The 140060-nt window shown below is 52.2% G+C and overlaps 3 protein-coding genes across 6 annotated transcripts; 1 reads left to right on the top strand and 2 right to left on the bottom strand.

Annotated features, from left to right (window-relative positions):
• Nucleotides 1-12055: 12055 nt before the first annotated feature.
• INKA2 (inka box actin regulator 2) lies at nt 12056-23224 on the bottom strand. Of its 2 annotated transcripts, XM_064732986.1 has the most exons (3): nt 22978-23084; nt 14015-14118; nt 12056-13823 (listed from the first exon to the last, which is right to left on the bottom strand). In XM_064732986.1, the coding sequence occupies exon 3, from the start codon at nt 13815-13817 to the stop codon at nt 12915-12917; it is 903 nt and encodes a 300-aa protein (XP_064589056.1). In that variant the 5' UTR covers nt 13818-13823; nt 14015-14118; nt 22978-23084; the 3' UTR covers nt 12056-12914. The 2 variants fall into 2 exon arrangements, with proteins under 2 accessions (XP_064589056.1, XP_064589057.1); XM_064732987.1 differs by lacking the exon at nt 14015-14118 and having other exon boundaries at nt 22978-23224.
• Nucleotides 23225-29871: 6647 nt separating this feature from the next.
• On the top strand, nt 29872-36038 carry DDX20 (DEAD-box helicase 20). The gene is made up of 11 exons (XM_064733191.1): nt 29872-30077; nt 30152-30246; nt 30435-30603; nt 30806-30920; nt 31001-31143; nt 31622-31760; nt 32028-32086; nt 32421-32503; nt 32980-33085; nt 33192-33293; nt 33646-36038. The coding sequence occupies exons 1-11, from the start codon at nt 29894-29896 to the stop codon at nt 34734-34736; spliced, it is 2286 nt and encodes a 761-aa protein (XP_064589261.1). The 5' UTR covers nt 29872-29893; the 3' UTR covers nt 34737-36038.
• On the bottom strand, nt 36031-124478 carry KCND3 (potassium voltage-gated channel subfamily D member 3). Of its 3 annotated transcripts, none has more exons than XM_064733192.1 (8): nt 124237-124478; nt 118472-119655; nt 62485-62647; nt 51410-51511; nt 47971-48063; nt 45090-45146; nt 44001-44248; nt 36031-41797 (listed from the first exon to the last, which is right to left on the bottom strand). In XM_064733192.1, the coding sequence occupies exons 2-8, from the start codon at nt 119578-119580 to the stop codon at nt 41608-41610; spliced, it is 1962 nt and encodes a 653-aa protein (XP_064589262.1). In that variant the 5' UTR covers nt 119581-119655; nt 124237-124478; the 3' UTR covers nt 36031-41607. The 3 variants fall into 3 exon arrangements, with proteins under 3 accessions (XP_064589262.1, XP_064589263.1, XP_064589264.1); XM_064733193.1 differs by lacking the exon at nt 124237-124478 and adding an exon at nt 122830-123125; XM_064733194.1 differs by lacking the exon at nt 45090-45146.
• Between the last annotated feature and the right edge of the window lie 15582 nt (nt 124479-140060).

Genomic DNA, 140060 nt, shown 5'->3' with positions numbered 1-140060 from the left:
AGCTCCCTTTTCAGGAGGAGCAGAAGCACTGTGTTGGCAGGTTGGCATCTGTCTGAAATGTAAAATATTTTAGCAATAAAGTAATTTCAGTGAACGCGGTGATCGCTGCCCGTCTCTGTATAAATTGGGGCACAGAATGGGGCGCACGTGGGCTGAGTGAGGATGATGAGGATGAGGATGAGGATGAGGAGGGCGGGGAGCGCTCCCGAGCCCGGGCTGCCGCTAGATGGGAGTGTGGGAGAGGCACAGAGCTGGGAAGGCTCCGCTGCCATCGCTAAATCTAATATCTAATTCGGGATATTTGCAGCCTTCCCGCCCCTCTCCTTCCCCTCTGCCTCCCACGAGCCGCTCGTTTTCTCACTGGGTAAAAAATAAAAGTTCTTCTTTAATGGATTTTAGCACAATAGCTGCAGTCCTGCCCCGGAGAGCCAGGCCAGACAGGAAGGTCCTGAAGCACTTGGTGGTTAATGTCTCACTGGTTAAAAACAACTTAACTGCAGAGTGTCCTAAGGAAAGGGGAAAAGAAAATCCTCCCACAAGTCCCAGGCGTCTGCTTTGGACCAGAACCCAGCCGAGCACAGAGCATTTTGCTGAGAGCAAAGGGACACATTTAAAATGTCCCTGGAGCCACCCAGCTCCTCTGTGAGCTGTGCACAATTCCCCCAGACAGTCCTGGCCATCTCTGCAATGTGCAGCTCTCACTCCAGCCTGGGTTTGTCATTTTAGTGTTTTCTAAAGGTTATCTGATGTTTTCCCCTCCTTCCCGTGTGGGTTGGATGGAATGGTCCCACAGGTCCTGGGAAGGTTTAATTGCAGGTTCTGGTGCTGACCCAGGGAGTGACAGGGAGGTTTCCCAGGCTGCTCAAATGCAGGTTTGTTCTGCTGGCTCTGAGCTGCATTCCTGCCATTGCAGTGGCTGATGTGAGCATCCTGCAGCCACCAGGGAAACTTGAAAACTCATGTTAAATTCACCATTAACTTTTGCAAAATCACCAAAACCAATTAATGTGTTCTTTATTTTGCCAGGACCAGGCACTGAGGGATGAAATGGGATTCTCCAGAGGCTCAGGTGCCACTTGGTGAATAACCAGCATGTGCTAGCCCTCCTAAATGGGGCTGAGCATCCTTCCCACCCTCCTGGCTGGGCTGAGCCTCCTTCCCCCTGCTGGCCGGGGCTGGGCTCTGGCACTGCTCTCCCTGCAGCAGCTGGTCACTGCTCTGGCTTTCAGCCACAGCTCTGTCCTTCCTCCTGGAAGGAAACTCCCCAAATTTGGAGACAAACGCTGTGCAGGAGGAGGGAGAGGAGCAGCACTGGGGGGCTCTGGGCTCAGTAGCGCCCAGCCAGGGCTCATTGCCAGTGCTGCAGCCTGCCAGCAGCCCTGGCACAGCTCTGCCCCTGTGGCTGAGCTCTCCTATCCCAGGGAAATGGGGAAATTGTGTTTGTGCTGTCCTGGGACTGAAAGAGCCTCTTGTCCTCCCTTTGCAGGAGGCTGCACACAAGGGTTTGTTCCTGCTGTGGGACCCCATCGCCCACGTTCTCCTGGATCCTCTGTCCCCATCTCCAGCAGGATGCTCTGCAGAGGCAGCAGCACCAGAGGAGGCTGAAATCATCTAACAGAGGGTTTGGAGCAGAGCTGGAACTGCAGCCCGGTGCTGAGCCAGAGCTGCCTGTCCCAGCTCAGCCCTGCCAGCCCTGGATGGAGCCCTGGGGACCCAGGGACAGCTCAGACCAGCCCATGGTCCCAGAATGGAGCTTTGGGGACCCGGGGTGGCTCAGACCAGCCCACGCCCGGCCCTGCCCGAGGTCAAACATCCCTGGCATTTCCCTGATGCCCCGGCCCAGATGGGGCTGGCACGGAGGCGGCTCGGGGCACAAGGAGCCCTTGTGCAGGGAGGGAGGGAGGGAAGGAGGGAGGACGCTCTGAGTGCCCAGCCCGGGCCAGCTGCTGCCAGAGCCACCAACAAAGCACAGATTCAGCAGGGAGCGGCTCCTGGGCTGGGCAGGGACACTGGAGCTGTTTGGGACCCTGGAGCTTTTTCGGGCCCTGGATCGTGCCCACCTGGCTCAGGGGCACTCCCAGCTCTGATTTCCAGGAGTTTTCCAGCCAAGAAACCCAAAAAGGCCCTGGCTCTCCTCCAGAACCACCCCAAGGAGAGCAGCAGCCCCAGCCCAGCCCTCTGCCCATGGAGGTGACCCCTAAGTTTCTTTTCTCTGCAGGTGTTTTGCACAGAAATCCAGTTCCTTTTGGGGAGCTGAGTGAGAGGAGCAGTGTTGCAGCTCTGCTGCCCCTTCCCTCCAGGCTGCCCCAAATCCTGGGGTAAATTGGCCCCAGCTCCCCTGCACCCTGACTCTCCCTGCCCCTGGTTCCAGCTGAGCTCTCATTTAGCTCTGCAAATAAGGAGTGTCAAGCAGCTGTGTCAGTTTGGCTTAAATTCACAGGAGAAATCATTTGATTTGAAGTGGTTTATGTTATTAAATTTGACTGCACAGGAGCCCCTGCCGGATAATCCTGTATGATAAATGATGTTTGAAATGAGGGAGACCCGACACGGGCTCCAGCCCCAGATTAATCTGCAGGAGCAGGGGAAGCAAAGAGCAGGGCTGAATATGGCAGGGCTGGATGTGGCAGGGATGGATGTGGCAGGGATGGATGTGGCAGGGATGGATGTGGCAGGGATGGATGTGGCAGGGATGGATGCAGGGATGGATGCAGGGATGGATGTGGCAGGGATGGATGTGGCAGGGATGGATGCAGGGATGGATGTGGCACAGTTGGATGTGGCAGGGATGGATGTGGCACAGCTGGATGTGGCAGGGGCAGCTGGCACAGCTGGGACAGCGCCCTGCCAGCCTGGGCAGGAACAGCACCTGGGTTTGCTGCCTGCCGAGCTCAGGGTGTTCCCTCGCCCTGATCTGCAGCCAACAGGCAGCTTTGGGCCCTTTCCTTCTGGAACAATCAGCGTTCAGGGCTCCACTGAGAAGGATTTGGTGTGAGATAAGCCTCCCAGAGCGGGGCTGAGGTAATCATTGAATGAGTGTGAGGTGGTGAATGAGGCACGGTGAGTCACAGCAAAAGCTGCTCTGGGGCAGCAGGAGGAGGCTCCTGGGTGTCTCCCCTGCTGCCCGGTGGGACTGAGCCCCTGGGGCTGCCAGGGGCAGAATTTGGGGGGTAAAGGCAGGGATGGAGCCCTCTGGGGCTGTGCCAGGGCTGGAGTCCCCAGGTCCTGCTGCTGCTGAGGGTGCTGGGCTCAGGCTGGGCCATTCCTGCTCTGGAGCTCCTCAGGTTGGGATTCTGCCCCACCTGTGCCAGGGCTGGAGCTGCCAGGGCAGAGCAGGGAGGGAGGGACAACAGCCAGCATGGTTTTGGTTTTCTTTATTGTAGCTAACCAAGAAGCTAACAGGCCATCACGGTGCCCTCCAAGGCAGACTCATTTCAGGTGCAACGTGGATCCACATCACCAATCATCCAAAACATAAGTTGAGGGCCATGGCTTGGAGATGGGATGATGGGAGAGTAGCAGGTGGGGAGTTCTTGGGACAGATTTAAAAATTAGCAGAGGGAAAAGCAATCTTCCCCAAGGGCCTCTTAGGACAGCTAAAGGGAGAGGCTCTACTTTTGATGGCAGCTTTCAGGCGGGCAGTGCAGAACAGCTCTGGTCTGTGTTGTGTTGTCTAGTGCACTGTGTTACCTAGTGTGTCTTTGGGGCACACACATCTTTTGCCTTTTCCCCTCGAGGCCCTCACCACAAGCATGATGTGTCATGTTTGATGTCCCCCGGATTGTCACGTTCCAAAGGTGCCGTAAAGCGCGACTGTCGTAAAAGGTGCCGTAAAGTGCGACTGTCGTAAAGCCGGCCGTAAAGCGCGACTGCCGAAAAGACGGCCATAAAGCGCGACTGTCGTAAATGCGGCCGTAAAACTGCCGTAAAGCGCGACTGTCGTAAAACTGCCGTAAAGCGCGACTGTCGTAAAAGCTGCCGTAAAACTGCCGTAAAGCGCGACTGTCGTAAAACTGCCGTAAAGCGCGACTGTCGTAAAAGGTGCCGTAAAGCGCGAGTGTCGTAAAAGCTGCCGTAAAGCGCGACTGTCGTAAAAGGTGCCGTAAAGCGCGACTGTCGTAAAGACGGCCGTAAAGCGCGACTGTCGTAAAACTGTCGTAAAAGGTGCCGTAAAGCGCGACTGTCGTAAAAGGTGCCGTAAAGCGCGACTGTCGTAAAACTGTCGTAAAGCGCGACTGTCGTAAAAGGTGCCGTAAAGCGCGACTGTCGTAAAAGGTGCCGTAAAGCGCGACTGTCGTAAAAGGTGCCGTAAAGCGCGACTGTCGTAAAACTGTCATAAAGCGCGACTGTCGTAAAAGGTGCCGTAAAGCGCGACTGTCGTAAAACTGCCGTAAAGCGCGACTGTCGTAAAAGTTGCCGTACAGCGCGACTGTCGTAAAAGGTGCCGTAAAGCGCCTCTCTTTTCTCTCTCTCTTTTCTCTCTCTCTTTCTAACTTTGTTTTCCTTTCTAGTTTTAGTTTAAAAAAGCAGCAGTAGAAACTTTCAGGCTCCCTGGGACGAAAGGAAAAAAATAAAAAATTTAAAAATACAAAACAAGCCCTTTACTCCCCGGGAGCCTGAAATTTTCTACTGCTGCACCGGACATATAGTTTTTATTATTTTTACTATATACACTATATAGGAACCCCACCCTCTCCTAATCAGGAACCCCAGCGGACACCAATCAAGCCTAATCAGTCTCGCCTACCACTAGACACCACCCCTATACCCAAGCACCCACCCCGTCACCAAGCCCCTCCCCCCCAGGTCCCACCCCCCCAAACCGCAGCCCCGCCCTTAGCCAAGCCCGCCGCCGGCCTAGCCGCCCAGGCACCGCCCCCCTCGGCCACCCCCGCCCCCAGACACCACCCCTCCCGTAGGCAGCGCGCCCCGGCGCCGCCCACCCCTACCGTGCCCGCCCCCGGCACCGCCCCCCGGCGCCGCCCCCCGTGGCCGAACTCCCGCCCCCCGTCGCCGTACCCCCGCCCCCAGGCACCGCCCCTTCATCGCCAAGCCGCGGCGGCCAGAGGCCGCCCCGACGCCTTAGATGCCCCTCCCTGCGACGCCGCCGGCCTCACGCGAACCGGAATATCATTCCGGCCCCCGGGGAACCGCGGAAAGCGCAAAAAACCCGGAAAAAATCGAGAAAAAAAAATCCGGTCATGGGGGCCGCCATCTTGCCGGAAGTGACGTCATTCGGTTGGGCGCCGCCATCTTGTCCCCAAACCACGTGTTCGCCCGGGCGCCGCCATTTTGCCAGAAACCACGTGTCGTCACGGGCGCCGCCATATTGCCGGAAACCACGTGCCCGCCTGGGCGCCGCCATGTTGCCGGAATCCACGTGTTCGCTGGGTGCCGCCATGTTGCCGGAAACCACGTGTCGGCATGGGCGCCGCCATATTGCCGGAAACCACGTGTCGGCATGGGCGCCGCCATGTTGCCGGAAACCACGTGTCGGCATGGGCGCCGCCATGTTGCCGGAAACCACGTGTCGGCATGGGCGCCGCCATGTTGCCGGAAACCACGTGTCGGCATGGGCGCCGCCATCTTGCCGGAAACCACGTGTCGGCATGGGCGCCGCCATGTTGCCGGAATCCACGTGTCGGCATGGGCGCCGCCATCTTACCGGAAACCACGTGTCGGCAAGGGCGCCGCCATTTTACCCGAATACAGATATGGGCGCCTCCATTTTGCCGGAAACTACGTCACATCATGGGCGCAGCCATCTTGCTCGAAACTACGTGACCACCGCCATCTTAGAAATCAATCACGTGACAATGTGGGGGCCGCCATCTTAGATTAGGGTTAGTTTTCATCCGTAATTTTAACAATTAGGGTACCCCCGCCCCCCGTCGCCCTGCCCCCGCCCCCCGGCACCGCCCCTCCCCTAGCCGCCCACGCCCCCAGGCACCGCCCCTTCGTCGCCGGGCCGCGGCGGCCAGAGGCCGCCCAGACGCCTTAGATGCCCCTCCCCGCGACGCCGCCGGCCTCACGCGAAGCGGAATATCATTCTGGCCCCCGGGGACCCGCGGAAAGCGCAAAAACCCGGAAAAATCGAGAAAAAATATCCGGTCATGGGGGCCGCCATCTTGCCGGAAGTGACGCCATTCGGTTGGGCGCCGCCATCTTGTCACCAAACCACGTGTTCGCCCGGGCGCCGCCATTTTGCCAGAAACCATGTGTCGTCACGGGCGCCGCCATTTTGCCAGAAACCACGTGTCGTCACGGGCGCCGCCATCTTGCCAGAAACCACGTGTTCGCCCGGGCGCCGCCATGTTGCCGGACACCACGTGTCGGCATGGGCGCCGCCATCTTGCCGGAAACCACGTGCTCGGCATGGGCGCCGCCTTGTGTCGTAAAAGGTGCCGTAAAGCGCGACTGTCGTAAAAGGTTCCGTAAAGCGCGACTGTCGTTAGACTGTCGTAAAGCGCGACTGTCGTAAAAGTTGCCGTAAAGCGCGACTGTCGTAAAGCCGGCCGTAAAGTACGACTGTCGTAAAGACGGCCGCAAAGCGCGACTGTCGTAAAAGGCGCCGTAAAGCGCAACTGTCGTAAAGACGGCCGTAAAGCGCGACTGTCACAAAAGGTGCCGTAAAGCGCGACTGTCGCAAAAGGTGCCGTAAAGCGCAACTGTCGTAAAGACGGCCGTAAAGCGCGTCTGTCGTAAAAGGCGCCGTAAAGTGCGGCTGTCGTAAAGACGACTGTAAAGCGCGACTGTCGTAAAAGGTGCCCAAGGCCATCCCCTGGATTTATTTGCCACTGGCTGCTGTGGGTTTAGGCTCCTGACAGTCTCGGGGCTGTGCTGTTGCCATCTCGTATCCCTTCTGCTGGATTTCCCTCTTTAATTTTTCACCAGTTTGTTTGGTTCTGCTCCCTGCAGAGGCAGCTCCACGGGAAGGAGAAGAAATCGAGTGTTTATTTTTAGAGAGTGCCAGAAGAGTTCAACCCAAGGCAAATTCAATTACTTCAGGTTGTGCACAGCCCTCAGAGAGGCTGCAGAGGATTCGTTTCCAAAGGGGAAATGCCCAAACCCAGCACGATGAGGCACGGGGGTGAGAGCACAGGGAGCTGTTTGAGCAGCCCTGCCCAGCCTCAAGAGGAGGAAAGGCTCGATCCAGACAATTGAAACCAGCAATAAAACGGCACCAGGAGATCCATGGATGGATTTTTCCTCGACAGGCTCGCCCCCAACAAGTGCCACATGTCCTGGGTATAAATAGCAGCTGCCCAGGCTTGCTTAACCATCCCATTGTTGCTCTATAATATTAATTAAAGATTCCTCTGGGATTGTTTGCATCCTAATTAAGCAGAGGGACTTACAAAAGAACAGCAAAGAAACCAAACAAGTGCGTGCTGGGGGTGCAATTTCATTGAACCATGTGCAACTGTGGTTAAAAAAAACATGAAAATGGCAGGGCTGGGCGTGAAAGCATTTTTAGAGCCACCAGTGCTGGGGACTGTTTGATCAACGGTGCTGGGGACCAGGAGCGGCTCCGGGATCTTGGGGAGGGAAGCCCGGAGTGCAGGGGACAATAATGTACTGAGGGGGACAACATTGTATATCACGGATGACAATATTGTACTGTGGGTGACAATATTGTACTGTAGGTGACATTATTGTACTGTGGGGGACAATATTGTATTATATTGCAGGTGACAAAATTGTATCGTATCACAGGTGGCAATATCATATTGCAGGTGACAATATCGTATTGTGGATCATAATATCATATCATGGGTGACAATATTGTATCAATCACAGGTGACAACATGGTATTGTGGGTGACAATATCATACCGCAGGTGACAATATTGTACTGTGGGGTACAATATCATATTTGTGGGTGACAATACTGTACTGCAGGTGACAATATCGTACTGTGAGTGACAATTTGTATTTCAGGTGACAATACCGTACCACGGGTGACAATATCGTATCACAGATGACACTATCATATCATGGATCACCCCAGCTCCCCGAGGAGCCCTTCCCAAGGGACAGGTCCCCAGATCCTTCTGGCCTGGGAGCTAGGGCTCATCTCCCCTCCCTCCCTCCTCTGGCACAGACTCCAGCACATTGTTCCCAGCTCAGACTCATGCACCCTGCAGGGATGTGCTGTGAATTACTTCCCAAATTATGTGAGTAATTAAAATCAATGAGAGGGTATCCTGTTAAATAACGTAATTAGATGAGCACAGCAGCGAGATGAGTGCAATGGTGGTTTTGTTCTCCTGCCTGGAGACAGCTTTTAACTCTTTCCCTCTTGGCTCTCCCCTGGGTCATGACAGGAAAACACTTCCCCTGCTTCCTTCAGAGCTTCTCCCAGCCCGGGGCTGTCCTTCCCCACAGTGCCCATCCCTGGTTATGTGGGGGACGCTGGCAATGCCCCAAAGCTGAGGGCTACAAACACCTGACCCTCTGTGAGCGCAGAACTGCTTTGGATCCCCGTTAACCCAGAGCTGGGAGAGGAGAGGAGAGCAGGGCTCTCCTGCCCAGAGCTTGGCATGGAGCCCCACAGATGGAAATGGGATTGTCTGAGGTGCAGAGGAACTCTCTGAGCCATCCCTGCAGGTCCAGGCAATTCCCATTGCCCACTCCAGGTCCCTGTGGACAAACAGCACCTTTCCTACAGCACAGAGGCTTCAGGGGTGCCCTAATTCCAGAGAAACAGAATGGCTCAGGAACCTGAGTGCTGAGAGTGGTTCTGGATCTATCTCTGCTTCCTGCAGGGCAGGAGCAGCCCCAGCCCATTGAGATACATGTGGAGAGCTCTCTCCTCCAGCCTGGAGTGCTGAGAGCTCCTGGGGGCTCTGGGGAGGGTGGAGGCATCTGGCCAGATGGCTCTCACTGCAGGAATGGAATCTAAATAATTAATTTATAGTACAGTGTTCAGGCCCTCGCTGCGTCCCAGAGGAAAGGCTGCAAGTCCTTCACCTGGGGGTTGTTTTCTCCAGCTGTGATCCTCGCAGAGATGAGGGGCTCTGTGTCTTGTGGGCCTTCAGCTCCCCTGTGATTCTCCAAGATGTGTCACATGGAATTGTCCCATGAAATCACACCATGGCAAAGGAGCTGAACCCTGCTGGGGACAATCCCCGGGGTGGGGACTGTGGGAATGCTGCCCTGGAGGGGCTGCAGGGTGAGAGGCTGCTCTGGGGGGATTTCAGCACTCAGAGCCTCATGGAGCTGGCTGGGGCAGGGTGCAGGGTGCAGGAGGAAGGGGCAGGTTTGGCTGTCTGAGGTGCCCTATCCCCTCCATCTCTGGGTGATTTACAGCTGCCATAAAACCCCTGCTGAAGGAGGACTTTTGCTCCACTTTCCTGGCAATGCAGTTTATCTCCAGAGAATTTCCCAATACTCTGGAGCTGCAAATAGAATGTTTCTCCCATTCCTCCTAGGAATAAATAGGAATATCTCTGTAATTTGCCTCTTTAAGCCATATATTCCATGCAAAGCTCCGACCATGCTGCCAACAGCATCTCATCTGCCACACCTTTGGAAAGCAGGTGAACAGCACACAGAAATTTCCCCTCTTGGATGATGCCGAATGCAGAGGAGCCAGCCTCTCCTTTTTCAGGCAGAGCTCCATTCAGGGCACAGGAAACCCAGCACAAAGCCGGCCCTGAATGGTTTCCACACCATTAGCATGAGCACATGCAGATCAGGCAGCTGCAGCACCAACGCCTGGCTGCCTGCCCTGGGTGTGAGCCCTGCAATTGTCTGGAGCAGAGGGAGCCCAGAGGAGGGGAAAGCTCTGAGCAGGTACCTGGGGAGAGCTGCAGCACGGTGTGGGTTGGAAAGCACCCTAAACATGCCCTAATTCCAGTCCCTGGGCAGGGACACTGCCACTGCCGCAGTTCCTGGCCTTGGGCACTGCCAGGGACCCACAGCTGCTCTGGGCACCTGTGCCAGGGGCTCACTCCCTCACAGGAAGGAATTTCATCCCAATATCCCACCTAACGCTGCTCTGCTCCAGTTTAAAGCCCCTGCCCCTGTCCTGCCCCTGCACAAACAGCAAACAGCAAACACAAACACTCCTGAGAGCAGCCAGCCGTGTTTCCCTCTCCTCCTGCCCTGCAGCAGCCCAAGCAGCCCCATCTCATTGTCAGCGGAATAAGCTGTGAAATGGGTTTGGAAATCAAGGCTCTTTAATTACAGCACATTTGGGAGCCTTCTGGAGGCCATCTGGCCGGAGAGCAGGGTGTGGGCTCCAGCAAGGGAAAGCCCAGGGAGCAGCAGCAGCTCCTGCAAAAGCACTCCATTAATGCTAAGAGCTAAATCCTCTCTTGCCATTAGGCCATATGGGCCAGAGCAGCACTCATCCATCCATCCCAGGGCTGTGCAGCTGCAGGGCTGGGTGCCTGGGAGCCCTGGGTGTGCTGCTCAGCCAGCCCTGGGCTGAGCCTGAGCAGGGATTTCTGTAAATCCCAGTGCCCACCTTGGCTGAGCCTGAGCAGGGATTTCCATAGATCCCAACGCTGCCCCTGCCATCGCTGCCCTCCCAGGCAGGCCCACGGGGAGCCTCCTCCTCCTCCCATTACTGCCCCGTGTCTGGGATTAGCCACTCACTCCTATCAGCCATGCAGAACGCAGCCAGGGCCTCCTCACACGCTGCCATCGTGCTAATTAGCTGGGTTTCATACTCAATAATGGAGAACAATTTCGTGGCATTTTCATGAAGGGAAAAAAGAGGAGCAAAAGCCATTGTAATTTCAGGAAAAGTCCCTGGAGAAGTGAAATGGTAATTCACAAATCCAACTCTGATCTATTAGTAGATCCTGCTCTGGAGACTAAATTAGGGAGGATGTCTGGCTTGGGTGATATTCTTCATTATTTGAATGTCTATAAAGAATATTTATTAAATATTTTTTTCTCTTAAGAACTTTGAGATGCAGCTGCATTTTCTTGCTATTTCCAAGCGTTTGAAGCCTAGCCCACACTGGATTTGTCGCTGCAAACACCCTGGAAAATCCTATTTTAATGCAAAGCCGCTCCTCTCTCTGGAAAACTCCTTCTCTTTGGTGACCCTCTGGAAAGCAGAGGGGAGGTGACAAACAGGATGAACTGCTGATAAAAGAGGAGGCAAAAAAAATGCTTCCCAAGCAGCCTCTCAGCATTCAGAGAAAGGAGAAAGGGGGAAGCAGCAGCAGCCCTGGAGCCCACAGGAGGAAGGACAAAGCCTGCTCGGGTTCCTGCAGCAGTGCTGAGCTCGGGGGCTGCCCTGCTCCTCTCCTTGTATGGGCACAAGCACGGCCTGCCTTGTGCCTATATTTAATTTGCAAAGCAGAACAAGAATTCTGCCTGTGCTGTGCTGGCCTCAGCCTCGGGAAGCTCAGCAGGAGCAAAGCTGGGTGTTTAAAATAAAGAAACAAAGGAACAAAATGTAAACAACGGTCATCTGCTGCTGCGGAGTGCAACAGGTGCATCTGTGATTGGCCCATGGTGGATGTTTGTAATTAATGGCCAATCACAGTCAGCTGGCTCGGACACAGAGCTGAGCCACAAACCTTTGTTATCATTCCTTCCTTTCTATTCTTAGCTAGTCTTCTGATGAAACCTTTTCTTCTATTCTTTTCGTATAGTTTTAATGTAATATATATAATAAAATAATAAATCAGCCTTCTGAAACACGGAGTCAGATCCTCATCTCTTCGCTCATCCAAGAAACCCTGTGAGCACCGTCTCACTGCCCATGGCTGTGCCACATCCCTGGCCCTGTGCCCCTCTCCAGCCAGCCCTGGGGCTCTTCCCTTGGCAGCAGCCTCTCCCCAAACCCCAAACCCCACACCCCACACCCGTGCCCGCGTCACTGCTGGGGGCAGGAGGGATGGGGAGGCTGCAGGAGCCCCGGAGGCTCAGGCTGAGCAGGGGCTCACTCTGCAGCAGCGCTGGCACCCTGGCAGGGAGCTGTGCCATGATTTACAGCCTCTCCTGCGATGCAAACTCCCCACACTGCCCAGCCCCAGCGGGGAACAGCCAGGGAACCCCCACAGTGAGAGAACAGAGCCAGGGTGTCCCAGAGCAGAGTGAGACAATCCCACTTTATTGGAAACTCTCAGAGAGTCGGACACGGAAGAACTTGGTTCTGTCACAGCAGGGTTTGTACAACAGCAACAGGAACACAACACGAGATGGGGCACCGAACTTTGCATCTGGGAGAAAATCCAACCGTGAACTTCAGCAGTGCTGTACCTGCAACAATCCACAGGGACAAGGGGAAGGGGCAAACCCACCGAGACCCCCGGTCACAAACCCCTGTAAGGAGCCTTGTGCCCCCTGGTTGGACTGGCAGGGGAGGGAGAGATGCTGGCAGGGCACCAGGGACACAGATTAAGGAGAAACTCCCCCAAAGCTGGGGGTCTGGCCCCCACTCAGCAATTGTTCAAGTCTTATAAATTCAAATTATTTCTTTCCATTTAAATAACAAGTGCTTCAGGTACAAGGCTTGGGATGCCAGGTTTGTAACCCAGTTTCAAGTGCACACAAGCAGGAATAGATTTTTTTAACAAAACTATATATATATATATATATTTGCACACTCATACACACACATGCACACCATGGATTTTGTGCTGCACCATTGAGCTGGAGATGATGGAATGGGCCTGGCACCAGGAGCTAATTACCTGTGGCACCACTCACCCTAAAGCTGCTAAAGATCTGCATTATTTTTGCCAATATTGGTCCCCAAAGGTCTCCCCACGAGGAGCTGCTGCTCAGGCAGTCCCTGGAGCTGGAGTTGTGCAGAAAATTCCGTGTGCAGCATTTCTGCAGGATCCTCTCTTGTCAGAGTCCCTGAGCAGGTGGGCGGCCTCCAGCTGGCGGTGGGTGTGGAGATGCTGGGCAGAGCAGGGCTGTGAGAGGCTGGGCAGGGCAGGCTCACACCCACACGGCCGTGTTGATGTCAAAGCCAGCCTGGCTGTAGTCTCTGGGCTCGGGCACTTTCCTGGTGCCCCCCTTGGGGTGCTCACCACGGCCCTCTGCCCTCGGGCACCTCTCTGCCTTGCTGTGGTGGCTCTGCAGGTTGCCGTGCAGGGGCAGGTAAAACGTGCCCTTGAGTTTGCTGATCTTTTTGGACCTCTTGGAGATGTGGGGCTGTTTGTCCTCGGGCGGGAGCCAGCAGGGCTTCTCCTTGAGCAGCCTGTCGCGGTCCGGCCGCACGCTGCGCAGGAACTTCTTGAAGATGTTTGTTGTGAGGGAGAACTTCCTGCAGAGCTCCTGGGACCTGCTCAGGGACAGGGAGGCCTCGCCCTTGTCGCCCTTCTTGTCCAGCTCGGGCAGGTCCAGCCAGTTGCCCACCAGGTCTGCGAAGATGTTGTCGCCCAGCACCAGCGGCTGCCGGTTCCTGCTCTGCGACATCAGGGACGAGGTCCAGTCGTGGCCATCGTCACAGCCCGGGCACTCCTGGCACGGTGCCCATGCCCCAGCCGTGCCCTGGCTGGGCTCTGGTGCCCGGGGCACGCAGGAAGGTCCTTTAGGGGGGCACACACCGTCCCTGCAGAGGCTCTGCGAGGAGCAGGGGCTGTCCTGGGGCTGGTGGCTCTCTGGGGACGCAGCAGGCTGGCACAGGCTGGCTGGCTGTGGCACGGGACACGCCAGGGACGGGGGGCAGTGTCCCTGGGCATCCCCCAGCCCCGTCCCCGTGCTGCTCCTGCAGCAGCGGCGCTGCTCCGAGAGCTCCAGGTGCTCCAGGGCCGTCTGCACCTGCAGCAGCTTCAGCTCCTGCAGGGCGCCCATCATGCAGTTCATCTGCTCGTGCAGCCCGTCACCCACCTCCTTCATGGACAGCTGGGGGGGAGAGAACAGCGCGTCAGGCTCCCTGGGGGTCAGGGTCCCCAGCAGGGTCCCCATGGGTCAGGGTCCCCAGCAGTGTCCCCATGGGTCAGGGTCCCCAGCAGTGTCCCCAGGGCAGCAAAGCAGGGCTGAGCAGCTCTCTGGGCCATGCCCTCCCTCCTGGCCACCTCTGCCATCAATCCCACCTGCACTGCACCCACTTCAGCCAACAGCACTCTGATTCTCCTTAGGTTTTTCTAGGAGCGTCCCTCTAGGATTAAGAGGAGCTGACAGAAGTGGATTGTTTGACCTGACAACAAAAATAAAGAGTTTGGGTTCCCATTAATTGCTTGGCAGAAGCCCAAGGTGTAGAACTATGAATGGTTTTGGCTGCCGCCAGTTTTAGAATGTTCTTGTGCTTTTGAGTCCATTGTGCCCTGCCGCCAGCTGAAATCAGGAGCCAGAACAGAGCCCTGCTTCCTCACCTGAAGCGCTCAAGTCGATTAAAAATAAACCCCAGGAAGAATTAAATTGTTACTCCATAACCCATCTCCAGCTCTCAATGCCCTCAGCACAGGCCCCTCTCGCTTGAGGACAATCAAAGACATTTCAATGCACTGGAAATTTTGCACAGAACAACCAACAAACTCCAGGATTACTTACATTCAAGCAGGAATTCTCTGATTCCCAGGCTAGGACCTTTAGTAGCAGTTCTGCTTCATCCCTGAACCTCACTACAAAGATTGAACTTTCTTCACCAGGCTTAAAATAAGCAAGTTATTCTCCAGAGCTTCCCAGCTCCCCCTTTATTCGCTCTGCTGCTTTCTCTCTCTCTCCTGCAGGATCTGGATCATATTCCCAAAGCAGCACCAGGAAACACACGGGCTCCACTTCCCAACAGCTGCCATGAGTCATTTTTAGCAGGAGGGGAGTGGGGCCGGCAGGGCTGCAGTGTCACTTCACTCTGGCTGAGGGGTTTGCAGAGATTACCCCGTCCAGGCAGCTCCAGCCTACGCTGTCACCAGCACTCTAAAAAGCTCATCACCATTTCTTGTACAGATCTCAAGATTAGGGTGAAAAAGGCCAGCTTCTTCTGTTATTCTTATGTTCAGCTTTACATTACCAAGCTTTGTTTCCTACATCTCCTTCATTTTACCCAAGCTGGCGCAATTACTCGCTCTATTTCCATCTCTGTACGTGGAGCTGAGCAGCGAGGAAGAGCAGCCATCAGAGAATTGTGACAGCCCAGCTCTCCAAGGGGAAACTGCTCAACAGTTTCTGACCACAAATCCCATTTCAAACCCCAGAACCTGGAACTAAACTCACCAGCAGGTTACAGACATTTTTCAGAGCTTTCCTCTCAAGGAACTTGTTTATCACCCAGAATGAGCACACAGCTACAAAGACACAGAAAATCTGTGCTCAGCTTCCTGATCCCACTGCGCAGAGCCTCCAGCTATGGCATTTCTTAACATCAGCAAATAAACTCCTGCTGCAGATGTGTAAATAATGTCCCAATTGCATCCTCACCGTGACCCTGTTCCCACCCCGAGCTGGGGCCAGCCTCAGACAGAACTGCACCTTACCTCTCCAGATTGCTGAGATGCTGCTCGTCCTAACCCTCCTTGCCTTATTAATGGCAGTCTGGTTTATCTGGGGCTTTGGAAAAAGCTGGATTTGGAGCCAGCCTGGCCCCTCATTGGCCATTCCCACCAAATCCCCTGGGCAGTAATCGCGCCCTGGGGAGCGCGGGGTCCTGCCCTGGACGGGGCTCCTCCAGCCCCCCTGGCACCTGCCCTGCAATCCCCCAGGCTCAGGGAACTGCCCCGGGCTGGGGCAGCTCTGCAGGGCCCAGCCAGGCCAGCCCAGGGAGCATTAACCCTTCCTGGGCAGGGTGGGCAGTGCTGGGGAGAGCCAGCTGCCCCACAGGAACAGACGGAGCCCAAAGGCAGCACCTTTCCTCCTGAACAAAGCATCAGGCCAAAGCTGGGCCAGCACCAGCCTGGGCAGCTGAACTGCTGGAGAAGAAGGGGGGATGATCTCCTGTGTGGGAAGGCTCTGCTGTGAATGAGAGTGGGGGTCCTGGGCTGAGCCCTGGCAGCACAGCAGAGGAGAGGGGGCTTTGGGCTGTGCCCCTGCCCTGGGATGGGCAATCCCACCCTCCAGCCCCTCCAGCAATGTGGACCCCACCACATTGCTGCACATCCTGAGGCTTCCAACCCTGCTGGCAAACACTTTTGTAATTTCGGGTTGTGCAAGATAAAAAATGAGGCAAACCAACCCCCTCTGCTTTATCTCCTGCTCTTCTTGGTGTCTGCTCAGTGTTGTACAGAATGGAGAGAGAGGGAAGCCCAGCCCAGGGTGAAGTCACTGCCTGGTGACCGAACAGCCCGCGGGGCTTGGATTCCATCCACCTGCAATTAACAGCACTCACCTTGGAGAGAAAATTCCAGAGGGAAAATAAACCTGCCCCAGTGTCTCACTGCCAGCCTCTCCTCCTTGCCAAGATCTCAGCTCTCCCAAGTCCAGACTGGCTTCTCTGAGGCTCTCCAGAAAAAGAACAATGTCCCAGGGAGGAGAGATCCCCTCCCTGGCAGAGGGTCAGGACTGAACTGCCTGCTCTGCGAGAAGAAAAAGGGATTCTGCAAAAAATTCAGCAGATTGGGCTGGAAATCAAATGGATGGCCTGCTGGAGATGGTGGGAACTCCAGGCTGAAGGGACAGCCCTCAGTGGCTCTGGGTCACACACTTCATGCACAAGGAACTCAGATTTGTGTCCCCAGGTGTCTCACCTGAGACGCTCAGCCCTTCAACAGAAGTGGTGGTTTGGCTTCTCTGCTTCAAAAAAGCCCTCTTAGAACCAGGACAACTTGCAGATACCCAAATCTAGCTCTATACACCAGTTAAAAATCAGATGCCTCAAACTGGATCTCATTATTCCTGAAACTTTTGCAATCCCTAAAAATTGGCATGAAAAATTTGGTGCCTAATTCTGCACAAGCCAACTCATGCCCTTTAAAGCAAGACAAGTACTCACAGGGCTGTGCTCCCCTTCGGTGCCTGGGACTGGGGTGTGCTGGGAGCGGTTCCTTCTGCAGCCCTGAGGTGTTACCTGGCTCAGCCTCCTGTGCAGGTGGGAGCCAGCTCTGCCTCCGTGCTCCTCAGAGCAAGGCTCACTCAGACTGCAGACACCCCAAGCACTGAGAACTGAGGTGCAAAATGCAAAATTCCACTTTCAAATGACCGTCAGGGAATATTCAACACGGGGGGAACCAGACCAAAGCTGCCAGAGTTCATATATAGAATGTATTTTGCACTGGCAGTGCCCCATCCTGAGCAGCAAAGCACAACTGCTTTGGAAGCCACCCTGTCCATGATCTCCTCACCCCAAACAATAACCACAACTGCTTTACCCTGATGGTAAATCACTGATCTTCACCACTGATTAACACAGCCTGCCCAAGGAACCTCCTCCAGCAGTTACTGGCACTTCATCAACCTCAAACACCTGAGATCCACAAACAAGGGAGATTTTCCTTCCCCTTCCCAGGTAAATCAGTAACCTTTCCCAGCCCCTTTGGGAACTGATGTTGTCCTGTTACACCTCCGTTCTCTGAGCTCTCAGGATCAGTTCCAGCCCATCTCCTCCATCCCCAGCTCTGCATCCCCAGCCCAGCCCCAGCTCTGTGCTGCTGATGGAAAGGAAAAGCCCAGAGCTGGGAAGAAGAGCCCTCAGTGTGTTTGTCACAACCAGGAGGAAGACAGATGTGCAGCTCTTAGGAAAAAGAAATGCACACAGAGGAAGTTATTGCTAAGAGGACAGGAAAGAACAAATGGCAAATAGTTCATAATAGTAGTTCTGATGGGCAACAGAGGCAGCACCCCAAACAATTGGTATTTAAAGCAGATGACATAAGAGAGACTGAAATTATTTTAGAACTGCTGAGCTGATCATATTGTTTCTGTGTTTCCCTTTGGGTCAGTAACTGGATTAATCTCCTGCAAGCCTGCAGTTGTGGCTGGCCATGGCCTTGCTGCACACAGAGCTCACACACAGCTCTCTCCAGTCCCTCATTCCACCCTTCTTCTCCTTCCTCTGGAGCATGCCAAGGGCCTGCAGCTGTCTTTCAGTCCTTGCATTTTATCACAATAATTTCAAGTCTCTCTTTTACCTATTCCCAGGGTAGGTGTGTATGGGATGCTGACAGTGAGCTCACAGTTTACCTGAAAGAGGAAGGATGCTGAAACTGAACCTGAGACTCCCCCTCACAACAATTTCAACAGACCCTAAGCAGATGTTAGCCATGACAGATGTGGTTCACACCACTCCATTACCCACCCTCCTTCCCACTGCAAGGATATTGGTTGTGCTTCCCAGTCACACTCCCTGTGCTTAAAGGCAAATCAGAGAAATCAATTCTCCTCAACCAGGATAAAAATGGGACAAAAATAACTCCAAATTTCAGATTTCACTCACAGCCCAAGGATAAGAGAGACCACTGACCACCAAAGATGATGGTTAGAAGTGTCAGTTCTCAGCCCAGACCTGCTGTCCTGGGAATCTGCTCTTCAACATTCCTGATTATGTGAAACTGGGAGTCTGAAAAAATCCACCCTCATCTTTAGGTGGCCGCTCTGGAAATAACCCAGAGGCCAAACCTGTGACTGCCTTCTGTCCCCAGTTAAACACGACAGGACATCTGCTGCCAAGTCACTCCTTTGCACCCTTCCCTCAGGAACACCAAGGGATGAGATCTGTGACACCACCCACCCTCCTGCTCTGCCTCCAGCAGCAGGGAGAGGTCACCCACAAAGGGACCTGCATCACCTGGAGCTGCCTGTTCCCATCACCCACAAAGGGACCTGCATCACCTGGAGCTGCCTGTTCCCATCACCCACAAAGGGACCTGCATCACCTGGAGCTGCCTGTTCCTGTCACCCACAAAGGGACCTGCATCACTGGGACCTGCACCACTGGGAGCTGCATCCTGTTTCCAGCCGCTGCAGCTGCAGCAGTGGTGGGCCCAGGCCCTGGGGGCTGTCCCTGGTGCCTGGCACACTGCACAGCACCCGAGCTGCCCCTTCAGAGAGAGCAGGATGCAAACACAGCACATCCCTCGGAGCGTGACACAGTTACCGGAATAGGACCCGGTGTCAGACAAAGAGGAAAAATAATTGGCTGTATTTGCAGTCGGACCCAATGTTCTATTCCTGCAGGATATTCATAGCAAGAAACACTGTCTACCAGGACATAAATTAATGTAAGAAGGGAGTCAGACTCTATCAAACTCAGTAATTCGATGCGTTTATGACAAATGTGCAGGAAGAACATTAAAAGTTCCAGTCAGAGTGGTGACTGAAATACTTTTCCTCCCAGAAGAAAGCAACAGAAAGCCCAGATATATCCTGGATTCATCTGCAAGACCAAAACATGCCAAGTGAGGTTACAAGCACAGCCAAGTAAGGTTAATGTGGCTGTGCCCCCTGGCCTGTTACACCACACAAACCCCACGTGCCAGATGAATCTGCCCCACGGACTCAGCAGTCCCAGACACAAAACAAGGATTTATTCCTCCTGCAGAGAGCCCCATGCCCCATCCCACAGTCCATGGGTGGTGCTGCAGATCAGTGCAAGCTGTCCTGGTGTCTGAGGGTGCAGCAGGCACTGCCATGTGCAGCACAGAAATAAACTCCTCTCTGCCAATTCCCCAGCCAGACAACTCCTGCTAACCTGAGCCTTCAGCTGAGATAACTCTGTGACAGTTCTGCTGTGCCTCAGGACAACGTCTGCAGATCCCAAACGCACCAAAGGGCTCTGAGGATGGGGACTGATGGCAGGAATGGCACCCTCCCAAGCTCTGGGGCACATTTCACAAGTGCCAGGGGAGGACAGGAGCACAGCCTATTATTCCATCACCAGAGCTGGAAACCAGCACGTTCCCAGCAGCCACAGTGCACCCATGAATCCCAGGGGCTCCCAGAGCAGAAAAGGTCTCAAGCATTTCCTGCAGCCGAGGTGCAGAGAGCTGGCACAGCCCTGGGAAAGCTGCCCGGGCCGAGGGTGCCCCGCTCCCAGGGATGAATGGCTGTGTCAGCTGAGGCTCCCCAGCGCTGCTGTGGAAGCTTCTGAATGGATTCCAATCAAAGGGACACCACACATGCCAGAAACGATCAGCTTACAATGGAAAGCAGGCGGCTGCAACGGGAGAGCTCTCCCCACTGACTGAAAGGGGTCGGATTGATCCTGGGCAGCCCTGCACAGCTTTCCCACAGGAAACGGGGAGAGCAGGGCAGTGCCCACTGGCTGCCTCGCCTGGCACAGCTCACACAGGTGACACACAGGGGCCCACAGCAGCCCCAGCCAAGCACACCAGCCATTAAATGTGGTTTTAGTAAACAAAGCAAGGGAAAGGAAAAACAGAGGTGGAATCCTCCTGTCTCACACTGCTGGGGGATTGAGTTGCACTGGAAGATAGCCTTTCCTTGGGAACTGGGAGCTGTGCCAACATCCACTATTTTCTAAGAAAATCCCCTCCTCAAAGCTGGCCAAAAGTCTGGTTTGCCACACCAGAGGCTGCCTACACTGAGACAAACTGAACTTCTGCTAATGGGACAGTCTCTAACCCTGCCTTGTGACACTGAGCAGCCCTAGAAAGCCTGGCTGGTCACTGAGGGCAGTTCTGCAGAACCTCCCTGCACAGCAGGGCTGCTCCTTGGCCACAGCACAGCCTGTGTGTTCCTCAATGCATGGGATGCCCAGAGCTGGACTCCCCTGTGCCCACTCCGGTGGCCAAAGCCATTCTCACATTCCTGCCCATGCCCGGTGGCTCTGGAGCAGCCCAGGCTGGCAGGAGCTGCCCAGCAGCGAGGCAGAGGCAGAGGCAGAGCAGCAGCTCCCCAGCCCATGGTGCAGATGGGCCCAGCTGTCCCTGGGCTGCTCGCTGCCCTTCACAGAAACACTGCTCTGTTTTCATTCCAGGCTGCGGGGACACGAGGGATTCTGACAGGCTGGGATTGCTCAGGGCAGCACCGAGGGGTTCCAGCGCTGCAGCTCCACCGTCCCTGCAGCTGCAGGAGGAGGAGGAGGAGGAGGAGGGCCCGGCCCTGTCCAGCTGCACCCTGCGGATGTCCCCAGAGCCGCTCTCACCGCGCTGGGATCACCCGTGTGAAAGGAAGTCCTGGACAACAAAACCCGGGCTGTGGGAGGGGAACCAAAGGGACTGCTGAAAACCGAATGCACAGAGACACAGGCTGCTCCCGGCCGAGCCACAGCGTGTCCAGCTGAAGGTGACAACTGCCCCTTCCCAGGGCTCCAACTGCCCCTTCCCAGGGTTCAACTGCCCCTTCCCAGGGTTCAACTGCCCCTTCCCAGGGCTCCAACTGCCCCTTCCCAGGGTTCCAACTGCCCCTTCCCGGGGCTCCAACTGCCCCTTCCCAGGGTTCCAACTGCCCCTTCCCAGGTTCCAACTGCCCCTTCCCAGAGTTCCAACTGCCCCTTCCCAGAGTTCCAACTGCCCTTCCCAGGTTCAACTGCCCTTCCCAGAGTTCCAACTGCCCCTTCCCAGGGTCCAACTGCCCCTTCCCAGGTTCCAACTGCCCCTTCCCAGAGTTCCAACTGCCCCTTCCCAGAGTTCCAACTGCCCCTTCCCGGGGTTCCAACTGCCCCTTCCCAGAGTTCCAACTGCCCCTTCCCAGGGCTCCAACTGCCCCTTCCCAGGGTTCCAACTGCCCCTTCCCAGGGCTTCAAGCCAAGCATACACAGAGTTATGCCAGGCTAAGTCATGGTTTATTAATACAATAAAAACTGTTGCATTTTTACAATTGAAAAAAATTAATTCCTGCATTATAGCAAGGACTGAACAAAGCCAGAATATTCTCATTTAAAGTATTTTTTTCTGGCTTTTGCATTAAGTGTAAGGGATGACTTTTTCTGTTGAATATATTGACTCTACAGAAGTTGTATTTTGCACTACAGAACAGGCATGTTTCAGACTCAGAGGTGCAATGTTTAGACTCCTCTACAAAAATACTGCTCAGATAACAAAACTGATTGGGTCAGAAGACAAAACACAGATTTAGGAACCTTATTCTTAGGATGTTCTTCTGGAAGCTACTCCTTCTCCCCGCTCAGATTTTCAAGGGCTGCCAGATTATTCTGTACATGCCCCGGTTGGCAGTTTGCATTTCATTCATCACACCCAGGGTACAGCACACCAGTGACTCCCATTCTCCTTTGTTTTAGTTTGTCTTTCACCTCCTGTGTTTGCTGGGAAGCACTGGGAACGGCAGCAGGTTAAATGTCACTGCCGCCACGTTTCTCGGGAGCAAAAGGCCACTGCCCCAGCCGTGTTTCACAAGGCACCGGGATGCGGAGCAGCACGGGGCGCTCCAGCCCTGCTCTGCCCCGGGCACAGCTGGAGCTTCGCCAGCTCCTCAGGGACAGGGTCACACACAGTGATTCCTGCAATGCACGGGGAGCACGAACCCGGCTGCGATCACCTCCCTCCAGCCCATGCCGGGAGCTTCTCTCATTCAGAAACTTCGCCCAGCCGTCCTCGCTCTGCCTCGTCTTCCCCTTTTGTTCTCATTATCTATTTATCAGGATAACGCAGACTCCGAGCCAGCCCCGCTGGAGCCCTATTTTGGGAAGGATCGGTTCCTGCTGCCCAGCCCCGCAGGCAGCCCCAGAGCCCAGCAATCCCTCCGGGCTGCTGGACAAGCCCCGGCAAGCCCCGGGACCGGGGCTACCCCGAGCAGGAGCGGCGGGAGGGCGAAAACACCGCTCCTTTCTCACAAAGGCTTTCCTATTAAACAAGTACTTTCACAGGCTACCGGAGGTGCCAGCGCGCTCCCTTCAGAGCCTTCTGATTCACAGAAAGTTGTTCCTATCCATCTCTGCGGCTGCTTCCCTGATTTCTGACCTGTGCGGGCAGCGTGTCCCTAAAGCCCCCGCACGGCCCCGCCGCGGTTTCTCTGATAGACGGACGGACCCCGACCCATAACCGGGACCTGCCCCTGCTCACGGGGATGGGGATGGCAGCGGCGGGACCCCGACCCATAACCGGGACCTGCCCCTGCTCACGGGGATGGGGATGGCAGCGGCGGGACCCCGATCCATAAGCGGGCCCCCCAAAGCCGCCCCGCGGGTGCCCCGACCCCCGGCCCTTACCAGCTCCTGCCGCAGGCGCCGCAGGTGCTGCTCCATGGCCCGGCTGGGCGCGGGGCCGCGGCGGGAGGGGAGGAGCGGGGCAGTCCGGGGGCTGTCCGGTGTCCGGGGGGCGGCTCCGGGAAGCTGTCCGGTGTCCGGGGGCTGTCCGGTGTCCTGCGTCTGTCCCGTGTCTGTCCGCGGCTCTCCGGCGGGGCAGGGCGCGGGGCAGGCGCAGCGCGGCGGCGGCGGCGGGGCCGCGTGTGCGGGCGGCGGGGCGGGGGCAGCCGCATCCCCCGGCCCGGCCCCGGCGGCCGCGGCGCTGCTGGAGGCGGCGGCCGCTCCTCCCGGGCCGGCCCCGCGCCCCGCCCGCCCCCCGCTCCCCGCCGAAGTTGGCGCTGGAGTTGGCGGCGCTCGGCGCTCCGCACGTCGCTCCGCGGGCGCGGACCACCCCGCCGAAAGCACGGATTAACCTACATGGCCCTAATCGGGAGAAATTGCAAAGCCACCCGGCTGCGGTGTCCCCGTTCTGTCCTCACCGCGGGCTGTGCCCGGGCAGCGCGGGGGACATGGCCGTGCCGCAGGCCGGACACGGACACACGGACCTGGCTGGACAGGGACACGCGGACCGGGTCGGGACAGGGACACACGGACCGGGTCGGGACAGGGACACACGGACCCGGGACAGACAGGGGCACACGGACCGGGACAGACAGAGACACACAGACCGGGCTGGACAGGGACACACGGACCGGTGGCGGTGTCCGAGCGCCCTGTGCCAGGCCAGCACACGGAGAGCCACAGGGCCCGGTGTTCCCAGGTGTTCCCAGATGTTCCCAGGTGTTCCCAGATGTTCACGGTGCCAGAGCGGGTTTATTTTTCCCCTCGCTGTTTCAGCCCGTGCCAGTCTCTGCGCACGCAGCAGCTCCTGGAAAACTCCGGGTGTGGGGATGTCGCAGCCACGGGTGAGCCCCTCTAAGAGCAGGATTCTTTTATCTCAGATCAACAGCCTCCAATATTGCTTCTCACCGCAGGACACCAAACAGATGGACAGGCGAGCAGGGACAAAAATACAAACACTTTTGGATCATCAGACTTCATAACTGCGCTGAATTTGAAAGGGTTTGAAGTTTTGAGTGTTTCTCACAAATAAATATTATTCTTATCTTATTTGCAAATAATGCTGAGTTTGATAAATGCTGAGTCCCCTGTGATATTTTAGCCTCAGTTGCTCTGCCATGCTAAAGAACTTGATAGGAGGAGAAATACTTCTTTGTGTTTTCAAATTTGGGATTAAAAACGTAGTTACTTGGTTTTTTCCCATAAATTTCACAAAGACTGGCTAAAATTTTTGCCTCTCCAGGTCCTTATTTTTTGGAGGAAAACATTTTTTATAGAAGATAATAGGATTCAGTGTGTTTGCTTGTTTGTTTACAGAAACCAATTTCAGTGTTTTTGAAAGCTGACCTTTGTGTCAAAATCCAATTTAAATGGAAAATTTGCGATGTGCCCTTTCACATGTGTTTGGGAAACACTCCAGAGTTAATGTTTATTGATCCTTCCAGTGTCTGGGTTATTATGGGTCAAAATTTCCTGTCTCCTTGCTCATTTCAGGGCTCCCATTTCCCATCTGTTCAGCTGGGAACAGCATCTCTCTTCGAGGCTTTGTAGAATGTGGGGCCGTAAAGATATTAATTTATTGGAGAAATGACCTTATCAAAAAGTGAATCACTTCCAACAGGCCATGCCATGGTGTGAGTGGGTGCTTGCCAGTCCCGGCTCTTCCTTACAGTCTCAGCCAGCCAGCCCAGCTATGGTTTTTCCCTGAAATCTGGCAGGATTTGCTGGCCAGCTGGCTGTTCCCCATGGGCTGGGGTCGGGTGTGGATGTCACAGCCCATCCCAGCATATGGCAGGGTGGGGAGCCAGGCAGCAGTGAGAGACTGGAAGGGTGGGATGGCCCCAGGAGCCGGAATGGCCCTGGCTGGGGCAGCTCCAGGGGCACAGGGACCGAGCGGGAGTGACCCCCAGGCCTTGCACTGGCCCTGACAGGGACAAGAAAGACCAGCTCCGCACCAGGTCACTGATCCTGTCCTGAATTACCTGATGCTGTCCCTCACAGTGCCCTGACAGGGACAAGAAGGGCCAGCCCAGCGCCCAGGTCACTGGGTGAATTTAACCAACTGTCCCATTTGACTGTGGCAGCACAGCAGAGATGCCAGTGATACCCATGGCTGCTGGAAGGACCAAACTGAACTCACACAATGTTTTACCTTCGGCACATGTCAAGGATTCAGGAGGCTGTGGCAGTACAGTGGAGATGCCAGTGATACCCACGGCTGTTGGAAGGACCAAACTGAACTCACACAACGTTTTACCTTCGGCACATGTCAAGGATTCAGGAGGGCACCTGCACGTGTACAAGGCAAGTGGCAGATGCTGCAAGCTCCTGTGCCTCCTGCAAGACACCAGACTCTGTGATCTTCTGGCAGATGAACAGGAAGAGTTTCTAGGCTCTGTTTGGCTCTGCTAAGGACATCTTTTTGATCCCTTTTCCAGCCTCCGGGGCTGCTCCTGTCCCAGGAGACTGATAAAGGAGTTCAGGAGCACAGAATAAAAAAATAAAACAGAATATTCATGTGCTCCAAACTCCTGGGAACTTGCAAGAGAAGAGAAAAATCTGAACTATTTTCTCAGTAGGATTTCCTTAGTAAGCAGCATTTTTCTCTTGCATGTAGACAACTGGTTCAAAGCAGCACCGACACCTCATGCCAGGCCCTGCACTCCTCCCGCTCTGTCGTGGTGTAAACCATGAGCAGATGGTGCAGTGCACTGGAAAATCAGATCTCTGAGAAAATACAGAGCCAAGAATAAAACTCCCTGAAGCAGAAAGCGACATGGTTTATTTCAGGACAAAAAGAAAAACTGAGATCCTTGGGCAAAAATTAGAATACTCCTTCAGAGTGGAGTATTCCACTTCTGTGAACTGCCTCGTTCATTCCTGATTGAGGAAACATCCCTCCCTTCACAGCTGAAGGCTCATCTCATTTGTTGTCTTTCAGTTCATTGATCTGGTTTCTCCAGGCTCCCACGTGACTGTTCTTTGCTGAACTAACAAGCGTGGTTATCACTGAATTTTCTTTCCTTTCGACTTTCTTGCACACTGACGACAAACCTTTCAGAATTTCCTCCCACTTCAGCTGCAGCATGACCTGAATTGCATCCATCCTTGTTTAAACCCACTGGGGCAGAAACATCCAGCCACGATAGGTAAGGCTGTAATGCCAGAACTTTGACTGGTTTTATATTTGTGCATAAAGAGATAAAATAGCCCTGAAAATATTCCTGTTCCTTCCATTAAGTCTATTTTAGTGCATACAGTCTCTGCACTTGTGGCCTTTATATACAAAGTTCTGACATGCCCTAGCCTCGCTATGCCCTATCCTCAAAATGAAACTTTTAATGCTGCTCCAGCCAAATTCCAGCTGCTGGCATTGCTGTGCCTGCCCTGGAGTGCCAGGAGTGAGGAGCAGGGAGCTCCTTGTGCAGCCCTGCCTTGTGCTGAGCATCTCCTGGATTTCCTCTCGGCTCGCTGCCTTCTCGTGACCTACATCCTGCTCACACGAGCTCAAAAAATAATTTAGCAAATCTTGGTCTCTAAGATTAAACTGGGATGATGTTTGTTTATTTGGAGGCAAACAACAGCAGTGAAATGCTGACATTTCTCTGTGCAGAGCTGAAATTGCTGCTCTGACCCGACCCCTAAGGTCTCCTTGCTTTTATCTGCAGCTGCAGCCAGCATGTGCCTGTGCTGCCTGCCCCGTGGATTTGGGATTCCATCTGAAACCTGGGGAGTTCTCCCTGATCCTTGGGAAGAATGGGCCTGACAAGGAACCCAGTCCATTCCTCAAGAGGGCACTGAGATGTGCCGCAGGTGGATGTGAGCCATCACCATCCTCCTCCTCCTCCTTGTCACTGTTGATGACACCTGCACGCACCAGGCTCGCTGGGAAGAGCGCAGAGCTTTGTCAGTACTGAGGAACAGAGAGGATTCTGCTGCTCCCAAGACTTGCTGCTCCTGGTAATCTGCCATGCAGCCTTCTTTTCCAGAGGGCAAGTGAATGTGCAGGGTGCCCAGAGTCAGTTTTGGCGGGGAATATGCAGTCACTGTCTGTGCTGGATCAATGGCCCTTTCACTGTCCCAAGCTCTACTGTACAGAGAACAAACACAGTTTCCATGGCAGTGCAAACACAAATACAGCCCACACTCCAAAGAGTGACTCACACGTGCTGCAGAGAACAGAGAAACTTCCCTGTCTTCATCTCAAAACATCTGGGAGAGGAGGATGGGATTATCTCACTTTCAAAATATTCTACAAATATTATGTAAACCAGATTTGCTCGGAATAATTCCGTGTCTTGGCAGATCTGAAAGACAAATCCTTTGAAGGCAAAGGAATAAGGCAAGCCTGGTGCCTGCTTGCAGTAGCAGTGTCCAAATCAATAATGAATATATTCTTAAAATAGATACAACACAACACTTCTGGAAGCCAATACCAACCATCCATGAGCATTTTACTTCAGTATTTCAAGGAGTCACAACAAGAATTTAAGTGTCGGAAATGAAGAGTGGATTTATAAGAAAAGGAGGACATGGATAAATCTGTGGGAAGTATTTAGTACAAATCCTAAGTCCTGGTATTGCAGGTGTTAGGCTGAAATAGTCTGAAATAGTCTGAAATAGTTTGAAATAGTCTGAAATAGTCTGAAATAGAGTGAAATTATGACCACCCAACCTGGAGCATCAGCAGCATCACTCAGAGGTGTCTTAGAACATCACTTACCTAAAGCTGATATATAGATTCAGGGGGAAATGGGTCCAGCATGGAATTAAATCAAATAAATGATGTGCACTTTCTGGCAGGGACAAAAATGTGGGGAGCACTTTCTTGGAGAAATAAAACATGTTCTCAGTGTATATGGGAGGAAGAGTTTTCCCTAGCAGGGCTTTTCTACATCTTAAAACCTCACGGATTTTTATGACCCCAAGCTAGTTTATATCCCTTCAAAATAACCTGTTATTTTAGCAGTACTCCAGCTCTGAAGGATGTCTCATCTGCTTCTTTCACCAACCTAAATCCTTTCCCAGGACCTATTCTGCCTGCAGAGCATTCAGATTCAATGTCAAGCTGTCCAAAGGCTGCTCTGAGCAGGAATTCTTCCTTTGGCTCTCGCTGCAAGCAGAAGCAAAGCCATGTCATGGCAAAGCTGCAGATTCCTCGTGGCAGGGCTGACATGTGAAGGTCAGCAATGGGAATTCAGCGCTCCAGAGTCACTGAGGTAAAGCAAGGCTGAAGGAGAAGATTCCTGTTTGTGCTGTGACTCACAGCACTCGCACAGAGCTCACAGCAAAGCCGGGAGCAGCAGCAGGTAAGATTTACTATGGGAATGAGGGTTAAACAAAACCCTTCCCGGGATCGACTGACAGAGCTGCAGGAACCCGAATGAGACACAGCCCCTCAGCCAGGGCCGAAACCAGCAGGAGAGGGACAACAAACCTGCCCAGGGTGTCTCACACACAGGGACACGGCTTGGAGTCTGTCTGCACTGAAGGGCTGCAGGAAAATGAAATCACAAACAGCAGCATCGCTGTGAGTGACCGTGCAGCGTCTGAGTGCCTCATTACACACACAGAATAATGTCTGTCCACACATCACCTTGGCTGTGTTGCAGCCTGCATGAAACCTTGGGAGGAAAGGAGTAAGTGAGAGAAACAGAGGGGGCAGCAGTTCCTGCAATGGCTCTCGGGGGCTGTTTTGTCACCTCCTCGCTGCCCTTCCCCCCTGGGAACAGTCCCTCCTCGCTGCTCTTTCTTGTCTGTTCAAATCACATCAATTTAAAAGGGTTATGAAAGGCTCTATTTAATCAAATGTTTGTTATGTCCAGGTGTCTTTGTCTGTCTCCTTTCCCAGATTTATCCAGGGACAATTATCTCATGTTGGAGACTCTTTCCCCTTGAGGACCAATGAGAATATCCACTTAAAAATTAAAAAATGATTGGAATAGTGGCCTGCCTGTAGATCCCGTTACCTGTGCTCTGGGGCACAGCCCCAGCCAGCTGCTGTGCTCTCCAAACTGGAGCTGCTCTTTGTCCTGCAGGGTTAGGTGTTTGCTGCTCAGATATTCACAGGAAAATATCACCACAATAAAACAGAACTGAATAGAATCTGACAGAGTTTTCTCCCCCATCAGGAATATAGACATGAGGAATTTCAAAGGCATGACCAAGCCTGTGATACACCAAAGCCATTAAAATTCATTTTGGCTGCCCAGCGCTGTAAGAATAATGGCACAGTGTATGTGCTTGTACAGTAGAAGCCACTGTGGAGCTTTTCCAAATCCCCTTGCAATGAATGCAAGCTGCACGTCCTGAGCCTCCGAGGCGCTGCCATAAGAGCTGATATTCATAAACCCACCCACATTTCAAATAAATGGCCTACAGAGGGTAGTAAGTAACGCACACACAGATTAGCACATTTGCCCTTTGCTGAGTGAATACAGTGCTGTTAATTTTTTGCACGAATTTTTTGTAGGCTCCTAAACCGCGTGTTCTGTGCGCTGTGTGCTCTGCTCGGGGATGGGCACGGCCCCGTGGCTGCCGGCGCTCAGGGCGCATTCGGACAGCGCTGTCGGGCACAGGGAGGGGTTTGGGGTGTCTGTGCAGGGCCAGGAGCCGCACTCAGCGGTGATTTCGGGCTGTTCCGCCGTTGTACCGAGCCCGCCATGCCCAGCCCGCCCGAACCGGGGCCGCTCCGTGCGCGCTCCGTGCCCGCCCTGAGCCGGAGCCGCCGCCATGTGCCCTGCACGGCGCCCCCTGGCGGCGCTCGCCCCGCGCGGGATCACGGCAGCTCTCGCGAGACTTCCCCGGCCGCCCCGCCAAGATGGCGGCGCCCATGGAGGCGGCGGGCCGGTTCCGCACGCGGGACGTGCTGCTGCCCGGCGGCCCCTCCGACTTCGGCTCTCTGCTGCTGTCGCCGCCCGTGCTGGAGGGGCTGCAGGCGGCCGGCTTCCATCGGCCGTCCCCGGTGCAGCTGAAGGCCATCCCGCTGGGGCGCTGCGGGCTCGGTGAGCGGGCGGGCCGGGGGCTGCTCCCGGGGCCGTCCCTGGGCTGCCCTGACCGCTGTGACCGCTCTTTGCAGATCTGATCGTGCAGGCCAAGTCCGGCACCGGCAAGACCTGCGTGTTCGCCACCATCGCCCTGGACGCCGTGCTGCTGGAGTGCCCCGCCACGCAGGTGAGCCGGGCCGGCTGTAGGAGAGGGAGCCGCTCATTGGGGATACGGCACCGAGCGCCGTGACATACCGCCGTTTGTTGGTTTAAATCACCGCGGTTGGTTTACATCATCTCGGTTGGTTTAAATCACCGCGCTCTCAGCGCCATCCTGCGGCTCCGAGCCTCCCGTTTAACCCTTGCCCCGCGCAGATCCTGATCCTGGCTCCCACGAGGGAGATCGCCGTGCAGATCCACGCCGTGATCACGACCATCGGCATAAAAATGGAAGGCTTGGAGTGCCATGTGTTCATCGGGGGCACGCCTCTGAGCCAGGACAGGAGCAGGCTGAAGAAGTGCCACATCGCTGTGGGCTCCCCAGGTAGGGGCAGCTTTGCTGTGCTTTGGGTCCCTGTGGAATATTCCCCCCACAGTTCAATAACCGGGCCTGGGGACGCTGGGTTGGCTGTTCTTGTTGTCATTAATCGGGCTCAGCCTCAATAGTTAAAGAATACTTTAAAAGTTCATTGTTAGAGTGTTTGGAGTGACGTTTTCGGAGCAGTTTGTGCTGTCCCCCCCTGCAGGGCGGATCAAGCAGCTGATCGAGCTGGATTACCTGAACACGGCCAGCGTGCGGCTGCTGGTGCTGGACGAGGCAGACAAGCTGCTGGAGGAGGGCAGCTTCCAGGAGCAGGTCAAGTAAGGCAGAGCCCTCCCTGGTGGCTGTGGGGTTCTGTCGCTGCCCTCGTGTGGGTGACTGCCCTGCTTGTGTCTCCCAGCTGGATCTACTCCTCCCTGCCCGTCAATAAGCAGATGCTGGCAGTGTCAGCCACCTACCCCGAGTCCCTGGCTGCTGCTCTCACCAGGTACATGAGGGAGCCCACGTTTGTCAGGCTGAACCCCACGGACCCTGCCCTTCTTGGTAAGCACATAAAGCAGTGACAGTGGCGTGGTCAGCAATGGATGAGGAGGGGACACTAAAGCCAAAACATATGCCTTCAGAATGTATGATTTTCATAATTTCTATGAATTTATGAATGATAATAATTCATAATTTGTATTAATTTTTCTAGGAATTTCCCTATCTAAGTTACTCAATTTATGAATACTGCTTCCCAGTGTTGATGTAGTGAATCTTGAAGTGGAAAGAGAAGGTCTTTAAAGGCCTTTCCAACCCAAACCCGTCTGTGATTCTGTATTGTTAAAATACCAGTGACAAATGGAACGCTCTGCTTTTTCCTATCCATTCAAAAAAATATAGCCTTTTAAGAAAAACTTCTCCTGGAGGCTCTCCTGTGTGTCTGTTTGCAGTTTCCCTTCAGCTGCAGTATCACATGCTTACAGAACTCTGTGCATGTTTTTATGGCAACCCTAATCTGTTGTTTGGGTTCCCTGCTCAGGGCTGAAGCAGTACTACAAAATCGTGAATTCCCATCCCCTCCCACATAAAACCTTTGAGGAAAAAACCCAGCACCTGCAGGAGTTGTTCAGCAAGATTTCTTTCAACCAAGCCTTGGTCTTCTCAAATTTGCACAGCAGGTAATTTGTTTGCAGTAACACCTGGACAAAGCTTGTTTGAGAGCACTGCTTGTGGTGTCCAGCCATGGATGATAAATTTATGGGAGCTGTGAGGTCTCAGAGCAGTCTGCAAACCTTAGCTCTGAAATACAGCCTTAGGAATGCAGTGTGAAATACTGAAAATATCAGCATGCAGTCCCTGGCTGTAGAGAATAACCTAAGGACTAGCAGGTGTTTTAGGCTTGGTTTTATTTCCAGTTTTCAGTGTGTGTGTGTGTGTTCCCTCAGGGCTCAACATCTGGCTGAAATCCTGACATCCAGAGGCTTCCCTGCTGAGTGCATTTCAGGTAAATCCATTCACAGTGTTCTGATTCCACTGAAATTGTGCATAAATGGGACCTAAAATAGGAAAACATGTCTTAAATCTTGCCTTGCAGGGCCTCTGGGTTAATGGCTGAGAATAGCATTTGAATCTTTACTGAGACTCAGTCTAAAGGAAAATAATTTTTTTGTAATGAGTGACCTGAGTTTTCCAGTTTTGTTTGTTCCTTCTTTACTCATTTGGAGCTGATGTTTGAGGAAGTTTCTGACTTATTTCTGATGATACAAAGCAGTGTTTTCTAGAATGTGAGGGGCATAAAGATGAAGAATGTAACCTGATTCTAATTTTTATCTTCCTAGGCAACATGAATCAAAATCAGCGACTTGATGCCATGGCTAAATTAAAGCAATTCCACTGCAGAGTTCTGATTTCCACAGACCTGGTGAGCTTTTACTGCTTTCAAACAAGCTTCTTACAGATTCCATTTCAAATTTATTAACTGCCCTGCAAATTTTACAGCATGCAGGACTATTGCACATAAAGTTACTTCAGAGGTTTTGATTTGGCTTGGAATTGGAGAGAACATAAATGTGCTGATCAAGCACCATGGACTGTGACTTATTGTCACAGCGGGGCTCAGACATCACCCAGTTCCTCATCTGCCTGCCCGTGGAATGAGGGGATGCTTTTAGGGCATGTCCAACCCAACCCATTCTGTGATCTGGCTCAAAAATAGGTGTCAATTTATCAGTTGCTCTGCAGCTGAAAGCTGCTCTAGGGGCAGCGTGCTGTGAGTGCCAGACGTGTTGGGTGACCCCACTGTGGTCCCTTCCAGCCTCCCAGGGGTTTTGTGTTCATTTCAAGCTCTGTGGAGTTCCTCAGCTCTCACTGCCCTTTTCTCCTCCTCCCCTGCTGCAGACATCTCGTGGAATTGATGCTGAGAAGGTGAACCTGGTCATCAACCTGGACGTGCCCCTGGACTGGGAGACCTACATGCACCGCATCGGCCGCGCCGGGCGCTTCGGTGGGACAGCCCTGCTGGGCTGGGCCTGAGCCCTGGGCTCTGCTGGGCCTGACCCTGCTGGCCTGAGCCCTGCTGGGCCTGCAGTTAACTCTGCTCTGTCCCACAGGCACCCTGGGGCTGGCTGTGACCTACTGCTGCCGTGGGGAGGAGGAGAACACCATGATGAAAATTGCTCAGAAGTGCAACCTGCAGCTTCTTCCTCTGCCAGGTGGGCTCTGTGCTGGGGATGCAGCTGGGCTTGGTGGTTTCCTGTTAGAGCTTCAGACAAGCCCAGGGGGCTGGTGTGTGGCTTCTCTGCTGGGGCTGCTTTGCTTTTAGCCCATTTTCCTCACACTCAGCTCCCCACAGGGAATGCAGTGTTGTTTGTTTTGAGCAGCCTTTGGTGCCTCCTGTGAAGGAAATGTTGTGGCTCTTTAAACTCTCCTGAGAACTGAAGGGGTTGGTTTGGGCCCTCGGTTGATGTCTGACATGCAGTTTTGAGGAGCTTCTCTTGGTACTGGTGTGAGCTCTGGAGGGAAGGATGCCCTTGCCTGAGTGGTGCTTGTTTCTCTCCTGTGCAGAGCCAATCCCCCCTGGAATGATGGAGCAGTTTGAGGATGGGCAGGTAGAAGTTAAACCTGCAATACCCACTGTGCTGAACTGTGACACTGTGTGTCCTAAACCAGAGCAGCCAGAGCTGCAGCCTGTCCAGAATGGCTTCCCAGACATTCCTCAGCCTCCCTCTAATCCTCCAAGGGGTAATTCCTCTGCAGAAAGGCCAAAAAAGACTCTGAAGCAAAAACAGACAAAAAAGTGCACAAATCCTGCAAAAGTAGAGAAAAGTAGAAGCCCACAAACTTCCAGCTGTCGCACAGAACAGAGGAACCAAGTCAAGCCCATCTCCAGGATGGATGGACAGCACAGCACTCAGGCTCCAGATGAGGAGGCCTTAAAACAAAATCTTCCCAAAATTCCATGCTTGTCTTCTTTCAAAACCCAACTCACCAGTCCCTGGAGCTTCTCAGATTTTGTTGAAGATTATGATTATTTCATTAAAGAAGGGTCAGAGAGAGAGGTGGAGATTTTAAGAAGTTACTCAGGCCCAGGAGAGCAGCGTGGGCTGCCCAGAAATGGGGATGTGGAGTGGGAAGAGATGGAACATCACCCAGAGGCAGCAGCAGATGAGGCTGAGTCTGCTGACAGCGATGGCTCAGGGAGCCCCAGGGGTTCCTTGAACAGCAGGGCCAACAACTCCTGCTCTGAGGCCTTTTCAGACACACAGGAGCCAAGCCCTGTGCCCCCAGCACGCCGGGGCCCCCCAGGTTTCTGTCCCACACCTGAGAGGCCTCAGGAGCCATCCCACAGCCCAAGGCAAAAGGAAGTGAAAAAGAAAGTCCCAAAACAGAATGCTAAAGCCAAGAAAAGCCACAGGCATCAGTTCTGCAGTCCTGCCAGGAGCAGAGCTGAGGAGGGGCAGAGCTGCAGCTCCTGGGAGGATGCTGCCCACCAGGGCTGGAGCTCTGAGCACCACTGGAGGTGCTACTACGAGGCCTGGCAGAGCTACTACTCAGCACTGTCCCACTACAGCAGGAGCTACTGGCACCTGAGCTGCATCAGTGCCTACCACGCCAACTCAGTGTACCTCCAGGAGCTGCTGAGAGATGGGGACTGATGTGCTGGTGCTGCTGCTGGGACCAGCCTGGACAGGGCTGTGACAGCAGGGCTGCTCTAAAGGACACTCACAAGGGACATGTTGTTTGAGATGGAGAAAATGGTGTCTTTTTATAAGCAGCTGTGTCTGGTAGATGTTTTACACAGGTCCAGTGACGGTGTTATGATTTGTTAATAAAAGGTAAAGAAAGGCAGCTGGATGCTCACTTGGAATCTTTACAATCCAAAGTAAAAACAGGATGATAAAAGGCAGCCATTCCCACATAAGAAATGTCAGAAAATACAGAACAATCCCAGTTGTTTTTCATGGAATCCCAGAGTGGTTTGGGTGGGAAGGGACCTTAAATTCACCTTGTTCCACTCCTGCCATGGCAGGGACCCCTTCCCCTGTGCCAGGAGCTCCCAGCCCCAGTGTCCAGCCTGGCCTTGGGCACTGCCAGGGCTCCAGGGGCACCCACAGCTGCTCTGGGCACCTGTGCCAGGGCTGCCCTCCCTCCTGCCTCCCTGTTGGGTGAAGCTGGATTCCCTCTCCATGGTCTGTTCCACGTTGGTGATCATCCCCTTCTCCCTGATTATCTTGGTAAACACCAGGCACTGATTCTATCCCAGTGAAGTGGCAGAGTGAAGGGAGCATCTCAATGCCTGCACTGCTAAATTAAATCCAGTTAATTAACACTGTATAAATAACATTTCTATAGCAAGGTGTGCAGCAGGCTGTGTGGTGGAGGATTTAATTATGTAGAAAATGCGCAGCAATCATAATTGGTCTGTCCCTCTGGGTGCAACAGTATCAGGCTTCCCACACTTCCAGGAATGCTTTAATTAGAAATGGAATTACCCATTAGTGCTAAAACTAATTGATATTTCCTGTTTGGCTTGTACAGAGCTGTCCTGGGGCAGTGCTGGCTGGCTCGGGGTGCTGACCCTGGGTTGCCAGTGCACTCATTTTGAAAGTTTTTCTTTCTGTGCTTTGTTCCTGCCTCACTCCCTCTGTGTCACAAATGACTCCAGGGAGGGGGTTCCCCTTTGAGTAGTTGGAAAGGCCAAGACAGCTTGATTGTGGTTCCAAGATGAATTTTTGCAACTTGTAGCATTCACAGAGGGGACCCTGCAAGAGATGCACCTCAGGATCTGCATTATTGCTGTCCTGTGACATCTCACTGATTTCCTTAATGATTGCGTTGGGAAGAGTTAATTAGTATTTAAATGCAACTCCAGTGGCCCAGGTCAACAGCCAGAGTTCTCCAGAAGAGCCTCCCAGAAGGTTTGGGGAAGAAATGACAGCATGCTGTTGGTATTTGTGGCACATACTCTGTTTAATCCGGATTGGATACATCAGGTACAGCAGTGGCACAAGACTCAATACTGTAAATGATATACAAGTTTCAACATATGCACTACAATTCCAAAAGAAGACAACAGGAAACTCGGTTCTTCTAGAAAGTTGTTCTCAAATGAAGCTACCTGCAGTTGTGTCCGGTACATTTCGTATCTGTCCTCTGACATTTGTAAAGCAAAGCCCATTGAAAGTACGAAAATAGAAAAGAATCGGGTTGAGAGCTTCTTACAACATAGAACTCCTAAAGAAAACACCATTGCATTGGAATGCCGTACTGGTTTATCAAAAATAGACCATCACACCGCTTGTGGAGACTCGCTTGGCCCGAGGAGCCCCTGGAGCTCCCGTGGTGGTTGGAGGGGGAGCAGCACTGGGGGCGCCTTCCCCCAGCTGAGGCTCTGGAGCAGCACTGGTTTAACCCAGGGAGGGGAGGGACACACGGACACACACAGAGGGACAGACCTGACTGCGGACAGGAGGGGGGACTGTCACAAGCTCTCTGTCACCTGCTCTTTGTTCCACCTGAAGCGTTGGTGGCACAGGATCTGCCCCTGCACAGGAGCAGCAGCTCTGGCTCTGTCCAGAATTCCCTGTGGCGTTTGGGTGTCCGGAGCTGAGCTCCTCGGTGCAGGAGGAGGGGCTCCTTGCTCTACAGGATTGCCAGAGAGGTGAAATGACTTCCTCGAGGTCACTTAGTGATGGCTCAGGAGCTCAGGAGCAGGGCCCAGGTGCTGGTGCTCAGCTCCTGATGTTCGCTGCCTTCCCTTTGCTCTGACAGCCTTAGAGAGAGGAAATCACCATGGACAGCGTTTTTGGCAAATACAAAGCCTAAAAACTTGGGCTCTAAACCCATGGATCTGCTGCAGTTGGCTCCAAGTGCTGGAGAAAAACAAGTGTTCCAAAATAAAATATTGAGATGGACTGGAAGGGTGAGTGATGTGGGAAAGGTGTTTTATTCGCCCAGCTTTAAAAGCAGAATTAAGTTTGTGGTTCAAAGCTGCTGATGTTCACCAGCTCTCCACAAGTGCTGACTGTAACTCTGCCTTAGTCCAACAGATTAAAATATTACAAAGTCCAAGGGATGTAGCAACACATAAATTAAATGGGATTTTTAATTTCCTGGGTTTTCTTTACAATACATGTAAGATGCAACATGTTTGCAACCTCTTTACTTAAAAAAGCAAACTCTTGAAGGAAATTTGAATTCTTTGGCTGGTATTAATCTGATTTTCATGCACACACCTTGAGCTGTCTAGACTAGAATGACAAATGCTGGGTTACAGTACAGGTGCATTAGCAACAGGTTTAGGTTAAACAAGTGGCATTGAATAATTTGGTCTTTCTTGCCAATTAAAGAAAGATATATTTTGGATTATCCATGAGGTTTATTCTGCACTAAAGCCATGTGTTACTTAGGTTGTCCTTGTAAGGAAACTGAAAGCAAAAGGTGGCTTTTAGAAAGAGTCAATAGAAGTCAAAGCCTGTGTGTGAAAGGTATTTTTCATCATTTGCTGCCAGCTGGGTGTGAATCCTGTTAGCAGCTCAATGCCAGGTGAGAGGAGAGGAAATCTATTGATAGCATAGGCTGAAAATCAGTGAAAATATTTCTCCTTCAGAAAAAGCTTTGGAAAGGAAATAAAATGCTCAGAAAAAGGAGTTGCTCCTTTGATATTTTTATATTGCTTTAGGAAAATCTGAAAAAACAATACTCTTCCACTTGCTTTTTGTACAAAGAATCCATTTTTGCCTCTTTTAAAGGAGCGTCTCTAAAACTGTAAAAAGTTGTGAGGAATGAGAGGAGGGGAAAGGCTTGGAGCTGCAGTGCCAGCACAGCACTGGTGGTGTTCTGGGGCTCATGGGGCTGTTCCAGAGCCTGCCCTGTCCCTGTGGGGATGGATCCTTGTGGGGACGGGTCCTTGGGATGGACCCCTGTCCCTGTGGGCATGGATCCCTGTGGGGACGGGTCCTTGGGATGGACCCCTGTCCCTGTGGGCATGGATCCCTGTCCTGTCCCTGTGGGGATGGATCCTTGTGGGGATGGGTCCTTGGGATGGACCCCTGTCCCTGTGGGCATGGATCCCTGCCCTGTCCCTGTGGGGATGGATCCCTGTGGGGATGGGTCCTTGGGATGGACCCCTGTCCCTGTGGGCATGGATCCCTGCCCTGTCCCTGTGGGGATGGATCCCTGCCCTGTCCCTGTGGGGATGGGTCCTTGGGATGGATCCCTGTCCTTGCAGGAGTGGATCCCTGTCCTTGCAGGGGTGGACCCCTGTCCCTGCAGCCCCCAGGGGTGCACAGTTCTCTCCTGGGGTAACCCCAGGTGTTCCACAAGGCAGTTCCAGCTGCTTTCGGACGCTTTATCGGGCGACTCCAGAGGATAGAGAGAGCTAGTGCATCCGCTAAAAACACTTTTAGCCTGTTTCTCTAGGCTCAGACTTCCTTAATTCTGTGTGTTTGTATCCCCTGAGAGCCTGTGCTGAGGAACTGACAGCATGGGCAGCCCTGATCATGGCAGGGGCAGAGCCATGGTTCCCAGCGAGGATAACAATTCCTGATCTGTGGAAGAAAACAGAGGCCGTGGCAATCAGAGCCCAAGCAGCCAGCCAGAAACTCCTGGAACTGGTTTTCCTCCTTCTTTTTAACCTCTAAAATTGAGTGTTATACTCCCAAAAAGTTTGTCTGACAGTGATTAAAAGCCCCTTTGGGCGAGGGCTGCCACAGGGCTATTTACAGATACAGAGATGTGGAGTGCCAGGTCCAGCACTCCACGCTGAATCAGGAATAAGAAAGGCAGCACCAAGAATCCTTGGGAATCCCTGACTCTTTGTAATTTTTATTCCTGTCCCTGTCAGCACAGGCCATTTCACCCTCACCCTGTGCCAGTGGAGAGGAGGCTGCAAAGGTGGAGACTGGTGGAGAGCAAGGCCTCTGATCTAGGAGGGCAGGGGTGCTCAGATGATGACACTTAATGAAAATAAAGCAAAACCTAAATTAAAACATTGAAAAAAACCTCATTAATGGTAAGATTAACTGCAGTATAACCTCCTACAGGAAGCAGCAAAAGGCAGAGCATTTTAATCTTTTAAAACAGGACTAAACATAGTTTTGGGTAACATATCACAGCCCTGGAATAAATGACTGAAGCTGGTGCAGCTACTGGAGGCTCAGCCATAGCCCTGGGGTTCCTGGGGTGTTGGAGGACTCTAAGGAGGGTTAGAGGGATTCTCACTGAGCTAATGCAGCAGCCATGGCTCAGGCGCAGCAGGAGTGCTGCCAAAGCAGGGTGCAGCTCCTATGTGTAATCAGCATTAATTATCTATACATGTATGTGTCTGTAATTAGCTATATGTGTGTGTATATGTGCAGATAAATATTACACCGGGAGAGGATATGACAGATGTTAAAACAAAACATCATCCCTCTGCTGAGCCAGCCTCAATCACGCTTTGAGCCGTTCCTTCCACTCTGAAATTGGTAAAATCCCTGCTCAGGAGGGGACTGGGACCTTCCCCTGCTCCCTCCATGGTTTGGGGACAGGGCGGGGAGGTTTGTGCATGAGCAGGGCCCAGCCAGGCTGGGGCAGGCAGGGAGGGGATGCTCCTCACTCTGCCCTCCCTGGATCCCTGGGAAAGGGCATTAAGGAGGGCGCAGGGGCAGGAAAGAGGGAGCAGTTGTGTTTCAGGCCATGAATTTCCCTTGAGGAATCCTCCCTAGGAAGGTGCCACAGGAGGTGCCAGCACTGAGCACGGCTCAGGCCCGGTTTGAGGTACCTGGGGTACCACACAGTGTTCTCAGTTTTTGGTTAGCTGTTAGTTCATGATGGGACTTTTCCCAAACCAAGGGTAGGACTGTGAGTAGAATATGCTGTCTGTACCACATGTTAGCAAACATTGCCAAGCTCCAGTCCTGCTCCCCCTTCCCAGGCAGGCCCTGTGCTGGCCTGGAGAACTGGAATTGCTGCCCTTGTCTATCCCCAAAATCAATGCAGCCCAGGAGCCATGGATGGGACAACTGGAGCCCTCAGCCTGTGAAAAAGCCAAACACCTCTCTGTCCATGCAAGATATTTGGCTCTGGGGTTAATTGTTATCAAGTATAAATCCAGACATTATTTGGCTACTATTTACAACGGGTTACACGTCCAGTGCCAGCAAAGGAATTTCTCTATAGGAACCAAAAGTAAAAAGTAAAAAGCATGGGCATACATTACAAGGAACCTCTGGCAGACTCAGGAACGCTCTATGCAGTTGAGTTGAGTGCTTTCATTCTTTGCCATTTGTGTGCACAGTATTAAAAAAGAATCCTACCTGTTTTTTTTCCTTTTTAAAAATACAGAACTGTAGTCTAGTCACACTCTTACAAGTAAGTGATAACAAAAATAGAAAGCAGATACCCAGGTGGGACTAAAACTCTACTAAAGCCTGTCTTCTTTTTTTTTTGTTGTTGTTTTTGTTTTTCTCCACAAATATATTTCCACAGACAATAATTAGCAGACAAACACAGTTTGCAATTGCACTGTATTGACCTGAAAGGCGGGTACAAAATAGTCTAAATTGGGGATGGCATCCGGGGAGGGAGGTGTGGGTGTGGGTGTGTGTGTGCAGGGGGCTGGCACACCTGGCAGGGCCGTGCCCTCTGTGGCTCTGCCCACTCACACTCACACACACAGCCCTGCACGGGGCTGCTGTGACAGGTGGCTTCTTTTCTCTAAATCTTTTCCTATAAAAGAAAAAAAAAACAGTGAAATTTTGGTTGGTTTAAAGGACCTGCTCCATGAAGAGAAAAAAAAAGAAAAAAGTCACAAAATCTATTGTTTTTCACCTTTTCAGTCATTTCCTCGTGAATAAATATTATCCATTAAAAACCTTTAAAAAGGTGCTGCGATACACAGTGTTAGATTCCGTTCTCTGCAGTGGCTCTGCCGCCGGGCCGGCTCCTGCTCCTGCTCCAGCTGTGCGGCGCTGTCGGGCCGTGCTGGGCACAGCTGGCAGGGCCTTGTGGGGCACAGCTGGCGGGGCACAGCTGGCTGGGGCACAGCTGGCCAGGCCATGCAGGGCACAGCTGTTGGGCCGTGCAGGGCACAGCTGGCTGGGCACAGCTGGCCGGGCACAGCTGGCCGTGGCAGAGCTGGCCGGGGCACAGCTGGCCAGGCCATGCAGGGCACAGCTGGCGGGGCACAGCTGGCCGGGCCATGTGGGGCACAGCTGGCTGGGCACAGCTGGCTCTGCCCACAGCTCTCTGCTCCTGCTGCAGCCCTTCCTCTGTGCCCAGTGCCCAGTTCTGTCTGGTGCCCAGCTCTGCCCAGTGCCTGCTTCTGCCCGGTGCCCAGCCCTTCCCAGTGCCCAGTGCCCGGTCCTGCCCAGTGCCTGGTGCCCGGTCCTGCTCGGTGCCCGGTCCTACCCGGCGCTCGGTGCCCAGCGCTCGGTGCCCAGTTCTGCCCGGTGCCCAGTGCCTGGTCCTGCCTGGCGCTTGGTGCCCGGTGCCCGGCGGAACGCAGAGCTCGGGGGGCTCCGCCGCTCCAGCGCCGGGCCGGGCTCACAAGGCCGAGACCTTGACGATGTTGGGAACGTTCGTGGCGGGCCCGGGGCTGCCCGGGCCGGGCCTGCTCTCGCCCTCGGGCGTCAGCGCGGGCGGCGTGGGGATGCTGATGATGGCCGTGGTGATCTGCCCGGCCTTGCAGTTCGGCCGCAGCCCGTCGTCCGACTTCATGTTGAGGCTGGAGCGGCTGCAAAACAAATTTAGCGCTTGGCTTGGTCCTCAAAATGAGGCACTAGAAAGGATGGGGACGGTCGTGGTTCTTAATCAGGATCTTATTCAGCTGAAATATTCAAAGGCTCCATTTAAACCTCCCCCCGTTCCTGCAAGGCACCATTTATGTCTACACAGATTACACTGAGCTCTGGTAATGTTCCCCCTGGTTAGGAGACAGCTCCTCACAGGGCAAATTGCTCCGTTTCCATTTCCTTCTTGCATAATTCTAGTTTATTTAAAAGGACATCTAAATACACTGGCCTGGGTAGTGCATCTTTTCAGAGCACAGGTAGTTCTTTCTGAGAAAGATGTTGCCTTTCTTGCATTTCAAATACCTCTTTCATATTCACCGTCCCTTGATCCTTTCTATTTTATTTCTCTCTGCAGTAGTTTCAAGGATGTGACAGCTGGGAGCATTCTTATTAGATCTGCATCAATTGCATCCTATAATTAATTACAGGGGGAAAATGATAGGTTGATTTCTGTGCATCTGCACAGCTACCGGAGTCTGCTATTAGCAGCCCAACGTGTTCATTTTCCACACAAGGCCTGTCCTTTCAGCATGGAAAGCTCCCAGTCGGGAGCTGCTGCTGTTCCCTCGAGTGACTCACCCGGGGATGGTTTCTGATCCCCCAAACATCCAGGAACAGATCCCACCCCAATGCCTTGAATGGGGCAGCCCCAGGGCCTGGGCGCTGTGCCAGGGGTAACCAGCACACCCAGCTGGTCACATTCCTCACAAAAAACAACTGAAAAGCTTTTTTTCCTCCCTCATCCTTGCCCAGTTTGGTAAGCAAGTGAAATAAGTGTTGACATTTAAAATATCACCAGCATCTGACTTAACAGCCAGAACAGTTGACATTCCCCTGAATTACTGCTTCAGGTGCTGGTTTAAAATATTGTCATATTGAAACTGGAATAGCTGGAGGCTTGTTTTGTGCTTACTCATTCATAATTCATGCTCTGAAATGCCCTCCTGGCACCAAGTAATCACTTGCTGCCTTGAAGGCAGCTTTGTTTGGGTTTGTATGTCCCTTTGATAGGAGTGGGGAGAAGAGGAATGGGACATTCAAAACCAGCCCTGGTGCACAAAAAACTTAATGGGCTGAGGGGGATTTAGAAAGTAATTTAATATTTGCAGGAATTATATGGTGAATAAATGATTCTTCTTCAGCAATTTATGTATAAAATGAATTTTTAATAATTTTCTTTTAAGGGCCACTTCACCTGTGTGCTTTATGGCTTTTTAGGTCACAGCTACTGAGGCACCATTGTGAAATTCCTCCTATTTGCTTCCCAGTGATGCTTGGAGTGGCAATTTAGGGTTTTGGACAATGGAAATCAGTGGAGTGTCCCTCGGGACCACCTCAGCCCTCCAAGATGATGCTGGCCCGATGGTTTTGCCATGTGCCCATTCCCTGGGGAGCCTGTTCTGTGCCTGCCACCCTCTGGGGGCAGAACCTTGGCTGCCACCCACCCTCCAGGCTGCCCTGGGGCCTGGGACAGCTTTCACCTGCTCCTTCCTTGCCCGGACAGCCAGGAGCCAACTCCCTTGGGTCATCACTGGGGGGAGACAAACAGGCTGCCCCCAGCCCCTGCCCTGGCTGGAGAACAGCCCCGCAGCTGGGCACAGCTGGCACAGCTGGGTAATGTCCTGCCAGCCCCGCGGCTGGGCACAGCTGGCACAGCTGGGTAATGTCCTGCCAGCCCTGCAGCTGGGCACAGCTGGGCACAGCTGGGTACGGCCTGTCAGCCCTGCCAGCCCTGCAGCTGGGCACAGCTGCGTATAGCTGGGTACGGCCTGTCAGCCCTGCTAGCCCTGCAGCTGGGCACAGCTGGGCACAGCTGGGTAAAGTCCTGCCAGCCCTGCAGCTGGGTACAGCTGGGTACAGCCTGTCAGCCCTGCTAGCCCTGCAGCTGGGCACAGCTGGCACAGCTGGACATGGTCTTTCCAGCTCCACAGCTGGGCACAGCTGGGCAAAGTCCTGCCAGCCCTGCCAGCCCCACTCTGGGCACACCCTGGGCACAGTTCCATACCTGGCGGTGAGGGAGGGCTGCTCGCTGCCCGGGATGTGGATGGTGCTCAGCTCCTGCACGCTCCGCAGCCGGGCACAGCTGGGCACAGCCCTGCCACCCTGCCATCCCCACCCTGGGCACGCCCCGGCCATGCCCGGTACCTGGCGGTGAGGGAGGGCTGCTCGCTGCCCGGGATGTGGATGGTGCTCAGCTCCTGCATGCTCCGCAGCCGGGTGGCGGGCACGCTGCAGTTGGGCAGCGCCGCGCTCCGCTTGTGCCGCCGCGAGCAGCAGGACGCGCCCAGCCCCGCCTGGCTGGACACGGACGGGCTGCGGGACGAGGGGTAGTTCTGCAGGGAGCTCTCCATGCAGTTCTGCTCGAACAGCTGCTCGTCGATGAACTCGTGGTTCTGCGGGGAGAGCGGAGCTGTCACTGACGGGTGGCGGCCCTGCCCTGCTCAGGGAGATGCTCAAGGTGCAGCCGGGGCTGCGCCGGGCAGGGCACGGGGCAGGGCACTCCTGCCAGGCTGCGCTGGGCAGGGCACTCCTGCCAGGCTGCGCTGGGCACTCCCCAAGGAGAGGATCTGCCCTGCCCTGCCCTGCCCTGCCCTCTCTGTCAGCAGGGAAATGAATGAGAGGAGCTGTGGCAGTGAGAAGGGCGTGAGGCCATCACTGCTCACACAGCCTCCCTGGGGTTTCGATTTCTCTTCATCTTTCGCTGCATTCCAGAACGGCCTCAAAAAGTCTGGAGTGCCATGTGGTTATGAAAGCCAAAAGGAGCTCATGCTCCTCTTCTTCATGCCTGGGGGCAGGTCTGTATTTTATTTGGATGGTCACCTGGCATTGGCTGGTGGGCTCAAAGAATCCCTGCAGTGCATGAGCTGGGGGCAATAAACACTGCAGTGAAGGGACGGAAGGAAATTCAGGAAGCTGAATCTGTAAAGAGCTTTTGAGGTAAGGAACCAGAAATCCTGAAAGAAAGAACTGCCATGTGTGGCTGAGAGCACCCCGGTGGAGGGAACAGACCTCGTCCAGTCCCTGTCGGCTGCAGAAACGATGGGAGACAAAAGCAGCCATGCTGAGGGCAGCCACCAGATCCCACTGGGACAAGGCACAATCCCACAGGGAACAGGAGCACGGGAAAGCCAAAGGGAGGCACGTGCACAAACCCCCAGGACAGGAGCACGAGGAGAAGGAAGCAAACACCGTCCAGACACGTCACAGAGACCACAGAGAAAACAGAGTAAATACCTTGATGGTGGAAGTTCGTACAGATAACAGGGGATCATCCACAAGATAGGACAATCCCTACGGGACAACATGCCAACAGAAGATAGAAACACAGTTCATTGTCCATTCCAGCATCCACAAGTTCAGTCCCAGCACTGCATCTCTGGCCTCAGCATTCCTGCTCAGGTTTGAATGGGCAACAGAACCTCCTCTCAGGCCCCTCAACCAGAACCCTTCTGCCAATTCAGCTTTTGAGGGCTCTGTCGATGGGAACAGAGCAGAACCAGAGCAGCTTTATTGCTGTGGTCCTTTGGGAGCCAAAGGCAAACAAGGTTCCAGCTGTGATGCACAGAGCACAGACTGGGATTGCTTTGCTGTTGTGTCACCAGTGGGGTTTGATCAAGCTCTGTGAAAGCACAGAAGAAGGGTTTGGGTTGAAGGGCTGGGCTCAGGGCACTCAGCACTCGGAGAAAACACAGCATGTGAATGTCCAGAGCTGGAATGGGAGAGAAAAACCTCCCTTTGTTTGAACCAGCTCGGTCTGCTGTGGGAATATGACAGAGTAATCTCTGTGGTGGCAGCTCCAAGCACTCCAGGGTCACTTTGTCATCTGACACAGCAGATCTGGGGCCATTCACAGCCACTCAGCTGGAAGTGTGTGCCAGCAGCAGCCCAGACACCAGGCCAATAAATAATGGACTCTGAGCATCCTCCGCCTGCCTTCAGAAGGGTGAATTGCCCATTGAAACAAGCTTGCAACCATGGTACATTCCTCATTCCATTCCTGCGACTCGCTCACAAAATGACTCTTCAGTGTTTAAAAATGCTTTTACTGCAATTCAAATTTCCTGTTGCACAGTGTTTTAATACATTTTGCGGAGTACAGGATCTGCACACAAACCCATTGAACCTTCTGGCCTGATAATTCCAGAGCAGGATCCAAACCTGCTCTCTGATTTGGTGCTGCACCATGGCAATAACTGGCTGGAAAGCATGAGGGAAAACCCCTTGGTGCAGATTCTCCTTCTGAGTTTTAATCCAAATTCAAGCATCACTGTTATTGCCATTGTTTGCTGAAATTTTGGAACATTTTCAGTCCCTGCCACTCATTGTCTATTATGTCTGTTGTGGTACCACACCCACTAATTAGGGCACCACAGCACTAATTGGGGCACATTTTGGTTCCTTCAGTGATGCTGACCTGCCCCTGCACAGGCCAGAATTTCAGCTCCTTCTGCTGCAGCCCCTCTGCTCAAAGTGGGGCTGTGAAATGTGGGCACAGCTCTGACGGGTTTGGGCAGAGAGTTTGAAACTGAAGAGTCAGGTTGTGAAATATCTGCTGGTAATGTAACATTGAAATAAAGCATGAGTTGTGTAAAACAGATTCAGGAGCCATTGACACAGGAGGAATCAGTTCCTGCCCTTGCCCTGGGACCCTCAGAGCTCCTGTAATTATTCCTCAGGTTCCTCCCGTGTCTCTCTGAGGCCCAAGTGCTGCTTTTCCAGCACCAGCCAAACTATGGAAGTGAAGGTGATTTGTCTAAAAGAAACCCTTGCGAGTCAGAAATCAAAAGCACACTTGGTGATGGATGCAGATAGGAAAAGGCATGAATATTTCAAGTGTTAACCTCTCTCCATTCTCCCTAGAATGAATCATGCTGTAGATAATGTGTTCCTTTACTGCAGAACCTTTTCTATAAACCTGGAAGCAAAACATCTGTATCAAACAAATATCTGAAATGTTCCCAAAGACTTCTGCACACACAATTAGTCATTAATGCAAAATAAAACTCACTCCCAACACCTTGCAGGATGCAAACAGAGCAATCATGCTGTAAAACTGGCTGTGGGATAAATCAGCTGCAGCCAGAGATGAGCAGAGCTGTGTGCAGCCTCTACACCCTGGGACAGGCTCGTCCTCTCTGGGCCATCCCAGGGCTAAATGTTCATTTTCCCAGGATAAATCAGCTGCCCTTAACCAGAGATGAGCAGAGCTGTGTGCAGCCTCTACACCCTGGGACAGGCTCACCCTCTCTGGGCCATCCCAGGGCTAAATGTTCATTTTCCCAGCCCTGGGCAGGGGCACCAGGCTGTGCCTGGGGGTCCCAGCATCACCTTCCTCCCAGGCTGCAGAGCTGCCCTGGTGCTGCTCAGCCCCTCTGAGGGGTGTGGGATATGTGGAAATGCACCTGGGGTCTCTCAGGAGCAGTGAAAAAATGAAATTTCTCATTCTGACATCTCCCTGAGCCCTGGCTGACATTCATGTGTGCCCAGAGGCTGGGAAGCTGCTGCTGGCTCTGTGCAGGGAGGGACTGAGGGCAGCAGGTGATCCCATCCCACCTCTGTCCCTCTGCACAGGAATTCCTGCTCTCATTGCACAGACAATGAGGTAAAAGCGCCTTTCACCCACTGCAGACTGTTCTGGGGAGCTCAGGGTGGGTGCCAGCCCCACAGGGATGTGCCAGGGGTGCCCAGGATGGATCCCAGCCCCAGGGGATATTCCAGGGGAGCCCAGGGTGGGTACCAGCCTCACAGGGATGTTCTGAGGTGCCCAGGGTGGGTCCCAGCCCCACAGGGATGTGCCAAGGAGCCCAGGATGGGTACCAGCCCAGGGGATGTACAGTGGATATTCCAGGGGTGCCCAGGATGGATCCCAGCCCCAGGGGATATTCCAGGGGTGCCCAAGGTGGATCCCAGCCCCACAGGGATGTTCTGGGGTCCCCAGGGTGGGTCCCAGCCCCACAGGGATGTGCCAAGGGAGCCCAGGATGGGTACCAGCCCCAGGGGGATGTACCAGTGGATGTGCCAGGGGTGCCCAGGATGGATCCCAGCCCCGGGGGTGTTCCAGGGGTCCCTCAGAGCCCCCCCAGCCCCGCAGGGCTGTGCCCTTGCCGGCACTCACCGTTGTTTTTTCCAGGCAGTGCAGCAGATGGTGGTGTTGGCTCTCGATTAAGGAGGTGCCTTTCGTCATGTGCTGCTCCTCCTCGGTGGATCCCTGAGCAGCCGCGGAAAGAGGAGGGAACAAAACCCCAACAGGTGAAAATCCAGGAGAACAACCGGAGCCAGCGGGGGCTGGCACGGGGGTGAGGAGGATTCCAGTGCTGCCGGCTCCCAGGATTGCTCAGGGTTTTATTGATGATTTCCCTTGTCCGCAAAGGGAAAGAGGTGCACAAAGCACAGGCAGGGGGTGTGAGGTGTCTGCAGTGCCTAAATCTGAGAGGAAATATCAATGTGCATGGCTTGAATTGCTGCTCAGGAGAGGAAACGGGGCAGAACATCCTGCCAGGACATTGCTTGTGGCCCTCGAGGGGATCCAGTTCAGCCCTGGTGGAAGCATTGCAGTTAAACACAGCCCAGCATTAAACACTGTGAAATACCGTGAGATATTGTAAATACTGTTCAATACTGCTCAATACTGTTCAATACTGATCAATACTGTTCAATACTGTTCAATACTGATCAATACTGTTCAATACTGTTCAATACTGATCAATACTGCTCAATGCTGTGCCCACTGCTGCCCTGCTCCGGGTGCCACTCCCAGCTGGTGCTGTGGTCCCCAGGTGCAGGAATAACTGAGTGTGCCAGAGCCAGAGCACAGCTGGAGTGGCACACTGAGGAATCTGCCTTCCTGAGCACAGAAGTAACAGACTCCTCTGGGAACGCAGCTTAGGCAGGTTATGGATTTTTTGTGGCTGTTGTTTTGGAAGATGAACATTCCCAGATGTATTTTTAGAAGTGGCCTAAAAAAAAAAAAAAAATCAGTTCCATTTTTCTTATTACCAATGCTCTTGATGAGGTAACAGCTCCAGCAGGCCCTGCTGGCTCCTGCTGGGATGTCTGACTGCGCTGGAGCCTGGCCTGGAACGTTCCCCAGGGAGCTCCTCGGGAGCCCTAGAGCTGAGATGATGCTGCACTAAAGCACTGGGAGCAGAGGGAGGAAGAGCACATACTGCAAACACTGCCTTTATATGAGGATTTGCCTGAGAGGAAATCAAAATGGGGTCTGAAAGCCAAGAGAGCAGGCCTGAGAGAAGAGAGGGGTAGAGGGGATGAGAGGGTAAGAGAGTAAAAGGGTAAGAGAGTAAGGTTCCCGTTACAATATCATAAATCTTCTGTGTTGAATATTCTGATTCTCACTAACCAATCTGGTACAATACACAAATCCTACAGCATTTCCATACAGCCTATAAGAATCATTACATTACCACACTGTGTTACATTTTAAACCCTAAAAACTCCTCTTTGGGCCCTTCTGCCAAGCTGTAGGGTCTGCTCTGAGCCTTGGGCCTGTCTGCAAGCAGAGGGTGTTGTTCCATCAAAAGGGGATCACCTTCAGCAGCCACACCATTGTTTTCCAGTTGTTCAGTAACTGAGGGATCTCAAAGCTTGCTTTCATTTCAATTTCACTTACAGTTTCCATATTCTCAGAATCTTTTGCCAGGCAATCGTATTGATAAGGCTTTCCTGTTCCATCTCCCCCAGCAGGCTCGGGGGCGGCAGTGCCAGGAGGTGGCTGAGGCTCAGAGAATGTCCCCTCTGCCACCTCTCCCTCCTCATCCTCCCCTGAGCAGGAGCCCCAGGGCAGCCCGGGTGGGAAATGGCCCCAGATGTGCAGAGCTGCTGGCCAGGGCTGGGCCAGCTCGCAGGCATTTGGGGTTTTGGGAGCAGGGCTGAGGGAAGGGATCCTCAAGCTGGGCCCTGCACCCTGGGCTGAGCAGGCAAACAGAATCTGGGTCTGCAGCACAGGAGCTTGGCTGCAGTGAAGAGAGCTGAGCTCCCTGAGCAGGGATGCCAGGTTGGCAAGGCTTTGGTGCCAGCCACCATTCGGTTTGCTCTTGGAAGGCATTCAGGGAAGCTGCAGCACGCTGTGGTGTCAGCTCTGACACCCAAAATTCTTCCTTTTTACCTCAATGTTAGTGCTCACCAGTGGGCCCTGGTGAGCTGGACTGGCCCTGCCCAGCCTCATCTGGGGCTTGAGAACGGCCCCAGAGCTGCCAGCCTGCTGTTCCTGGGCACTCACCTCCTGGCACTGCAGCTAAAAGGGAATTTCAGCTCTACAAGGAGATTAGTGCTAAGAGGATATGTAGGCTGCTTCCATGGGAAGGATCTCACCATCCCTCGAGCACTTCTGACATAAAGCCCACTAAAAAAACCCTCTAAACGAGAAGAAAACAGTCTGAGCACTTGGTGTCTGGATGGCAAATGCCACAAATCCCCACGTTTGTGGAGCACGAGCCTCTGGGAGCTGATCTCCTTCCTGATGCTGTCCTTGGATGGATCCTTTCCCTCCTTTGCCATTCCCTCTGCTGGGGCTCCGGGCTGGGGACCCCTGGGACCCCCAGCTCCTCAGGGAGCTCATCCTGCTCCTGTGCCAGCCCTGCTGCTCCTCCCAAAGCAGGGCTGCGTCCCAGGGAGAGGGAAATTGAGGATTGGATCCCAAGTGAGGCTGCACAGATGAGTCCTGGCTGGCTCTGGGGCTCAGTCATCCTTCATTTCTGTGTCTTTGCTCCCCACGTGCACGACAGGCTGATTTATTGGAAATGGAATCCATGAAATGTGCTAATACCTGCTCTGGTGTTGATCAGGCTTAATGTAATCACCTCCTCTCGTGTCTGCTGCTTCTGCTGAGCAATCTGAGCACTTAAAAACTTTCCTGAGCAGCCAGAGGCCTCTGGAGGCCTTTAAAAATAAACCCAGCACAGGCAGCCTGAGCCAGGAGCCAGGGAACATCTCCCTGTCTGGCTGGGGATGGGCAGAGAGGGCACAGCAGCCTGCTGAGGGGTACACGGAGGGCAGGGGGTTTATAGTGAGGGCAGGGGGGTTTCTAGTGAGGGCAGAGGGGTTTCTGGTGAGGGCATGGGGGTTTCTAGTGAGGGCAGAGGGTGTTTCTGGTGAGGGCACTGTGACCCAGCCCAGCCCCAGCAGCTCTGGCTGAGGGAGCCTCACACCGCAGAGGGAGCTGAGAAAGAACTGCTCTGCCTGCAGGGCAGCTCCTGTCCCATCTCCCATCCCAGCTCCTGCCCCAGCTCAGCCAGGAGCTCGGGGAGCCTTTTCTGCCCTGTGGTGCAGCAGCTGGGCTCCAGATGTGCCTGCACCCTGAGTGGGACACTGAGTGTGACCCTGTGTGTGTGACCCCCTGTGAGTGGGACCCTGTGTGACCCCATCTGTGACTCCCGAGTGTGTCCCTGTGTGTGTGACCCTGTGTGTGTGATCCCAAGTGTGACCCCATGGGGGACCCCAAGTGCCAGGCTGGGGACAAGGGGGAGCTGGGAGCCAGGGAGGGGCAGGGGCAGGGTCAGGGGCAGGGACAGGGGCAGGACCGGGGTCTGGTCACTCACCGGGAGCTCGAGGGCCTCGTTGAGCAGCCCGTTGCGCTTGCTGTGCAGGTAGGCGTTGGAGCTGCCCGTCTTGGCCACGCGGATCCGCGCCAGGCGCGCCTTCTGTGGGGACACAGGGCACAGATTGGGGCGTTAGGGACGGGGACACAGATTGTGACACAGGGCAGAGATTGGGGCGTTGGGGACAGAGATTGTGACACAGGGCAGAGATTGGGGCGCTAGGGACGGGGACATGGGGTTAGGGACTGTAGGGTCAGTGGCCTTAGGGCTGGGGCACGCTGGGGTTGGGGCTTTGCCCGTGCTCTGCACGTGAGGTGCCTCCATTCTCGCCTTCCCCCCATCCTGGTCCCTCCAAACCCCTCTCTGTGTCCCAGCCCTGTCCTTGTCCCCTGCTCTGCTCGGGCTGCAGCAGCACAGGGACACAGGGCCCTGCAGTGGCACTGCTGCTCCATCAGCTGTGGCATCTGATAAAATAACTGTCCAAAAATACACACCTCCAGGGGGACAGCGCAGGTGATAAAAGCACTCCAGAATAATGCCAACAAGAAAAACCAGACCTCACCTCTTCCTTTTTGATAATTCCTTTTAGCATTTTCATTTTTCTTTTCAATTGCTGCCTGCTTCTCTGTCGAGTGATTTGCCTTTTTTCTTTTCTACTGTTAATTTATGACTCAAACGCCATTAAAAGTAAATACATTAAATAGCTGCAGCTATTAAAAAATAATTACATTGTGCTGTAGTTTAAAATGCTGCATAATCCCTTAAATAACATGGAGCTCGTGATTTTCCCCTCTAATTAGAGGTGCTAATGGGTAAACGCTGTAGGAAGAGGAAAGCAGGAGGCAAAAATCTGCAGTGGGTCCCGAGAGTGGAGCCATTTCAGAGCTCTGTCCTGTCCAGGCGTGAGCCACTCTGGCCCTCAGTGCTGGGAATATCTGCAGTATTTGTTTAACCTCACGCCCCTGCGGTGCCCCTGCAGACAATTCCTCAGGCAGAGACACCCGTGGGTAAAGTTGGCAGCTTTAACTGGGTGACACAGACTGTGACCAGGCTGAGAAATAGGTCTTCTTTTGACCCCCCAAAACGGGGACACCTGAAATTGGCTTTGTTTTCTATACCTCACCTAGATTTCCTTGTCCCATTTCAGTGTTGAGCCTCCTGCTCAGTGTGAGATCAGTGAGATCTCTGTGCTGGGCTGCCTGGGACAGGGGCAAGGCACAGACTGAGAGCACAATGAGAAATAAACTGGATCTTCCCTTTTTGTGAGCCTTTCCCAAGCTGCTGGGCTGCCCCAGGCCCTGAAAGGACTGGCCTTAGGCTGTGACCTGGCACAGGATCCATGGGGCTGCTGCTGTGGGATGGGGGCAGTGGGAGAGAGCTGGGGTAAAGCACTGAGCAATATTTCCATTTCCATGGCATTGTCCCTCTGTTCCTGATCATTACATTGCCATTAAATGGTTCCTTCTAAACACAAGCATGTGCCTTTTTGTGTGTGTTCCTTACATTCCACAGGGATCTCTCTCCCCTGATCAGGAGTGGATTTTAGGTGCAGTTCTGGTTTTTCCAGGGTGTTGTGATGGTCACCAATGAAAGTTCCCATTTCTCTCTGTGCCTGATAAAACATCAGCTCCTTTGCTGGAGGAATTGCCAATACCCACTCACCTCACCTGTAACAGGAAGGTTCATCCTCATCTCCAGTTCAGTCAGTTGTTAACGTGGATTCAGTCTCAGGCTGTTGTAATGAACATTATTCCCTTTGCCTCCAGGCTAGCAGGGGATCAAATATTAATAGCTGTACTCCATGTGGAGTGCAGAGGGTTCTGAGGTCTGCTCCCTTTTCCTTTTGAAACAGGGCCACTTGCTATCTAAATAATTAAGCCCCACAGCTTTTGTAGTTTGGAGCAGACGTTGTTATTTTAAAAAATGTCAGTGGGGCAGGACAGAAGTTAATCCTGCTCTCCTGCACAAAGGATGGGCTGGGATCGTCTCAGCGCCCAGCTTGGTCCCCATCGTGATTAAATTTGGTAGATATCTTGATTAACTCAGCTAGAGAAGTTAATTAAAATTGGTGCCTAAAATTGGTTTGGCCCTCCAGACAGTTTTCTCCATTGGACTAGAAACAACTTTGAAACAAGAGCTCAGGTTTTTCTGTGAATGTGCAAATGTGAATTTTCTGTGGGTGTCTCTGCTGGGTGTCACAAGCTCTGCCTGGCTTTGGGTACCTGTCCTGTGTCTCTGTGGGCTCTGACGGTACAGAGGGGTTTAAAATCTTCCAAATTCTGCCAGTTCCTACCACATGTGGGCAGGTTTTTGTCATCCCTGTCCTGCAGAGCTCCTGCCCTGGGCACAGAGGATGGAGGCCTGTGGTTCCCTGCTGCAAACATCATTTTTGATGGAGATGGCTGTCTTTGCATCTTTCCCCCAAAAGTGACAGACTAAAGGTCACCAGGGCCGGGCCTGAGCTCACAGTTACTGAAATAACCCCTGCACAGGAGGCTAAAAAAGGAAAAGCAAACGGCACACTGTGTCTGCATGGAGATGGGAGAGGAGTTGCTAGGAAACCACAGGATCTCAAAATGCATATGACCTAATCTGGAAGATAATTTATATGATGAAAATAATAATACTAATGACAGCCACTTACAGGTTAGAATGATTAATTTGGTTATCTGGGAGCCCACGTGTTTCTCAGAGCAGGGTGGAAGGCAGGGCTCAGGAACTTGTGGGCTCTGCTGGTTTTCAGGAATTGGGGCTCAGGATCAGCACGAGGGCAGTGAAGGCTGCACAGGTGGGGAGCTGCAGCATCCTGGGGCTCTGCACTGGCACAGGAGAGGGAAGAGCCTGAGCTCATCCTGTTGCTGTTTGGAGAAGTGCAGGGAGCAGGAGCTGCTGGCTGGGAGAAATGCTTACCAGATGGCAGGCTCAGGAAACAGCTAATTATTATTTATTAATGATTTTCATCCAGTTCTTATGGAGATAACGCTCACTCTTGATTTATGTGGGATAAAAAACTATTAAGCTACAAGCCATGACATGATTCCACATTAGCCAGACAACTTCAGCTTTCCAGATCTCCTGTCCTTGAGCAGGCAGGGAGTGCAGGACCTGGAGCAGGAGCCCTGCAGCTGTTTTGGCATCATCACTCTCAGGATGGGGCTGGAAAGCACCTCTGGACTCAAATCAGAGCTCACCTGGTCTGGCTGTGCAGAGCCACCTCCACCCGTGTCCAGGTGGGTTTGGGTTCCTCCAAACCCTGCACACCTGAGGGTATTTAGCCATTAACAAGGGCTCAAACCCTGCACACCTGCGGGTATTTAGCCATTAACAAGGGCTCCTAACCCTGCACACCTGAGGGTATTTATCCGTTAAAAAGGGCTTCAAACTCTGCACACCTGAGGGTATTTATACATTAATGAGGTCTCCAAACCCTGCACACCATAGGGTATTTAGCATTAGAGGGCTCCTAACCCCTGCACACCTGCGGGTATTTAGCCATTAACAAGGGCTCCACACCCTGCACACCTGAGGGTATTTAATCATTAACGAGTCTCCACCCATGTCCAGGTGTTTTGGTTCCCAAACCCTGCACACCTGAAGGTTATTTATGAGATTACAGCAGGGCTCCAAACCCTGCACACCTGAAGGTATTTAAATATTAATGAGATCTCCACCCATGTCCAGGTGTTTTGGGTCTCACCAAACCCTGCACACCTGAAGGTATTTAGCCATTAACAAGGGCTCCAAACCCTGCACACCTGAGGGTATTTAGCCATTAACGAGGTCTCCACCCATGTCCAGGTGTTTTGAGTCTCTCCAAACCTGCACACCTGAAGGTATTTATACATTAATGAGATCTCCAAACCCTGCACACCTGAAGGTATTTAAATATTAATGAGATCTCCACCCATGTCCAGGTGTTTTGGGTCTCTCCAAACCTGCACACCTGAAGGTATTTATACATTAATGAGATCTCCAAACCCTGCACACCTGAGGGTATTTAGCCATTAACGAGGTCTCCACCCATGTCCAGGTGGTTTTTGGTCTCTCCAGACCTGCACACCTGAAGGTATTTATCCATTAATGAGATCTCCAAACCCTGCACACCTGAAGGTATTTAAATATTAATGAGATCTCCACCCATGTCAGGTGTTTTGGGTCTCGCCAAACCTGCACACCTGAAGGTATTTATAAATTAACGAGGTCCCCACCCAAGTTCAGGTGGGTTTGTCCAGGTGTTTTGGGTCTCTTCAGACCCTGCACACCTGAGGGTGCTCACACAATAATCAGCTCCCTCAGAGCTGTCCCTGTGAGGCCACAGTCCCTGCTCAGCCTCTCCTCACGTGAGAGGGGCTCTGTCCCATCTCCCTTTACTGCTAAAACCACACCACGAGGTTTTCTGGAAGAAAGTGCAGCTACATAAGGTAATTAACCACGTTTTTCATGCTAATTCCTCAATAATGAATAGTTTGGATGTTGTTGGTGATTGGTGCAGTAGGTGAGCAGTACTGGGTGTTTAAGGCTGAGATGAAGCTGCTCTCCAAAGTCACCAGTTGAGTGCTTTGCATCTGGTTTTTGTTCTCAAGGTGAAATATGAAATATTGTTTCTGGTATATGTATTATTTTCTTGCTTTTTTCTGCACCTGTTGGTTGTTTGAGGTTTGGATTTAAATCCTGGACGGAAAGGACTTGATTCTGGAAGGTGGAAAGGTGATGAGCAGATTGCAGAGTTAAACAGAGCTCAGACTGCTACAGGATCTAAGAGGAACTTCTCCTTCTCCTTTTCACTTCTCTAAGAAACAGAGTGTGCACATTTGGATTTCACTTCCTCTCAAACCTTTACATTAAACAGCTTTTGAGCCAAGTTCAACTATTCTGTCACTTTTGCTTTGGGGGAGATGTCATAGAGCTGCATATGGAAATTAGGTAGTGCAGAACTCATTATATTCCTATACAATTTGACAGAAGCACTTGCAGTCAGACCTTGATCTTATTTTGGGCCTCTTCATTACTTTCCAGAGATGAAAGCTCCCCCTCTCCTCCTCTGTGCCTCTCCTTTTAATGCCACCTTACCCTTGGCACCATTAAAGCAACAGAACATCATTTCCAATGAACTTTATCGTTTAATCTTTTCCAACGCTGAGGAACATCGTGTCCGGGCTATTTATGGAACAATGCACAGAATCTGGAGTTTAATGGGTCTGGGCCTCTCCCAGCACAGATACCCTGAGTGAGCAGGAGCTTTCTGAGGGTCACACTGTGCAATGGTGGCAGGGGCTCAGGCAGCCCTGGGGCGCTGCTCCCCTCCTGATGGAAACTCCTTTTTGTGCATTTTGTGCATTCTCACCTCGAGCTCAACCAGCTCTGGCTCAGATTTAGTGAGGCTCTCACTCCTATGGGATATTTGTTTTGGGAATCCTTTATTCTGTTTAGATCTAAAGCTCCCTGTGATTTCCAGCCTGTGTTGTGTGTGTGTTCACCCACCCAGCCAGGCTCACAACCTTGATCTGGGTCAGGGCTGATTTAGGGACTGTTTTCCCCTGGTTGAATTTTATTTTACACAGTTCCTGCAGCTTGGCTGCACCTCAAAGCTTCCTCTCTGCTGAGGCTCCCAAGCAGCAGCTGAGTGACAAAACCTCCTCTCTCCCTCCTTGAAATAGAACAAAAGAAATTCCTACACGCGTTTTTTATAGTATGAGTGCTGGAACAGGTTTTTAGAGCTTGGGTCAGGATTGCTCCAAGGATGTTAAAGTGGTGCCCAATTGTACTTGGAATAACTGGAATTGGTGTGGGGTGTAAATCAGGGTGTCAGAACTTGTCTAGAAACTTATTACTTAAAAAAAAAATCACAAGAAATGTTTTTCTGCATGATGAATAGGGATGCTGCTGTTCTGCATCAGTCCAAACCAAGGCTCAGTGCCTCAGTGCAAGCCAGGCGTGATGAGCAGCTGTCTGCCTGTGATTTATCTGTCTGTCCTTCCCTATCTGTGTCTCCAGAGCTGCCTTTTATGGCACCTTTCACACAGCTCACACCCCCAATTAATAGCTCTGAAGTGTTCAGGGCTGGAGGAATTAGCAGAGTTTGATCTGGTGTCACACGCCAGGTGCTGGCCCTGATGGATGAGCACTAATTAATTAATTAATTAACGGCGTGGAGCCCGTGGCAGCCCAGGGAGGGGGGAATGGCTCAGGTGGTGCCCTCACCTGTGGGACAGGGCCCTGCTGGCAGCCTCTGGACACTGAAAATTAATGGGAAGCAGCTTCTGGGTACTGCAAATAAATGGGGAGCAGCCTCTGGGTACTGCAAATAAATGGGGAGCAGCTTCTGGATATTGAAAATAAACGGGGAGCAGCTCTGGACACTGAAAATTAATGGGGAGCAGCTCTGGACACTGCAAATAAAGGGGAAGCAGCTCTGGGTACTGCAAATAAATGGGGAGCAGCCTCTGGACACTGAAAATTAATGGGGAGCAGCTTCTGGGTACTGCAAATAAATGTGGAGCAGCTTCTGGATATTGAAAATAAACGGGGAGCAGCCTCTGGGTACTGAAAGTAAACATGGAGCAGCTTCTGGGTACGTGTGCAAGGCATCCCAGCTGGGCACTGGGCCACTGCTGACAGCAGCCTGCAATATTTGGATGTATGGGCTTGCTTTGGAGCTGAAGCCATAAACTGGAGCTCACTGATTTATTTCAGCCCTTCCTCCCAGAGGAGACAGCTCCTTGTCTCACACAATTTGGGACTCAGGGAATTTGGAATAGCTGAGCTGATGGAAAATGTTATTTTGCTTTCCTCGATGATATGAAAGGAAAGAGGCAGGATTCCTGGTTGGCTAATTTGTGTGTTTGGGTTTTTTTCCCCTGAACTCTATTAAGGGATGTGACAAGCAGAGAAAGAGGAACCTAGCCCAGCAAAAATGAAAAATCTTCTAAAAAAATTATAAAAAAGCTTTTTTTCCCCCTGTCAAAGACTGTTAAATATCAACAACAACAAAAACATATTCCACACAGATTCGTTCTGGTTGGAAAAAACATGTTCCTGAAATGTCAGCCAGCTCCAGTTTTAACCTTATTGTTTCTCTCTCCCCCTAAGTTCCAGCCCCATCCCCTGCTGGCACTGAGTCATGTTCTGATGCTGAGCCCTCTTAGACAGCCCCACTCATCTTCCTGGCCACGCTCTCAGTTCAGTAACCCACCTCCAAAACTCAGGGTGTCAGCTGAGAAACAGAACATTTCAAAGCTGACTCCCCTGCTCTGCAGCAAATCAATGATCACAATGGCCTGGTTATTGACAGCTGTGTGGGCAGCCTTCCTCACGGTGAGGGGATGACACAAACCCAGATTCAGCCTCTCCCAGCACCACTCCCCTCTCGGAGCCCTGCTGCAGCTCCCGAGGGTCTGGAACAGGCTGTTCCTGCATCCTCCTGAGGAACAAGCAGGCATTTGTGTCCTGCTCGTCCTTCCTTTTGGCTGGAGCCCCTTGCAAGCATCTCCATAGTTAACTCCTCCTCAGCTGCCTGTGTGCCAGCAATGCCTGAGATGGGAGAGCCTCCCTCCATGTCCAAGGAAGAACCTCTCTCCATTCCCTTTCCTCTCCCCCATGGAAGAGCCTCTGTCCCTCCATCCCCTCCTCTCCCCCATGCCCAGCATCCCTCCCTGCCTCTGGAGCTGCTCAGTGGTGGATCCTTCCCTCCCTCCCCAGACAAGGTGTCCCTCACCTGCCTCACCCATTTATCCCCTCTGCTCTGCCCCAGCCTGGCACTGCTCAGCTTCAGCTCCGTGTTGGGAGCGGCTCCACAGAGCTGTTCTGTCCTGGCTGTCCCTGCCTCGCCCCGGCCTGTGCTTGGCTCTCTCCTGGAAGCTCACAGCCCCAGGGTGGAATGAGAACCTGTCTCAGGGCTTTGTGCAGTGCACTGCTTGTTCTCGGGGAGCCAAGGGGCACCAGATAATAAATGAGATGAATTGAACACCCTGCGAGGCTGCAGTCGTCACAAGCACATTTACTGCAGGCTTGAAACCAAGCCCTGTGATTACCCAGGGCTGGGACTGTTGGCAGCCCCTGTGGAACTGAGGCCATGCCAATCCCCTGGATTATCAGCTATTCCAGCAGCAAGGCTCATTTAGCAAATCTGACTCTTACAGATAAATGCACTTCAAGCAGGGCTGGGCTTTTCTTTCCCCCACAGCATCTGAGCATTTCCATTTCCCTGCTGCTGTGGGCTCCCCATTTGTGAGAGGGGCCCTTTGAACTTGGCTTTGCCCAGGCTGAGATCCAGAATAACCCTGCTGAATTCTCACCATGGGGCTCTCCTGTGCCACCCCCAGCCCTGCCTGTCCCTGTGCTGGGGACACTGAGCTGTGCTTGGGACTGTGCTCATCCCTTCTGCAGCTTCCAAACTGTGCCTGGGACTGTGCTCACCCCTTCTCAAGCCATCAGCTGTGTCTGGGGACTGTGCTCACCCATTCTCAAACCATGATCTGTGCTTGGGCCTGTGCTCAGCCCTTCCCCAGGCCATGATCTGTGCCTAGAGGCTGCTCACCCCTCCTGCAAACCGTGGTCTGCTCTCGTTGCCGTGCTGCCAAAGGAGCAGCATCTCGGAGCTGTCAGCAGCTGCCTCTGCCTCTCCTTGCCGGGGTGGGCAGGTGGGAGGTGTTGCCCCCACCCAGCTCCTTCTCCTGCAAGCTGAGCACAGAGAGGGGCTCCTCCAGCACCATCTGAATTACAAAGTCATTCTATTGTCAGGCCTTTTAAGTGTCACATTCTCTGTTAGATCCCAGGCTGTGACATTCACTGAGGAACAGCATCGTTTCAAAGTCAGGGATGTCTATTCTTAGCACATCAGTCAAAAAAAAAAAAGGGGGGAAAAAAAGTCGTTGGGGAAGGAAAAAAACACAGCAGTTTTACCAAAATGAGCCTTGTCACAAGTGATCAATCCATCTCCCAGTCACACTGACCTGCTCCTTGCTGCATGCCAGAGGACAGAATTTGATACCACAGCACAATGAATTAAGATTTGCCAGATCTCCTGGTAATTAATTGTCTCACAGCACAGGTTTGGCGAAGAATAATTTATCTTTAAAGAGATTAGATCACTGGTAGCTGGGTTTTGTGTTTTACTGGGTTTTTTCTTTTTAAGGAACATTTCTCCTCAGTTAGTTGAAGAATAGATGCTGATGAGTAACAGCCACCTCCTGGTACTTTATTGGCGTTATTTAAATTCCTCTTCCTGCTAGACCAGAGCCCCCTCAGCAGTGGAGAGGCAAAGTTGGGGCTGGGCTGGGCTCTGGGTTTTGGGGTGCAGCCCTGGGAATGTCAATCCAGCCACCCTGATGCTCAAGGATCTCTGCCTTGGTTATTAGTCACTGGAAAATCTTGGTCTGAGTTCATATAAAAGTTAATAATGTCTATAGCCCTGTCTTGAAATCTACCTGTACATCATGAGAGTCATGATTCTCAGACTAAGCAGAACTTTCACAGCATTTATCCTGATACATGTCCAAGATCTGCTCCTCCCTTCAAAGAGAACAAAACCCACTAAATTCCTGGTGTGCTCCCAAATTCTGCTCTAAGGAGCTGCTGCTGATGGGTTCTTCGTATTCAGGGAATGAGAGAGCAAAGAGATTTTCCCAAAAAACCTTCTTGCAAAAGCCATGCAAAATTCTTTGTAACTTCAATGAGATGGGGGCAGAGTTTTAACTGTTTCTGGAGGTGGGATTCAGTGCAGTGTGGGATGATGCTGGAACAAGTGTGGTACCAAAGCAGATCCTCAGTGTCCCCCTGCACACCCTGACCAGCTCCAGAGGCACTGTCACTAACGTGCTTCTCTCCCTTTCCTGCTTTTTAGTATTCATGCAGTGCTGATCATGTGAAAATTACTCACTCTTCTGACTTGAGAAAAGTTTCTTAACTGAGAAATTCCACCAATATCAAGGGAATTAGAAATTCAAATGGGGGGAAATTATACACTGTGTGTGTCAATACAGCAAAGCTTTATAAAAGCTGCAATCAATCACACTGGCATCAAAGGTGCTGGGACTTTTCCCTGTTACCAAGGGATCACAGGCCAAAGGAAAAGCTGAATTGGAGGAACCGAGCTTGGTTTGCTCCTGGAGAGAGGGGCTGCCCTGTGCTGAGGCTGCAGCTCATTCCTGCACCTCCCTGCTGCTCCCCTCGTGTGCTGTGACTGCCAAACGTTGTGGTTTTGTAGGTCTTGTCTCTGAGCTCTCTGCTGTCACTCCCTGGGATGCAAGGAGAAGCAGGCACGGCCCAGATGCTTGCCTGGAGCACAAATAACACTTTTCTCTACTACTGTTCTCCATCAGGTCCCCTGAGTCTCGCGTTTCTGGCAGGCAGCATCCCATGGGGAGAAAAAGAACCTCAGGCCTTTGGTTTGCAGTTGTTGTAAAAACCTGATTCTGGCTGTGGTGTAATTTAGCAGATTGAAATAGAGATATAGTAAATCTGTTATGCTCTCTCAGTGACTCAGGCAGCTTCCACTGGCAAGAACTGTTCAGAATTTGGAATATTCAGTAATCCCTTCACATTTCCAGGGGCTTCTGTGTATTCCCAGTGTTCAGCCCCAGCTTTGAGGGGTCTGTGTGCTGATAAGTGCATGTTCCTGGATGGGTGTGCTTGAAACCACAGAGGAGCGAAGCAGCCAGGAGGATAAACAGCTCCTGGGGATGGTTTAAGGGTTTGTGCACACAGCCATCCATTTGCTGCAGACAGGCTCACCCACCTTCTGCGCCCGCGCTTGTTGGTGCGCTGGTTCTGGTGGTGCAGGATGGACAGACAGACAGACAGACAGGCTCACCCACCTTCTGCGCCCGGCGCTTGTCGGCGCGCTGGTTCTGGTGGTGCAGTACGGACAGACAGATGGACAGACAGACAGACAGGCTCACCCACCTTCTGCGCCCGGCGCTTGTCGGCGCGCTGGTTCTGGTGGTGCAGGATGGACAGACAGATGGACAGACAGGCTCACCCACCTTCTGGCGCCTGGCCCCTTGTTGGGTGCGCTGGTTCTGGTGGGCCCCAGGATGGACAGACAGATGGACAGACAGACAGACAGGCTCACCCACCTTCTGCGCCCGGCGCTTGTCGGCGCGCTGGTTCTGGTGGTAGATGCGGCTGAAGTTGGAGACGATGACGGGCACGGGCAGGGCGATCACCAGCACCCCGCTGAGCGAGCAGATGGAGCCAAAGATCTTCCCCGCGATGGTCTTGGGCACCATGTCCCCGTAGCTGCGGGCAAAACACACGGGAGAGCCCTGCTGAGACCCTGAGAGCCTCCTGAGACCCTGAGAGCCCTGAGAACCCTTCCCGAGACCCTGAGAGCCCTGCCAGAGCCCTGCCAGGGCCTGGGCAGCTCCCAGGGTGGCACCGGAGCTCAGAGCCCCGTGCCAGGGACAGCCCCTGGAGCTGCCACCCTGCCCCTGGTGCTGCCCCCCTGGCACACCCTCCTGCCCTGCCTGGCAGCCCAGCCCAGCCCAGCCCAGCACAGACAGCCTCCCCTGTGCTGCTCAGCAGCTGCTGGGGTTGGAATTCACACCCTCGCTCCCCTGTGCCCCCCTCCCCATGCAGATGAACCCCAAACTCTGCCCCTGCTGGGGAGCAGCTCGTGGATTTCCATTCCCTGGCACCCAGGTGCAAATGAGAGCTGATTTACACTCCCATTCCAAAGCCCAGCAGTTTCCCTGCCATCTGCACAGGCAGCAATCTGGGGCTTGTTCAAAGTCTGCATTCAGTAAAAGGTGAATTCTCAGGGACGTGAGACCAGCTGGAAAATATCCACACAAAGCTCTGCCCTGGGTTGGACCCAACAATCTTCTGCTGTGATTTGTGTTGCACAGAGAGAAGTGGAGCTGTGCAGAGGAGGCCACGGGGATGCTCTGAGGGCTGGAGCCCCTCTGCTCTGGAGAAAATCTGAAAATTGAAATCTAAACAAGCCCCTGGTTGCTGTCAGATGGTTTTAGGGATTTCTGTGGGTATCTTTGAGATGTTCTGGTGCTGGGTGCAGCAAATGTTGAAAGGAGAAATTATTTATTTAAATTGAGGCTTTATTTTTACATTTGATGTCAGTCTATGACCAACAAAGAGCTTTGAGGGGAATAGAGTTGAGCTAAGCATAATTTACATCCAGGAGGAAAAACAAACATTTCAAAACAGCTTTTTTCTCAGCTGCACTCCTGTCCCCGTGCAAGAACCTGTTGGAATGGGGGGCTCAGTAAGAGCAGGACTCCTTGCATGTTAAATGCTTCAGCCAAGGTTTATTTATCCCAAACAGAATCCTTCTCCTGCCTTCACCCACACCAAAACCCTTCAGAACACCTCAAATCAATAGATGCCTCTTCACGTCTATTAACTTCTTATCTGCTGCTCTGTGCAAAGATCATTTCAAAGCTCTGCTAAGTGACAAGTTCTTCTGCCTCATTTAACACTGCTCCAAAAAAATCTCCCTCCTCTGCTGCTGGCCCTTAACACAATAAGGCTGGAAATTAATCATATGCCTCAAACATGATCTCAGTGACCTGGAGCATGCAGAAAAAGCCCTTCTGTGCATTTGCAGAGAGTACAATAATAAGTGTCTGGCTCTCAGTCTGGCTCAGGGAGGTTTGTTCTTACACGCAGACTGAGAGTTACCTCATTATGGGGACTTGAGAGAAGTGCTTAAAACAGCAGCAAAGATCAAACCCTGGCAGCAGGAAGGGTTTGTGGGCAGATGGAGAAGTTCCTCCTGTGACAGGAGGAGCCCTGAGAGCTCTGCAGGGCTGGGCTGGTGGCCCTGGTGGCACTGGGCACACTGCAGCTCTCCATGGAGGATCCTCCTGGGATCTGCTCTGGGACACCTGGGGACACCTGACCTGGGGTGTGAGGTGGCACCTGGGGACATGTCCTGTGCCCCACAGAGCTGACCTGAGGTGCAAATGCCAGCCCTGGGCTCTGGGCACGTCTCAGCTTTGTTTCTCAGGGCCAGAGGCAGCCAGAGCCCCAAGTGCATCCCTGGCACTGCCCGAGAGCCTCCCCTGACTTTGCCAGGGCTCTGGGCTGCAGTTGTTCTGCTGCTCTGTTGGCACCCTCGGCTCCTGCAATATTCATTGCTGAGAGATTATTTCTGTCCTGATGCTGCCACAAGACACTAATGGCCCCGTGGCATATTTATAGCAGCTACAGTGCCAATAAACTCAAATAAACTCAGCTGCTGGATTCCAGTCACTGCTAATTAGGCATTTCAACCCCAAAACTTCTTTTCCCCTGACTGGAATGGGAGAACACAACTTTACCTTTGATTTATTTAGCAAAAGGCAAATTGTCATCTAGAAAACTTCTAGAGAAAGTGCATTTTAAGCAGTTGATCAATAATCTGATCAGAGCAGCTGATAGAGGAGCTGGGTGATGATTAATGATTAATAATTAACGTGCAGAGGGTCTGAGGGTGCTGGAGCTGCACAGCACCACAGGAGCTGCCAGCACTGCCAGGAATCCACCTGGATCACACCTGAGCCATTCCCAGTGCTGGATTCAGTGCAGGGCTCACCTGGGGGAAGGAGGACAGGATGGGATTTAAGGCTGGACAAGGCTGGAGCAGTCCCTGGGGCTGGGGCACACACCAGGCTCTCCCCTGGGCAGCATTTCTGCCCCACAGCTCTTGGGGAGCTGCTTCATTCTCCCCCTTGTGCCCAGCACAGGAGAGGCAGAAGAAGATTTTGCTCCAGCCTGGAAGTGTCTGCTTTAGGACAGCAGGGACAGAACAATATCATTGTGTGCTGTACAATAGACTGTGATTCTGAAAGCCTCTTGCATGGAGAGCTGGAATGAAGCAAGGAATTAGCATGTGGCTCTCCAGGTGCCTGAGAGCCTTCTTTGTGCTCCAAGGGATTCACTGGGCAGTGTTGGGGCCCACACAGAGGAGGGGAAATGGCCAGAATTCAGCTGGAAGGGTCCAGGGGCATTGCCAGACTGAAATATTGTATGGGCAGCCCTGTCCCTCCATGTCACAGGCGCAGGTCCCAGGTAACCCTGCTGATGCTGCTGTGAGCCCCAGAGCAATAATGACTGTGTCACCCCCATGGTCCAAACTGTGGAGCCAACTCTCATCCTGTGCTGGTTTAGAGCAGGGAACCCACAGCTGGGCAGGGCAGGGGGCCTGGGTCTCTGCTTTAGAGCAGGGTTGGGGCCTGGATCCCTGGTTTAGAGCAGGGAATTCCTGGGTCTCTGCTTTAGGGTTTAATTCAGCTCTGCTCACCCACCCTGCTGGAAGGAGCCCCAGAGCTCACCTGTGCTGCTCTGCCACATTGGGCTGGAAGGGACCTTCTAAAATCCATTTATTCCACATCCCCACTGTCTCAGGCTGCCCAGAGCCCCCTCCTCCCCACTGGGGTGTCCCCAGGGGTGCCCAGCTGTGTTTTACAGACCCAGGAGCACAGACTGGGCTGGGCTGGGCCCCTGCAAGGCTGAGCTGTGAGCAGAGGCTCGGTGGCTCTGAGGCAGGAGAATCTGCAAACGGGCTGTCAAACGCCAGCCTCGAGCAGCAAATCAGCCGTGCAGGGGAAGCACGGAGCCTATTTCATGCTAGGATTCTTTTACATTAAATATCCTTATTTTCTGCCTTGTTTGGAGCCGGGCACTTCCCCAGCTGGGCATTCAGCTGTGAGATCTGGCATCCTCTCACACTCCTGTTTTCCTTTTCCCTGGCATCACTCACTCGGTGATGTTTTCATGGATGCTCTGGAAACGGTGCTGCAGTTGCAGCCCTCGGCCAGGCAGGGAGGGATGGGGCTGGAGATGCTTATCAGCTCCAGCAGCTTATCTCCAGCGCTTGGATTCACTTGCATCCTTAGCAAAGCTGTGGTCAGCAGTTGCTTAGCAGGGATTTTCTAGGCGAAGTTGCCTTTTTGGTATTGTTCTGGTTTATAAATTCGTATTTCTGACTGGGTTTTGTGTGATAAAAGGGCAGAGTGAATTCAGAATTGTCCTGCTCTGAGGAGAAGGAGGTTCTGTTTCTCCTGCAGTGGGAGCATCAGGAAGGGAGGAATCACTCCCTGATGGATTTCCTGGGCAGGCTGGACCAACCCTCACAGGGCCAGATCAGGGGATGAGCTGAGCCTGGAGCCAGTTCCAGGCTGGGCAGAAAAGGGGACCTGGGAGCAACTGGTGGCAGGAATGCTCCTCCAACAGCAGCAGGAAAGGGAATGTTTGTGAGGACTCAGGAACAAACTAACTAGGTTATTTAATACACACTGGGCGGAGAATACTTCATATATTAACATTGGTTCCATTTATTCCTCCCGGCTTGGATCAGCTCCTCAGCCCGTAGGCAGTTAAAGCAGATGGTCTGAATTTGGGTAACATTCAGACCTTGAGTGGAAGCTAAAAATGGAATTTCATTGGCAGGAAAAGTAGGTCAGAAAGCTAAAGCCCCTAGTCCTAAAATGATGAAAGGCTCCTAATCAAGTGTTCCCTATTACCATTCATTAACCAGAGCAGGGGAAGGAATATCACAGAGAAGGGGATGGCAATGGGGTTCATTTCTGTTTTACCCATTCCGTGAGGGCTGATTTGGGGTTCATTTCTGTTTTACCCATTCAGTGAGGGCTGATTTTCCCCTGTGGCCCAAAGTGATGCTCTCAGCCTCCCTGCTTTCCGCAGCCATCAAACATCAAGAACATGCTTGAAATCTAAGGAGCAAGTCCTGAGCATTGTTGTCCATCTGATGCAGGCATCTGGCATGAGAGCACCGAGTCCTGCTCAGTAATGCCCACTTTTTAAAGTGTTTGTTTTAATGGGAAATAAAATGTCCCAGATTAAGGCATTATTTATTTCTGGCTGCACACACTAAAGGCCTTTTAAATTACTTCATTCATTATTAATTCAAGAAGAATCCTCATATTACTCAGAGTGAAAACCTTACACAATTACCTGCTCAGAGAACCCTTTTTTCTGCATCTCAGCTCTCTGTAAAAGGAACTTTTTGGAGAACACAGAGGCAGGAGAGGGCAGGCAGTGCATTGAGCAATTAGGCTGTTCTCCTAATAGCAGGGCTGAAGGCTCCCTGCCCTGTCTTAAACCCTTAACTGTGGTGTCAGCTTAAAGGAAATGCTGCCTTTTTGCTTTCATTCCATCCTCATCTTTTTATTCTCTGTCTTTTTAAGCAGCTTGAGTGTCCATGCTGAGCCATGTCACATTCCAAATGATCCACACACTGTGCATTTTAATGAGCTGCTAACACTGATTATACAAAAAGCAATCTCAGAAATATTTACTGAGTCCAAAAAAAAAAAAAAAGGGAAAAAGCCTATGGGGAACTAATTAGCTTTTTAAGAATTGGCCTTTTGAAAGCTTCAGGCTCTGGGGAAGTTGAACTTGGAATTGGTTTCAAAGAAGTTGAAGGAGTGGCTGGAGGAAAGGGAGTGAGTTGTAATGGAGTGTTTGTAACAGGGCATTGCACGGGACAGGAGATGCACTGGGGGCTGAACACTGAATCAATAATAGAGAGAGAGACAGGAATTGCGATTGTTATGCAGAGAAAAGCCACGTAATGCCCGGGTCCTTTGTCAGGTTTCTGCAGCCATTCTGGGGTTGATCAGAGGGACAAAATCTCTGTCCCTGAGCAGGTCCCTCCCCCAGGGTTTCTCCAAACATGACATTGGGAACTCACTGCACTCCAGAGAATGAGAAAATGAGAAAATTCCAGTTGGTTTGGCACAGAGCTGGTTCACGTTTCCCTTTCCTGGGTGTGAAATGCAATGCAAGGTGTTCATATTCCCTGAGTATTTGCTTCTGTCCCTTCCAAGGTGATCCCAAAAATGCCATTTGTCATCAGATGGTAAGAGATGAAAGGAATGCAGAATTCCCCTGGGCCAGGCCTGCACCACAAACTTTTGAAGTGAAAGCAACAAAGGCCAATGGAGAATAGAGGCTGGTTTGTGAACAGTTCAATTTCCTTTGTCTGCATTTGATTAAAACCACCTCAGATTTAACGGGATTTTTCTTTCAAATAGAAAGAAAATCAAGAAGAAAAATAGCCCTGCCTGGAAGTCGCTGTTATTCCCTTCTCCCTCGCAGAGTTTTATCATTCTCAGCAGAACTGAGGCGGGGCTGGCGAGGTTTGCAGTGATGGATGGTGTCACCTCAGCCAGGAGCTGCTTTCTGCTCCTTCCCCTGCAGGATGCGTGCCAGGGTGTGAAATTCCCTCTGGGAGCCTCAGCAGCCCTGCCCTGCTCTCTGGCTTTGGGGTTTATTGCCAGAGGTTCTCTGGTTTTTGGGGTTTATTGCCAGGGGTTTGTTCTCTGGATTTTGGCTTTTTTATTGCCAGAGGTTCTCTGGTTTTTGGGGGTTTAGTGCCAGAGGTTTGTGCTCTGGTTTTGGGGGTTTATTGCCAGAGGTTCTTTGGGTTTTGGGGTTTTTATTGCCAGAGGTTTGTGCTCTGGTTTTGGGGGGTTTTATTGCCAGAGGTTCTCTGGTTTTTGGGGGTTTATTGCCAGAGGTTCTCTGGTTTTTGGGGTTTATTGCCAGAGGTTTGTTCTCTGGTTTTTGGGGTTTATTGTGAGAGGTTCTCTGGTTTTTGGGGTTTATTGCCAGAGTTTCTCTGGTTTTTGGGTTTTTTTTTGCACACTCCTGGCTGGCTCAGGCTGCAGAGACCCAGGCAGGCATCAGCCAGCAGCATCCCCGTGTCCAGCACTGCCCCCAGGTCACATCCACACATTTCCAGCCCTCCAGGGAGGGTGACCCCACCCCTGCCCTGTGCCAGCCCCTTTCCTGAAGGAATTGTTCCTGAAATCCAGCCTGGCCCTCCCCTGGCTGAACTCGGGGCTGCTCCTCCTGTCCTGGGGCTTCTCCTGGGAGAGGAGACTGATGGCAATAAGGGAAACAGAGCACATTCCAATAAATGAAAACAGAGCGGATTTCTCACTGCTGTGGTTTAGGACAAGCAGTGGCTGAGCTCTAAGCTGCTGGATTCAGTTCACAGATTTCCTCTGATTTTTGGCACATTTTGTGCCTTTGGCGTCCCGGGGGCAGTTAAGCCCCTGCAAGTCTAAACCCTCTTTTATCCAGTGCTGGATCAAAAATGCCTCTAAAAATATCTCCAGCTGAGCAGGTCTGGGGGCAATCACCTCTCCCTCCTTCTGAGGAGGGCAGGAAGAGAACAGGAGCAGGATTTGTCCTTCCCCAAACTGAGGGGCTGCTCAAGCCCTGGACAGAACCCCAGAATGGTTTGGACTGGAAGGGACCTCAAAAATCATCCCGTACAGGGGCTGGGATCCAACACTGGCACAGCTACAGCTGTTTGTCCCCAAAAGGTTGAATTCTGGGCTCTTTCCCAACCTTTATGATGCCCTGTTCTTGGTTCTGGGGCTGCAGGAACCCGGGCAGTGCATCCCAACTGCTGCTCTGCTGGGAGCAAAGTTTTCTTGCTGTTTTTGTTCTTAAAATGAAATAATTTCCTGTTGAAATGAATGGGTGGGTTCAGGCTCTAATGGAACTAGAGGTTTCCCAGTAAAATGAGCGTCATTCCCATCACTGTGCTCAATAATTTTATTTTCTGTAGGAGGTCTGTCCCCTGAAAAGGGAGGCAGAGCTCCCTTGGCCATCAGTGGGAGAGGCAGGTTTGGTGTTGGGGCAGGTTTGGTGTCCTGGCAGGTTTGGGGTTGTGGCAGGAAAATGAGGGTGGAACTGGGGCTGCTTTCACAGAGCTCACGTACCCCCAGCCTTGCTGGCTCATCTGAGGATGAGCTGGGATGTTTTGTGATTTTTATGTCATTTATTTGGTATAATCGTTGAACCTGAAGAGGAAAACAGCCTGATCCTTGTCTCTGCCCTGCCTCAATCTCATCTGCAACACAGAACAGCCAGAGTTCCTTGCCTTGCTGGGGAACAGAGTGCTTAAGCACTAAGCCCTGGTAATCCAGTTTGTTTTCCTCCCCGTAGCTGTAATGTGAAGATATGCACAGCCTGTGCCTGATGTAAGCACTGAGATCATGACAGGCTCCCAAATCCTTTTATTTTAATATTTATTCCGTTGATAAACGTCACATTTTTGTCCTTCATCTGTCATTTCCAGCAGGGGGTTCAGCCCCAGGGCAGCTCCCGTTCCTTCCCTTTCCCTCTGCCTGGGCATTTTTTGGCACAGGGGCCCTGCAGGGTCACAGGCAAAGGGAGAGGCTCCGAGGGAGGGGACTGAGCTCTTTGTGTCACCTTGGGCTGCTCTTTCCTCCTCAGCCTCACCTGAGAGGGAGAGCCATCCTTTCCCCCATCCCTGAGTCTCCTCCTGCTCTTTGTCCAAGGGACTCTGCTCTTTGCACTGACACTGCCCAGGCACTCTTTCCACAGTCATTATTTACACTTAGATTAAACATTCATATTATCCAGAACATGACATTAATAATATCAAAATGCCACTTTATACCACGCTTAAAATCAGAATTTCCTATTGGAAATCAATGAGAACATCTTCCTAAAAACTCAGTGACCTGCCTGTCCCTCCTTATATAAGAAGTGTCTATATTTATCAGTGCTGATATCAGCTGCTGGGCTACCTGGCTGCCCATGGCTGGCTCAGAATCCTGACATCCTGTGTTTCTCAGACATCTGCTCAAGAGATGAGGGTTTTACTCTGCACCAAGGTTTCAGCTCGCTCCTGTTTAAAGCAGAGGCTGCAGGTGAGAAGCCCCAGCCCCAGGATTCTCTGGCCCTGGCCAGGGCACTCAGTCACAGCTGTATGTCCATCTCCTGCATCTGGCTTAGTCCGGGGTGTAATCACTAAAAAATTGCAGGACAACCTCATCACCTGTAAGCATTCTGTTGGGAAAATGTGCAGCACCAGCAGGAATTCAGATTAGAGATGTTAAAGAAATGCATCTTTTCATCAGTGCTTTCCTCCTCATTAAACACAGAGTTTGCTCATAAGCATTTCCCAAATAAAAAGGGAGAAATAGGTAAAAGCAAATACTCTGCAATTAAGCTCCCTTGAATTTCCCCAGAAGGTTCAGGTTGAGCTTAATTTAATATCCCCTCATTCCTCCTGAGCCACCTGTTTGGCTGGGATGCAAAAAGAGGAGTGAGGAGAGGGGTCTGTCCTGCAGAGCTGGAACAGAGCCCCCAAACCCTGCAGGAAATGCAGGAACAGAGTCCCTCACCCCTGCAGCAGCTGCAGGTTTCCCTCTGGAACAGGAGCATTGCTGGATCCAGGTGCAGCCCAGGTCTCACCTGAGCGAGCTCCACTGAAGGGCAGGGCTGGGGCAGCTCAGACCAAGCTTAAATCTCTCTAAGACTTTTTCCTTTCCCTATTTTTTGATTTTCCTTTTCCAGTGTAATGTTCTCTGCCTTCACACTTGCTGGTGTTTCAGCATTAGGTGCGGCTTAACAAAGATCAGGTTTTTAATCGAAGTAAAATGTCAACAGAATTCATTCCCTGGAGGCTGCTCTGCGGTTTCACTTCTCCCGTTCACACCAGGGCAGGAGGAGCTGTTTGGGGAGTGCTTTAATATTCCTGAGTGTTGGTTCAGTGCTGTTTCAGACTCCTGTAAGGTGCTCTGGGCAGGTAAATGGACTGGTTTGACTTTCAGTGATTTTTCACACATAACCAACTCCTGGATCAGCAAGGGCTGGCCTTCAGCTGGGCAATTTCAAAGCGCATTTCTATTCATGAGCTGTCTGGCAGTCACTATTTCACAGCCACAGGAGGTGTTTAGATTTACAAAGGTGTTTAGATTTACAGAGAGGGGATCTGGAGAGGCTCAGGCTCATCCCCCTGCATCCCTCCCGGGCGCTGCCCATGGCGCTGCTTTGGAGTCTTTGAGTGCCTTGAAAAGAACTCGATGCTTCTGTGGTTTTATGCAAATCTGCTCCGTCTGTCACTGCCTATTGTACGTAGAGGGGCTGGAAAATGCTTTTTTAGCAATGCACGAGGCTATTTCTGCCGAAATAACCACCGTAAGCACTTCCATGACACAGTGTTGTTTTCCATAATTGTAGCACAATTACCCACGGATAGAAATCAAGGATGATTCTTACAGCTGGCCTAGAGACAGAATGGGAAGTTGGCATTCTGGAGTTCTGCAGAATCAGAATACTGAGCTGGGGCAGGGGTGCCAGCTCAGCCAAAGCCCAGGGAGGGGCTGGCACCACCCCGGCGCTGCTGCCAGGGACGGGGGGCACCTTCCCCACCTCAGGGAGGGCTCCAGGGGTGGAGATCGTGCAGAGACCCCTCTGGGCTGGGCTGGTTGTGAGCCAGGGCTTTAAAACCCTGGCACAGCAGCCATTTCCCTGCTCCACTGTGGTTTGCAAATGGCTATTAATAAAACATAACCCTGTCTATGTCTTGATGCAGAGAGACCTTAGTCCTGCTACAAGCCCTCCCATCTATTATTTATACAAGCATTTAACAGCTCTGACATATTTCAGCAGCCACACCAGGCACTTGTTTGCAAAGCAGAATTAGTAACAAAATATGAGAGACTTCAAAAGGGTTTTTTACATGCATGTGACTGCAAGGGAACCATCCCTGGGTCACAGCAGGAATGATGGGGACTGTGCTGTCTTCTGAGATTTTTTAGCAGTTTCAGCTCTCACCTTCTATCTCCGGGTTAGAAGAGACATTTCAGCCAGGGGTGTTTCATATACCTGTGTGTATGTATGATATCTCTTTCTATATATATCTATATATAATATCTCTATATATATGGCTGATAATTTAATTTATACATGCAGCAGGGATTGGGTGAGAAGTGAAGAGATTAATTGTGCTGCCTTATTAAAATGAGGAAAGCTGATTGCATTTTCCTGCCTGCTCCCACTCCTGATGGATGGATGGATGGATGGATGGATGGATGGATGGATGGATGGATGGATGGATCCATGGATCGATGGATGGATGGATGCTCCCCTGAGTGAAGGACTCCCAGGCTGCTGCTGAGGGTTCAGAGAGGTTTCAGAGCACCCTCCAAGGCCAGGGAATGGCCACTGCAGTGCCAAAGGCTCCTCTGAGCAGTGCCCCTGAGCTGTGGTGAGCAGAAGGTCTGGCTGGGCAAGGTCAGGGCTCCAGGAATGCTGCTCCAAAGCCGGGAGGGAGGCACAGAGCCCCAGGCAATCACATCCTGCACTTACACCTCTGTACCCCTGGAAACAACAACAAATCTCCTGTAATCAGTAAAAATAAACAGGAGGACCCCAAGTCCCAAGAATAAAGGGAGGAAGCTCTGTCAAACATTTAGAGAAAAACTCACTGATCCTGCACTACTGAAGTAGAGGGAATTTTATGGTTGATTTTGAGGGAAGCAAAAACAAGTCTTTGAACTGGATTGCTTCTTATTTTTGTAGCACTGTAGAAAATATCTCTAGCTCATATGAAAACAAGTCAGTGTTATCTGCACTTCCAGGGCACTGAAGCTTGGGAGTGTGAGCTTTGGAAATCAAGCAGGAAATGGGTGACAGATCTAAATTTCTCCACCTTCAGTCCACTGAAAGGACCTTGCAGAAACAAAGTGACTTTTCCTTGCATTCTCCAAAGGTGAGAATTCACATGATGAGCCTGAACCTGCTTTTCCAGTTCCTGGCTGGTGGTGTAGGTTAAACACTCACAAGTAGGTTACAAAGGACTCGAGTGCTGGAGAACAAATATTCCTCTGGTGACTTCTTGGTGGCCTAGTTCTGGGCCAGCAAAGTCAGAGGAGACAGAACATTTAAATCCCACTGAACACGTGCAGGAGGCACTTTCAGGAGAGGTCCGGGGAGATGTGCAGGGGGAAAAGGGTTAGGGTTAGGAAAAGGCACCGCTGGCTCTGGGAGCTGCTGCTGGGCTGGTGTGCAGGGTCAGGAGGGTCTGTCTGGGGCTGAGATCAGCACACTGCCCTTGGACCACCCCCAGGTGCCTCTTCTCCATCCCCTTCCCCTCTGAAACACGGAATTGCTGCTGACCACAGCTCAACCCAGTCCTTTAATTCATGATGTGTTTGGATGTGATTAGAAATTGCATTCAATTCTCAGCTGGATGAAAAGGGAAGAGCCCTTCAGCTGTCAAATGCTGTCTGTGGTCACTGGGAACGGATCCCAGGTGTTTCACAGGTGCTGCCCTTGAATGCCCTTCCCAGGGACCCACAGCCTGCTCTGTGCAGGGGACAGAGAGGGTGCAGGCTCTGGTACTTAAAGGTTTTATGGGACATTAAATAATTTTGCTGGTTAAAAGCTAAACTTTATAGTGTTTCTATTTTTAATTAAATATTAATTGCAGAAGATGGCTCTGGAATTGACTGTTCAGATGATTTAATCCATATAGATGACCTTTGGGTTGAATTTATTCTCTCAAGCTTACACTGCCCTTCAACCCCATCTGGGCACTGACCTCATCTCCAGCTCCTCCACTCTTAATTAGAAAGATGCCAAGCCCACACTCCTCTTTAATGTTTATTAATGCTGCTGTGCTGAGGATCCTGCAGGAGCTGCTGATTGCTGCTGTGAACTGTCCCAGGCAGTGCTCAGTGTGCAAACAGCCCAGTGATTGCTGCCCAGCCCTGGGGCCTCGGGTGCACTTCCAAGGGGGCAGGAAGGGGAGCAGTTTCTGCTGGAGCTGAGAGCAAACCCACCTCCTATGCTCCTTCAGTGGAACAGAAGCATTACTTGAAAAATCTCTTTATTTTTTTTCTTCCCTCTCCCAACCATCTTAATTCAGTTCTTTTGATGCTGATAAGCAGCTTTGTGCAGCATGAAATTTCCTACCGGGATTCTGAGTTGCCTGAGAATTCAGGTATAAAACCAAAGCACTGGCCTGCAAGGAAATGTGTGTCCATGTGCTGAGAGCTCTGACAGGATTAGGTTCATTTGCAAATCTCTGTTTGCTGCTGTGAGATGTGAGTCTGCTCTTGCCAGTGCACAAGTGCAAGCACCAGGATGGTTAAAGGCTGAAAAGTTCATTAAAAAGGCAAGTTAATGATAAGGGTAAACTAGCCTGCTCTGCCTGTTGTCTGTGGGACCCTGGGAGCAGAGCCCTGCCCCAGAGGGGAGGGCTCAGTTTGCACTTGAAATTTCTGGAGTTTAAATTCAGTTCAGTTTAAACTCACTTAAAATTTCTGGAGTTCTTCTGGCACACTGGGCTTGTGGTTGCTACTGCTCTGCTGCTGATGTGCATTGAATGACGTGAAAGGAAAGGTAAAACCCAAAAATCCACCCCAAAGCCCCAAAATCCACCCCAGAGCCCCAGAGAGCTGCTCCAGAGCACAGGGACTGTGCAGGAGCCCAGAAAGGCTCTGGCTCCCAGCAAACCCTGCCCGCATCCCTGGCACAGGGAGCAGCACCCGCTCCTGTGCTGCTCCTGATGCTGCAGTGCCTGCTGTCATTGCACAGGGCAGGGCAGGGGGGGGATGCAAAACAAGGGAAAACATTTAAATTATTATTCCTTCCAAATCTGCTTTTGCCCTCTGGGGTGACAGCAACCACCTTGTGTGCTGTTCAGGATAACTGAGGCCTCTCAGGGTGCTGCTCCAGCTGGGGGATTTGACACATGGATCAAGTCCCTTAAGCCTGCTCCTGAGGATTTGGAGATTTTTGTAAAGCTCAAATGCACAAAGCAGCCTCTGAGCTGTGGCTGCTCGATGGATCAATGCAACTGCATTTGACTTTTCAAACAAAAGCTGCCATGTTCCTTCTCTTGCCTCCTCTCCTGCAGTTTCCATTTAATGTTTGTAATACTGCTGCTGAGCTCACGGTTGTTTTCCAACGAGAGCCCCTTAAAGCAGCCAAAAAACCCCTAAGAAGAAAATCCATGAGCTCTTTGAGCACATTTCCTGAACCCCTCCCTTTCCCTGCCCTCCTTACACCAGCAAGGCTATTACAATTCCAATCTGGACATAAAGCAGCCAAGTTCTCCAGCTGGAAAGTTTGAAATGCCTGTGCCAAGGAGCACAGAAGGTCTGTGGCAGCAGCTGGTTTGAAGGGACTCCCAGTTCCCCATCAGTTCCCAACAGTTTCCCCCCAGTTTCCCCCCAGCTCATCCCCAGTGTCCCAGATTCCCAGCCCTGGTGCCATTTTCACACCTGTGGCCAGGGGGAGCTGGGTTTGGTTGCCCCCAGCTGCTGCTCCTGGGCCAGACAAAGCCCCAGGGCTGCCCCCAGAGTGTCTGTCTGTCTGTCCTGGCACAGGATGGCACCTGGATCCCATGGATCTTCCCCTCTGGGCACTGCTGCAGGTGCTGGAGCCTCAGCACAGCCTGACCAGCCCTGCACAGCTCTGCTGGTGCTTTTCTGAATGGACAGCAGAAGTAAATCTGATTATTTCCCAGCCACGCGTTGCCGTCTGTAATTGCTCAGATTTGGACTTTAATTAGTCAGATTGCTGCCTCAGCACAGGGCTGGACAAGGCAAGAACATCACAGAAAATGCTGAATGTCCTGTCTTATCACACCCAGCCACACCTCTGGGTCCTTGTCCTTGTCTCCTGAGAGCGTGTGATTAGGCCCTGCATCTCACCATTGCCATAGGGTCACATCTGATCTGTGGATTATTTGTGTATTCGTGTATTTGTGTTTGCATTCCCTCTGCTCCTGTACCTTGCTGTATTTTTGGTGTTTTTCTGCAAGCTGCTTTTGTACAGCAGGAAAAGAGACCCTGGCAGTGAAACCTGACTGAAATCCATCTGTGCAATTTGCACCTTTACTCAGCTCCTACACCTGTAATGATTTTCACAGGCAGATGAGCTTTGAGCACAGGTGCTTCAGGAGCAGCACTCCAGACCAAGGCCTGCATTACACAAATCCAATTTTAAAATTAAATTTCCGATGCCTAGAGAAAAAGATTGCAGGGAGCTAAAAAAAGCCCAGAATCTGATGGTGAATATGAATACAGCAGCAAGTCACACTTCAATAAACCTCAGAGCAGGAGCAGTCCCTGGAAGAAAGGCTCAGCCTGCCCGTGGCAGCCCCTCCAGCCCTCATCCCACTCCTCTGGCTCCCTGGATCATTTTCCTCCTGCATGGCAATGCTGGGCTGCTTTATTGAGTATTTCCAGCCACCCAAACCCTGGGCAATGATTTCAATAAATACAAACTGTGGGACTCCTGCCTGGCTCTGCGATGGGAATCTGCTCCATAATGCAGATGGAAGCAGTGCAGCTGCACCCTGTTAATTGAGTATACACCAAACATATGGCAGTACACCTCCAGACCAACAGGCACACAGCTCTCTGGGATGCAATTAGCTCTTGTGCATGCACAAAGACTCCAAAAATGCACAAGTGCTGGCCTCTGAGGGGTGGAATTGCTGGTGTTAAACACTGCACCTCCGTGGCAGGAGTGGCTTTGTCATCACTGAAATGCTGCTGAGGTTGGGGTGTTCAAAAGAAAGAGAAATACCCAAATTTCTTCTATTTCTGATCTGCTTTGGTGCACAGCTCCTACACTAGAGCTTTGTCTCTGAGGAACCAGAGCAGTGGCTCAGGGAAAGCAAGAGAGCCCCAGAGGGAATGATCTTCCACTCTGCAGTTTGTGCAGCTCTTTCTGCAGGTTTGAAACAGATGGAGAACTCCTGAGCACTGTTACTGATACAGACACTGCCATTCCTGGTGTGCTCACAGCAACAAAATCCTGTCCCAGCCAGTAAATAATGGAGAAAATAACAGTAGCAGGGTCTGTAATGTTCCATCACAGGCTGGTATTTGTGCAGGGGCAGTGCTGGGTGCCCGGGGATCCTAGAGAGGGACAAGGACCAGCCCAGGTGAGGAGAGGCTGCCTCTGGATGGGGCACCTGGATTTCACCAGACCGAGCTCCGGGAGGAGCAAGAGGAGACACAAAGAGGAGCAAGGAGCCCTCCAGGGCAGCTGGGACCTGTTTCCCACAGATGTTTTTTACCCAATTCCAGGGGATCCTGCCTGGGTGTGCAGCAGCTCCCTCCTCTCGCTCAAACTACTCCAAAGGCTCCAGGCTTCACATAAAATGGTTTGTGCCTCATAGGGCTTGAAGAGTGGGGAACTTCACTCTTGGTAGTGAATTGGTAAGGGGTTGTTATTTGTTGTTTGGGCTCCCATTTCCAGCAGCTGGTGCTGCAGCTGGCTGCACATTTTGCCCCCAAAAAGGGCGACTTTAGGGCCGTGGATTGATGTGAGTGAGCCCGTGTGAGCCCTGCTCAGTGCAGACACAGAGCCAGGCTCAGACGAGCTCCTGCAGATAAAACCAGCCCCAGCCCTGCCTTGTTCCTCCCGCTCTGGAGATGGATATCACCTCCTAGGACGGGCACTTAACACTGGCTCTCCTTATTGCCGGCCTGCTGCAGCAGCCTATAATTAGTTTTCACACCTTGCCCATGTTTAACTCCCCTCTGTCTCATCTGTTAATCTGCTAACAAGCAGCAAATGTGTTTTCGACTGGGCTCCGAATGGGAGGCCAAGACCTCATAGTTCACCTTCTGAGGGAGCTGCTCGGAGGGCACAGTTCTTAAATAATTTTCAAATATCTTGTATTCATGTAGTTTTTACAGCCTGAACAAAAATGAGATTGTATATCTTAATATTAATGCAGAAAGTTGTGAATAGACCAAAAGATAATAGCATAAAATAATTTTAATTTCCTTTTGGTGCAGGGAAATGATTTAATATGAGCGAGGTACCAGTCTGACAGCCTGGAAGCACTTCCATGAGTTGAGCAAACCAAGCAGTCCCTGTTCCATCAGTGCTGGGGCAGTTTAGGGGGGCTGTTCCAAAAGAGGCCTTTAGTGGGTATTTGGGGAGTGAATTCCCACAGAATTCAGATGAGTGCAGGAGTTGCACTCTGCTAAACACAGGTTTAGGAGATGGCAGACTGAACACGAATTTTAATTTTAATAGAGCTGAACTTCTCCCTCCCTCCAGTGCCGTGCTGGGAATCTCCAGCTGAAGTTCTGCCTTCAAGGGTCACATCTCCCTTGTCTGGACACAAATGAAGAACAGCTCCTTTTCCGTTTCCCCTTCATTGAGCTCACTGTTAAAGCAGAGGTTGCCTCAGTGCTGCTGTGTCTGGAATACCTGATCTGAGCTGGTCAGAGCAGGGGTGAGCCCTGTCCTGCTCATCTCCCAGCACGGCCAGGCTCACACAGGCGTGTGCTGCTCCTGTGTGCCAGCCTGGCTTTATTCATTTGTTTCTTTATTTATCTGTCCATCACTCCCTGCAGTTGTTTGCATAAGAACGGAGATTAAAACTGCTGCAGCAATAGCTGGAGCTGGAATTGGATTCTGAGCCTGGGGCCCTGGTGATTGGAGCTGGCAGGGGCTCTGCAGAGGGCTCCCCTCTTTGGGGTGATGTCCTGGCCTGCCCCCCCAGATCAGGGCAAGATTGCTCTTCCATTCTCGTGTTCTGCAGCTCTCACTGCCCAAGGCAATCCATGGGAGCCGCCTGTGCCATTTGTGCTAAGTCTCTTTTCCAAAGAGCTGCCGCTGATCGCCGACCTTTTTCATTCCCATTGTTAATCCTCCTCCCTCCTTCAGTGCTCTGGTCATTTACTAATCCCAGCTGCCGTGTGCGTGGATGTGGGGAGATGGAAACCTAATCTCAATGAGGTTTTCATTCTCTGGCTAATGTACTTAGAGAGATTCACAGGATTGAAGCTGTTTTTAGGGTTGGTAGTGCAGCAGATGCCCAAATGCCCACTGCTACCTGGCCTGGGGAAGGGAATCTACACAGCCATGGATTTGGCTGGGCTTTATTCAAATGCAGCCTGGTTTTATAGTTATAAATGCCACTCTTATCCTTCCTGATGATTTCACTGAGACACAAGTGGTCTGTTAAGAGGTTTGGAGCCTTTCCCAACCAAGGAGCTTCTTCAGACAGGAGATGGGCTGAGCCAGAGCCCCTCTGTGGACCAGGGCAGGACCTTGAGCTTCAGGTGCACAGGGGAAGTTTGAGTCGGATTTTAAGGAAAATTTCCTCCCAGAAGGGGCTGTCAGGCATTGGAGCAGCCTGCTCTGGGCAGTGGTGGGGTCTCCATCCCTGGAAGTGTTCAGGAAGGTGTGGATGTGGCACGTGAGGACACATCAAGTACCTTGATGTGTCACCACTTGAGGCTCAGTGGTGGCCGTGGTGGGCTGGGCTGATGCTGGGACTTGGTGACCTCAAAGGGCTTTTCCAGCCTAACAATTCCACAATTCCTGACTCCCACCAGCAGGATCCACAGCTGGGGGATGCAGCACCTGCTGAGGCACTGCTGGGCAGAGCTGGAGCTGCGCAGGCTGTCCCTGAGCAGAGCTGGGAGAGGTGGGGAGGATTGACAAGCTGAACGTCACAGGCGAGTTCCCAAACGAATCTGTTGTGATAGGTATTAGTCATAAGGATAAACTGCTGGGAGATTTGCATTTTATTCTCTTTATCCTCCTTCAATCCCAAACAGCCCCTTCTGCCCACCCTAATTTGGAATATTGAAGGGGATTTGCTGCATTTTTTAGTAATTAAAGGTCCTGGAGAACAGCGAGTTCCTCTGAAGGGAGTGATGTGTGTGCACAGCTCCTCGTGCCCACACGCTCACAGAACCATGGGCTCACTGGGGTGGGAAAAGCCTGCAAAACCATGAAATGCAGCCAGCACCCAGCACTGCCCTGCTCACCCTAAACCCTGGCCCCAGGGTGGGGCTGGGTGACTCTCAGGAATCAGACTGATCCCTGGTTTGTGCGCATTCCCACTGGGAATCCTCACTTTGCTTCTCTGGGTTTCCTCTTCTCCCCTCTGCATTATTTTGGGGATTCTCAGCTCCTGGCTGAGCCCCCACCCCACTGCAGCCCTGCAGAGCTGCTCATACACCTCAAACACAGCAGGACTTCCACACCAAGAGCCTGAATTTATCTGAGCTCTGTCATATGCTGCTCTCATTGTGTTTTATGACCTTTAATTAATTAAGCTTCATAAAATTCTAATCATGCTGGAAATATTAATCCTGTTTTAAATTAACTGGCCAAAGAGAGGTGAAGTGTCTTAGCAGCTGTGGGTACCTGGTTTGAACCCTGACGTCCTCCAGCCTTGCTGTGACCCAGCAGGAAAATTCAGCTCCCTCAGGAATTCAGGGGGCTTTGGCTCTAAAGCTCCTGTGCTGGATTCTTCCTATTGCACGTGGATGTGACCCTGAGCAAGCCATGTTTTATCCCACACGGCTCCTGCTTTGGGAGCAGTTTCAGCAGGAGCAAGAGTGAGAATTCCCTCTCCTCCTGCCTGCCAAAAACTTCCACGACTCCTTAATTCCTTCCACACAAGTGCAGAAGGCAGTCCTATTTTATCAATCTTAGCCTGGGATTTCTTGGCATTAACTGAGTGGTTATTTTCTTTGCAAGGAGGGTTTGTGAGGGGTTATTTAAAGCTCTGCTGCACCTCCCTTGTGAGGTGTACCAAATCTCTGTCCTTCCGAGCAGGGAGGCACAATGTGAGTCCTGCCACGTCTCACTGAGCCTGCAGCCAGGCAGGGCTGGGGATTGCTGGGGGCGTTGGAAACTCTGCATTTCTGTCTCTGTGTGTGTTTCCATCACTGTGTGACCGCTGTGGTTTGATTTGCCACGAGGGGCACACGGGGCAGCAGTACCTGTGAGCAGGGGTGCTGCAGGAATGCAGTTTCTCGGCCAGAGAGGTGGATTGCAGAGAATTCACCTCCCGAGCACAGAATCACAGAATGGCTGGTGTTGGAAGGGACTCACACTGCTCCAGCTCCAATCCTGGGCAGGGATGCACTCTCAGAAAGCCCCAGCTCCTCCCTGCTGAGCCAGGCATCAGCACAAAGTGCTGACAGGACAGACTGCCACAGCAGCCACCACTTCCTGCAGGGATTCACTGAGAGATGTGAAATCTGTTGGGCTCTCTCCAGCTCCCCCTTCCTCCATCCCTGTCTGTGCCACGAGAGCCTCCAGTGTCTGGCAGTGCTCAAAGTTCAGGGGCAAACATCTCCACAGACAGAGATGTCCGTGTCCCTGCTGCCCTGAGCAGGATTGCTGTGCTGGGGCGTCTCTGGAGCTCTCGGTGAGCACAGAGGGCTCTGCCAGGAGCTCCTGAGGGGCCTTGGGGAGTGCTCTGCCAGGCTGGCCCAGAGCATTCCCATCCAGCCGGGACTGGGACCTGCTCCGTGCTGTTCATGGAATTAAAGGGATAAAAGGAGTAACGAGTTCTGCTGAGCTCTGCAATGCTTCTCCTGTGCCAGAACTTCTGAGCTGCACTGAAACGGGTCATGAAAGGCTCCAGAGAGCAACATGGATGGGATGGGATCCATGGGATGGGATCAATAGGATCAATGGGATGGGATGGGATCCATGGATGGCATGGGGGCAGCAGGGCAGCTCCAGGCTCTGGGAGCACCCCTGTCCATTCTGTGCTCCCTGGAGGACTGGGCAGAGTTTGCAGCCGGGGAAGCCAAGGCTGAGCACATTGTTTTCTCTCTCTGTTTCTCCACATCCACTCCAAAGGGTTTCCTGTCCCCCCCGATCCACACCCCCAGCAGCAGAGCAGGTACTTGAGAGCAGAGGAGATGAAACATTTCATTATTTATTTCCCTGTGGTGATCTCTGTACGCTCGAGTCAGGAGATTTGATTACATTTACATTAGCATGTTAATAATTCATCACATCATCCAGACTCTTAAATCCAGATGCAGGAGGTATTAGCAGTAAAAATACTCTTCATCTGTATTTATTTCTGGACATGTTTGAAACACATTTATTTTTCTTACTGCTTTGGGCTTAAGCAGGAGTGCTGTCACTGTCCCCAAGTAGCTGCAGTTTAAGGAACTAGAGCTGGGGATGTGCTCCATGGCATTTTTAAATGAAATTTGCATTTATTGTCTATTCAGAAAGTGTTTCTGCTGTGGCAGGGGGTGGAATGAGATGAGCTTTAAGGTCCCTTCCAACCCAAACTGTTGCATGATTCTGGATGTAAGCTTGCATACATTCCTACAGACACAAATACATACATTTATATATATATATTTCTATGTATGTAGGTATATTGCTTAGGCATCTGCAGACACCCACAAATTTAGATTTTGTTTAGTCAGAAAGCTGCACAGACTGGAAATGGGAGGCTCTGAGCTAAATGATGTCACAGATTTTGGATCACAGTGAACACAGGCACTCACAAAATGGGACATTTTTGAGAAGATCTGGCAAGATCATGCTGGATAACTTCAGATTTGGTTTGAAGAAGGAAGATTAACATCCTGATCACAAGGAATAATTGTTACAATATTTCACATTGCACTGGAGCTCATTGCTGAAATCCTCTGTTTGACACTGCTGAATATTCTGCTATTTTATCATTTGCTGACTTGCATAGCAAATGAAGAATTCTGTCAGGAATGAAAAGTAACAGTGCTTTTCTCTTTAAATAAAAAAATAAATACCAGCGGGTTTCTCAGGCTACCTGGGCTGTGCTGCAGTGAGGTTTTCCTTTGGAGCCCAGGGCAGCAGGACCTGGCACAGAACCATCACTGCCCTCCCCTCAACGTCCTGACCTTCCTCCTGATGAGATTCATCTGCTGCCACACAGAAAATGCCCCAAATTCTGCAGCACGAGAGGAAAGTGTGTTAAAGTGAAGGAAGTTGCTGACAAAGTGGGTCATTAATAATGCTGGGAGGCCTCTGTGCCTGGTGCTTGGGATGAATTGTCACTCACAAGTTTGTAATTTCCTGGCTTTTGTCATTTTAAAGCCAATTCTGAACCCGGCTGATTTTGTTTGTTGGCTTTAATTGCCTGCTTTTCTTTTATAAATCTGATCTGATAATGGGAGGTTTGGAGGCAAATTCATTTTGTGGCAATAGATTTTCCTCTGTCCTTTCCCATGGTGTTTGGATCCTGAGGGAGGGGATTGCACCGAGGTCCCAGGGAGGGTGCAGGAGCTGAGAGGAGAAAGTTCAGCTCTGGCTGGCACCGGGCAGGTTCCTGAACCCGTCCAGCTCTGGGTGGCATCGGGCAGGTTCCTGAACCCTTCAGCTCTGGGTGGCACAGGGCAGGTTCCCAAACCCGTCCAGCTCTGGGTGGCACCGGGCAGGTTCCCAAACCCGTCCAGCTCTGGCTGGCACCGGGCAGGTTCCTGAACCCGTCCAGCTCTGGCTGGCACAGGGCAGGTTCCTGAACCCGCCCAGCTCTGGCTGGCACAGGGCAGGTTCCTGAACCCGTCCAGCTCTGGGTGGCACAGGGCAGGTTCCTGAACCCATCCAGCTCTGGGTGGCACCGGGCAGGTTCCTGAACCCCCCCTGCTCCCTGCCAGCCCAGCTGTGGGTGCCACACCTGGCACAAGGACAGAGCCAGTGCCGAGGGGCAGGGGCTGGCTGTGCACCCAGATCCCTCTGGAGTTCTCTCCTGTTCTCTCAGGAAATCCAAACCACCCTGCTGGGCACGGGTGCCACTCTGGATGCCACCACTGGCCCTGCTGGAGGGGGCACAGCCCAGAGCCCCTCAGCCTCTCTGGTACCTTCTCTGTCCACATCTGCAAAACACCTGACCAAGTTTCTCTCCCTTGAGACAATTGATTAAAAATAGTCTTTCTTTCTAAGCCATCATAATGGGCTTCTCTTTTTTTTGAAATTGTCTTGATAAGGACACAGCGAGTTTGTAATGGAAAAGTTATTTGGGAAAATAAATGAGGTTTCTAATCTTTTCCTTTTTCCTTCAGCACATGTGCTCTCACATCAATGCATAAGTACCTATTTTAATTTAACACCTGTTTTCTTTGAACCATTACTTTACTTTTCTCCACATTTTAATCCCCCTTGGATAGTAATTCTCATTTTTGGGAGCTGTGAGGTCTCAGAGAAATCTGGTGCTCCAAAGTGTGCTTGGGATGCTCAAGCTCCTGGTTCTTGTCCTTCCCCAGCTCATCTCTGCCTGTGGCTGTTTCTGCACGAGTTTAGCAGCACCCAAACCCCTGCAGCAGCGTGTTGGTGCTGTTTGCAGGGCTGTAATCCCAATTATCTCAGGGCTATTTCCCTCCAAGGAGGTTTGTTAGCAAGTGCTCAGTCCTGATGCAGGAAATGGCTCTCTTAATACCTGGAGTGTGTCTCAGAAATTGTTCTGACATCAGATGTCTTTCAATTACAACTGTTCATCTTTATAAAAACAGTTCATTTTCGTAATTAGGAAATGATAACCACGGTGCTCTAATGAGAATGGCAGTGCTCTGAGACAGCTCAGTGTTTCAGACCCTGGGAAAGCCGAGAGGCTTCCCGTGCCCAGGCTGTGCCAGCTGCAGTGCCCAGCCCGGCTGTGCCAAGGGACACCAGGAGGGGATCCTGGCTGGGGCTGCTCCAGCCTGCCCTGAGCTGAGCTCAGCCCCAGCCTTGCCAAAGCTCCGTTCTCCTGGGCCAGGGCCCCAGCAGGAGCAGGAAAGGGGAATTGGCTCCTGGGGCTCTGTGTCCCTTCCCTGCCCTGGGTGAAACTCCTGCAGCCACTGCAGGATCTTCCCTGCTCCTGCAGCCACTGCAGGATTTTCACTGCTCCTGCAGCCACTGCAGGCACTGTCACTGCTCCTGCAGCCGCTGTCACTGCTCCTGCAGCCACTCTAGGGATCTTCACCTGCTCCTGCAGCCACTGCAGGCACTGTCGCTGCTCCTGCAGCCACTGCAGGATTTTCACTGCTCCTGCAGCCACTGCAGGCACTGTCGCTGGTCCTGGGCAGGGGCAGGAGGGGCTCTGGGGCTCTGTGTGAAGCAGAGGGTGAGGAGTGCCAGGAGTTCCCAGATGCTCTTCACAGAGCACCCAGGACACTCTGCCAGCCCCCCCTGCCTTCCCTTCCCTGCCCAGAGAAAAGGGATGGCAAAGCTCCTTCCCTGCCCACAGCTCCTTCCCCTGCTCAGCTCCTTCCCAGGATGAGATGGTACAAAGCCCACCTCCTGCCTTTTCAAACAAATCCCATTTTTACTCCAAGGAAAGCCATTTGGAACGCACTTAGCAACCGTCAGAGGCTATTTTTAGCTGCCATCAGGGTGTAATGTACAAAATGTAGTAATCTCAGGCTTGGAGCTTTTCCCCTTCTTCCCAGAGCCCTGAATTGCTGCCACTGAGCAGCAGTGGGAGAGCTGGGCTCGGGCTGTGTGCCCTCATCTCACACTGCCCCTCATCCCCTCTGGCACCTGGGGCACTGCAGGGCAGCCCCAGCCTGGGCACTGTGCTGAACAAGGCCAGCCAGGGCAGGATTTTAACCCCTCTCTGACAACAAGCTCTGTGATCAAGGGAGTTTGAGGACAGGGATGCAGAGAGGATGGACAGAGGGTGAATCAGCACCTCCATGGCTTCAGGAAGGGTGGGGACCAATCCCTCCTCACCCAGAGGGTCAGGAGAGCTGGGCTGCAGTGTTAACCTCGCTCCTGACATGCCCTTTCTGTTGCGGTGTGTTGCAATGTCCTGTTTTAAACTTCCAGGTCCCTTCCCAGGTGTGCCTATGCCTTCTCCCTTCCCCCTCGCCCCTCGCTGAGTGTGCCCTGTCAATCAGGCTAACATACCAGCAAGGCGTCGTGTGGTTCGTCGATTTCAAAGGATGCTCCTCAGGCTGGGGGACATTGGCCCGTATGGGTGTCCCTGGTCCCTTGAGACTCTGCCCCTTCACCTGGTTGGTGGCTCACCTGTCCCCTCCCCTTCCCCTGTCCCGGAGCTTAAAAGGTTAATGAGACCATGCGGCCGGGATTCTGGTGGCAGCAGTTGCCCCGGTGCAGACCTCTGTACCCATTGGAATAAACATCTGGCAACCCTCCAGCAGAATCCTCTCCTTCATCTCTTCACCATCGCCAGAAGCTCTCTCTCCTGAGGTAAACGGAGTTCCTGACAAGCCTGGACTTCCACCAGTGCCCCGCTGCAATCTCCAGCAGCCAAGGTATCTCTGGGGTAAAGCACCACAGTGCTGCCTTTGGCCCAGCAGCGAGGGTCAGAACTGGCCCAGGCACCATCTAACTGGTTATATTGGGATTATTATTCTGATACCTTTCCATGCTGTGCAGGTGCTCTGCCCTCCCTCAGTCCTGGGAGTGGGCCCTGGCTGGGGCTGGCAGCTTTGGGAAGCTCTCAGGGTGTGGGAGATGTTCTTCCATTGCTCTGCCAGAGCTCACAGCAGCCCAGCAGCAAGGGAGGATGACCTTGGGGCTGTAGAGCTGCATTGGGACCCCAGTGCTCCCAAATTCCCCTGGAATTCTGAGTGGGACCGTGGCCCTGTGTGTCCTGGCTCTGCTCAGAGCTCTGGGTGCCAGAAGTGATGGGGCTCCCGTGCTCCCTTCCAGAGCCACCTCCTGGGCCAGACCAGAAATAGATTTTAAATAATTCATTGAATAAAGTCTAGGATTTCTGTAAATGTGTCTGATCCTCCTTGCTCTTTATTATTCCTGGCTTTTGTACCAGCCCATAGAGCACAGAGCCTCATCCCTCTTGTCACCACGTCTCCTCTGCCCCCCTTCACCCACTGATCGTGCCACTGCTTTGAACATCACTTTCATTTCTCTTTTTCTCTCTTGAATGAGGGAATGATGTTGGTTTGATAAATTCCTGGCTCTCCCTGTGTGGTGTGGGAGGTCCCCCTGTGTCCCCCCTGCCTGGCCAGGTGTGATCCAGATGTGAGCAGCTGGGCCAGAGCTCCTGTGAGCTCCTGCCCCGGGGTGATGCAGAACCAGAACTTTTTCTGTCTTTTTTTAAAGACTGGTACAAGCTCGAAGTGATGTATTTCCATCACAGCTCTCCTGGCTGTCTCACTTGTGGGGAAGTGAGGCTGGATTTATTCCAGGCTGAGCAGGAGTGAAATGTGCCTTCCTTCATCCCCAAACCTTGTGAGAGCTCCACTTTCCCCCCTGGCTGAGCAGCTGCTGTGGGAGGCTGTGGTGGATTTGCAGGCCATCAGTCGTTGCCTTTTCCCTTTAATGTGGAGATTTAACCCAAAGAGGTTCGTGCTTGATCAGCAGTGAAGTCCTGGGGTGGTACTGCCAGAGTGTTTCTTGTCCTGTGGCTTCAAAGCCTTGGTTTTTCTTTTGACAATTACATTTCTTTTGTAGTACAACCCCACTGTTCTGAGAGGATTATGGCAGTCCTGGTGGGTGTGTGTACACAGGGCAGAAAGAGCTGCAGTCAAACCCAGAGCCCTTTAAGTAACAAAACAAAAACAGAAGCACAGAAGTGGAATTGCACTGGAGCTCGTTTAAGGCTCCCTGAAATTTCCATTGTGGAAGCGTTTGAGTGTTGTAGTTACTGTGGCACATCTCATTTTCCTTTATTCCCTGGTGGATGTTTCCCTGAGAATTTGCTTCAGACGCTGAACAATAAAGCCTGTTGCAAATTGCTTTCCAACTGCTAGGTAATTACAGCAGGTTTTATGCTAAATGTAAAGAATGTACTGCTATTTTTTAATAAAGGGAACATCTTTTCTTATCTGATGCCCTAACCCAGTCTCATTTGTCTCACCCTCCAGCTGCAGGGTGGCTCTCCCCAGCTGCTGGCATGGCTGCATTCCCAATCCTGCCCAGAACCCGCTCCAGTCGCCAGCTGCAAGTTCAGAGCCCGTGTGTTCAGTAAGTAACTTTAAATATTTGATATACTACACGGAGGCCAGGGAGCGTGTTTCTATCTGTGCTTGTCACCAGATCTGAGTGTTTGGCTCCAGCAGCTCCGAGGATTAGCTCCTGGTTGTGTCACATTTGTCAGTGTTTGCTAACGAGCAGTGACATTCTCGTCCCTGAGCACCCGCCTGGGTAAACACGGAGCTCCTCATCCCTTCCTGGAGGGAGTGTTCCCCCTGTGCCTCTGTGCTGAGCTGGGCTCTGTGCCTGTGAACCCCCCAAAGCCTCAATTTCACCTGGAGCTGCTGCTCTGGGCTGGCCTGGGCAGGGTGGCACTCACCTGCACCTGCAGATCTCTGCTTGGAGCTGCTGGAAATGTGCTGCTGAAATGTTATTTTTAGCTATGCCACTCATTAGGATCTAAAAAAGGATGTGAGCCCACACATGGAGCAGGTGCATGGAGGGGATGGGAGTGAGGTGCTGATTAAACACACATTGGGAGTGGAGTTACTGCCCCTTAGATCCTGAGCTGATGGGACAGAAAGGGACAGGAGATCTGCCCCAAGACCCAGGAACCTGCATTTCCAACTCATGGGAATCAAGCAACCCTAATGTAAAGGTGTTTCTGTGCATTGCTTTGACATGTGGTGGCTCTGGGGTGTTTCCTGAGCTGCCCAGGGTTTTCTGCTGGTGTTTTCCTCACCTGCTGCAAGCACCCTTCCAGTGGCTCCCTCCAGAAGCAGGATGTGTTTGGGGTTTGTTCAGGAGCTAATGGCTGTTCCTAGAAGGAGCTGTGTGCTGCTGGAACACGCAGCAGCAGCAGCAGCCCTTGGTGCCAGAACCTGCAATCAAAGCTGTGCTGGGGGAAAATTGCTCTCAGGTCCTTGTGGATATTGTAGTGAGGTTTGAAATGAATCTCTGCTGTTGCTGTTTATGACCTTCTTTATCTATTTCCCATTAACTTTTATTGGGCTGATTGATGGGAGCGCAGGAACAAAGAGGTGCAGGAACAAAGAGATGTGCTAATCGCAAAGGGTGATTAGCACAGGGCTCTCAGGCTCTGCTCATCTGCCTCTCACACCGAGCAGCACCACATCCTCCTCGGGGAGGGGAGGGGGCTCTTCCCGGGGGTCCCTGGGGGTCCCTGTGCTGACAGCAGGGTGTTGCACCTTCAGGGGCTCCCATTGTAGGGAGGAAGGAATGATGAATTTGACTCTCTGTTTTTAGAAGGTTAATTTATTATTTTATGTTCTGTATTATATTAAAGAATGCTATACTGAACTACACTAAAGAATACAGTAAGGACACTTACAGAAGGCCAGAAGATACTAAAGAAAACTCGTGACTCTCTGCAGAGTCCAATACAGCTTGGCCTTGATTGGCCAAGGAGTAAAAGCAATTCCCATGTTGGATAAATAATCTCCAACCACATCCCAAAGCAGCAAAACACAGGAGAAGCAAATGAGATCATATTGTTTTCCTCTGAGGCTTCTCTGCTTCCCAGGAGAAGAATCCTGGGCAAAGGGATTTTCCAGAGACTGTGACAGTGCCAGCAGGGCCTCCAGAGCCTGGGGATGCCATGGGCAGCCTGGGGTGACAAGTGGCTCTGGGAGCTGCTGCTGGCACTGGCAGAGATGGGTAATCCATGGGCTGGACCACAGGAGGGTTGGGATCAGATGGCATCAGGTGGGGAGGGACAAGGGACAGAGCCCTGCCCTGCCCTGCCCAGGTGGCTTCACACCCACAGCAAAGCCCACAGAGACAGCAAAACCCCATCAGAGCCATCCTGACTTCCAGCAGCACTGCAGAGTGGCTGAAATGTGCAATTCAACATATGGCTAATAAACTACTAATTAAAACAAATAGGAAACAGTCAACTAATCAAATCTTGTTGCCATCTGGCAGAATTCCCTGGCAGGCTGGGAGAGAGGAGTCACCCAGCCCGGGTTCCAGCAGGGACCAGTGACTCAGCAGGGATTAGGGCAGAGCAGGGAGCTGGGGATGATTATTCATTAGCTGGGAGCACAAAAGCCTCCTCTCCTCTCTGGCTTTGGCTGCTGTGAGGCCTTTTTCCCTTCTTTCCCCATTTTCCCTCGTGTTACTGCTGGGGCAGGGCTGGCTGGTCCCAGCACCCTCTTGGCAGTGGGGGCAGCAGGTAAAGCACCTGACACCCTGAGATAAAGGATTTGATACCCTGACATAAAGCATTGATACCCTGAGATAAAGCATTGATATCCTGAGATAAAGCATTTGACATCCTGAGATAAAGCATTGATGCCCTGGGATGTTCTCCTTGACTGCAGCACCCCTGCAGGTGCTCCCACCTGCCCCAGGCTGCTGAGGGGCTGTTTGAGGCAGGTTTTGCCAATGTTAGCACACATTGTGGACTCTCGGCAGGGATTGTGGATTCTGGACAGGGACTGTGGACTCTGGACAGAGTTTCGGCAATATTGCCCATCCCTGCAGTGCCCAGGCCAGGCTGGCACAGTGGGAGCCATCCCTGCCATGCCAGAGGGGCACTGCAGGGCCTTTGGGGTGCCAGCCAGCCCAGTGTGTGTCCCACAGGTGTGTGGGCATCAGGGGGTGCTCAGAGCTGTCCCCTTGCCCCAGGGCAGGGCTGGCACCGGGGCAGGATTGGCACCAGGGCCCAGGCCCAGAGCAGGGCCCAGCCCCGATCAAGGCCTGCAGCTCCACGTTGGGGTGGGCAGTGCTGTGTGCTGATGGCAGCAGCAGCTGGGTGGAGATAACTCAGAGGCAGGAAAAGGCCTGGCAATGATTCAGCAGGAATGAGCTGTGCTGCACACCCGGCCTGGGCACCACCAGGGCTGAGGGAGGCAGAGCTCAGGGGTGGATCAGGCGTGCCCACCACAGCTGGGCCACTTGTGCCACACCACTGACAGCAGGGCAGCTCCTGAGGTGCCGCTGTAAACATGGCACTGTAAAAATGGTACTGTAAAAGTGCCAATGTAAAAATGTCTGTTTAGCACAAAGAGCAGGGATTTATGGCCCTGGGGAAGCAGAGGGGCAGCTCTGCTCTCCGGGACAGGGAACCCTGGGGCTGGGCCAGGGCAGGGCCAGCTTGGATGTTTCTGGAAAGTTCTGCCCCCAGAGGGTGCAGGGCACTGCCCAGGCTCCCAGGGAAGGGGCACAGCCCCAGGAGGTGCCAGAGCAGTCCCAGGGATGCCCAGGTGGATTTTGGGGGGTCTGTGCAGGGCCAAGGCTGCTCTGGGGGTGCCTGGGGTCCCTCCCAGCTCAGCACATTCTGTCATTCTGTGTTTTACACTGTCCCCCAGGGACAGGGGCTGGTTAATTGGGCTGCACCTTAGCCAGTGACAGGAATTAAAGCAGGGTGCTTGCCCTCTCTCTGTTATTTACTGACCCCAGCAGCTCTGGGTGACTCACAGCCCTCATGAGCCTCTGGCCATGCAGGCTCAGAGCAGAGCCTGGGCTCACACTCACCTCCTGCCTTGGCACTGGGGCTCATTTCATGCCCATCTGCACCCCAAAAATTGAATTTGGAACCATTAGCAACAGATGAGTCTTAAACTGGTGTGACAGGAGACCACAGGGATGGAAAATCCTCCTGTGAGTCAGGGAAACTGTGTCCCCTTTCTAAATTCGTGTGTTCCCATGGAGGGGCTCTTTTATTCTCTCATGAATAGACTTTCTAGTTCTTAAATGGAATCATCATTACAAAGAGGCTCTAACTGGATTTTTTCAGACCTTTTGCCCTTGTCTTGGCTCAGCTCTAAGTCGTGTTCCAGGGAATAAGAATGCAGTGTAAAATTCAGTGTTACCAGAGCACAGCCCTGTGCTGGAGCAGGGACATTTTTATGGATATGTGAGGTCAGAGGTGCCCAAAACGTGGCACTGTGGGAAGGTTTCTGCACTGAGACCTCATTAAGGAGTTTTATTTGGCTGCGTTTTGCAGACAGCCAGTAAGAGATAAAGCCTGATGTTCCTCATAAAGTGACAGAATGATGACAAAATGTAACAGAAGTGACTGAAATGCCACGGGGAGGTGCTGGGCTGGATCCATGCAGGCCCTCATGTGCAGCCATCATCCAGGAAAGCTCTGGAGCTTTCCTGTAAGCCCTGCCCAGGCAGGGCTGCTGTGCTGGGCTGCAGAGCTCAGTGGGTTCCTGCCACTCCTAAATGCTCTCCTCCTGCACCTCGGGCTCTTGAAGCAGAGAAAATCTCTTGGAAACCATGGAAAAGATCCCTGGAAACCTTGTATGGACAAAAGGAATCACCTGAGTGATGATGATTATGGTTGAAGGAGGCTGAGCTCCATAGAGAACATGACTGATTTCCAAAATCAGCAGAGGAATATGAGCTCATGCTGGGTGTGCCAGACCTGCAGCCCCTGGGTGTTTGGCTCTGCTGCCAGCCCCAGGGTGAGCGCAATTTCCCTTCTGGCCCTGAAAGCTGTTAATGAGGTCCTGGTCCCCCATGGGCACCCTCTATTTACATAAAAGCTGCATTATTCTGCCTTGCTGCTCCCTTTGGGTGCCCAGGCTTTAGCCAGACATCCCAAAAGAATCGGTTTCCCCCAGCTGCAAACCCCAGTGCTGGGCTCTGAGGGATGGGACATCCAAAATGAATCCATTTCCTTTAGCCCCAGCTGCAAACCCCAGTGCTGGGCTCATCTCCCATTGATCAGATTTGGGTTACAGGAACACTGTGCAGTCAGATGGACACAGAATAGAGATAAACATCACACACAATCTCCTCCAATGAATGTGAAGCCAGGGGAGGGTAATTCAGTTACATTAAATAAGTCTTATTCCCCAGGAATGGATTTTCTGTGGCTGCACCTTGAGCTTTCCCTGGCATCCAGAGCTTCTCTACTGTCTCCTCTTCCCAGGCTCAGCCAGAATTTCAGCCAAATGCTGAAATCTGCACCAGATGGTCCCTTTTAGCTGTGACTGCTGGGCAGAGTCAGGTCCCCAGTGCCTCCCTGCTCAGTGGGCAGACAAGCAGGGAGCCCCAGGAGCTGTGCAGCAGGGCTGTGCTCCAAAGGAGCTGTGCAGCAGGGCTGTGCTCCAAAGGGGGCTGCAGGGAGTGCATTCTCCTCCCAGGGGTGTCCTGGCCCTCCAAGGGATGAGACAGCTCATTTTTCACTGACAGCAGGGCCAGACCAGCCCTGCCACCTGTGACAGGAGGGGCAGAGCCCTGGGGAGCTCCCTGGGGGCTCAGCAATATCCCCTCCCATCACTTACAGGAGCTCACTGCTGGAAAGGGCTGAGCAATGCCAGAGGGGCTGAGGCCCCAGCCCTGGCACCAGGCTGGGCAGGGTTTGGGCAGCCTGGCACAGAGGGAGGGTCTCCCTGCTGGTGTCAGAGCCAGCACAGCCCCCAGGGTGAGCAGGATTTGCCTCTTTGCTCCCTTTCCCTGCCCAAGCTGCCTGGGCAGGAGCCTGGGGAATGGGCAGGGGCTCTGCCACACCAAACCAGTGAGCTGGCACTGACACCAGCCTGGGGAAGGGGCACACACAGGGCTCCAGGCTCCCCTGGTGCTCCTCTGCAAGCACCAGCAGCTGCCAGGCTCCAAGGGAAGGTTTGAAGAATGGCACTGAGGTCATTTTCACAGATATTCACAGACTGCTCTTCAATGTTTGATGAGCAGCAGGGGCCTCTTGGTGGAAAATGACTGCAGGGTTCTCTGGGGGCTTTAGTTTGCCTTGGTTTGGTTTCTCCCAGACCCATCAGGTGTTTGGAGAGCTGCTCTGCTGGAGCTCCTTCAGCTCCTGGAGGGGCTCTGGGCTCTCCCTGGAGCTGCTCCTGTCCAGGTGAGCCCTCAGCCTGGGCTGGCGGGCCCTGGCAGCAGAAATCTGTGTTCTCCCTGTGGGACAGGCTCTGCTCCTGCCATTTGCTGTTCCCCAGCTGGGAAAGGCTCTAATCCCTGCCATTGCTGTTCTGCAGCTGGGACAAGCCCTGCTCCTGCCATTTGCCGTTCCCCAGGTTCCTTTCACTCCATCTGGGTTTTATTCTGGCTGGCAAATGCTGCTCCCCACACAGTGCCACTCACTGCAGAGCCTTCCCTGCTCCCTGCCAGGCTCCAACCTGCCAAACCCTACCTGGCTGTTAGTGAGGGACACAACCACAGGTAAATACAGATTACAGACACAGCTCTCCCTGGAGCAGAGCCAGCCTGGCATCAGATCAGTGCCAGGGCTGACCTGGGCTGCCTCTCAGAGCCTCCTTCATCCCCAGGGCTGCCCAGAGCCCCCAGGGCTGCCCCCTCCCCGCTGGGCTCAGGTGTTACCCCGCAGGAGCCACAGGATTGAGATCTGCAGGGCTGCAGCTGGCCTTGCTATTTGCTGTTAAATGATTTTGTTTCCTTGTGTACTCTCCAGTGAAGGTATTTGCTTCTCTCTGGAAAGGCACAGTATCCTTTTGGCATTTCAGAAAAGGTGGGCAGGATGAATTATTCATTTTAAAAGTGTGTGACATTATGATGGAGCTTCAGCAAAGTACATTTAAACATTACAAAATAGGATGAATCAGTTTAAACTCATCTGAGCTTATCATATATCAGATAAAATGACTGATATAAAGGCTAAAAAGGAAAAAAAAGCTCTTCTCAAACCATTTCTAAATTAGACTCCAAAATCACACCAAATAGAAAAGGGGTTTTATTTTCAGATCTTTTAATGCCAAGGGATTTAGGGAAAATTGATGAAAACACAGGGTTAAAGCCCTCTTTGCTAAGAAAGTGATGTAACTCTTAGAGCTGTGCCGAGGTTCATCCCTGGGGGCAGGAAAGGGACTGGTGGGTCACTGGGGACCCGGGGGCACAAATTCCCCGGGAGAACCTGTGTAAAGCAGCAAGAAAGGCTCTGGCCAGAGCCCGAAGGGTGACAGGCAGCAGAAAGGACTCTGGAGGTGCCTCGGGAGCCTCCTCGGGCTCGGGCTCCTTCATTCTCAAGTGGTTTGTTTTGTTGTGGAAGAACAAACATGAGTGTTTCTGTGTCCCCCTGCAAAACCTTTCATGTGCATCAAACACGAGCATCCTTTCCCCTGCAAAATGGAACTCTTGAAGTACAAAGGTTGGGAATGGGATGTTTATACTCAGAGTTTAAAACAGCCCTCATTATTTTAATGAAAACCGCATCTTTAAGTGTCACATTCTGGGGGAAAATCCTCTCTAAGCAGCCGTTCAAGCAGAGCTGTTGCTTATCTTTATGCTTTAAAGATTGCTCTTTCGGTGCTGATGGTTGTGCTGCTGCCAGGGCAGCAGGATGCCCGGGGCTGTTCTGCTGCTCCCATCTGGACTGGGCTCACAGGAGTTTCCCTGTGGGGGCTCCTGCGGGGCCCTGCCTGGTGGGGCGGTCTGCATCCCCATTCCTCCCCTTCCTGCACCTTTTTGTGCCTTGATTTCCCGGGGTGCTGACACCCCCAGGGCGCCGCGAGGCTGCTCCATCCTCTCTGCTCCTGCCCGCGTAGGTGAGGAGCAGCTGGAGCTGCCCTGCTGCCCTCCCAGCCCCGCTGCTGCACGCTTCCCTCCCTCCCTCCCTCCCTCCCTGCTGCTTTAGCTGTCCAAACATTTATTCCGTGCCCACTGTTTTTACTCTTCCAACAAACAAGACCTTTCCAGCTTAAGGCTGACCTTCAGCTCCTTCCCCTGCAGCAGCTCCTGCAGGAATAGCACAGATGCTGTACAAGCTCTCAAACATGTGCTTTTGGTTTCCCAGACAATTAATGATGCTGTTCTGCTTTACCAAAATCCCCGGGAAAACTCCCTTAAAGCTTGTAAATCCAAGATCTGAGTCCTTGTGATCATGAGGAAGGGGGGAATGTAAACACAGGCACAGCTCTGAGAGTCTGCCCAGTTCAGCATCCTGTCACTGCCAGTGACAAATGGGAATGGCTCCGAAAAAGAGACCCCGAGCAAGTGGAGAACCTGCCAGCAGGGCCATTTCTCTAGGAACTGGGAAGAATTATAACCTTTTCTAAATTCGTGTTGCCTTACTTTGACAGCAGCTCTGGTTTTGGGAGCAGGGTTGGTTCTTTCAGAAGAGGCAGCTGAGCTCCTGCTCCCAGGGAGGTGCTGTGAATCCCCAGGACTGTCCTGTGGGGAGGCTCCCATGGATCTGTTTGTGGAATTTGTCACTGAATTTGTCTGTGGGGAGGCTCCCATGGATCTGTTTGTGGAATTTGTCACTGAATTTGTCTGTGGGGAGGCTCCCATGGATCTGTTTGTGGAATTTGTCACTGAATTTGTCTGTGGGGAGGCTCCCATGGATCTGTTTGTGGAATTTGTCACTGGGATTGAAGCTCTCAGCCCCTCTCCTCTCGTGTCTTTAAGACCATGGGAATTACAGTTCCTCATCCCTTCCCCAGTCCCTCCAGATGCCCTTCCCAAGCACACAGCAGCCCATCCAGCTCTGGAATTGGGTAATTGCCTTCTACCAGGCTCAATTTCCCTGCAGTTCCAGTTGGATGCAGCGTTACTCATGAGGTCCTGGTGGCCTGTGCTGCGTTGCTGTGCAACAACTGCTGCAATTAATCCCCAGGGTCAGAGACTCAGACACTCCTCCTGCATATTTGTAATTTGTAAAGCTGTAATGGGTCTTTTTCAAGGAATATTACTTAATATTTAATAACAGTAATACTAATGGACTGTGCATTTGCTCCAATTAAACACTTGGAAGGGTGGATTGTGTAAACTCTGCCTTCAGCCTCCGGAGTGTGGCACTTTCTCAGAGACTTTGTACTTGAGGACGTGAGCAGAAAAGTAGGGTAATACAATTCCCAAGCAATTACACATTGCATCCACATACTGTAGCTGCTGAAAGCATTTATCATAATTAATGGAACCACACTGATTATCAAAGGGTGTTTGGGTAATGATTGATTTGTCACTTGTAAAGCCGTGCAGGACATCAGAGCACAAATTACACTGATTTACTGGAAGAGTTATAAGCTTTCAAGTGCAGCCATTCCTTGGGGGGAATCTGGGGCTCTGCTGCTCACTCCTTGCTCTCTGGGTCCCTTAGAATCATTTTGGTGTGATAGAACGGAATGAGGAGAATTACTGCTCGGAGGAGGGAATGGAGGGACAGAGCTGCCAGGGCTGCTGCAGCTCCGAGCAGGGAACACAGCTCCTGCCTCCTCTCACCGAGCAAGGAGAAGCTGCAAATCGCACTTGGCTGCAGCGGGAGCCGCAGGGCTTTGGGGCCCCGGGCACTTTTCCACCTTCACCTTCCGCTATTGCCGTTTCTATTTTTAGCTGAATTTCCAGGTTTTCCCGAGCCGGTTCTCTCCAGCCGTTCCCATCTCTCCCTGTCGGAGGCAAGGATGGCTTTGCACGGCGTTGCCATGGGAACACCTGCCGGGGACGGGATGGAGATGGGGAGAGAGGGAAATTGGGGAGGGTGAAAGGCAGAGGGCAGCAGGGACCCCAGCAGGGACCCCAGGGTTTGGGGGTTTATTGTGCAGAACTTTGCGTCAGAGCCAGGGAGTGGGCACACTGCAGGGAGGGGGAAAAGGACAAATGCTATCCCTGGTAATGTCCTTGCCTCCTCCAGTCACTGGTTTTTTAATGGAAATCTGCTCCCAGCCCACTCCACCCTTCCCCTTTCCTCGGGCACTGGTGCTCTGTGCAGCCAGAGCAGGGCTCGTTCCTTGGGCATGGTCTCGGCCCCATGGGCTGTCCAGAGGGGCAGAGCCAGTGCAGGGGTTCCCCAGGGGGTTCTCTGCTCCCAGCCCAGGGCCAGGAGGTGTTTTTGGGGGGAAAATTGACATCAGTTATCACAGTGACTGCACAGGAGGGACATTTTTAATTTGGAGCATGTACACCTGACATTCCTGGGCCCAAAGCCGTGCTCAGCTCCTCCAGCTGACAGCCTGGCCCAGGCTGGGGCTCCTGACTCCTCAGGACTCTGCTTTCCCAGCGAGCTTTGGCTCCAGCTTTGCCATAAAAGCTTTGGATCAGAGCACTCGTTGTGCAGAGAGTCAGACAGGTACAAAGAGCATCTGTTGTGTTGAGTCATTTGAGTTTGTGCCATGCCTCAGACCACTTGTGGATAAGCTCTCAGCTTTCTGCTGTGCACTCACCACTTTAAACCCAGCCTAATGTCTGCCTCTCTCATTCTGAGCAGAGGGAAAAATGCCACTGGGCTTGTGCTTCAGCATCAGGGGCTGCACAGGGGCTGGGGAGTGTGAACAGGAGCAGGGCAGAGTTCAAGGGGGAATTTAAGATGAGAAACTCACTGCTCAGTGCTTCTGCAGCCTTGCAGGACTCACAGAGGCCAGTGAAGAGATCAAAAGGCATGGGATAACTGTGAGGGATCTGTCCATGGATGGTGCTTGGCCAGCTCCAGGGATGACTTCAAACAGCTGCAGGGCTTGGATGTTTCAGACCTGTCCTTTTAAGCTCATGCCTGGGTGGTTTTCCTCTTATCACACTCAGAAATTTCAGCCTGCAGTGCTGGGTAGAGGTCTGACCTGCTGTCAGTGCCCAGAGCAGAAGAGAGAATGGAGATTTCCCTGAGGATGGATGAGAGAGCAGCACTGGGGAGGGCAGCACTGACCTGGCAGCCAAAGCCTCTCCCAGCCTCTCTGCCTGGCTGTGCTACCCAGAACTGACCTGGTGGCTCTGGAATGGAGTTATCCACCACAGTTATCCACACCAGTTATCCACACCGGTTATCCACACCAGTTATCCACCACAGTTATCCACACCAGTTACCCACACCAGTTATCCACACCAGTTATCCACACCAGTTATCCACACCAGTTATCCACACCAGTTACCCACACCAGTTACCCACACCAGTTATCCACAACAGTTATCCACAACAGTTATCCACAAGGAACCAAATCCCTCTGGGAGCTGGGTTTGATCTGACTCTGTCACAAATCATCTGCTGAGTGTTCACAGGAGCCTTGCCAGAGTCTGGAGCTGAATCTGTTTCCTGATTTTCCCTCCCTTTTCTGGGCATCCTTTATCCTGCTTTGATCCCTTTGCTGTTGCATTTTCCCCGTCCCAGGTTTGCCTCTCTGCTCTCAGGGAACCTGAGATCGTGTGTTCAACTCCAGGGCTCAATTTGCCTTTTGTGCCTCCTGCAAATCTTATTAAGCTGCGTTGTATTAAATGGGAGAAACATGCAGTTAAGTCTGTGGTTTTCAAAATGCATTAGACTTCTTTTCAAGTATGCAAAGTGTAAATGGATTTTGTGCTTTGGGAATGGAGCAGTGTGTTTACAATTTTGGTTAGATAAAAGGATGTTGAGATGGCCTTTAACATTGATTTCATGTTACGTTTTTCTCGGCTTTAATATAGCCTTAGAGGTTCTTTGAGTGTTTTGATTTACAGAATACATTGGAAAAAATGAGTTTTATTTTATTTATCAGTCAGTAATGGGCTTTTCTCTCTGTTCTTCCCAAGAGCAGTCAGCTCTGCAATAGTAACCTGGCTAATCTCATTAGGTCAGGCTTTCTGCTCTCAGCTTTTCTGGTGCAGGATGGGTGAAACTCTGGGAAATGAACTTCTTGCACTGCTTTGTTACTTTTTTCTTGCAAACCCAACTGAAACCAAGCAATTTCGTGAGCCATGACAAGTATACACGAAACCTAAGCCTTTCTGAACCTGAGAGGGAAACACTCTGAGTAATGAAGGTTTAAGCACCAGGAGAAGCTGAGATTTCTCTGGGTTGTTGAGTCACCCTGGAGCAGAGCTGGGCACTCCTGTCCCTTCCAAGCTGCAGCAGCAGAGGCTGCTGGTGTTTGTTCATCTGCAGAGGCACTCCTAACGTTCTGTTTGCTATAAATAATCTGAAATTTGACAGTGAAAGTTGCCATGAAAGTGCTCTACATAAGCACGGGACGATCTGTCCAGGGGAGCTGACACAAACACTGCACAAGTTAAAACTCCCCTGGGTGAGCTGGCACTATCTGTGTGCTCCTGCTCCTCAGAGGGGTCTCCAGGGCACAGGGGGCTCCTGCACGAGGGAGGGGGGCCACAGAAACAGGCCTGGAGTTTTGACCTTTTCCAGCACCTTCATTATTGAAATCTAAATTTAATTCCAGTTCTGATTGCTCTGAGAGCGATGCCAAGTCCTACATTACCTGACCTACTTCAGAGCAGGATGGAGGAGCAGAGCCACCAGCCTGACCTTCCCTCTGCCACCTCACAGCTCAAAATTTGGCATTCATTTGTAATGGGGGAGAGGGGCTGGGTCAGGTGGAGCCTTGCAGGTGGCAGGATTCCTGTTTGTGCTGCTCAGGGTTCCTGAAACAGGATTCCTGTTTGTGCTGATCAGCACAGAGATGCAGTGCCCAGGCTGCTGAACTCCTGCCTGCTCTCCCTGCCTGCCATGGAGCTGCTCTTGAAGGATTATTGCTGAAATGCCCTTAACTCCAGAGACTCCCAGGCTGGTTTGGGGCCGGTGGCACCCTAAAGCTCATCCCATCCATCCCATGGCAGGGACGCCTTCACTGTCCCAGGCGCTCCTCAGTGTCCAGCCTGGCCTTGGGCAGGGTCCAGGGCTGCCCACCCTCCCAGCCAGGAATCGCTCCCTGATCTCTGATTTAATCTACACCAATGCAGTGTCTGCCAGGCCTGACGCTGCCTGACAAATGTGTTTGTTTCCTGTGAGGATTCCTCTCCGTCCAAGTCTCAAATCCCACTTTGTGTCTGGAGCACCAGGGGCTGCCTCAGCAGCTGAGTCTGATCACAGAGTGAAACATTAAATCCAAAGCAGCTCTTAGCTCCTGCAGCCAGGAAAATATCCATGTTTTATTCATGCTGAATACTAGTCAACATCCCCAGCTCCCTGGATAGGCCTGGCTCTATAAATACTATAAATAGCCCTGCAGTGACACAGCAAACTGGCCTGGGGACAGCCGGGGCTGGGGGAGCCCCAGGCAGAGCCCTCAGAGCACCCCTGGGTCCCTTTCTGGGGGGGACGGGGCTGGGGGAGCACCCCGAGCATCCCTGGGTCCCCTCTGGGGCACGGGGCTGGGGCTGCCCAGGGAGGCTGTGCCAGCCCTGGGGCTCCCACGGTCCCAGCCTGCCCTGCTGTGCCCTCTGGGGCTGCTCCCTGCTCCCTGCTGGTCCCATCCAGCACCCCAGGAATCCTCCTGGGCTCCTCCTGCAGCCCGAGGCAGGGTGGGTGTGTTTGGGGAAGAAAGCTTGATGGTAGTGGATAAGGAAAAGCTTGTGGCAGTGGATAAATTAGGGATGGAATGCAGCTGGGAAATGCAGAGTAACTGCGTGCCCAGTCCCTGATGATGCTGTGCCTGATGGATGCTCCGTAATAATTCTCTCTGTAGCTAAAACTGGCTGGACCCTAATTTAATGTAAACTTAGGTGAGTACAGCTGTAATAACTTACAGGGCTGAAGGCCTGGCAGACTTGCCCAGAGTTTCTCACATGTGCCTCAATCATATTTTAGCATTGCTTTAACAGCTCAACAGGCAGAGCTGGCATAACAAATTCATCATGTGAGCCATGATTTATGGACCTGTGTTGATCTATATCCTTGCTCTCCTTATTTTCCAGCACATTTATCATTCTCACACGGTCACTCCTTTCCCCTCTGCAGTTCTGAGTGGCTCCCAGCTCTCGGCTGCTCCTGAGGTTTCTCAGGAACTTTGTGTGGACCAGGAGAGCCTTCAGAGTGTGCTGGCCTGGTTCAGAGCAGCCCGGCCCTGCTCCTCCCCAGCCCTGGAGCAGCGTGGAACCAGGAGCCCCCAGCTCCGTGCGCCCCTGGGGCTGGGGTCTGTGCCCAGAGCATCAGTGAGGTGCCAAAATGTGATCCCAAATCCTCCCCCATGTGGGATCCTGCCCTCCTGGTGGGGGCTGGAGCTGGCTCTTACCTGCCTCTCTAATTGCTGTGATGCACACTGAGTACTAGAAAGTTGTACAAGTTATTTTTAAATTGTGGAGGAAGTTATGTAAGGCGGATCATGCTAAGGGTTTATTTTATTTTTAATGACTATATTTAAAAATTCATGCAGCAGCATAGAGGGACTTTTAATTACTACATTTAAACCTTCAGGTGATACTTAAGTAAAGGGGGAAAAGGGCCTTTTCCATTATTTTTTTAATGTTCTCCCTTTCTTTGCAAAGCAAACGTAGGAGCAGACTGGGAGGTTACCCTGAGCTGAGAGGGAGCTTCAGCAGGGCAGGAGCTGCAAAAGCAGAGCCACGTTTGCCAGTCCCTCACACTGCACTGCTAATGCAGCATCTCCCACCCTCTGACAGGATTTCCTGGGGGAGGACAGGCTATTGCTCTGAGCAGCCTCCCCTGCCTGGCCCAGGGCAGAGCTGAGCAGGGCTGTGCCAGGGCTGTGCCAGGGCTGTGCCAGGGCTGGGGACGGGCAGCAGGGTCAAACCCACCCAGCAGGGAGAGAGCTGGCACCCTGTTCTATTGGCAGAGCTGGCACCCTGTTCTATTGGCAGAGCTGGCACCTGTTCCCATGGCAGAGCAAGCACAGCTTCCAGCAGCCCAGGTTTCCCCCCAGAGGAGCTCTCCCAGCTCCCCAGAGGGGTTTTAGGGCATCTCCTCCTGTCAGGGTTACAAATCCTCTCATGAGGACCTGCCCTGAGTCCTGTGGCCACTCTGGAATGTGTAGGCAGAAGCACATTTCTATTTTTCCCTGCCAGCAGTGACAGCAGAAGGACACACACACTCACCCAGGAATGAAACCCATCAGCTCAGCTTTTGTGCTTGCTGTCTGAGGCTGTGAAGCATCTTTGGGAGAGCAGAGTGCACAGAGCCTGCTCTTTGTGCTCCTCTGCCCTGTGTTTATCTTATTGACCAGCAGACAGAAGAGGAAGAAAAAGAGCATTTTAATTAGTCCTGACAGCTTCATTTGTCTGGAGGTCATCCCTGAGCTTGGCTGGGTTTTGTAGAGTGACTCTGATCTGGGAATGGCTCTGTCCTCTGGCCAGGGTGGGATTGTGGCACCTTCCTGCCCTCTGTGCCCCTGCCTGGCACAGCCAGACACAGCCTCGGGTCAGGGAATGGGCTGGGAGGGAGCCCAGAGCCCCCCAGTGCCATCCTGCCCTCTGTGCCAGCCCTGCCCTCTGTGCCACAGCTCAGAGAATGGGCTGGGAGGGACCCCAGAGCTAAAGCTCTCTCTTCTGAAGCAAATTTCTGCTCCATCCTTCTGATGGGGGTCATTTAACAACGTGTGAAATGAAATGTCAACAAGAATTAGAGCAAATGGCAGTGGGAGCCCCCAGAGACACCACCAGGCTTCTGCTGGGAGATGTTTCCAGCCAGGCCCTGCAGGGACAGCAGGGAGAGGGCTCAGGTGCTGCTGCTGCTCCTGGAGCCCCTCGGGGTGGGGAGATTCACCTGGGGGCTCTGGGACCCCCAGCCCTGCTGAGGCCTCCTGAGCCTGCTGCTGGGCACAGGGGCTGTGTGCCCCTGCAGGGCTTGGGGGGCTATGGCCCCTCTGCAGGGCAGGGCTTGGGGGGCTGAGGGGCTGGCTGCCCCCAGACCCTGGCTGGGCTGGGGGTCCTGGTCCCAAGGGCATCTCAATCCCAAGGATATCCCAGTCCCAAGGGATCCCAGTCCCAGGGGGATCCCAATCCTGAGGGGATCCCAGTCCCAAGGGATCCCAGTCCCAAGGGATCCCAGTCGCAGGGGGCTCCAGCAGCTGCTCCAGGGAGGCACAGGAAGGGCAGGATGAGATGGCCACGGGGAAGGGGAATTGTGTTCCCATAGCTGGGGTTCATGGAGCCAGAGTCACAGACTGCCCTGAGCTGAAGGGACCCTCAGGGACCATCCAGGTCCCCCCTGTCCCTGCACAGACCCCCCCACAGCCCCACTGCATCCCTGGGAGTGCTGTCCCAACCTCCTGAGCTGCAGCACGGAGCTGAGGCCATCCACAAATCCCTGCCCTTGGGACGGTTGCCTTTATCACCACAGAGCTGTTGTTTATGACAAGTTCAGAAACTACGTGGAAACATAAATGGGAGGGATGCAAATGAGTCTTTCTGACAAAATTGTTCACTAGACGCGTTATGATGGAAATAAATTTCAAATGTGACTTTTCAGAGCTGCTGAGAGCCATCACTCTGTGGAGCTGTTCTGTGCCTCTCCAAAGAGCAAATGCCACCATTTGTGCTGTGTGGGGAATGCTTCTCAGACGCTGCTTGTTCTGAATGCAGTTCCAGTGAAACAAAGGCCAGGGGATCATTAGGAAGTCTCTGCTGGGGTGGGTGAGAGCAGCAGCTCCCGCTGGGGCTGGGCCTGCCTCAGGTGCCTCCCTCATTGTGGCCCATTTGCATTCTGCATGAGGCTGCAGACCTGCTATTGTGGTGCTGCTCACTGCAGAAAGCCCAATTAATGAAAGGTTAGGAGGCAATTAAAAATCCCAGTGTCCTTTATTCCAAAGTGAACTTTAGAGTGCACTGCGAGTTCCTGGAATGCCACAGAGCCCTTCTGGAAGGCTGAGGCAGCTGCTGCTTGTGCATTCCTGTTTGTTTTGGCCCCTGTAGAATTTTGTGGGCTTCTCTAAAGGGACAGAAACAGCACACCAGTCTGTGCTGACCTCAGTAAAGAGCTCCTGAATGGGTTTGTGCCTCTGCTCTTCAAAGGGTTCTGAGCTGGGAGAACAGAACTGAGTGCCCCACCTGGGCAGCAGAACCTACAGATGTTCCAGAGATGGGCAAGGGAATTACAGCTGGAGAGGTGCCAGGCTGAGCCTCTGAACACACATCAGAGGATCTCAGTGCCACCCTGGCCTGGCTGCAGGAGGTGACCTGCTCTGGCCACCCTCTGGGGACATCAAGGTGTTTCTGGAAGCAGGGATGCTTCGATCAGAGCTGCCTCAGGCTCTGAGGAGTGCACAGCTCCCTGCTCCACTGGCATGTGCAGGGAACTCTTTATTGTGTGGGCTGTGCAGGAGAAGTTCAGCCTTTCTCTGACTGGGATTTTGCACCTGCAGAATGGAGATGTCAGTGTTTATCTAGGGAGGCAGTGAACTTGAATAAGTGATTGTAGCGTGCTCTGACAGACTCGGTACAGAAATGTCATTAAAATTCACTTCTCTGCAGTTATTTGTTCCTTTTGTTATCAGTCCAGTGATACGTGGAGAGGTTCCTTGACTGCAAAGGAACCTGTTGCTCTTTTGTCTGGTGCAAAAGTGAGTGGAAGCTCTGGCTGCATGAGCTCACCTTGGGCTGCAAGTGGTGCTGATGTGTCCCACATCTGTAATTGAACTGATTGACCTGTTCATGTGCAGGCTGGAGGGGAGAAAAGCACTGCAGAAGATGGATTGAGAGGGAATGAGATGCCAGAGCCAATCTCATTTACCCAGCCCACGTGTCAATAGTGAGCTGGAGAACATCAATCCCTGTGGTCACCTCTGGCAGCTGGAGCTGTCCCAGGGCAGCCTTGGCAGCTGCTGGGGCCCTGCTGGGGTCACTTCCCTCCAAACAGCCCCAAACAGCACCACAAACCCCTGTGGGGTCTGGAGGAACAAAATGCCATCTTGGGAGGATCTTAGCATGAAGAGAGGCAGCAGCAATGACCAGCCCTTGGAAGCTCTTCCTGTCTGTAGCAGCTCTTTCCTTCCCTGACTCCCTAAAAATGAGTCTGTTAGGATTTAACTCCTTAGGAATTAACCCTGCCCTGCCCCTCCTGCTCCTGGGCTGAGCGCAGGATGGGTGAGCAGTGAGCAGAGAGATCTCCCCATGTACTGACAGGACCTGGGGAAGGAAAGCAGCAATTTGTCCTTCAGCTCCGTGCTCTGCCTGTGTCCTGTGTCCCTGCAGTGCTGATGGCAGCTGGCAATGTGCAGGAGCCACCTCAGTCCATGGCCACGAGCCCAGGGCAGCCCCAGCCACTCTGAGTGGGACCAGGGCCTGCCTGGGAGCTCCAGCCCCACAGTGATGCCTCAAGAATGGCTGCGTCTGTCTGAAAGGCACCCCTGGGCAGGGCTCAGTTTTCAGATAGATCATTCCTGACAAAGCCTATCACTCACAGTGGGCAGAAAGCCAACTTCCCCGTGGTTCAGAGCCCTCCTGGCACACTGCTGAGCGAGCTGTGAGCACGGGGGGCACGTGGGCAGGAGCAGGAAAAGGCCTCTCACTGACAGCCGAGTGCAATCTCTTCATCAGCAAAGCTCTGCAAACCAGGCTTCATTAAACCAGGCTTCATTCCCTGCTGCTCCTTGTGGGGTTTGATGGTTCCCAGTGCCTGCCCAGGCAGGATCCACACCTGTCCATTCACACAGCCCAGCCAGGCACAGGCGCCTCCAAGAGGGGCTCAATTCCCCTTGAGGGCTTCCTGACCCTCTCACGTCAGACTTGGAGGGTGCCAGCACTTCAGGAGCAACTTTTTGTCTGTGTCCTAAGCACTGGTGATGATTTGGTTGTAAAGTTCCCAGAACCCCTGGAAGGACACGCAGCCACAGCCTGGACACACAGCCGCAGCCCCTGGAAGGACACACAGCCCCTGGAAGGACACACAGCCCCAGCCTGTCCCGAGTGCAGGGATTGTGCTCCAGGCACAGCCTTTGTTTCTCACAGAAAAGGAATCACAAAAGCTGCTGAAATTCATTTCCAGTTCACAGTCCATGTGCTGCCAGACTTTCCTGCTGCACTCATGAGAATCTATCCTGACACGTCCTGCCTGGGTCTGTTTACCCTGGGCTGCACTTCAGGGCATGCGTGCAGAGCTTGAAGATTTATATTCTTAAAGCCTGAACACCGATTTTCTACTCAAAATCTCTCTCTCCCACCAAACTAGCCATTCAGTGTTACTGGAAAGGTCACTTATTTCCCTTCCCTTTACTTCCCCCAACGTTTTTAGCCCTGCTCAGATGGAAGCAGACAAATGATGGGCAGTGCCAGGGTTTTGGAGTGGCACAGCTATGGGAAATGAGTGCTTTAGACAGTATTTCAGTGTGCACTGAAAATCTAAGAAGAAATGGTAAAAAATAAATGTAAATGTTGCTGTGTCAAATCAAATGAAGATTTCATCTGTAGATCTCTCCTCCTTTTCTGAAATCTCATTTTTCCTTTTCACTTCCAAGTCAGGAGAAGTGAAAGCTGCACCAAGCAGAGGTGGGGACGAGGGGATGAGGGGCCATTCCTTGCAGGCACTGCTGCCTTTCTGGGTAACAAACTGTGAGGCAGTGGGGAGGTGAGATTTCCTCTGGGTCTTTTCCAAACCCTCGGAACTGTCATCTGCTCTGACAGATCTCCCCAGGCACCAAGGCAGGGCTGGGTTTTAGATGCAGACTCACAGAGATGAGCCATTGGAACCATTTCAGGAGTGTTTTTGATAGAGTTTTGGTTCTCAGGAGGTTTCCCAGCCCAGCTCTGCAGAGCCTTAGGAGGAAGGCTCTGATGTAAATGCTGAAGGAAGGTTACCAGGACGTGTGAGAGGTACTGAGTCGTGTCGGCGCATCCTCGTCCAGATCCCAAACTGTGCAGAGAGGACAGAACTGGAAACGAGCCTGTGCTCTCTGCTGATCCTTCCTGACACCCAGAGCTCGGGGAAAGGCTCTGCTGTGCCCCTGGGCCTCAGCAGGCCGTGTGTGCAAACTGATGGAGCTGTTTACCTATGCTGGAGCCACGGCAGGGCTTTCCCCAGGCAGGAATTCAAGCTTGTTCAATAGAGCTCATTAGGTAATGAGCTTATTCACTAAGCTCATTAGTGGTGGAATTCATCCTGCTCAGCCCTCTGCAGCCCAAAATCTTGTATCCCTTCAGCCCAGCTTACTGCTCGTGCTGACCCTTGGCTGGAGGAGACTTTTACCTCATTTCATGCATTCCCATGTTTTCATTCAACAGCTGCCTTGCTGAATGGCTGTTGCTATTATTTAATCTGTCCTGCTATTCCTCCCCAGCAGAAAAACATCTAAGAGGGCTGAAATCTTCTGTCTGGAGTGTGCCAAGGCTGGGGTGTCTTGCCAGCTCATTTCATGAACCGAAGCAGCGTCTGACTCAGTGGGACTCATCCTGGCTGCTCCAGGATTGAGGAACAGACGGTCGGGCAGATGCAGGTGGGCAGGAGAACCAAAGAGGCACCAAGGAGAAGTTGTGATTGCCTCCTGCCCGTGATTGCCCATCTGCACACAATCCTGAGCTCTGGGGGAAGGTCTGAGCACACCCAGGCACGGCAGGAGATGGGATTTCATATTTTGGTTAATTATGCAGGGATAAGAGAGTGGGGTTGGCAGGAGGGGTACCTCAGGTGCAAAGCTGGGTGGGAGACAGGGTTTTAAATCTTCCCAAAGCAGCAGCACGAGTGAGATGTGTGACAGTGAGGAATGTGTGCTGGCAATAATGCTCCATTGATTCGTGCTCAACGTGGTAAATTTAGGAGCTGTTTCTACTCATTGCCGACACTGATTACTAGAAAAAGGCTCTGCTGCAGTGGAGTAAGGGAGCTGTCAGAGCCTGTTCCATCTCCCCTCACAGAGGCACAGAGAAGCCAGCAGAGCTTTTCTCACATTAATATTGATGACAAAGCCCAAGTAACGATGTAAACATCAGAAAAGCCCCACTGAAGCAGGACTGTGATTGAGAATGAGTTGTGAGCTCAATGGCAGGGAAGGATCAGTTTCTCCCTGCGCTGCCAGGCCAGCAGGGGCTGGGGCAGAGGGGCAGAGGGGCAGGCACCCCCTGCCCACCCTGGCAGCACCCACTGGAACCAGTTTCCCCAGTGCCCGAGTGCCCAGCGGCACTGGGAGCACACTGGGAGCACTCTGGGTGCCCTGCAGTGCCCTGCCAGGGCATTTCACCCACAGGGCTCAGTCCTGGAGCTCTGCACTGAGAATCAAACTGCAGCAGGGACACAGGGCTGGCTTTGCTTGCACAGAGCATTCCTGATCCCAGCTCAGGCCCCAGACTCTCAGGACTCAGGAGAAAGCAGCTCAGAGCAGCTTTCCCTCGCTTCAGCTTTCCCTTTGAAGGCAGCTTATTGCTGCCCAGGTTGTGAGAAGAGCTGGCTTGCTCAATCCTTTCCCATTGAAAAATAAAGTGCTATTTTTGTTCTCAGCACAGTGGCTGTAATTAATATTTGAGGAGGATGGCTCCCTTGTGCTCCAGATCACACAAATACAGAGGGAGATGTGCACATGTTGTGTGCAAATCACACCCCAACAGTGGACGTGGAGCAGGCAGACATGGAATTGGGGCCCCACTCCTGGAGGTGTCCAGGGCTCTGAGAGCCCTGGGACAGTGGAAGGTGTCCCTGCCCATGGCAGGGGTGGGAGCTGATGAGATCTTTCCAACCCAAACCATTCTGGACTCCATGATCCTAGCTACATGAGAAAACAGGCAATATTCAAGAATAGTAAGAAATGTTTTCCCTGGTGTAAGCAAGGGGGAAAAGGGCTGCCTGGTGGTGGGGTGCAGTCTCGTTATCAAGGCTGCACATTTGCATATTAAAGGCTGAAAATGACTCAAGGTTTTATCATCTGCTGTTTTCCCATCTGATGTGGATCCCTGTACCCACAGGCAGGATGAGAGAAGCAGCAGCAGTTTGTGACTGTGGGGTGGCAAAGGGAGCCACTGAACACAGAGCCCAGGGCTGGGGTGGGCATTGGGCTGCCAGGAGCTGCTCAGAGTGCCCAGCAGGTCCTGGGGCTGGGGGCACTGCCAGGGGTGCCAGGGTGTCACTGTCACTGCCAGGGGTGCCAGGGGTGCCAGGGTGTCACTGCCAGGGAATGTTCAGCAAACCCAACATGGAGCACATTCAGCAGCAGCAGCAGCTGCCTCCCCTGATGTGTTCACCATTTATAACTTGAATTATTTCACCTTTTTGTGAGGAGGCTGCAGAGCACAGCCCCACCGAGAGCTCAGAGCCCCGCTCCAGCTCAGCGTTCAGGGCCTCACTGCACAGGGCTCCAGGAGCCCTTCTCAAGGGCTTTCTGAGCAGGCGTTTCAGCCAAATTTCAGAGAGTCCTGAGGGCAGAAAGCTAGAGCTGATCTGTGTTTGGATTCTGCTGCAGATGGCAGCCTGAGATGGAAGCAGCCGATCCCGGGGCAGTGGAGCGGGGAGAGAGCTGGGCATGGCTCTGAGCCTGCCTAGGAACAGATCTGAGCCTGAGCCTGCCTAGGAACGGCCCTGAGCTCACCCAGGAAGGGCTCGGAGCCTGCCCAGCGTCATTCCTGAGGCAGGACGGAAGGGCAGTGCAAACTTGCCCCTTTGGTGCAAGGGCAGTGCAAATTTGCCCCTTTAGCAGCAGTAATGAATTGTTTCCTCCTCTGGCAGGCAGTGATTTGACTTGCCACATGCCTCATGGTAATTTCCCAGCAGGTTTAAATGTTGGAACAATGGCATTCTGTTGGATATTGATTTTAAAATAACTCTTCCACACTCAGCTGTAACTTTGGGAGGTGAATTACAGCCCTGGAGTGTGCTCTAATGGAGCAGTGGTAAATAGTTAAATAGACACGAGCAGTTTCTGCAGGCACTGTGTGTGCAGGAGAAGGCAGAGCTTGGCTGGAGGTGCTTCCATCACAGTGCTGGGACACGGCCTGAAGCAGCTGGGTTTGTCACAGCTATCCCTGTACCCAGAAGCACAGATTGCTTTGGGGTGGAAAACACTTTAGAGATCATCTTGATTTAATCTCTGCCATGGCAGGGATACCTTCACTGTCCAGGCTGCTCCAAGCCCCATCCAGCCTGGCCTTGGGCACTGCCAGGGGCAGCCACAGCTGCCAGGGCCTGCCCATTCCCAGTTCCAATCTAAACCTGCTCTCTTGCATTTTGGAGCCATTCCCCCTTGTCAGCCACTCTATCCTTGGATGTACAGATCCCTTAAGAAATGGCAGTAAAAATATCTCCTGCTATTTTCCTGGCATTAGAACGAAGTGTGGGTTTATCCCTGGCTGGGGGATCCCATGATCCAGTCATGCCAGGGATAAACCACGTGTCAATCCCATGCCAGGCCCATGCCAGGGCATCAGGGCTGGTGAGGATGGGCGCCCAGATGCCCCTGTGAGGATGAGGATGGTGTTGGCAGCCCCAAGCTCCTGCCAGAGCCACTGCCAAGGCTCAGGCACTCAGCAGCTCCCTGTGCTCCTCTCCCTGCACTCCCCACGGGCTGCAATCAGCTAAGGACCCTAATTAGTTTTGGCTAATTTGTTTCAGGGCCTTTCCTTCTCTTCCCCTCTCCTGCTCTGACTGGCAGTGGCTACTCTGTCCCTCATTTCCAGCTGATGGCTGTAAACTGATTACTTTTACTGGGTCAGCTCCGTTATGAAATTATCGTTTTATGAGACTAAAAATAGCCCAGATCCAGTCAGCACGCCAATCACTTCCCTTCATCTCCAATGAAAATGCAATGTTATCTTTAATCTGTATTTCTCAGGCACTCACTGGGAGGCAGGTTAGAAAGAAAAGAGGGGAAAAAAAGAAAGAGGAGATCAGAAAAAAAAATCTGTAAATCAGTTGCTATAGATGCATCCCTGCCAAGGCTTCCACTGGTAAATTTAGCAGTCACGTTACAATTTTAGTCAGCACCATTTCTTAGCCTTATTCAAAATAATTCACTTCTCACACAATGAGTTACCCTAAAGGCAAGTTATTTTGTCTTGCACATTAAAAATGGTGCGTTTGCACATACGTGCAACTGTTACAAATATCCAAAGCCACAAAAAGCGTAAGGATGGATGATTTTTTTAAGATGGGAAAAAAAAAATCCAGTGAATTCCACTTGCCCTAAGAATGAATAAAGGTATTTTAATACTTCTGGGGTTCTGGTGAATACAAATAGCTCAAAAATGAGATGCTTGCCTGAGATTTATATCAAGATAGTGAAGGGAAAAGGTTCCATCTGTAGTTTCTGATACAAAGACATTTTGCACACAATATCTGTAAATCCATTAGGAGAAGAAAACTGATCCAGGTTTTGTATGAGATGAAGCTGCAGTGAAGAGAATGAAAGCTCAAGGAAATGGTCTCTTTGTGTAGCTCCATCAGCTCATGGCTTGATTGGACTTTCTGTGTATTAAATTCAAGCAGCTCTTTGGCCTGTGGACATGAGGAATTGTTGATTGTGGGAAACGGTGAGAGCGGTGAAATTCCAGCCCTTCCTTCACAAAGGAAACTCCCCCCATCCCATCCAGCCTCCCACTGGTGATGGTAAATATGCAAAGTGGTGTTTCTGTCAGAAGTTTGTCGTGGCTCAGTGTAATGGCAGCTCCCAAAGCCCTGACACGCACTGCGCGACTCCTGGCCCAAGCAGCAATCTTCCCCGAGGAGCCGCCAATGGCAGCGCTCCAGAGATGATTTGTTATTTTCCTTGCCTTGCAAACTGCTCTTGGTGTGTGAGGAGAGGGTGAATGAAGGTTACCATCAGCCCCAGTGCTTGGCTGTGCAGAGATTCTGGCTGTGCACAGATCAGCCCGAGTGTTTGGCTGTGCAGAGATCAGCCCCAGTGCTTTGGCTGTGCACAGATCAGCCCGAGTGTTTGGCTGTGCAGAGATCAGCCCCAGTGCTCTGACAGTGCAGAGATCAGCCCCAGTGCTTTGCTGTGCAGAGATCAGCCCCAGTGCTTTGCTGTGCAGAGATCAGCCCCAGTGCTCTGACAGTGCAGAGATCAGCCCCAGTGCATTGGCTGATCCCTTTGCTGTGCAGAGATCAGCCCGAATGCTTTGCTGTGCAGAGATCAGCCCCAGTGCTCTGGCTGTGCAGAGATCAGCCCCAGTGCTCTGGCTGTGCACAGATCAGCCCGAGTGTTTGGCTGTGCAAGATCAGCCCCAGTGCTTTGCTCTGGCAGTGCAGAGATCAGCCCCAGTGCATTGGCTGATCCCTTTGCTGTGCAAGATCAGCCCCAGTGCTCTGGTAGTGCAGAGATCAGCCCCAGTGCTTTGCTGTGCAGAGATCAGCCCCAGTGCTTTGCTGTGCAGAGATCAGCCCCAATGCTTTGCTCTGGCAGTGCAGAGATCAGCCCCAGTGCTTTGCTGTGCAAGATCAGCCCCAGTGCTCTGGCTGTGCAGAGATCACCCTCAGTGCTTTGCTGTGCAGAGATCAGCCCCAGTGCATTGGCTGATCCCTTTGCTGTGCAAGATCAGCATTGCTCTGGTGTGCTCAGGGCTCAGCCCGGCTGGCACCGCTCTGGCACCACGGCCCCCACGTGCCACAGCCCTGCTCACCCTCCATCCCCCCTCCTGGCCACCACTGAACACCAATAAAGAGAGAAAACCCCAGAAATAAGTGTTTATAGCAGAATAGAGACTGATGTCCTTTCAGGGCAGGTGCTCAGGTGCCTGTTCTCTTGTTTCCCTCTGATCCACATTGGCAGAGGCAGAGCTGAGCCAAGACAGCCCAAACCAGACCCTACCCCCAAACCCTGCTCCCCACACACTCAGCTAATAAACCCTGTAAGAAATTGCAGCTCTTCCAATCAGGCTGTTGACACAAGCAGGCCAGCAGGGCTGTTTTATCGACTTTGCCGTGTTAACCTGGTTCCTTAAATGAATTCTGCAGACGGGCCTGTGTTGTCCAAGTGCACTGAGCTGTGTCTGTCAGAGCACTGAGCAGAGCAGCCAGCCCTGAAAGGGAGAGAGTGCTCTCCAGGCCATTATGGTTGTGCAAATGGTGAGGGTGACAGGCAGCCAGGGAGCTGCTCCCAGAGCACCTGGGGCTGGGAGCTCAGCTTTTCTGGGCAAGGGAACCTGCTCAGAGCATCCCTCAGGAGAACCAGCCCCAACCCCAGCCCAGCCCCGGCTCCTCCCGCTGGGCACTGCTGCTCTCTGGGCAGAAATGGCCCAAAGGTCCCAGTGACAATTCCTCCAGGAGTATTCCCTCCTTACAGCACCTTCCAGTGCCTCCAGGAGCTCCAAGAGATCTCCTTGAAACCAGCTGAAATTGAAATGCAGGACAGTTTTATGTTTACAATTTGCTGCCCCTGCTGCAGGTCACGGACGCTGCCTAGGAGCCTGAAACATACTGCTGCTGTCAGATTAAATGAAAACAACTGTAAAAAGCCCGGAAAAACACTTTCTCTGGGCAAAACTGACGTGGGGTTTAGTGGGGGGATGGAGGTTTCGTGTTTGTGCTGCACACGAGGGGAAGCAGCAGAACCTGAGGCTTCCCCTAAAAGTGAATAAAAGTGAATAAAAGTGAATATTGTGTGGGGCTGAAGCAGCCTGGGCTGGTGGGAAGTGCCCTTGCCCATGGCTGGGGATGGAATGAGCTGGGTTTAATGTCCCTTCCCACCCCAGCCGTTCTGTGATTCGATGAAAACCAATGCACCAAGGAGCCAAATTCGCTGTAATTCACCCATTTCTGCAGAGGTGTGAACCCGCTGCACACTGAGTTAGCCAAAAGCCAGGGCAGGGACAAGGTGCTGGGCTGGCCCTGCTCTCCTGGCAGTGCCTGCACTGCTGAGCTGGGGCAGGGTCCCGGGGCAGGGTCCCACCCTCCCGCGGGACACGGGAGGGCTCTGGCACAGAGAGGAGATGGGGAGCTGCTGGCCTCCTGAGGAAAATGCTTCTGCATGAATTGGAGAGCTGCGTTTGAATTAATTTTGAGTAGTTGTTTCAGTAATTCAGATTGATTTAAGATGCGCCCAAGAATAATGCTTTCATTATAAAGCCTCCTGAGCAAAATTTAAATTGTGTTGAATTAAAAACAGCCTCTGTTAAAGCAGGGCTGGTGAGCACAGCAGAGGGATGGGAGATGCAGGGTCAGGATAATTTAATTCCTTTGCTTTGTTTCCCGCTCCAGAAAAGCTGCTGCACCTGTCTCCCTGGGCTGTTAGCTGCCTAAGGAGCCTGCAAGGCATCCTGAATTTCTCTAAACTGATTTCATGGTAACCCCACCAAAACCTGTGCTTATTTATTGTGCTGGGCTTCACCTTCAGGAAGAAATGCATTTTTATTGCATTTTATTTATGGGTCAGTCTGGAAATGTGATTGTATCCCAAAGATACTTGGGAATCTGGGAGAGCAGCTGATGCACAGGACAGTGGAGGGTTAATGGTCTCCTGCTGTTGGCTTTGTTTGTTTGTTGTGAGTAAACCTTGGTTTGACACAAATGGAGCTAATCCTATAACAGGGAAAAAGTTATCCTGCACCTGGCAGATCACTCCTCTAAGGCACTCTGTCACAGCAGTGCTGGGCTTCCAGCCTCAGGAAAAGCTGCACTTATCTGGGTTTAAATGTATTGCTGGTGAAAACAAGTTACTTATATATATATAGTTTTGAGTTAAAAACTGTCATGCTTCATAATTTCTTGTTCTAAATGCTGGCTGAATTACTAAGGGAAAAGGCAGGGAATGTTTAGGATCTGGGTAAAAGCTCTGAGTGCTGCTGAGAGCCAGCAGCAGCACTGGCCAGCACTGAGGAGGGCAGGGCTGATGGGCTGGGAGCACGCTGGAGCCCTTGGCTGCATTCTGTGCAGCAGGAATTGCCAGCACTCTCATTTAGCAACGAGATCCTTCCAAACAGACTGAAAAGGCTTCTGAGGAGAGATGTGTATGAAATATTGCCTGAAAGTGCCAGTGTGTCAGGGCTGGAAGGATTTTTGGGGACATGAAGGGGGCCAGGAGGGTTAGCCCTGGATGGTGAGCCCCCACCCCACTCAGGGGGAGCCAGGAAGGTGGAGACAGCCTGAAAGTCCCAAATCAGTAACACCCAAAGCCTCAGTTCTCAGGCTTTACAGCATTTTCTAGGTCCCTTCCCAGTGAACCCTTACAAAGCCACGTTTAAACGTCTAATTTCTTAAATCCATGTCAGCTCATTTCCAGCACTTGTTCCTCTGTGATTACAACAAATTGAGAACGCCCTGAGGTCCCTGGGAGCGCTGGGTTTGTCCCTGTGCTCAGAAAGGGAGGGAAGGGACCCAAACCCAGCCCAGCCCGGGGGGAGCAGAGCCCCAGCTGCTTTCCAGAACGTTCTGCACGTCCTGGGGCCCTTCCCAGCCCACCCAGGCCAGCCCTGACCCCAGCTCCAGTCACAAAGGTGCAACAGCACGAGTGGGAACCGGTGTGCAGGCTGTGAGTGTGAACGGGTGTGCAGGCTGTGTCTGAGTGTCAATGGGTGTGCAGGCTGTGAGTGGGAACGGGTGTGCAGGCTGTGAGTGTGAACGGGTGTGCAGGCTGTGTCTGAGCGTGAATGGGTGTGCAGGCTGTGAGTGTGAACGGGTGTGCAGGCTGTGTCTGAGTGTCAATAGGTGTGCAGGCTGTGTCCGTGCCAGGACAGTGTGATCATTATTAAAGGGAATCTGGAAATATTATATCCATACAATAATGGAATCTCCAAAGCTGGATTTTCTCCCCTTGTGCAGGGACCCCTGAAGGAGCCGCCCAAGGCAGGTGTCCCTGCTCAGACCCTGTGGTGGGGACAGGAGAGGGGCACTGACCAGTATGGACCAGTCAGAGCACGGAGAGCTGAGCTGGGGCAGGGCTGGGATGCAAAGCCCAGCTTTGATTTCTGGGTTTTACCTTCCCCAGGGGAAGGAATAGCTTCTGCCATAAACCTGCAAACTTTGCTTCGTTATTAAAAAGGAAGAATAGGAGATCTTTAGGTGACTATGACAAACAGGTTCTACACTTGCACTTAATGAAGGAATTCAGACTTTCAGTTGTCATATGCCCAGATTCGGCGCCTTTCTGACAGCTGAATTATGATTTTAATAATTGAAAAGTGCTACTGTGAGCCTGTTCATGTATAATAGGGCACAGAGAAGTGTTTAAAATCAAAAGCAGTTTAGAGAAAAAGTGGTCCCTGCATTACAAGGAGGAGAATTGTCTACATCTGAGTATTAAACTGTGTGAACTCTCCAGTGGGAAAACTCTTTGCAAAGTAGCTCTAGATTTCCTGCACTGTTTTGCTGTGTGGGATGGAGAGATTGCCCTCGATCCTGGTTCTGTGTGTGCCCCAAGAGCAGCCTGCAATGCCCCCTTTCCTCTGCACAGCCTTGTCAGGGTGAGGGTTTGGCCATTCTGCTCCCAGGGGTTTTGGTTCAGAGCAGCAGAAGCGCAAATCTATAATCTCAGTCACAACATCTGTGAGACAAAAATGAAATACAAGGGGGAAAAGATCCCTCCAGGCTACATTGCCCTTGCTTTGATTTCATTATCTTTGTACCTGTCCCTGGGAATGTTTGAAATTCCACTGCAGCCGCCACAGCACGCTCGGTTCTCACTCACAGCTAAGCACAGACAAGAAGCCCCTTTCCTGCTCAGATGAGTAAAATCCAGATCACATCCTGGCCATCACTGAGTATTCCAGCACAGTGACCCACAACACCCACTCGGATTCAGCCAATCTGTGCTTCCTGGCAGGCCAAGGGGAGAAACAAGGACTGAGACACGAGAGACCCGTCAGCAGCTTGGTGTGGGACGCGTGGCCGGAGCCCGTGTCAGAGCGAGCAGAGCTCCCCTCCAGCCCCTGCACTCGGGGCAGCTTCTCCCTCCTGCAGGGATGAATCAGATCCTGCTACTCCAGCACTCTGCTCCTCCTGCACCCGCTTGCCGTGGTGCCGAGCATTTGTCAGGTGGGTGTGAGAGCTTTTTCTGGTTTACACAACCGCACGCAAACCGCAGGAGTTGTAAGGCGAGGAATAATCAAGCCCTGAACACTTCCAGCCCCTTCTCGAACATGCACCCAGGAAAACGCTGAGGAGGAGCTGAAGTCAAGCTCCCCGTACACGCTCGCCTGCTGCTCAGGAAAAGGAAAAGTAATACTCACCCCAGCGTTGTCATGGTTACAATAGTGTACCAAAAGGAAGCAGGAATACTGGTGAATTTGCTCGCCGAGGACCCTTTCTCCGCATAAAACATCACAGTTGCAAAGATGATGATTGCCATAGTGAGGGAAAAGAGGAGAAAGCCAAGCTCGGAGGCACAGCTCTTCAAAGTGTAGCCCAAGATTCTCAGGCCTTGGGAATGGCGGGAGAACTTGAAAATCCTGAAAACCCTGAAAACCCTCAGCGTGACGAAGGCCCCGCTGACGTCCTCGTTGTTGGTCATGACCAGGCCGATGTAGTAGGGCATGATGGCCACCACGTCGATGATGCTCATGACGCTGCGGATGAAGCGGTAGCGGCTGGGCGCCGCGAACAGCCGCAGCAGGTACTCGACGGTGAAGATCATCACGCACGCCGTGTCCAGGCAGAAGAAGGCCACGGCGTAGCGCTCCCCGCAGGGCAGCTCCTTGCTCCCCGGCACGGAGCCGCAGGGCACGGTCTCCACCACGTTGGTGATCACCGAGACGGCGATGAAGAACCCGGTGACGTAGTAAAAGACTAAGGCTAAGGTGCTGGTGTGGGGGTTCTCGAAGGCGCGCCACATGGTCTGCCGGAAGCTCAGCGAGGGCATGGAGCCCTCCTGGTTGTTCTCCGAGTCGTTGTCGTCCATCAGGCGCTCGGCGTTCTCCCGCTTCCTGTCCTTGTACTCTTCGTAGCAGCAGTCCCCGATGATCTCGGGCAGGATCCCGTAGAAGGCCAGCTCTTCGTCGTAGGCAGAGATGCACTCGTACCGGGGGTAGTGCAGCTTGCCAGTTCTGTAAAAATTGAGGATGCACCTGAAGACCTCGGGGTCCCGGTCAAAGAAGTACTCCTTGGTGTCTTCGTTGAAGAAGAACTCCTTCTCCGTGCTGCCCAGGAGAGTGTCCGGGTACCTCTCCAGTGTAGTCCTCCAGGTCTGGAAGCGCCTGCCGCTCACGTTGAGGATGATGAGCTCATCCTGCCTCTTGTTCTTCTCCGTGGGCGCCAGCGGCATGGGGCAGTTGGCCACTGGCATCCATCCTATGGCGGCCGCCCTGGCGAAGGGCAGCCAGGCTGCCACCCCTGCTGCCATGGTGAGCCCGGGCGCGTTAGTGCAGGCGGGGCTGGGGAGGCTGCTGGGCGCTGCTGCGGGTCACACCAGCTCCATCTGCAACACAGAGGAGAAGAGAACACAGCACACAGTCACGCCCTGCCCCGGTGGGTGGGAGAGCCCCGGACCCGCACGGACACCGGAGCCGCCAGCCACTGTGGAGGACGATGTTGAACAAGGCATGCCATAATCAGCTCAGCGGGGCTATGGCATTCTTATAGATGGAAAGTTTGAATAGCAAATGATTCCTCATTAAAAGCATTTTAAAAGTAGCATAAACACAGTAATTTATATTTGCTTCCTCACAAACAAGACTAATCCATAATTCCCCAGGTGTAAGCCTCCTGTGCTCATCAGTTTAACTACAGCTGTCAAGAAAGAGCTGGGAACTCCAGTGGAATCAGCCTGCAGTGGAATCACACACCACGAGAGCCCACGACTGGGCTCAACTGCATTTCCATTTCTAGCCATGAATTTGTTTTAACTTTTTGATCTTTGGTCAGAGTTCTTACAGTCTTTAACTTTTGTTTTAACTTGCTTTTACTTCCACTTCCCTAGTGCTTTTCTAATTCTGCCATGAAATTATCTGAAGAAAGGTGCCATTATCATATAAAATGCATTAGGAGCCCTATCAAAAGTCAATTTATCAATGGAAATTCCATTGATTCCAATGACTCAGGCCCTCAAAGCCTAATTGTCTATTTGTAGGCAGTTTTACTCTAAAGTTTTTAACTTACATGAAAGCTGCCATTCCAGCCAGTATGGCTGCAGCATTATTGATTCCAATGGGCCATCAAAATACTGAATAAAAAATGATGGAATGAGTCTGTGGTGAAAATGCCTGAAGTGCTCGCAGAAATGCTCTCCCTCTTCAGGGCAAATTAACATTCATCACCTTAATGTGGAGCATCTTCCTATGCAATTTTACTGTCTAAAGGACAATTGAGATCCCTCGTGCGAGCATCTCGCCGCCGCTGAAGAGCTTTGGTAATTACAGAACATGTAATAACCCACAGTACTGCTCATCCCAAGGAGAGGCTTTGCTTATCTGCACGGCACTGGAGCAAACATCTCCCAGGATTTCCCTCCCAGGAACTGCTCAGTGGTACAAAGCACCACCGCTTTTCTGTCCCCCCAGAGAGGGAATTTACTGTGTGAGCACTGGCTGCCCTGGGGAGCAGGGCAGAGCTCAGCACTGGAGCCTTCTCTGCCAGCTCAAAGGGCATCTCCAGGGGCTCCTTCTACCACCAGTGTGGGTCTTGGCACTTTCATGGAACACTTAACAACAGGAGGCAGCAAAATAGGAATTATGTCATCCATTAATCACCAAATATGTACAAATGCATATATATACTCAAGAAACCAAGAAAAGGCATCTTGTTCCCGCTTTCCCTGCTGGCAAACTCTCTTCTCTGTTTTTTAATTTCACTTAGCACCACCATCAGCGTCCTTCTCCAGGACTGACTGGTGACCTGACCACTTTCAGCACACTGGATCCTCATGTCCCCTGATTTCTCAGGGGAACCACATCAGAAATCTCTTCTGTACTTTCATAACTTTGGTTGTGGATTCCAGGTTACCTACATTAGCTGCTGAGGCTCTATAAATACTTCACATATAATTGTTCCAATAAAGCACTGGTAACTCATAAGTGACTTACACATTTTTAAATCAATTTTTGAAAGATAAAATGGGTCCTTCCATGCTGGCAGTATATGTGGGGAAGCTATAAATACCTCAGCGATGAAAGGGACAGGAGATTAAAGCAAAAGAGAAAGAAAGGGGAATTCTTCTGTGGAAGTTCAGTTCCTGTTTCTCTGGGTCCAAGAGATGAAGCTGGTTAGAACAACGGAGCGCACGCAGCTTCATTCTCAGAGTTACTGAACCTGCCCCATCTGATCCTCAAAATACACACAAGAGAACAAGAGGAGTCTTTATCTGGAGGACCATGAGTGAGAAATTAAATCCCCTTTTGTAGAGGTTTTGCTTTTTCTTGTCCACGAGTCCTTGGAACCCTACCAGTCCTTCAAGGAAGGGAAAGAAAATTGGGAGAGAGAGAGGACTGGATTTATAATTCTGACCTGCACAACCTAAACTGAGTCAAAAAAAGATGAAGCAACCAGTTCCTCTAGAATGTAGAATTCCAGAATGTAGAAAGAATCCCCCTTTTCTGCCTGCTTGGATTTTGGAAACTGCCAACCAGTCTGTTTAGGCTGGAAAGCAATTGGCTGGACTCAAAATCTAATGTACTGTTGACAGTGTCTGGAGATCTCATAGAAAACAGACACACTCTAATTCTAACAAGCATATATTTAGATATATCCATATTTCTAATTTTAATTACCATAATTTCTGCATGTAATTTAAAAGGAACTGGTTCACAGCAGACCGGCACCCTGCTGATGACATTTAGAAGACCTGGTACACAAAATAGAATCATTTGCCTCCTGGTTTATAAAAGTATCTGCAGAGAGAAGAATCTGTTTTCTTCAGATAACTGTGGGGACAAGGAAACAGCCAAGGAAATCTGGGAGAAAAGGCTGAGAGGAGCCCCCTGTCCCTGCCAGCACTCCTGACCGCGCTGGGTCCCTCCCGAGCAGCGCTGGCTCCGCTGTAGCCGCTCCAAAAAACCCCAAAGAAACCCCAAAAAACCCCAAAAACCCTGACAGCCAAATCCCGACCCAGGCTGGTCCAGGACAGCTCAGGAGGAAAACCTGGCAGAGAACAGAAATGGCTGTTCACCCAAAGGGTCCAGAAATAAAGGATGGATTCTTACCACAGTAGCTCCACACTGATCAATGTCCCTTCATCATCTCAAGAGAGCAGAGACAAACCAAAAATCTCAGAGTTTCCCTTTCTAGAAGCAGACAGGGCTGCTCTGAAATTGGGCTGATAAGCACACTGCAAGTTTCTTGATGAGACAGTGCTAATGGGAGTGAGGAGCCTGGAGATCATTCCTTCTTCCCTCTCCTGTCCTTGTTGGGTCAGGCTCAGGCAGCAAAGAGACCTTTGCTTTACAGCAAAATATGTGAGCCAAAGCCTCGGCGTCTTCTGTCAGCCACACATTCCTTCCCCTTCGCAGCAGCACCAGAAAACAAAACTTTCTGCACAACGCTCCCTCCCTCAGTCTGCTGGGGAGATTCGGGAGCAAAAGCAACAGGCTCAGGATAAATGCACACAAACTTCTCCCCCCCCCCGCCCCGAGAGCCCCATCTTGCAGCGCTGCCTTACCTGGAGGGAAGGACACTGGGCGCCCAGAGCGGGGCCGGGTGTGGGGAGCGGGAGAAGGGGAGCAGGCACTCCTGGGGATGGAAGGTGAGCGGTGCCGCCTGCTCTCCCTCCCTCTCCGAACGCAGTCAGCAGCAATCAGTAAATGTGCTCATCATTGTGAAAGTATATATAGAGAGATGACTAAACAGCTTCTCCCTCATCGCTGCCGAGGCTCTCGCTGCCTCTCCCCAGCTGGCAGGCGCTGCCCCCTCCCCTGGCAGCGCTCGCTGTGCCCTCGCTGCCCAGCCCAGCCCAGCCGGGCACGGACCCGGGGCTGGGGAGGCAGAGCCGAGCCAAGGGCGCTGTGCGCTGGCACAGCAAACGGAGCCGTTAAATAAATACACGGCAGAGCCTACCCTGCATGCTAATGTGCCAGGGGGAGATGCAGGGGGGACGGCAGGGGATGAACTTCAGGGCTCCATCGCGGAGCTCCTGTGTGTGTGTCCCTGCTGGCTGCCCGTCGGGCGGGACAGGGCAGAGGGATCCCTTCTGGACAGGAACACGAGCTGTTCCTCCAGCACCGCGAACCCACACCCAGCACCTCGGCCAGGGCGGGCGGCTACATCCAGGAACAAAAAGAAATCACTGGGATTTAAACCGATCTTTCCCTATCTTCTCCTTTCTTCCTTCCCACCACCTTTCTCTTTTCCCCTCGTCCTGCCGTTCTGGCTCGCCCTGCTCCTTGGCAGCCCTTCCCCGTCCTGTCTGCACGCCGCCTCAGCATCCCTTCCATCCCCGCTCAGAAGTTGGGCTCGGCACGCTCCGAGACCCGGCGGCCTCGCTCATTTATCCATCTGCTGTCGCATCTCCATTAAGTGAATAGCCACAAGCCCGGATCGGAGCGAGCCAGCCTCGCCCTGCCGCGCCGGGCAGCTCCGGGCGGTGACGGACGCGCCGCAGCGATACTTGATGACTTCCATAAAGTCACAGCGATCCGTGCGGGAGCGAGCGGGGCTCGGCCGCCTCGCCATCGCCTCCCCGGCGGCTCGGCACGGGCTTGGCGGCGGCAGCACGGGCCGTGCGGGGCTGTGCCGGGCTGTGCGGGGCTGTGCGGGGATGGCACGGGCTTGGCGGCGGCAGCACGGGCCGTGCGGGGCTGTGCGGGGCTGGGCACCGGCTGTGCGGCCACGGGCCGGCATCGGCAACGCCGAGGGGCGGGAGGGCAGCGGGGCACGGGCTGGGAGCGGCCGGGGGCACCCTCTGGCCCCGCTGCCCCCGCCCCGCCCGCAGGTGAACCCGGGGGTCGGTGTGCCCGCACCCCCGGCCGGTGTCCCCGCACCCCCGGCCGGTGTCCCCGCACCCCCGGCCGGTGTCCCCGCACCCGGGGCCGCTCCCCTCCCGTCCCTCCCTCCCGGCGGACCCCCTCACCTCCGCAGGGCGCTCCCGGCCGCGGCCGCCCGCCCGGAGCCTCCGCGGCCATGCGGCTGCCGGGAGCGGAGCGCGGGGCTGGCGGAGTGCGCGGGCGCGGGGCGGCGGCGGCGAGCGGCGGGGAGCGGGGGCAGCGATGGCAGAGCTGGGCAGCGATGGGGAGCGGTGGCAGAGCTGGCAGAGATGGCAGAGACGGCAGCGACAGTCACAGAGCGGCGGTGGCGGGGCCGGGCACAGCCCCGCACGGAGGGGCGGCGGCGCGGGGCGGGGGGCGGCGGGGGCTCCCCGAGCTCGGGCGCGTCCCCGCCCGCCGCCCGCCCGCACAGCCGCCGGCAGGTGTCACCCGGAGCGAGCGGCACCGGCACCGGCAGCGAGCGGGGAGACGGCGGCGAGCGGGAGCCGGGCACCGGCAGGGAACGGGAGCCGGGAACAGCGAGGGAGCGGGCACCGGGAGCCGGTGCAGGACCCCGGGCAGAGGGCAGCACACGGCGGGGGTGGCCGGGGGCCGCAGCATCCCCGCAGCCCCCGCAGAGCCCCCGAGCCGTGCGTGTGCAGGGGTGTGTGAGGAGGGGTCCGGGACTGTGTAAGGAGGGGTCCAGGGGCTGCAGCGGTTGTTGCATTGTCGGGGCAGGAGCTGCGCCTCCCGGTGCATCGCTGTGAGCAAGGGATGTGTGTTGGGGGGTCTTAAAATAAGGGAAACAGGGATTTGGTACAGCCGGCAATGACCAAGGGCCGTTTTCCAGGTGCCTTTCTACCCAGAGCTCTAAACTGAAGATCTTCTTAAAGACAAAACCCAAATAACAATAGGGAAAGACCTCCAAATCCTCAACATTTCAACAAATCAATGATCTGGTTCTAGAAGCTCTGAAACCAGGACCCTGACCATGGTCCAAACCATGAGTCCAGCCTGTGACTGAGCCCTACCATGCTCACCAAACCATATCACAAAGTGCCCCATCCTCTCCTGTTTGGAGCACTTCCAGGGCTGGTGACTCCACCACTTCCCTGGGCAGCCTGTTCCAATGCTTAACCACACTTTCAGTGCTGACATTTTTCCTAAGATACAACTGAACCTCAATCTGATCCATCCAATTCAGGGTCTCAATAAAGCAATCATTAAAAATAATGCTAATTTCTGAATGTCAGGTCCCGAGTAACCCTCCCCAAACCCATCTCCCCCAATAACATTTGTAATCTGCATTGGTGTAGCGGAGCAGCTAACGAGTTCAGGCACACACAGTGTATCATAATCCTCAGGGTTTGGATATTAAGAGTTGTATGCTGGACACGGGAATAGTTTTGTGCAAAGTGAATCCTAAAACTTCAGTGAGAAACTTTCAGTGGCTGTAAGAATTCGAACATATCAAAGCATCCTGAATCCATCTTCATTAGATGTCTTCAGAGCTGCTTTCCACTTTTAAACCCTCCCTATATCTCCGCTTGCTCTTTCCCTCTGCTGATGCTGAGAAGAAAGCAGAACCAGAAATGTCATTTGGCTTTTGCTGGTATAAGAGATTTTTCTGTGATTTACAGTGTCACCACTTCATAAAACTTCCTGACTCCTCTCTGGGCGTGCTCTGGCCTCACTCTCTGCTGCTGCTGCCCTGGCTGTGATTCTGAATCGCTTTTCCCCCATGACTCGGCCCCTTTTAACTTCCCATCTCTATTAAAAAGCTAATTTGGGAACTCTTTTTCAATGCTCCCAATTTTGTATTTTTAAATAGAATATGAAAGTCAAAAGCAAGCTTGCTGCAGATAGTCTGGACTGAAAATATTCCTTCTTCTGTCTTGTTTTTTTCATCGATATATTTTCTCTGTTTCTTTCTCTCTCTTCTCTCTTTAACTCTCTCTTCTTTCCCTTTTTTTTTTCTCTCTCTCATTCTGCCTTTTCCCTTTTCTCTCTTTTCTAGGAAAAATTCCTTAGGTTCTACCGCCCCACTTAGAGCTTTTATTAAAACTTTTTGAACAACTTTTTTTTAAATTCTACTACTGAGAAGTAGAACCTGCTGGTGTAAAAACTCCAGAGAAATTATGGAATGAACTATCACGGTTAAATATCAGTATTAAATATAGTTCACTTAATTTTTTCCCCTTACATTCTCTTCTGCGTTTATGCCTCTGCAGTGTATTTTATTTTATTTATTGTGTTTGTTCTCAGCACTGGGTGCTGTTCTGCATAAATTCTGCATCCAAATGCCCCATTCCCTGCGTGGCTGTGCTGCAGCAGTTCTGCAGTGCCAGTTGCAGGAGCACAGCCTGCCACAGCACCAGAGCTTTGTAATCTGATTGTGGGCTGTGGGTTGTGCCAACAGCTCCCTTGCTTTGGCTCCAGGCTGCTGAAAACACCTGCATAGATTAAAGAAAGGTCATTAATGTGATTATGAGGAAGAGTTGGTCTTTGTAACCTTAGAATTAAATATGTGGTGTCGTGCCTTCGTCAGGTCTGGCAAATTCTGGCGTTCAAGCCCCTTCCTCGAGTGTGTCCTGTGCAGGAAATGCAGTGTCTGCTCTAGGGTGGAAATGGTCTTCACTAGGACAAATCTGAATTTTCTTTGAGACAGGAGAAAACTGCCAAAAGTTGGATTTGGATCAGAATTTTCTTGGCTTTCTTATAAGGAAAACCAGAACATTGAATTGTGAAAGTGTCCTTAGGAAACGATCTTTCATAATAAGGTTCTACTTTAGTTTTCTTGCAAGAGCAATATTTGGAATATTTTATAGAGGTGCGTGAACAATTAAATCCCAGATTCTCTCAGCATCCCTCGGGAGCCCTTGTTGGCTCCAGAAGCCCTGGAAGGGAAAGGTGGCTCCTTGTGCAGCCCCTTGTGAGGCAGGACCCAGACAGGGAGCCTGAAGGGGCAGGGGACGTGTTTGGGGTCCTGGGAGCAGTGCAGGATGTCAGGGGTGATGGATTCCATGGACAGACAGACAGGGTGCTGGATTCCATGGACAGACAGCCTAAGGCGCTGGTTCCATGGACAGCCCACCCCAGCTGGGCTCTGCAGCCCTGCCCTGCCCTGCTGGAAACCCAGGGTCTGAGGCCATCTCTGATTTTTTGAGGCCATCTCCCATTCACTCCCAGCTCAGCCGTTCCCCCCCGGCTCTGGAGACCTTCCAGCCCACAAGGAAGGCTCCCAGGCAGCTGCTTTCTGCCATTTCTCCCCAAAAGGAGAGGAAGGAGCCGTGGCTGGGCTCCAGCAGCACTGAGAGTCCCCAGCAGCTGCAGCTGCAGCGTTTTCTGCTCTCTGCTGTCAGTGAATCAGGGACGGTCACACGTGGCAGGAGGGGAGCAGAGCCCTGAGGGCAGCAGTGACACCGAGCCAGGGCTGTGAGGATTGTCCCCTGTCCCTGTCCCTTCCCAGGGCACCCCAGGCCCTTTCCTGGTCAGTTTTGGTGTCTGGGCAGGATTTGCACATTGCTCTTCATCCCCCTGCTCTGCAGCCAGCTCCTCTGCAGGATCTGCTCCCAGCCTGTTGGGAATTCTGGTAATTACGAGGCAGCCCAGGCTGGAGAGTGAGCAGAGCACCAGGCGAGAGCTGTGCTTTGATCTCAGAGCCTGGGTTAACCCCTCACCATCAAAGCAGCCATCCTCTGCTGCCAGGGCAGAGCCCAATCAAAGAACAAACCCTCCACAAAACCCCAACCAGCCCCAAATAATGATCAATGGAAATGATCAATGGGAAATGATCCATGGGAAATGATCAGCTTTGGAACAACCACCAGAGCTTGGGTGATGCTGAGGGTTTTAAAGAACGAAATCCCCCACAAAACCCCAACCAGCCCCAAATAATGGTCAATGGGAAATGATCCATGGAAATGATCAGCTTTGGAATGACCACCAGAGCTTGGGTGATGCCGAGGGTTTTGAAGAACGAAATCCCCCCACAAAACCCCAACCAGCCCCAAATAATGGTCAATGGGAAATGATCCATGGAAATGATCAGCTTTGGAATGACCACCAGAGCTCGAGTCACGCCGAGGGTTTTGCTGCCACAGTCAACAACACAGTAAATTGGAATTGCAATGTTTTGGTGGCTCATAACCAGTAAATCAGGTCTGGGGAACTATACATTTACTGCAAATTTGAGGAGTTGTTCTTTCACTTTTAAGAGTGCATTTTAAATCAAGTCAACAGCCATAAAGCAATATACAGCCTGCCTAGCTATTGTCTGGGGAATGAGTCCTGCACTATCATCATTCCTTTTTATGATTATTACACAGGGGGGAAGGGAGAAGAAATCTGGGAGTGAGGTTGTCCATGCTCATCCAGCAGGTGAGCCTGGACCTCCAGACACAGACAGGCTTTTCCCAATATTTCCTAATGCTCAGGAGTGGATGGTCCCCCCTCATTGCTGAGGAAAAAAACCCCAAGAGGTGAATTTATCCCCAAACCAATTTATCATACCAAACTCCTCTCTATATGAGAATTCTAACAGGCAGAAATAAATTTATTCCTTTATCTTGGAACAGATTAAAAATAACTTCACCTGCAGACAATTCTGTAACTAGAATTCAAGCTTAATCTGATTTCTTTTTTAATATTGAATCTAGTAAGATCATTATTTCTGCCTTGCTCTAGCAGGATGTAGTCTCCCAGCTGAAGGGAAGGTGCATCTGAGTGTCATTAAGGGCTAACCTGGAATTCAGATCTTAATCCTCAGTACAGACCTTTGAGAGAAAAAGGGAGCTTTTGTTAATGCATTAATTTAAACTTGCTCACAGCAGCATCAGTGGCTGATAGCTTGAAAGTAAATTCAGTTCGTATTTTTGGATAGTCCAGGGCTAAAGGAAGCTCTTCGTGAATGGAAAACCTCTCATCTAAGGCTCTCAAGGAGCTCAAAAGGGATATTTATGCAAACATCTATTTGAGCAGGAGGCACTCCTGCTCTCCGTGTAAAAGACACAACTGTCAGGCTCGTTAGGAAATGTGTCACATCACCCAAAGTGCAAGATTTCTGTGTTGGATGATGTTACCTTTATTGCAGGCTAATCAGGACATATTGGCACGTTTCGTTAAATACAGCTGGGTTTGCTCATAGCAGACTCCAGGCCAGAATGATTGGGAATTCTGGGTTTGTTCTGGGGGAGAAGCTGGCAAAGCAACAGAATGGGATTTTCCCAAATCAATGTGCTCGTGTGTCTGACCAGGAAATCCTCTGTAATGAAAACTCATATTGCTCACCCAGGAATGAGCTACAGCAGCTCCTTTTTCCAATTAGAGGAGCTAACCTTCATTGTTGTGGCTGGGTGCTCAGATAATGCATTTCCCAGCCCTGTGTGTGAGCAGGAACGGGCAGGGCCAGCCCAGCCTGGGTGACAGAGCAGGACAATAAAGCAGCCCCAACAGGAGCACTGCACGTGCTGGAATGGCCAACAATAATCGTGTGATAGCGTCTGAATGGAGCTCCATCCAAAGGATGGCTTTGCTCCTGCTGAAATGCCTCAATTTGTGCCACTTCTTGTTTGGGGATCTCTGAGTTTGCAGTCATTGTTCAGTTTCTCAGACTCAGAGAAGCAGCTCTTTATTTCCATTGATGGCAGAAGTGGAGGCAGATAAAATTCCTCTTTTTCTCAGTGTTCAAAGAGTGTAAGAACCTTTCCCCACAGTTTATTTGCTGCAAAGGCTCATTGCCTGGGATACAGCCTTCATCTGCATGAGGAAGCTGAGGAGCAGGGTTAAACCTTGCTGGAGGAATGGCACAGGAGCTGACAATCCCTTTACTGCTATTGCAGACAGCAGCAGAAAGGAAGGCAGTAATTTATTATCCATTGTCCATGCATTAGAGATCCCAACGAGCCTGTGGCTCACAGCCTGGCTGTGCTGGGGGCTGGGAGCAGCAGCTCTCTGTGCAGGCACCCGGAGGGCTCAGACCAGACCCTCAGGTGCAAAGCTTAACGAAAAGCAGGATAAATATTCATGAAAGGTCTGATTTTATGTGACCTGCTTTCCACCTGCGCCGTGATCCAGGCTGCTGATCCAAAGAATGGATTCTGATTTCCATCTGATAAGGCTTACCTTTTCTGGCAGAGGGAGGCTCAAAAATAATCCTCCTCTGAGCAGATAAATCATCTGAAGCACTCAGACATGCAGGCCAAGGCAGGGGGGATCTGCTGGGCTCCTGCTGATTCCCAGCGCTGTGTTGGGCAGGGGCTGGGGCACAGAGCGGGCACAGGGCTGTGCCCAGGGCAGGGGCTGGGGCATAGAGTGGGCACAGGGCTGCTTTGGGCAGGGGCACGGAGCTGGCACAGGGCTGTGCCCAGGGCAGGGCTGGGGCTCTGAGCTGGCACAGGGCTGTGCCCAGGTGGGCACAGCTGGGCTGGGCACTCGGCCCTGCCAGCTCCTGGCTCTTTGCAGCACGCAGGGATCCTGCAGAAGGGTCTGGAAGGGAGCCCCCCCAGCCCAGCCCAGCCCAGGCAGCCCAGGGGCTGCTGGTGCACACAGGGAACAGGGAGCAGGCACTGAGTGCCCCGCTGGGCTGCAGCCAGGGCATCCAGCCCCTGCTCAAATGGGCCTTTTACACCCAGCTGATGGTGAGAGTCATCCTCAGCTGCTGCTGCTGTGGGGTTTTGTGCCAGGGGCTCCTCAGGCAGCCCGGCCTGGGCACCCAGCGAGGAGCAGAGAGGGGTCAGGACTGTTCATTAATCCAGGGCAAGCAGACACACCACAAATGTTCATTTCAGACTGCTGGTGGCTCACAGAGCACGGGAGGCCAGAGCCTTGCTTGGCCTTGAGACATTTCCCTTGGCTCCCCCTGAGGGACCCTGCAGGAGAACAGCTCTGAAAAACAAATCCTGCTGGCAGGGAAAACAAACATTTGCGATTGCGAACAACAAAATGAAACCAGGCAATGAGCAGGACTTTAGGTTGTAATTAGTGCTGGAATGTTGTCCAAAGCAGTGTGTGCATCACTTCCCCGAGCCCTGGCTGCTGCAGGGACTGGGATCACACTTCAGCACGTTTGTGTGAGCACAGGGCAGGCAGGGCTGAGTGCTGGTGTGGCACCAGAGCCCACACTGCAAAGAGCAGCCCCTGCCCTGACTCTGGTTTTCCATGGAAACCCAGATGTGGCACCAGCAGCTCTTCCAGGGCAGCCTCAGAGCACAGGGGAAGGGAATTTGGCTCAGGGAATGCTCAGTCCTGCCCACGGATGCTAAATGAGCTTTTTTCTCTGCACCAACTTAAATTCCAGGAGCTTTCACAAGTGCTTCAGTAACAAAACATGCTATTCAGAATAAGAAATTATGATTAGCACTTCCCGATTTCTACTCATTTCTTCTCTTCAGGAGCAAAAGTAGGGGTGGAGAATTCTCATCTGACCTTCAGACAGAAGGATAAGGTGCTCAGCCACAAAAAATTGCAAGCAGGACCTGGGATAATTTCACCTAATCCTGAGAATACAGCAACAGGCTGCCCAGGAGGATGATGACATTCAGAGCATGAGCTGTTGCTAAGCTTTAGAAAAACATTTATTCTCTGGCCACAAGCTACTCCTGGTCTTTGTCATTAGCAGAGACATTTATGTCAGAAAATGTTGTTCCTTTTACAATACTCTGTGATAAAAGGCACTGAGGTGCCCAGTGTGAGCTTTTAGTGCAGGCTGGAGTGGGGCTGTGCTGCAGGAGCTCCCATTCCCTCTCAGGTTATTGCCGAGCTTGGGGCACAGACACCAGAGGATTTTCCTGACAAGGACACACTTGGCTCAAACCGTTTCCCTCCCAATCTCTTAGATCAGTGTCTGGTCTCCTTCCCTGGCAGTAAACAAGTGTAAACTCCAACAAACCACAAATTGGCTGTTGCCATCCCTGCTGCTCTCCTGGCTCCAGAAATGTCACTGCTGATGGTGTCACTGGAACTCTGGGGCTCTCAGCAGCCCTGCACCCAAACACGTTTGTTTTAGATGTGATTCTTTTCTATTTGTTCTCAGAAAACCTTTCCTTTGGCAGTGTGTTTAATTCAACAGCACTGAGTGCTGTTTAAACAGAGGAGCTTTATCTCCCTAGGTTTTGCAGAATTAAAGCCTGCTTGTGTTATTTTGTTCTACCCTGTAGTTATTTTGCTCTATTTCTTTTGAGGCCAAGCAAACAACATTCTCCCAAGTTACAAAAATTACAGAAATTATTTGTAAACCTGACATGGAAATATTTGGCTGCAAGCCATTTGTACTGGAGGATTAAACCTTAGATAATACAGAAAAAAAATTTGGAGAAGTTCAGAAAAGCACAGGGAGATCAGATGAACCTTTTCTTCCTCTACTTCTTGGTGTGTCTGCACTGATGTTGGGTGTCTTTTTGGAAAAGGGTTTTTAGGAGGAAACTTATGCCTGCAAAATAGAGGTAAAGAAAGGGTATTCAGCAAAGTGGAAGAGGTTTTGTTAATTATTCTTGGCACAGCAACACCTCAGGAAAGGCTTTCTGTGGGATCAGGACCTTGAGGTGCTTTCAGTGCTGTGGGAGGGAAAAGCCAGTGCAGGAGGAGCTGCAGTTTGTCCCCAGCCCTTGCTCCAGCCTAGTCCAGTGCAGCCCTAAATCTTCCTGGAGTTTGAGTTAAAAATACCTGAGGCAGAGCTGTGTGTGCCTCACCCAGAGCTGCTCTGATTTATCTCATTGCCCCTCATTTCCTGCATGCAACGAGCCCAGCGAAAATCTGCCAAGGGCTGCACTTCCTGGGAAGGACAGTGCCTGGCAATTACTTGGGCAGAAGCTGAGTGTGTTCAATTTGGAGATAATTATAAATCTATTTAGGAAATCAAAGGAGCCACAATGTATTTTTAAAGCAGAGTATTTTCTACTCAACGCGGATGAAACCAGATAAACACGGCAATAAAAGAAATGCTCAGCCTTGGCATGTGGGCAGCCCTCAGCAGCACGTACAAGCATTTCCCTTTGCATGATTTACAGATAAGGCTCCCTCATTAGATGCTGGTAATTAGTCATCAGCTGCAGAAGGAGCACGTACCAGAGCGACCCCTCAATTATCTCACTCCAGAGGCTCCATCTCTGCTCTCAGAGCACCCAAACACTTCTGTGCCGTGGCCAGGGCATTACGAGCTGCTCAGAATCCTCCAACAGCATTGCATCATCCTGAAATCTTCCTGTGCTGAGGCAGAAACTGGTGTTTGGCATCTCCCTCCTCCTCAGGCCCATGCTGATGATTTATTAGGCATGGTGGGGTTTTTGTAGCCCTTTCCAACCTCTCTGATTCCATAATTCTGTGAACCTTTCCCATTGCAGTCACAGCACTGGGAATGTGTCCCCTGGTGCCACCAGCACCTCCCTGCCGGGCTCAGCCCCCCAGGCACGGCATAAACCACTTTCTGACCCCGTTATTGTTCTTGTCCAACCTCTGGGCAGCTCCCCCTCGCAGCTGCTCCTTCTGAGGTGTGATATGCCAAATCCACCGATTTATGAAATCCCTGTGGAGTTCGTGTCCAGAGAAATAAACCAGGGATTGCTTTGGGTGTGAGGGCAGGGAGCAGCACGGGCAGCAGAGGAACGAGGTGCAAGGCTGGAGAGGAGCAAGGTGCTCACAGAGGGCTGGTGTGACCCTTCCTGGGGTTGGTGTGACCCTTGTTGGGGTTGGTGTGACCCTTCCTGCTGTGGCAAAGGGGCAGGGGGTGTTTGGGACAGGATCTTGGGGATCTTTTCCAGCCTCAGTGGTTCGGTGCTCCTGGGGCAGGAGGATCTGCAGTGCCCTGGTGCCATCCCCAGCTGGGTGTCCCATCCCTGGCACAGGGACAGCTGTCCCCAGCTGGGTGTCCTGTCCCCATCACAGTGTCCTGTCCCCAGCTCAGTCCTGTCCCCAGTTCATTGTCCTGTCCCTTTTCCAGTGTCCCAGTGTCCCTGTCCCTGTCCCAGTGTCACTGCAGGCACGCTGGCAGTGCCCATGCTGGTGCCACAGCTGTGCCCAGAACACTGAGGCAAATGAAATATGAGATTTATTGATCTTGTCTGTGCCGCATTGTTATTCACACCGAGCGAAATTCACCCCCAGGCACAGGACAGACATTAGAGTTGGGGAAAACATTGCAGCTGAATGTTTTATTTGGTGGAAAAAAATGCAGGTTTGGATCGGTTGCGAGCGCTTGCGAATTCACGTCGCATTTGTCAAAGGGTTTCAGTACATGAAACATTTCTCAGGAAATCAAAACATTTGCTATTGATGTTTATTAAATGAAACATCTACATTTTAAGGTCTGAAATAGCTTTTCATTTTAAATATTAATAAGATTTGCTTTGAAACTAATACTAAGCCCTGAAAAACAAACCAGTACTTTGCTTAGGTTAAAAATCAACAAAATGCATAAATTATAAACAAATATGAGGTGCCTTCAGTTTGGAAAGGAAACACAGCACTTTCCAGGCCGGTTCAGAGACTTTGCCTGTTCTTGTGGCCCAGCCAGGACAGCTCCATCCCCTCTGGGGTTTGTTCCCCCTCCCTGCAGCCTCGCTGTCCCTGGGCTTTCTGGGCTCCTTTTCCCCAGTGTTGCAGTAACAGAGGTGAATATCAGGGTGCTGGGGTGCTGTGGCACCAAACTGCCTTTGCTCAGTGCCTCGAGGCTGCAGAGAAGTGTGTGGGAAGAACAAAACCATTTTTAAGACGTGTTGAAGGATTATCCTGCACTGGCAATAGATTTACATCGGTGCTGCACGGAGCAGAGTCAGCTTTTAGAGAAGTCTGTAAGAATTTAATGTGCATTATTAAACAATATAGATCCTGCTGCAGCTGCTGGGGCTCCTGCTGCATCTCCAACCTTTATTTTTAATCACTGCCCGTGTTCCCCCCTGGTCATTAATCTTGCATGGAGGTGTTGTTCTGCAGAGGGCTGGCGAGGCTGCAGCACCAGCACCAGCACCAGCACCAGCACCAGCAGCGCATCCCTGGGGAGGGGAAACCTCCTCCGGCACTGGTTTGGGGGTCTGTACCCCAGTTTGGGGATCTGTGCACCAGTTTGGGAATCTGTGTATGAGTTTGGGGGTCTGTGCCGCAGTTTGGGAGTCTGTGCCGCAGTTTGGGGGTCTGTGCACCAGTTTGGGGGGTCTGTGCACTGGTTTGGGGTGTTATGTAACCCTAAAGGACAGAAAGTGGAGAAGTTGGAGATAACCCCAGAGGTTTATTCTGAGGATTTATTCCATGAAAGCCATCCCATGTCTGGACCTGCTGAGCAGGAACCTCCCAGCTGCTGCTCCAGCACCTCCTCCATCACCTGCTTCACTCATTTCCCCATCAACCACGTATGGCCCCCGTGTCAAAACATCATTTCACCATTATTGTCTATTTCCAGGATGTCTTTTATTATCCTGATTCCGTTTTGCAGCCCAGAAAGCGGCACAGGGCTGGCTCCATTCCCTCGGGGTTATGAAAGACTGCGGCAGGAGGGAAGAGCCCTGCTCAGCACCAGCCCAAGCCAGGCTCCCACAGACCCTGCAGGGATCCAGCCTGGCCAGGGCTCCCTGGCAGCTGCACACAGCTGGGCCAGGGGCTCTGAAAACAAAAATTAATGATAAACAATAATTAGAAAAACCTGGATCACACACAAAGTAGATGGGATCAAATTTACTTGTGGAAGAAAAGAATCACAGGAGCATTAATGCTGGAAATCGCCTCCGAGTCCAGCCTCCAAGTAATACATGAGTAATTATGTAAGTAATTATAAATTGCACATTTTTCAGCTAAACAAGATAAAGCTGGATGTGCTAACACAGCCTTTCCCAGCTTTATTAAATATTTTGCAGTTTAGGCCATTAAAATTTTAAAAACAGCCACAGCCAAACAGAAGGGGAGGAAAATGTTTGAAGGGTATCCTGACTTTTCCAAGCATTAGCAGAAAAATGTGCCCCTGCATTGCTACACGTGTGGTTGTTTTAGGTTCTAATCTATCAAAGAGATGCAATTCTTGAGGTCTGGACAAATGCAATTCTTAAGGTCTGGACAGCTAATTCTGTGCCCTGGAATTTACAGATGATCATAAAAAGCACTGGAGCCTTTGGGGAAATGAGTTCAGCTGGGTGAGCTGCGGAGTGATTGGGGTGAGCCCTGTCCCAGCCTGTGCAGGCACTTCACAGCTCCTGTTGCGGGTTGGGTTTCATTTGGGCGCAATTCCCTCTGTAATGAGGCAGAACCGACGCTCCAGCCCCTGCAGGTGCCTCTGTCAGCGCTCAGACCGAGCATGGAGAGGCAGGAGCATCCCACTGATCTCTCAATCAGGGCTGTGCTGGGCTTGGGTAAATGAGGGCTCGCCTGGCTCAGACACAGCCGGCTCTGGATGGGGCAGGAGTGCTCGGGAATCGTGGGGGGAAAGGAGATGGGGGAAATTAAACTGGGGAAAAGGAAACAGGGGAAATTAAACAGGTTAGAAAGGAAACGGGGGGAAAAGAAACGGGGAAATTAAACAAGGGAAAATTAAACAGGGGAAAAAGGAAACGGGAAAAATAAAACAGGGTAAAATTAAACAGGTTAGAGAGGAAACTGGGTAAAAATTAAACCGGGGAAAAAGAAACAGGTGAAAAAGTAAACAAGGGGGGTTTGTGTGCTGTTTCCTCCCTTGGCTGTACAGGCTGGGCCGTGGGCTCCTGGTTTGGGGCTGGGGCTTGGGGTGGGCTCCAGTGCTGGCCACAGCCTGGGTCTGGCTGCACCTCTGAGAGAAATGCACCTCTGGCTGCACCTCTGGCTGCACCTTTGGCTGCACCTTAGATGAGAAACGCAGGCAGCACTTGCAGCAGAGCTGAGGCCCGGCAGCACAGCAGCATGATCTGGTTAGGCAGGTAATTAACTCAGCCTTATTGACCACAGCCCAAACGCCTAATGGAAGGAGTCTGGAAAGTGCTCCAAAAATTATTTCCTGCTAAATCAAAAGCTGAGATGAAAGAGAGGTTAATTTACAAAGATGAGCAGAAAGTTTAATAGCAATTTAATTTTTGTGAAAGATGTGTGTGTTGCTATGGCCTGACATTATGGAGGAAATTGCAACAGTCCTGGAATCCAGCTGCTGTCTGATTTTCTCCTGACATTGGTTGGGGTTTATGTGCAACAGTTCCTTTGATGGCAGACTCTGAGTATTAGATTTACAGTGAAAATCAAAGTGAGGCAGAGTTAGTGTCACTTTGAGACCACACAAGAGTGAAACCTGCTCTATTATCTGTGCAGGGAAGGGATGGGATAATGGGATGGGGTGGGATCCATGGGATGGGATGGGGTGGGATCCATGGGATGGGATGGGGTGGGATCCATGGGATGGGATAATGGGATAATGGGATGGGATCCATGGGATGGGATGGAGCTGTCTCTGAGACCCCAGCACAAGCAGTTTTTCGTTGTGCTGGGATTTCCCAGCAGCTGCTGTACCCCCAGCCCTCTGGTGCAGAGTTGACCTTTTCTGGCTCCTTCTGCCTCTCTGCAGAACTTTCAGCAGCAGCTGCTCTGGAGCAGCTCTCACCTCTCCTAATCTGATGGAAAAGTTTGTTTGCTGATGCGAACACATGCCCAGAGAAATTAAATCTCTGCAATTAATCGTGTGGAAAGGATAGGAAGATGCTGGATGAATTCCTTAATTTCTCTCATACATGAAATCTTCCTTTCCATTGGTTTTCCACTGTGAGCTGCAATTCCTTCATTTCTCACAGCATCGCCCTGTATTAAAAATCTTTAGATTTATTTTCACTGCCTTAAATGTTAAAGGCAGCACTTATTGCTGCTCTTGGGCTGTGCTACTTGTGCTTTACAAAGCATTTTTCTCCAAAGGACAGTTCTGTGCGTGTCAGATGTGTCCCTGCCATTGATCCCAGGGAGCAGGCACAAATCCATGCATTTTTGGAGGTGTGCTGTCTAATATCACGATGTTGGAATTAGCTTGTTACACGACACTGCCAATGGACTGGCATCTCTCTTAATAATATTATGAGCTTTCCTAGGGAGCTGCAACCTCTTTGGTATACATGAATTCAGTAATAACTGTAATTATTATGAAGTTAATATAAAACATGATGTCTCCCTCTGCCAATTCAAGGGCAATAAGTGTGAAAAACAGCTTTTCTCCTGATTGCACGTGGCTGGCTCTGGAGGAGCAGCTCCCTTTGCCTTCCCAGCCCTGGCGGTGTGGGGAGCACACAGGGACCCCCTGGCTGTGCCCTGGGGGCTCCTGACAGCCCAGGAGATGCTGTCTGTCTGCAGCCCGTCCCTTGGCTCTTTGGGAGGTTTCTGGCCTGGCTGTTCCTTGCTTTGGGAGGTTTCTGGCCTGGCTGTTCTCTCTGCAGCCCGTCCCTTTGCTCTTTGGGAGGTTTCTGGCCTGGCTGTTCCCTCTGTAGCCCATCTCTTGGCTCTTTGGGAGGTTTCTGGCCTGGCTGCTCTCTCTGCAGCCCGTCCCTTTGCTCTTTGGGAGGTTTCTGGCCTGGCTGTTCTCTCTGCAGCCTGTTCCTTCGCTCTTTGGGAGGTTTCTGGCCTGGCTGCTCTCTCTGCAGCCTGTGCCTTTGCTTTAGGAGGTTTCTGGCCTGGCTGTTCCCTCTGTAGCCCGTCCCTTCGCTCTTTGGGAGGTTTCTGGCCTGGCTGTTCTCTCTGCAGCCTATGCCTTTGCTTTAGGAGGTTTCTGGCCTGGCTGCTCTCTCTGCAGCTTGTCCCTTTGCTCTTTGGGAGGTTTCTGGCTGCTCTCGGTGCCCAGGGATGCTCCGCTCCTGATCCTGCCCTGTCAGAGCCCCCTCTCCGTTCCCAGCCCCAAATCTGAGCACGAACCTTCCGTCCATCTCATGTCTGCAAGGCATAGCCAAAACCAGCCGTTCCGAGCCCTCAGTCGTGCACAATTAGCCGTGCGTTTATTTCCCAGCAGATGCTGTCTCTGTTGATCGGATGGAGCGGTGTCTGTGTCTGGCTCTGCCCCGAGCCCAGACTCGGATTTATCCCCCAGGACTGTGGGAATGCTCTGGGATCCCTGCAGAGCCTCCCGCAGCCCCCTTGGACAGCGCTGAGCTCCCCAGAGCTCACTCGGGGCTTTGGAGGCACCAGGGCTCCGTCTGAGCAAATCCATTCCTCCTGCCTGCAGGCACCAAGGGAATTAAGCCTGCCACGAGATGATGGATCAGCAAAATTTTCCCTGGGAGATCAGATTAATAGGGATTATAGAAAAGTTGCAGTATATTTATCAAAAGAGAAAAAAAGAATTAAATTCCTCCTCCCACCATCAGAACTGATTGTAAATTAGGTAAATCTATTTTCCTTTAGAAGAATAATAACCATAGATCAGACTCCCTGAATCTATATCCCTGAGGGCTCTGAAAATGTATTGAATTAATCTTGGCCTAGAGGAGCAGCCCAGATCTTCTGTGTTAATTATTGTGCATCTTATTTGCCTTTTCTATCTGCTCCGATGAGGCACAGGAGCTCGTCAGATGGAGGAGCAGGGAGGTGGAGCAGGGGCTTTGGGTGATTCAGCCCTGGATCAGCTGCAGGGAAAAATCCCGAGCACAGACAGAGCCTGAGGAGTGTCAGGAAGGGCTTAAGGAGCCCTAAAGCCCCTTAGCACTGAGAGTCAGGGCTCGCTGCTGCCTGGCAGGGAGGGAAGGGAGCTGCTCAAAGCTGTTGTCATTTCCTCCCCTTCACTGCTGCTGTGGATTTTCCTGAATGAATTAGAGGCTGCCAGCAGACACTGTCACAGCAGAATGGCAGAACAAAAACACTCCTGAACCTGGACTTGTAATTTGCCTGCGAAAACAAAGATGCTGTTGAAAGAGAGTTGTGACATTTCCTTTGCCTTCAAAGAGACTGCCAGGATTTCCAGGCTTTTGTTTCATCTTTTCCTTTCCTAGTGCTAAATTATTCCTAGTTTTTGTACTGTAAA

The sequence above is a fragment of the Zonotrichia leucophrys genome, chromosome 26 (genome assembly GCF_028769735.1).
Source record: "Zonotrichia leucophrys gambelii isolate GWCS_2022_RI chromosome 26, RI_Zleu_2.0, whole genome shotgun sequence".
NCBI lineage: Eukaryota > Metazoa > Chordata > Aves > Passeriformes > Passerellidae > Zonotrichia > Zonotrichia leucophrys.
This window is presented reverse-complemented; position numbering and strand designations above follow the sequence as displayed.

Bases quoted from the DNA above. Each gene is read 5' to 3' on its own strand.
- INKA2 (XM_064732987.1), bottom strand. From the start codon at position 23,013: ATGGAGCAGCACCTGCGGCGCCTGCGGCAGGAGCTG. The intron at 13,824-22,977 runs GTAAGGGCCGGG...TCTCCCCCCCAG, and splicing joins GGCGCCTGCGGCAGGAGCTG to CTGTCCATGAAGGAGGTGGG.
- DDX20 (XM_064733191.1), top strand. From the start codon at position 29,894: ATGGCGGCGCCCATGGAGGCGGCGGGCCGGTTCCGCACGCGGGACGTG. The intron at 31,144-31,621 runs GTAAGCACATAA...TTCCCTGCTCAG, and splicing joins CACGGACCCTGCCCTTCTTG to GGCTGAAGCAGTACTACAAA. The intron at 32,504-32,979 runs GTGAGCTTTTAC...CCCCTGCTGCAG, and splicing joins TTCTGATTTCCACAGACCTG to ACATCTCGTGGAATTGATGC.
- KCND3 (XM_064733192.1), bottom strand. From the start codon at position 119,580: ATGGCAGCAGGGGTGGCAGCCTGGCTGCCCTTCGCCAGGGCGGCCGCC. The intron at 62,648-118,471 runs GTGAGTATTACT...TTTTGCCCGCAG, and splicing joins GTAACCATGACAACGCTGGG to CTACGGGGACATGGTGCCCA. The intron at 45,147-47,970 runs GTGAGTGCCGGC...GTTGTCCCGTAG, and splicing joins ACTGCCTGGAAAAAACAACG to GGATTGTCCTATCTTGTGGA.